Here is a 144179-nt window from a genome sequence, read left to right as displayed (position 1 = left end):
TCCACATGTCCCCGTGTCTCCGTGTCCCTGTGTCTCCATATCCTCACGTCCACGTGTCCCCGTGTCTCCGTGTCCCTGTGTCTCCGTATCCTCACGTCCCCGTGTCCCCGTGTCTCCGTATCCTCACGTCCACGTGTCCACGTGTCCACGTGTCCCCGTGTCCCCGTGTCCCCGTGTCCTCACGTCCACGTGTCCCCGTGTCCTCACGTCCACGTGTCCCCGTGTCTCCGTGTCCCCGTGTCTCCATATCCTCACGTCCCCGTGTCCCCGTGTCTCCGTATCCTCACGTCCACGTGTCCACGTGTTCCCGTGTCCCCGTGTCCCCGTGTCCTCACGTCCACGTGTCCCCATGTCTCCGTATCCTCACGTCCACGTGTCCACGTGTTCCCGTGTCCCCGTGTCCCCGTGTCCTCACGTCCACGTGTTCCCGTGTCCCCGTGTCCCCGTGTCCTCACGTCCACGTGTCCCCGTGTCTCCGTATCCTCACGTCCCCGTGTCCCCATGTCTCCGTGTCCGCCCGTGCAGGGACGCCGATGCTGAACGGGCACACGGGGCTGCACGGGGACCTGAACGGAGTGAGCTCCACGCAGCTGCACCTCCCCACGCCCACCCACTGCACCCCCCCTCCCTACAGCCCCGAGTCTGTGGCCAGGTACCCCCGCAATGCACCACCACAACACAAACCACCATATACCACCATAATAACCAGTCACAATAACCACACTCACAACCGTGACAATTACAACATGCCAACAATCACCACAACCACGATCACAGCACAACCACGACAGCTACAACGTGCCTACAACAACACCAACCACACGATGATGGTGATGATGATATAGTGATACAAAATATAGACGATGATGATTGTGATGCTGATGTTGATAATGGTGATGATGTGGGTGGTGAAGATGGTGCTGGTGATGGTAGCGATGATGAAGGTGATGATAATGTTGACAGTGGTGACGGTGACCCGTACGTGTGTGCGTGTGTGATGTCGTGAGAGAGAGAGCGAGGAAGGGTGAGGCTGTCCTCATAATCTGTGACCCCCACCCCCACCCACCCCCACCCCCACCGTGACCCCCGTAGCTTCTTGACACGACTTGGCTGCGTCGCGTGCGTCGACTTCTTCACGAGCCAGGGCCTGCAGTACGCCAACGAGGTGGCCCAGCTGAGCCCGCAGGTACGGGGGGCGGGGGGGCAACCCTCGGCCCACACGCGCGCGGGGGGACGCAGGGTCACGGGGTCGCGGGGTCGGGGAGAGCGGCGGCGCCGCGCTTAGCGCACCGCGCTGCGAGACGCCGGGCGCTCGTTTGAGGCCGAGCCGACCTAGGGGCCGGCGTCGGGACTGGGCTCCCCAGACGGTCGCCACTGACAACGGTGGCCGTGGTTGGGAATCGAACCTCGTGTCCAGCCCACCAGCCACACACACAAAGACAAAGGTCCCCCCCCGTGTAGCCTACGCAGCCTGTTGGGGAAAGTGCTTTTAGCGAGCACCTACAGTGAGGGAAAAAAGTATTTGATCCCCTACTGATTTTGTACGTTTGCCCACTGACAAAGAAATGATCAGTCTATAATTTTAATGGTAGGTTTATTTGAACAGTGAGAGACAGAATAACAACAACAAAATCGAGAAAAACGCATGTCAAAAATGTTATAAATTGATTGGCATTTTAATGAGGGAAATAAGTATTTGACCCCTCTGCAAAACATGACTTAGTACTTGGTGGCAAAACCCTTGTTGGCAATCACAGAGGTCAGACGTTTCTTGTAGTTGGCCACCAGGTTTGCACACATCTCAGGAGGGATTTTGTCCCACTCCTCTTTGCAGATCTTCTCCAAGTCATTAAGGTTTCGAGGCTGACGTTTGGCACCTCGAACCTTCAGCTCCCTCCACAGATTGTCTATGGGATTAAGGTCTGGAGACTGGCTAGGCCACTCCAGGACCTTAATGTGCTTCTTCTTGAGCCACTCCTTTGTTGCCTTGGCCGTGTGTTTTGGGTCATTGTTATGCTGGAATACCCATCCACGACCAATTTTCAATGCCCTGGCTGAGGGAAGGAGGTTCTCACCCAAGATTTGACGGTATATGGCCCCGTCCATCGTGTGCCTGTGTGTGTGTGTGTCTGTGTGTGTGTGTCTGTGCCTGTGTAGTGGGGAGCGGTGGTGTAGCGGTTAGCGCTACGCTGCGCTATGAACCTGGCGACCCGGGTTCGATTCCCGCTCATGGCCAACACCAGTGACGATTATCTGAACCGGTCCTGGGCCTCCCTTAGGTCGACTCAGCCTCAAAGCAGTACCTGGTGCAGTGTGTGGTAAACATCGCCACTGGGGAGACAAAGGCGGTCGGGCGTGGTGCTGGCCACCCACCCCCTCGTGTACCGTTCCGGCCTTTATAGGTGCTCGCTAACAGCACTTGCCCCTACAGTCTGTGTGTGTGCTCATGTGTGTGTGCTTGTATGTGTGTGCCCGTGCGTGTGTGCGTGCCCATGTGTGTGTGTGTGCCCATGTGTATGTGCTCACGTGTGTGTGTGCCCATGTGTATGTGCTCACATGTGTGTGTGCTCACGTGTGTGTGTGTGCTCGTGTGTGTGTGTGTGTGCATGCCCGTGTGTGTGTGCCCATGTGTGTGTGCTCGTGTGTGTGTGCCCATGTGTGTGTGCTCGTGCTCACGTGTGTGTGTGCATGCCCGTGTGTGTGTGTGCCCATGTGTGTGTGTGCTCGTGTGTGCGTGTGTGTGTGTGCCCCTGTGTGTGTGCCCCTGTGTGTGTGCTCGTGTGTGTGTGCTCGTGTGTGCGCGCTCACGTGTGTGCGTGTGTCGCTCCCCCCCTGCGTGCGTCCCCAGGACCTGGAGATGCTGAAGATCCCAGAGCAGTACCGCGCCGCCATCTTCAAGGGGATCCTCGAGCTGAGGACCCCGCTGCACGACTACGGGACCCCCTCCCACCCGCCGCCCCCGCATCCCCTGCAGCAGCACCAGCAGCAGCACCAGCAGCAGCAACAGCAGCACCAGCAGCAGCAGCAACAGCAGCAGCAGCAGCACCAGCTGCTGCAGAGGCAGGCGAGCGGAGGAGGGCCCCTGGGAGCGAGCTCTGCCGTGGGGATGGTCCCCACGGCGGAGCTCCGCGAGGAGCGGATCATCGACGCGGTTCACTTCACGCTCAGGCAGACGGTGCAGATGCCGCGGCACCACGACTGGGTGGAGTACGGGTTCGACCTCCCGGACGGGGCTAAGCGCTGCAAGCAGCAGCAGCAGCAGCAGATCAAGGAGGAGTACAAGGAGGTGCACTGACCGCTGCGCGTGGGAATGTTGGAGGGCGGCCGTGGGGTCACGGCCGGGGCGGTGAGGACTTGAGCGGTGATGGTGATGGTGGTGGCGGCGGCGGCAGCAGCATCATCATCAGCAGCATCGTCATCAGCAGCTTCAGTAGCAGAAGCTGTGGTGGTGGTCGTGGCAATGGGGGTTGGTATGGCAGCAGCAGCATCAGCATGATCAGTCATCATCATCAAACTCACTCTCAATAGCGGCTTGTATCATACGCATTTGTAGCACTTATGTAATCAATTCCATGATCACAACCACCGTCAGCAGCATCAGTAGCACTTATCAATCAATGCCATCACCACCGTCGTCAACAGCAGTATCGTCGGTGCCGCCACCGTCACCTGCACCGGCAGAAAAAAATCATCAGCACCATCACGATCATCATCGACATTTACACGCACAATCCTGTTTCTCATAGCCAGGTGCCTCCTGGGAATGAGACTCCATCGTGGTCTCTTGAGTCCACACCTGGTCACACAGACAAAGAACCCCCGTACAGCCTCAACAGACCGCTGGGGCAAGTGCTCTTAGCGAGTAGCACCTATGAAGGTCGGCACGGCACACGCGGGGGTGGTTGGCGAGCACCACGCCCAGGCCGCCTTTGTCGATGTTTTACAGACCGCACCAGGTACTCATTTGAGGCCGAGTCGACTTAGGAGAGGCCCAGAACCGGTTTAGATAATCGTCATTGGTTCTGGCCTTGAGCGGGAATCGAACTCGGGTTGCCGCGTTCGTAGCGCAGCGCGCTAACCGCTACACTACCGCTCGCTATACACGCACACACCAATATACACACCATCACACGCACCCTCCCCAACTCACCATGCTCATAATCATCAGTCTTCAGCAACAGAAACATCACATAACCGATGCCTCCATCATCGTATAATCAATATCAGCAGCATCAACAGTATCAGAATGCATGCCTCCATCATCATATTATCAATATCATCAGTATCACAATGCATGTCTCTATCATCATCATCAGCAGCATCATCATCGGCCTGCTTGGATTCCCTGGGGCTGATGGGAAGCGCGGCGACGAGGGGGCCACTGTCGGCACTCAACCCCTGGCTCGCAGCGACTTTGCTCACAATGATATCTTTTTGAAAATGTGTAATTTATTACAATGCTCTTCTTCATCATCATCATCACTGTTGTTGTCGCGTGAGTCGTCTTTGTTCTCGTAGTGGTTGTCGTAGTGAATGTGGCGGTGGTTGCGGGCCAGACTGCAAACGTGGGATCACGCAGCGCTCGCTTGCCCGCTCGCTCACAGGGGCCCTTACGTTCCCCCCGGCGAGAGGCGCCTCTCTCTCTATCGCTCGCTCTGTTCTCACGAGGGAGAGAGGCCTGCGACCAGAGGGAGGGAGACCTGGGCTCAGTGACAGGGAGATCTGGGACCAGTGACATGGAAACCTGGAACCAATGCCACGGAGATTTGGGACCAGTGAGATGGAGATTTGGGACCAGTGACAGGAAGATTTGGGACCAATGAGATAGAGATCTGGGACCAGCAACAGGGAGACCTGGGGACAGTGAGAGTGAGACCTGCGTAGAGTAAGCGGGAACCCTGGGAGCCAATGGGAGATCTGGGGCCAGTGAGAGAGACCTGGGTTCATTATCATCACCAACAGCTTCATCATCATCATCATACAATCAATGCCTTCATCATCATAAACAGCAGAGCGTTGCCGCAGAATCATCTGTAAGCAGGCAGCGGTGTCATAATCTCTATCATCGTCGTAGCGCCACTTGGAGACTTGACCTTGCCACGGGAATGTGGAATTGCCACCGCTGGGGAACGCTGCGGCCACTCGGGCCGCTCAAGTTTGGAGGCTTTGCTCGGTGTTTTTTTGCTGTCGTAGCCTGAACGTGGCTCAACTTGTACACAGTAGTTCGAGTAGGCCCGAGAAGAGGCAATCTCCCCCTGCCCCCCCCCCCCCCCTTCTCGCCTGGACCTCCCGGCCCCGGGGGCCTCGTTTGAAACCGGGAACTGAGTTGACGTGGGACACCCTCGGGCCTACATGCTGGGCCCTGCCGTTGTTGTTGTTGGGGGGGGGGAGCAGGGGGTTCTAAAACTTACACACGAGGCGGTTTAGTGACGGGCGAGGGAGACGGGAGGACGGTGTGTGGCTCGGTGCCCGTGCCCCTCTCGAAGAGTCTGTTCCTAATAGATCATCAAAGAGTCTGTTCCTCATCGATTATCAAAGAGTCTGTTCCTAATAGGGAATCAAAGAGTCTGTTCCTAATAGATTAATCAAAAAGTCTGCTCTTAATAGATTCTCAAAGATTCTGTTTCTAATAGATTATCAAAGAGTCTGCTCCTCATGGATTATCAATGAGTCTGTTCCTAATAGCGAATCAAAGAGTTTGTTGCTAATATATTATCAAAGAGTCTGCTCCTTATAGATTCTCAAAGAGTCTGTTCTTAATAGATTATCAAACATTCTGTTCTTAATGGATTCTCAAATATTTTATTCCTAAAAGATTATCAAATAGTCTGTCCCTCATAGATTCTCAAAGAGTCTGCTCCTAATAGATCATCAAAGAGTCTGTTCTTAATAGATTATCAAAGAGTCTGTTTCTAATAGATTATCAGTTTGTTTCTAATATATTCTCAAATATTCTGCTCCTAATAGATTATCATGATCATGTTCCTAATAGATTATCAAAGAGTCTGTTCCTAATAGATCTCAACGATTATGTTCCTAATAGATTCTCAAAAAACCTGTTCCTAAGAGGCTGTTCTAACATTTTCTCACCTACCAAGAGGCTGTCCTGATCAAATTTTCCATCTCAGAACCAGACTCTTTATTTAGACTGGAATAATCCGATGAGCTATGAATCTCGTTCTCACAGATGTCCAGTTGGGGCACGGGGTCAGCGAGCTACAATCTGTTGGGTGTGTTGTCTCGGCCTGTTCAGAACTGATTCTCAACAGCCTTGTTTCCCATCTGATTCTCAGTCTGTTCAGAACCGATTCCCAGGATCCGTTCCTGATCCTCCCGTCTGCTCCGCTCTGTTTCGCAAGGTCAAGGCAGCTGCGGGAAGTCTGTCCCGGCGGCCTCTTCGCCAAAACTTTAAGCACAAATCTGCCTTTTTTGTTGGTGTTCGTTCGACTCACGACTACACCCCCCCCCCCCCCCCGGGGGTAGCTGGCAGGGCTGGTGGGAGGGAGATGCCGGCGGCAGATCACCATGTGTCCCCCGGTGGAAGCTCCGAGATATTTGGCAGAGTGGGATCCTGTCCGCGTCTGGCACTGGCAATCCGTTCCCGTCTGGCACCTTCAGAGGGTTGTTCCTGTCCCGTGTTCCCGCCCGCTTACCCCGCTGTGTTCCGACTGGAGCGCGGTTGGGGGTCGTCGCGCCGTCGTGTCCGCTGTCGCGTTATTTGGCGCTGGGTGTGTGCGGCGTCTGTGTGTGTGTCTGTGTGTTAACGGGGAGTTCGGGTCTGGGGCCGTCCATAAATGACGGCACGCACCTGGGGGGGGGGGAGGGGGGGGTCAGACATTTGTGACGATGTGTGACGAGGGGGGGGGGGTTGAGAAATGTGACGTCACATCAAAAAGCGCAACTTTTAATAAATATAGACAACACGTTCTACTTAATTAAATATATACTTTAATAAATGTTGTCTCCTACAACATCAGAGTGCAGCGCCACATTAAATACGCACTACAATGACAATAGTTTAAAGCGATTTGAAGCATGTTTTATTTTCAAAATGGAAATATGTTTTGGGGGGGGGGGGGCAGAGCTTTGTAACGTCAATTTTGAGGGGGGTCTAACTTTTTGTGACGCCGTGTTACGGGGGGGGGGGGGTCAAAAATCGTCCAAAATCGCGTGACGTCATTTATGGACGACCCCTTAGTACAGGCGAGTGAGTGCACGTGCGCGTGTGTGTGGGGGGGGGGGCTTGCTGGAGCAGCCCTGGGTCCCCCTTACGTGCCCCCCACCCCCCCACCGTGAGCAGCGCTCGGCTCTCTTTTTGCCCCCCCCCCCTCCGTGCCCCCCTCTCTCCGTGCCCCCCCTCTCTCTCCGTGCCCCCCTCTCTCCGTGCCCCCCTCTCTCCGTGCCCCCCTCTCTCTCCGTGCCCCCCTCTCTCCGTGCCCCCCTCTCTCTCCGTGCCCCCCTCTCTCTCCGTGCCCCCCCCTCTCCGTGCCCCCCCCCCCTCTCTCCGTGCCCCCCTCTCCGTGCCCCCCCCCCTCTCTCCGTGCCCCCCTCTCCGTGCCCCCCTCTCTCTCTCCGTGCCCCCCCCCTCTCTCCGTGCCCCCCCCTCTGTGCCCCGCCGTGGTGGAGAGTGTTGGTGATGTCGAGGCGGCGGTTGGCTGTCAGTATTAGGGTTCGTTCGTTTCGCCTTCACATTTCACGAGCTGCGTTTGATAATTTCCCCCCAACCCCTACCCCCTACCCCCCGCCCCCCCCCACGTTGTTTTGTATTTTTATACAACCGGAGAATAAACGAGTTTGTCTTTTGAAGAGCGGGAAGGGGGCCCATCGATTTGTCTCGGGAACGCGCGGCGCAACCGGGGGAAAGACAACGTCGGTGCTGTTAGAATGTGGCTGGCGCCTCTTGGCCGAAGCCACCATATCCACACCGACACACACACACACCATCACCACACACACCATCACCACACACACCATCACCACATCCACTAACACACCATCACCACATCCACACACACCATCACCACATCCACACCGACACACACCATCACCACATCCACACCGACACACACAACAACAACAACCGCCATTCGCCACTAAGTGGCGGTGACGTCACCACGACGCTTGTGCCAGGCCATGTGCACCGTGAGGCCACGTGAAGTGTCGAACGCCCGCTGGCAGGAGGTCACGGGGCAGACCCAGGTGCCACGGGTCGACTGACTGAGATGACTGGCTGATGCACCACCTGTGCCCCCTACTGTGCCAACTTGCTGTGCTTTAGCCACCCGGCGCTCCGCTCGTTGTTGTGAGCGTCGCTCCTCCGCCCTCCGTTGTTGTTGGAGGGCGACTGCCTCCAACTGCCCAGTAGCGTTCTTCACGAGCCTCCTCCACAGAGGCCGATCTTGACACCGCTGGTACCGGTCATCGGCAAGTCCACTCAGCTCCACGTCCTCCTGTACCACATCACTCCATCTCTTCTCTAGCTCGTGCCGCGCCCGTTTAGACCCTCGATTTGGCCGAACAAAAGCTGTTTAGGCATGCGGTGGCTGGGCATGCGGGCTACATGACCCAGCCAACGCAGCCTTGCCTGCCGGAGGAGCTCACCGATGGGACTTTGCCCAGATCTTTCAAGGATGTGTGAGCTCCTCACACAATCCAGCCTGCAGGTTAAACCCAGGATGGATCGTAGGCAGGCCGGCCTAAATGTTTCTAACCGGCGAAGATGCTCCATTAGGGGGGTCCACGTTTCGCAAGCGTAGAGAAGGGAGGGAATGACCGTGGCCGAGAAGACCTGAAGCTTCGTGCGGAGCGACAGACCAGGTAGCTTCCACACAGCGTTACGCAACTGATGAAAAGATGCCGCTCGAATGATTCGGAGTGAGACCTCTACACACACGCACACCATCATCACATCCACACCGACTCATCCACGCCACCCCCCACATCCACGCCATCGGCGGACAGGCCCCTGTGTTGTGCTGCTGCTGCTGCTGCTGGGACGGTGACAGCAGCCGCGCGTGGCCTGCATGCGGTGACTGGGCAAGCGGCAACGTGACCCAGCCACCGCAGCCGCGCCTGCGGGGGGTGGAGCTCACGGATAGGGGACACTCTCTGGGGTCTATCACGGATCTGCGAGTTCCTCACACTGTGATCCAGTCTGGATTATAGTCAAACAAACAAAAAAACCCCCATGACGGATCGTAGGGCAGGGCAGCCCCGACGTTTAAAAACCTGCCAGAGGGCCCCAACGTTTCGCGACCACAGCAGCGGCGGAGAGAGAAAGTCTCACGACTGCGGCCGAGAAGAACACCCTGCGGGAGGTTCGAATGGAGCGGGCGGCCGAGCGGGGGAGAAGACAGCTCCCACTGGGCGCCACTTGACAACGACGACGCCGCCGCCGATTCAAGAAGATAATTGCCGCTCCACTCATTCAATGAGCGAGACCCCCCCCCCCCCCCCCTGTGCTGTTGGAAGCTAGGAGCTGCTCGCATTATCCCCTAACCCCCCCCGTCCCCCTAACCCCCCCCCTAACCCCCCCCGCCCCCCTAACCCCCCCGCCCCCCTAACCCCCCCCCGCCCCCCTAACCCCCCCCCTAACCCCCCCCCCCCTGAGACTTCAGGGTGGTGTTTGAGAGCCGTGCCACAGCGGGAAGAGGCCGATGCTGGCCGGCTGCCTTCATCCTCGCGGCGCTCGCATCCACCACGTGGCTAATGGGGGGGGGGCGGATAGGTGCGGTGCAGGGGGGGGCCTCAGCCTTAAACTACAATTAATTAGCAAGGGACCGCAAGAAAAAGAAAACGTCTCCTGGCGAAACTCCACGTGGCAGGGCACTGAACCCCTGCCAGCCCCTCCCCCCCCCTCGGGGATCATCCACAGACAACGACAAACTCGACACATTCCATGTCAATCAGACCACGGCAAGAAAGAGGAGTGGACGCGACAACGATAAGTGACCATTTCAGGCAATGGTTCATCTTCACACCATCACGCACACACACACCATCAACACACACACCATCACCACACACACACCATCAACACACACACACCATCACTACCACATCCACCATCACACACCACCACGCACACACCATCACCACACACACACACCATCACCACACATACACCATCACACACACACACCACCACATCCAAACCATCGCGCACACACACACACCACACACACACACCACCGCACACACACCATCATATCCACACCATCGCACACATACACACACACCATCACCACCACATCCACACCATCACACACACCATCACCGCCACATCCACCACCACGCACACACCATCACACACACACCATCACACACAAACCATCACCACACATACCATCGCACACGCACACACCATCAACACACACACACACCATCACCACCACATCCACACCATCACCACCACATCCACACCATCACACACACCATCACCGCCACATCCACACCATCACACACACGACTCGCCCCAACTCATACACCCCCCCAATCACCCTCAAGTTCACCCCTTTTTTTCTGTTCCACCCCATAATCAGGATTAAACTCAAGGCTCTTTCGGACTCACTCCGACTCAACTCGCTCGCGCACGCTCCGCGCAGCCCGTAACACGGCCGCTTGGCCCAATCAGCGTGGGCTGGTTGACAAGCGATGATTGATCCCACCTTCCCTCCACCACGGCTTTGCGTGTGACCAGAGCAAGGCTGTAATTATAATATATATTGGGGGCGGGGGGGGCACATCCCCCCCTATATTCAAATATGCTCAAAATGTCCCCCCCAATATATTGATATAAAATAGATTTCTGTTTATATGAGTGTGGTTATAGTTGTACTTTATAAATCCATAATCCCTGCCATTACATACAATGACACAAGAAAAGGTAAAAAAGAAAGAAACAGAGCAATGTAATACATTATTGTAAAAAAAAAGGCCATCCCATGTGTTAGTGCATTTTTGAATATTTTAGGCAGAAAATTCGTTTTCAAATTTAGATTTTTTTTTCTGGGTTGGGACCCCCAGACCCCCTGGAAGATTTGGTCCCCCCCAATGTTGACTCCATGGCGACGGCCTTGGACCAGAGGAGTCGAGACCAGAAGGAGCGTTGGATTGGGATGGGGTGGTGGGTTGTGTGTGTGTTGTGTGTGTGCGCGCGTGTTCCATCGTTGTTGTTAATTAGACGTGTTCCATCGTTGTTGTTAATTAGACTTGTTCCATCGGGGAGAGAACCCCCCCCCCCCGAGACGGAGCATCTCGTTTGCGAGGGTGGCCGTGGTGGGGGTGGCCGTGGTGGGGGTGGGGGTGGCCGTGGTGGGGGTGGGGGTGGTGATGAGGGTGGTGATGGTGTCGATTGAAGGCGAGCGGCGAACACGTGGCGACACGTCGTGGTGGTGGTGGTGGTGGGGGAGGTGGTGGTGGTGGTGGGGGTGGTGGTGGGGGCGGTGGTGGTGGGGGTGGTGGTTTTGGGGGGGGGCGGTGGTGGTGGTGGGGGCGGCGGTGGGAGCGGTGGTGGTGGGGGCGGTGGTGGTGGGGGGAGGTGGTGGTGATGGGGGCGGTGGTGGGGGCGGTGGTGGTGGGGGCGGTGGTGGTGATGGGGGCGGCGGTGGTGGTGGTGGGGGCGGCGGTGGTGGGGGTGGTGGTGGTGGTGGCGGGGGCGGTGGTGGGGGCGGTGGTGGTGGTGGGGGCAGTGGATAATTTCAGACGTCGCTCCCAACCGCCAGCGACGTTCGCCGTGGCCGGGGATCGAACTCGTGCTGCACCACGCGGAGCGCTGTGACACCGCTGCCCCCAACACCTCCACCCACCCACCCACCCACACGCGGGACAAGCGACGAAACAACCACAACCACCACCGCCGTAACCACCGCAACCACCACTGTAACCACCACAACCACCACTGTAACCACCGCCACTACCACAACCACCACCATTACCACAACCGCCACTACCACATCCACCACTACCACCACTACCACAACCACCACAACCACCACCACAAACGCCACCACCACAACCACCACCGCCACCACACCAGCGTTCGGTCACAGTCGCATACAAAAGACAAAGATCGCCCCCCCCCCGTGTAGGCTCTAGCAGACTGCTGGGCAAGTGCTTGTTAGCGAGTAGCACCCCCCACGGAGGGCAACACCACGCCCGTCCGTCTTTGTCTCCCCCAATAGAGTAGAACCCCTCTGAATAACCACCCCTGTTAACGACTGATAGCTTAAGGACGGGCCTCCATAGAGCCCAATGTGTAGTTTATAGTGTAGTGTATAGTAGCGTATAGTGTAGTGTATAGTGTAGTGTATAGTAGTGTAGGGGTGTCAGGGGAAGGATTCCCACCAATAGGAGGGTTAGTGGGAGGGGTAATCGGGGAGATATAAGGGGAGAACGGGCGGGAAGAAGGGGTCTTTGGCGGGAACGAGATTGGGACGGCGGGGGACAGGTGTGGATGGGAGAAAAAGATTAAAAGACGAACCCCCTGCAACCTTGTGTCGGCTCTCCTTTACAGTAGTTTATAGTGTATAGTAGTGTATAGTGTAGTGTGTAGTGTGTAGTAGTGTATAGTAGCGTAGTGTATAGTATATAGTAGTGTATAGTGTAGTGTATAGTAGTGTATAGTGTAGTGTATAGTAGTGTATAGTGTAGTGTATAGTAGTGTATAGTGTAGTGTATAGTAGTGTATAGTAGCGTAGTGTATAGTATATAGTAGTGTATAGTGTAGTGTATAGTAGTGTATAGTGTAGTGTATAGTAGTGTATAGTAGCGTAGTGTATAGTATATAGTAGTGTATAGTGTAGTGTATAGTAGTGTATTGTGTAGTGTATAGTAGTGTAGTGTATAGTGTAGTGCCTCCATAGACCCCAATGTGTTTGCTTACTGACCATTCCCCTGTTAAGGACAGGCTGTGCATTTGTAGTGGTGATACGCGCTGGTAGTAAGGATCGTGGGGTAGCGCGTGGTGATTGGCTGTGTGTTAGTGACGGGCGCTGACAGTGATGGATCGTGTGGCAGCGCGTGGGGATTGGTTATGTGCGCTGGCACAAGAAGGGATCGTGTGGCAGCGCGTGATGATTGGTCGGTTAGGGTGGGTGCTCGCATCGCGGTCCGCATAGGCTCCATCTCCTTGGAGCGGAGGGCTATATAAGGCAGTGCGCGCGGGCGCTCGAGGAGAAGTTGGTGACCAGTGAAGACGGAAGACGGAGGAGGAAGAGATAGGGCCCTGAGACACCTAGTCCCGCTGTCCTTGTAAGGACCGGGGCCCTGTGTGGCTCAGAGGCGGGACCTTGGGACCCGGGGGGCCGGACGTCCGTGTGAGGACCGGGCCACAGGACCCCAGTGGTCGTGATCCGTACCCAAGCTGGGGTGGGTCTAGAGGTTCCCCCGGATGCTACGGGGCTGGAATGCCCGTGTGTGTGTAGCCGGGTGGAACGTGTAGCGTGAGCAGTAGTTACCACCCGTGTCAGCTGGAACGTGTAGCGTGAGCAGTAGTTACCACCCGTGTCAGGTGGAACGTGTAGTGTGAGCTGTAGTGACAACACGTGTTATTGTGACAACCCAAGTGTGAATAAAGTGTGCTACCCGTCAAGTGGTTTCCCGCCGTAGTTTACTATACTTCAACTGGCGTCAGGAGTGAAAGTCTTCCAGGCATGGATACCAGGAAGACTCATCGGACTCACGAGATTGACCGCGAGGATAACCACGACGACGCGGGCCAGCAGGCATCAGGGGGAGAAGAGGAGGAGATGCCTGCACCACAGGACCCCTCATGGCCGCCAGACGAGCGGCTGGGGGCTGATGCCGGACTCCGCGAGGCGCACTCCCGCCTGGCGGAGCTGCTACTCGCCGCGGCGTCCATCCTGGCGGAGATCACCACGTCGGGAGGAGCGGGGAACGTCGGCGGACATTCAAAAGACTCACCTCGCTGATTCCCGCCAAAATGACTTTGCAGTTCCCGCCATTTCTACCGAGCGGACATCTTTTGGCGGGAATGGCGAGCACCACGTGGCGGGAGTCCTCCAAGCGCGGCCGCTTACGTCATCGGCGCGCGCTACGGGCCGCCATCTTCCACCTGCCATAGGGGCCGCCATTTTGCAGACCGACGGTGCGGCGGGGGAGAGCCACGTGGCAGAGGACGACATCATCTTCCAGCAGCGCCTTCCCACGTTGACAGCCTTCAAGGCGGACGGCGGGGACTGGGGCGCATTCCAACGGAGGTTCCTGGCGCATCAAGAGATGTCGGCCTGGTCCGACGCTACGGCGCTGCGGGCACTGCCGGCCATGTTGGACGACGACGCGCTCGCGGCCTTCGGGTCCGCATCGAGATCGGCCCGCTCCACGCTCAAGGCTGCGCTGGGCCTCATGGCCAAAGTTTACGGACCACCTTCGGCCTGCCGCCACCTATTTTACGGCCGACGGAAGGCGGACACGGAGACCGCGCTCGCCTACCGCACGGCGTTGCTGGCCCTCGCCGATGCCGCGTTCCCTCGTATGGACGAGGAGGGGCAGGACGCTATGGTTTTGGAACAACTGCTCAAGTTGGCACAGGACCTGGGGGTCCCCATCAACACAGCCGACGAAGTGGATATATGTTTGTTGCGTGTTGCAACGAGTATTCAAGCGCACGAGGTCCTGCAGCGGAAACAAGTGGTCGTCTGCACTGCTGCCGGGGTCTCAGCTCCGGGCCCGGTGGTCACCGAGCCCCAGGTCGTTCGCCCACGGGAGGAGGCATTCGCGGCCGCACGCCCGGGGGATTGGAGGTCGGGGGGTCGCTCGCCTCTGCGATCGACCCGCAAGCTGGAGGAACCGAGACCTCCGACGTCCCTCATCACGTGCTACAACTGCTGCCTTCAGGGCCACGTGGCGTCCGGGTGCCGCGCTCCACGTCAGCGCGCCACGGGACCTCGGCTGGACGACGACCACGGCCCCAAGTCGTCCCAACTACCCCCGGCAAGTCGCGGCACTTCACATGCTCGGCCTACATACACGACACACATGGGCCGTCGCTTTGCGGCGGAGGATGGGCGATTGGGGGTCGGGGAATCGGTTCGGAGAGGGGGGTTCGTACGGGGCGGGGGGGACATTGAATGGTCTGAGTTGGGCCACAGAATTGTGGCCGCGGCGGCCGGTTCGTCGGTCGTTACGGGTTTCATAGACGGGGTCGAGGTCAGGGTGTTGGTGGACACGGGAGCGTCGGCCACTATAATTTCAGACCTCATTTATAACATTCTCCCCATCCAATGTCGACCTCTGCTTCCGGTGGACGTGCCATTTTACGCGGCAAATGGGGGCTCATTGGGTATTATCGGTCAGATTCGGGCGTCCATTTCCATAGATGATATTAAATTGGCGGGACCTATTTTTGTCTCCTCTTCCCTAGCGGTTCCTTGTCTGTTGGGCACAGATTTTTTGGCTAAGATGCCCATTAAAATTCTCGTGGATCAACGTTGTATTGAGCTGCCATCGGGTCGCCGTATTTCTTTTTTGTCTAACCCTACTGAAATACGGACGGCATGCGCGACGATCCAAGCGCTAGCGACACAGACGGTGCACGTGCCCCCGGGTTCGCAGATGTTGATACCCCTCCGGTTGCGGAAGCCATTGGGTGGGGAGACTGCGGGACAAGGCGTGCTTTTGGGTTCATCGAATTGAGCTGTCGGGGGTCTGGATTTGGCGGTGGCTCAAACGTTGGTTCGGGCTGACGGGGACCCGTTCGTTATGGTGTTAAATGCGGGTTCTAGGCCGGCCATTATTCCGCAGGGCACCGTGCTTGCTCACGCGGCACGGGTCCCTGCGGAAGAGCGCCTTGTTGCACATGTTGATCCCGTCCCGGCGCAGAAAATTGCATCGGGTGATGACCTTGAATGGGTCGATTCGCTGTGTGCGGATTCGAGTGATTTGTCAAGGGTGCAATTGGGTGCGCTGCGCGCTCTGCTGATCGAATTTTCCGATGTGTTCAGCACGCACAAATATGATATTGGGTGCACGGACCTGTTACGCCACCACATTGAAACAGGCGATGCAGCACCAGTCCGGCAGAATCCCTTCCGGCTGAGTCCTGCCAAGAAGGAACACGTTCAATCGGCCATAAATGACATGCTGACGGCCGACATTATTTCGCCCTCATCCAGTCCGTGGGGAGCACCTATCGTTCTGGTTAAAAAGCAAGACGGCTCCTTGCGATTTTGTGTGGATTTCCGTCGCCTGAATAAAATCTCCGTGGCCGACGCGTATCCGCTCCCCAGGATGGACAAGTCCCTGGACGCATTGTCCGGGGCGCAGTATTTTTCTACACTTGACTTACTGTCGGGATTCTGGCAATTACCACTCGACGATGAGTCAAAACCTAAGACCGCATTCCGAACCCCAGGGGGCCTGTTCCAGTTTAATAGGTTGCCCATGGGACTCCACTCCGCTCCCACGACGTTTCAGCGCCTTATGGAATTGGTTTTGTCGGGTTTGCAATGGGATACTTGCTTAATTTATCTTGACGATGTCATTGTTTTCAGTAAAACCTTTGAGGAACACCTCCAGCGATTAAGAGGGGTGTTCTTGCGGATGCGTTCGGCTAAGTTAAAGTTCAAACCGGCGAAATGCCACCTTCTGCGAAAATCCGTAAGGTACTTGGGCCACATTGTCGATTCTTCAGGGATCTCCACCGATCCCGCGAAGACAAACTGTGTCAGTTCATGGCCAACGCCCACGTCGGTTTCTGAGGTCCGCAGCTTCATTGGTTTTGCGTCATACTACCGCCGATTCGTGGAGCATTTCGCCACCATTGCCAAACCCTTGCACGCTCTAACAGCCAAAGGAGTCAGGTTTCGATGGGGGCCAGAGGAGGAGGCTGCGTTCTGCTCCCTTCGGGACGCCTTGGTGGGTGCCCCGCCCTTACGTTACCCTGACTTTACGAGTCCCTTCTTGCTGGATACTGATGCTAGTAACACGGGCATTGGGGGGGTGCTCTCACAGGTCGTTGGGGGAGTTGAACGGGTGGTCGCCTATGGTAGCAGGGTTTTGTCGCCTGCGGAACAGCGCTACTGCGTCACCCGTCGCGAGTTGCTGGCTATTGTTTTTTATGTGCAGTGATTTCGGCCTCTCTATGGCCGTCATTTTACGGTCCGGACGGACCACGCGGCGCTTCAGTATTCATTGAGGGTCGCCCAGCCCTCGGGCCAATTGTCACGGTGGTTGGAAGTCCTCCAGGACTATCAATTTACGACCACTTACCGTAAGGGGTTGCGCCACACCAACGCGGATGCCCTGTCGCGGTTGTCGCCTAGTCCTGAATGTGCGTGCTTGATGGGGTCGGCGCGCTGTAAACCGCCAGGTGCTGTGCCCGAGAGTGAGTTGGTCGCGGCCACGAATGCGCCGATGGTTGACGTTCCCGCTAACCCTGCGGGCGGGGACTCGCTACTCTCACTGTCTCTCGTTGAGTGGGGCCGACTCCAGATGGCTGACAGCTCCCTGCTCGCGTTGCGTCGTAGGGCGGGGGGTCCCGAGGAGGGTCGAACACGGGCTGGCTCCTGGCTGCTCAAGCAGGGCCTGCTAATGAGGTGGGACAATATGTCCCGGCGGCACGCACTCGTCGTGCCTTACGCTATGCAGGGCAAAGTTGTTTTGGCTGCACACGAACGCCTCTTACATCTGGGGGTAAACAAAACGCTTGCCCTGATCCAGCGGGACTATTATTGGCCGGGGATGGGGAGCGATGTGGTCAATATACTGAAGGGGTGTGTGGATTGCGCCAAACGGAAACCACCGCCCGTTGCGCCGAATCGACCGCTGCAGTCTATTCAGGTCTCGCGCACCAACGAGCTCGTTGCGCTGGATATTTTGGGGCCTTTTCCTGTCACGCCTAGGGGTAACAAGTACCTGTTGGTTGGTGTGGAATACTTTACCCGATGGCCTATGGCGTGGCCACTCGCCAACCAGTCAGCGGCGGCCGTGGCGGATGCTTTTGTCCAAGGCTACGTCTTGGACAAGGGGGCTCCCGAACGCTTGCTGACCGACCAGGGAAAGAATTTTTCGAGTAAATTGCTGCAGGAGGTGTGCGACCTTTTGGGTACTAAAAAGGTGCATACCTCCCCGTACCACCCACAGACTGACGGGATGGTGGAGCGACTCCACAGGACTTTAACCTCCATGTTGTGCCAGCAGGTGTGCGAGGCACAGGTTGACTGGGACTTGCAGGTCCCGGGGGTCCTCGCCGCGTATAGAATGGCCCCCCACGCAGCTATGGGGTGTTCCCCATTTTATCTGATGTATGGTCGGGAGGCCGATCCGCCCATGGAGACTCAGCTGGGACTTTCCGCGCCACGGCCCAATTCCAAATTGGCCGACCATATTAAATTTAACATTGAAAAACTCGCCGAGGCACGGGAGGCCGCACGGCTTAATTCAAGATCTCGGCAAGTCACCAACGAGCGCTTGCGTGCACGGAAGGTGTCCGTGCACGATTGGAAACCGGGCGATAAGGCCTGGCTGCACTGCCCTCATGCACCTTTGGCTACGTCACCTAAATTGTTGAGGCCATGGCGGGGACCCGTGGAGGTCGTGCAGGTTGCACGCCCCCAGTGTCTTCAGATAAAATGGGGAAAGCGCCGATGGTACGTTCACCCCTCCTGGCTAAAACCGTTCTCGCCACCATATGGCCTTCCTTTGTGTCGTGATGACCGAGCAAGTGATGTGACCGACGACCCGGGGAGGGGGATTTCTTCGCCTGATCCTCACAAGTTGTCGCCTGATCCGCTCCCAGGTGTCCGGGAACTGACGGCTGCCGACCACCGGCGACCGGATCCCCGGGGCACGGCCGGTTCTTCCAGGCCCGAACCGTGCCTTCCTGGGCTGCCGGTGCCACCGGACGGTCGACAGCGTCTCGTCCCGTACGACGGACCGGCCAGGCGGACTCGCGCTAGGTCGCACAACTTTTCCTGACCGAATAAATGGGGTGGGGATGCGGGGCGACGCGGACGGAGCGTCTCGTCACTACGTTCCCCGTCCGCTCGACCACTTTATCACCCGTTCAAGGAGCGTGCGGAAGAGGGATCGGTAGTCAAGGAGACACTGGACACGTTTTTTTTCGGAATAACTTTATTGTGTTGCTCGTCAGTTTGTACATAGGTTGTTGTTGTGTTGTTGTGTTGTCTTGTTGTGTTGTGTTGTTGTGTTGTCTTGTTGTGTTGTTGTTTTGCGTTGTTGTTGTGTTACGGGGCACACTTCGGGAGTGGGGTTTTTTTTTGTTGGTTTGTTGTTGTTTGGCAGCCGGGCCGGCTGCGAGCTATATGGGGGGGGGGGGGGGGGGGTGATGTAGTGGTGATACGCACTGGTAGTAAGGATCGTGGGGTAGCGCGTGGTGATTGGCTGTGTGTTGGTGACGCGCGCTGACGGTGAGGGATCGTAGGTCAGCGCGGGGTCATGGGTTATGTGATGGTGATTGGCTGTGTGTTGGTGACGCGCGCTGACAGTGATGGATCGTGTGGCAGCGCGTGGGGATTGGTTATGTGCGCTGGCACAAGAAGGGATCGTGTGGCAGCGCGTGATGATTTGTCGGTTAGGGTGGGTGCTCGCATCGCGGTCCGCATAGGCTCCGTCTCCTTGGAGCGGAGAGCTATATAAGGCGGTGCGCGCGGGCGCTCGAGGAGAAGTTGGTGACCAGTGAAGACGGAAGACGGAGGAGGAAGAGATAGGGCCCTGAGACACCTAGTCCCGCTGTCCTTGTAAGGACCGGGGCCCTGTGTGGCTCAGAGGCGGGACCTTGGGACCCGGGGGCCGGACGTCCGTGTGAGGACCGGGCCACGGGACCCAGTGGTCGTGATCCGTACCCACGCTGGGGTGGGTCTAGAGGTTCCCCCGGATGCTACGGGGCTGGAATGCCCGTGTGTAGCCGGGTGGAACGTGTAGCGTGAGCAGTAGTTACCACCCGTGTCAGGTGGAACATGTAGCGTGAGCAGTAGTTACCACCCGTGTCAGATGGAACGTGTAGCGTGAGCTGTAGTGACAACACGTGTTATTGTGACAACCCAAGTGTGAATAAAGTGTGCTACCCGTCAAGTGGTTTCCCGCCGTAGTTTACTATACTTCACATTGATTAACCATGTCTCTCTTAACGTGTTAGTATCTTTATTAATATCCATTGTTTCAACATCATAAAGTACGTTTTTGGGTGAAAAAAGGTGGTAACTTTCGATGCCATCAGAACAAATTGAATCCTTTAACGTGAATTCCCGACACTCACCTGATGACCAAGTCACTTAACGACGAGTTTCGTGGAACCAATCGCCGTCGTGAAGAGAGAGGGCTTCTACTCGACTGGTGTTTGTGTCGCGTCGTAGAACGGCACGATACGGTGTCGCAGAACGACACGACACGGTGTCGGCTCGGTACAGGGGCCGTAGGCCGGTGTCACGGAGGTCGTGTCAGCCAGGGGCCCCAGGGGGGTCACGTGGTTGGGGGCTCGGGCCTTCTGGAAGGATCGGGAAGGGGGGCGTGGCCTCAGGCGGAATGGTTATAAGCGGGGTGTGGACAGAGAGCTGGGCCTGTTCTGGGCTGTTCTGCTGCTGCTGCTGGGTCAACTCTGGGATGAAGCTGTCCCGTCTCCGCTAGTGGACCAGGCAGCGTGTTGGGCTGTCCCGGTCCAGTGATGTAATACCCCCGTGGGTTGGTTAAGTTAGAAAAGGTGGCAACCACCTTAAGTCGTTAGGTTAAGTGTTGTTATGTTACCTAATAAATAGCATTGCTTCCAAAGTTCCAGTGTGTTGCCTGAATTTAACCCACTACATTTAGACGCCGCAACAGGATCTCAGTTTCAAGGCCGAGGTTGACCTCGCAAGGGCTCGGGACCGGTTCAGATGTTCGTGGAAGTGAGCGAGACGTTGAACTCGGGTCGCCGTGTTTGTAGCGCGTGCGCTAACTGCTGCACCACCGCTCCCCATACAGCCGCGAACAAAGCCGCACACAAAAAAAGACAGTAGCACCGAGGAAGGCTGGCATGGCACACGAGGGGGTGGGTGGCCAGCACCACACCCGGCCGCCTTTGTCTCCCTAGTGGCGATGTTTACTACACACTGCACCAGGTACTCATTTGATGCTGAGTCAACCTAGGGGAGGCCCAGGACCGGTTCAGATAATCGTCACTAGTGTTGACCGTGAAGTAAACTCTGGTCAATGGGATTGTAGCGCAGCACGGCGCTAACCGCTGCACCACTGCTCCCCATACAGGCGAACACACACACACACAACAACCGCCATGACGTCACCACGATGCTTGTGCCAGGCTATGTGCACGTTGAGGCCACGTGATGTGTCGAACGCCCGCTTGCAGGTCACGGTGCAGACCCAGGTGCCACGGGTCGACTGACTGAGATGACTGGCTGATGCACCACCTGTGCCCCCTACTGTGCCAACTTGCTGTGCTTTAGCCATCCGGCGCTCCGCTTGTTGTTGTGAGCGTCGCTCCTCTGCGACTGCCTCCAACTGCCCAATAGCGTCCTTCACGAGCCTCCACCACAGAGGCCGATCTTGACACCGCTGGTACCAGTCATCGGCAAGTCCACTCAGCTCCACGTCCTCCTGTATCACATCACTCCATCTCTTCTCTAGCCCGTGCCGCGCTCGTTTAGCCCCCTCGATCCGGCCGAACAAAAGCTGTTTAGGCATGCGGTGGCTGGGCATGCGGGCTACATGACCCAGCCAACGCAGCCTTGCCTGCCGGAGGAGCTCACCGATGGGACTTTGATGGCCACGCGCAGCCAATGACTGACGAGCGCCGTGAGCGAGCACCCACCCCGGAGTGGGCACGCACAGACGCGACGCACACAAGACGCACACAAGACACACACAAGACGCACACAAGACGCACACGGGCAGACGAGGGTGTGAGTTAGCGGGGCTTTATTTGTCACGGGACACACACAAGGGGGGGGGGGGTGGGACACACGGGGGGGGGGGGGGGGGGACACACGACATCAGCAGCGAGCGCTAGCGCCGTGCGACTGCTCTACTCACTCGGGGGGAGGGGCACGGGACGACGGGAGCGACACAATCACGGAAACGACGACTCACAAACGGGCGGAGGGGGGGGCTAACCGAGCACGTGCCACTCACTACACATCGTCGTCGTCGTCGTCATCATCGACATCATCATCATAACACTTTGTTAATACAGTAGTAATCATCACAATATCGTTACGAATGTTAACGAGGGCGCCAGGGCCACTCACTCCCACCCTCCCCCTGCTCCCCCCACCCCCGCGGCATGCCAAGTTGCCCCCCCACCCCACTCTCCACCCCTCCCCCCCAACACCCCCCCACACCCACCTCTAGTGTCATGATGCAGTCATTGTTTAAAAATCGAGGGGGTTAACCTCGCGGGGGGTTCACACACATCCAATTACACGGCCGTCCATTAACAACGGCGGTTCTACACCGCACTCACCGCTACCCAGAGGGCACTGGTTGGACTCCAGCTTCTGGGTGCAGTGGCGGAAACTATGGGGAGGGGGGGGGGGTGGAGGGGGTGGAGGGGGGGGATAATCTTCTTCAACTCGCCCCCCCACTCTCCAACACCCCTCACCCCGCGCCCCCCACCACTGTCCAACCATCAGTTCTGCCAAACTGCCGTGTGTGGAGTGGCGCTCTTTCCCCCGCCCCCTCTCCAGCGCCCTGCCACGGAGGGCTCCGGCCACCAGCGAGCGCTTCGCACGCGAGGCGCTCGCCACAACTCTGGGTTGGACAGCGCGGGGGGAGCGCCGGCGAAGAGCAAACGCCGAGCGCGGCGCCGAGACGGCACCGGTTCCGTCCTGCGATGGAAGGAAGGAGCGGCGCGCTTGCCACGTGCCGTGCGCGTGCGGAGAGCGGTGGTACAGCGGTTAGCGCTACGCTGCGCTACGCTGCGCTACGAACCCGGCGACCAGAGTTCGATTTCCGCTCACGGCCAACACCGGTGACGATTATCTGAGCTGGTCACGGGCCTCCTCTAGGTCGACTCGGCCTCAAATGAGTACCTGGTGCGGTGTGTAGTAAGCATCGCCACTGGGGAGCCAAAGGCTGCCGGGCGAGGTGTTGGCCACCCACCCCTCGGTGTGCCGTGCCACCCTTCATCGGTGCTACTCGCTAACAGCACTTGTGCTGTTAGTGGAATTTAAAACTTTTAGGTAAAGTCACGTAGATATAAAAAAAAAATGAAACATTAAAATAATAAATTGAAAATATTATTTTATATTAAACTTGATTTGAAGCTTTCGTGACTGCAGGAATTACTCTTTGGTTCTTTCGGTAAAGTCACGTAGAAATAAAAGAAAATAAATAATAGAATACGACGTTTCGATTGCAACACAAGCAACCATCATCAGGTGTGAATGAATGCAAGCTCGGAGAGAGACAGAGAGACAGAGAGAGAAACACACAGAGAGAGACATACAGACACGGAGAGAGACGCATACAGAGAGACAGAGACACAGAGAGAGACAACACAGACACGGAGAGACACGCAGAGAGAGAGACACAGAGAGAGACAGAGAGAAAGACACAGAGAAAGACACACAGAGACACGCAGAGAGAGACACACAGAGACACACAGAAACAACGCCTCTGTGACGAGGCATTTATATATTTATATAGAGGGGGGAGGTTGGCGCAGATAAATTAGCATGTCAATGAGAGCAGCAGGGGGGGAGAAATTGGAAGTTTTGAAACTCGAGTAAAACATTTTAGAGAGCGGCAAGGGGAGAGAAAGCTTAACATCAAGTTTGAAGCACCTCTACGGGGAGGATTTCCACACAACTCACACTTCACTTCAAATTGAGCTATCTTTGGAAGAACGGAATCAACCAGGTAAAGTGTTAACCTGTTGTGTTAGCCGACTCTATGTGTTGCATTGCATTACATTTCTAAGTTTACTAGGTTTGTTTTTATCAAACTTCCAATGTCTCTGTCTCTCTCCGTGTCTGTGTTGTCTCTCTCTCTGTGTGTTTGTCTCTCTCTGACACCGTGGAGAGTGGTCGCACCTGCCGGTTGCTCCAGCTTTCCCAGATGTGCAGACGGAGGCCTGTGCTTCACGTATCCTGAACCTGGCCTGAGAGGGAGAGTCATCGTTCTTCGCCTCTCTTTCTCGCTACGACCTGCGGTTACTGCTGACATTTCGCCATGGCACAGTACCCAAGGCTCGAGTGTCTTTCGCGAAGGAATGGTATTATATGCTTTCCACCACCCGAGATCGTCGCTGCTGCTGTGGCCGCGAGTGTCGGCCATGCAGGCATCCTCACCGCCCAAAGGCAAGATCGAGGTGTGGTGGTGTATGTGACTCAGGAGAGTATGGTGGCGCGCCTGGAAGAGACGGGGCTCGACGTCGGGGGGGGGGCTGTTTGTGCAGTGCACCCCGCTCTCGTTGTCCGCCGTCAGGGTGTTGCTCTCAGGTGCGCCGCCATTTCTCAAGGGCACCGAACTGCGCCAAGATCTGCAGCGCTTCGGCACAGTGATCTCGAACATAATTATGTTGCCTTTGAGGACAAAAGACCCAAAGCTAGCACACGTTTTGTCGCAGCAGCAGCAGCAGGCGCCGCTGCGGCAGCAGCAGCAGGCGCCGCCGCGGCAGCAGCAGCAGACGCCGCCGCCACTGCCGCCGAGGCAGCTGCAGCAGCAACAGCAGCTACAGGAGGGCCTGCAGCAGCAGCAGGAGGGTGAGCTACAGCAGAAGCAGCAGGAGGGACAGCAGCAGCTGCAGTATCAGCTGCAGCAGCTGCAGCAGAACCCCACCGACTCTGCTGATGGCCACGCGCAGCCAATGACTGACGGCGGGGAAGATGGTTTCACCGTCGTTGTGTCGAGGAAGCGGAAGGCTAGAGGAGGCAATGAGGTGAGGGGGCGTGGTGGCACCCTTCCGAAATGCGTGGCCGCCGCCGCCGAGAAAAGCAACAGCGATAGTGACGAACGGGACGACTGCCCGGACGCAAAAGTAGGGCGCGGCGGTGAGCCCGAGCCACAGGGTGAGGCGATCGTCATTGACGAGGCCCACCCGCCGGACGATGCCGAGGCAGAGGGGTGACCACCAGACCCGGACTCGGCTGCCCCGGAAGGGGGGGGGGGGGGTGCTGGAGGCCACCGACGAGCCTGCCGATGGCACGGCGCTCGGGGGTGACGACCAGCCCACCTCCTCACCCGACGAGGTGATGGCGGTGCAGGCCGCAGAGGGGAGCCGGCCCGAGCTGGATGAGACCTCGGATCGGCACGGCGCGTCAGAGGAGGTGGCCACCGAGCCTCACGCGAGCGCGCCGGGAGACTCGGACGACGAGGGGTCGGAGTCTGAGGTAGATGAGAATATGAGCGAGAAGAGCTACTCGAACGTTAAGAAGGAACGGGAATACCTACCCAGCAAGGTCCTCGAATACCTCCGGACTAACTTCAAGAAGCGGGGGGTCAAAGTCGGGGATTCGTTCCCCGACGCGCAGGCCTGCTTGAAGGTTGCACAGACAATCCTAAGTGACAGGCCAAAGTTCAGTTGCACCACGCAGGAAGGCTATCGGCTGAAGGCGCTGATGCAGAAAGTAAAAAAGGGGAGCATGTCCCAACCGGAGTGCCCCCCCCCCCCCGCTGATGCTGTTGCTGAAGCCGACGCCTAAAGCCATGGCTTCCTCCGGTGTAAGGATCGCGAGTTTAAACTGCAACGGAGCTCGAGGTGATAAAAGGTGGCACCGCATCTGTAGCTTTCTCAGCGAGCAGAAGGCAGATGTGACGTTACTACAGGAAACGCACCTTGACGCAACTCTGCAGGCCCAGCGCCAGCACCTCACGGGCAGCCAGGCCTTCTTCAGCCACGGAGAAGACAACCTCACTGGGGTTGCAATTGTGTTTGGCCCAAAGCTTCTCCCGGAGGGCGTGGCCTTCAGGGAGATCCAGAAAGGCCATCGATTTCTGTGGACTTTGTGTTCAACAACACGAGGCTGCGGTGTTTCAACGTGTATGCGCCGAGTAAGAGCCGCGAGAGGAAGCGTTTCTTCTCCGGCACACTGCGGGATGCCTTGGAGGCAGGCAGTGCGGACGAGGTGCTCATGGTCGTGGGGGGAGATATTAACTGCACCCTCGACCCGGCTCTCGACCGCAATAGTGCTGAGCCCCACCCGGAATCCGCACGGCCGTTGGCCGACATGGTGCAGCAACTGGGTTTGCTCGACACGTGGCGACTGCAACACCCAGGCCAGAGGCAATACACTTGGTGCCGCGCGGGCCTGCAGGGGAGGATGAGCCTCGCCAGGCTGGACCGGCTGTACATCAGTGCGGACAGCGCCAACCGGCTCGGGGGCAGCAACATCGCCCCGTCCGGTTTCTCTGACCACCACCTGGTCTCAGCACTGCTGCGAGTCCCCAGGGAGAGGCGTCGCTACCCCTACTGGAAACTCGACATGCAGCTGCTCGAGGACAAAAATTTCACGGAGGCATTCAGGGCCTGTTGGTCACTGGGCAGCAACCAGGAGCAGTTTCAGCTCTGGCCAGCGATGGTGGGAAAATACTAAAGCGCAGATTAGGGCCCTCTGTCTACAGCTTTCGAGCCAGCATGCCGCCGCCTAGGAGGAGACAGTGAAGCACCTGGCGAGCGAGCTGCTGCTGCTCGAGGCTGAGATGGGCTTGGCCCAGGACGCGCACAACAACGAAGGTGAGGTGCTGCTGGAGAAGCGGCGGCTCTTCAGGGCCGTCACAGACCAGCAGGCACTACTACCAGAGCCCATTGGAGGTGTGGTGGAGCCTTGAATGGAGCAGGGCGAGCCCGCACCATGGCCTCAAAGTTTTCATGACCGCACCTCTGTTCTATAATAGCCTCCTCGATGGAATCGGGGAGGAGAGAACGCTGGCCCTCCGTTTCGCCTCGGCAGGAGTGCGGACGGTTGGCGATCTCGTGAGGAGCCAGGACGGCCACTCCAAATGGAAGAACACGGCCGAGGTGAGCGGTGCCGCTGGGCTCCGCTTCATGATGGCTGGAGAAAAGCTGTTGCGGGAGGCGCTCGCAGCAATGCGGAAACTGCGATTGCAGCTGGAAGCGCCGGGAGACAGCGGCGCCGCACGACCATCCTCCTCCCCCCCCCCCCCCCCCGCTTTCCAAGAGTTGCGCATCTCCTGCATCCAGCCCCTCGGGCGCTGTGATGCAAGGAAGCTGCTCAAGCTCGCGGACTGCAGGGACGTGGCCCTCAAGAGTGCCTCCAAGGGGGTGCTGTACGTGTGCTGCGTCAAGACACTGCGGTGTCGAGAGCTGGCAGACCTACCGGACACGAAGTGGGGGGGTTTCTTCTCTCCCCTGATCGACACCACCCCCCAGTGGAAACAGCTGTACAAGGGCCCCGTTGCAAAGCGCAGCGGGGACCTCCAGTGGAGGCTGGCGCACTGGACGCTGCCCTCGGCGGCGTGGATCAGCAAGGTCACCCCGGGGGCGTCGGATCTGTGCGCTTTCTGTGGCGCGAGGGAGGATCTGGCCCACTAGTACGTGGGGTGTTCACGGCTGAACCCGTTGTTCAGACTTCTAGGAGCCACCTTCACGAAATTGGGGTTGCTCTTCTACAAGAGCAGTTCATATGCGGGGTACCGTACCGGGCGGACAAGCGCCACAACCTGGCAAACTTTGTCTGCGCGCAAGCCAAGATGGCGGTGTATAAAATGCGGAAAAAGAAACTGCAAGGTGACACGGACGACGGCTGTTCAGCGGAGGCGATGCTGAAGGGGCTGCTGAAGGCGAGGCTCCGGCTGGAGCATGCGTACTACTCCCAGGTTGGGGATGCGCACGCCGTGTTCCAGGAGCGGTGGGGTGCCGGTCAGGCCCTCTGCACCAACACAAACGGCGAACTTACTTTCACATTTTGAACGATCAAGTCGAAGCGGGCGTTGGACGCGGCGACGCGGGTGTGATGTGGCGCGCGTGGCGGTCCGGCCGTGCGGCACGCGCGCGGCAGTGCGGCGCACGTGGCGGTGCGGCACACTTGGCGGTGTGGCGCACGTGGCGCACGTGGCGGTGTGGTGCACGTGGCGGTGTGGCGCACGGGCCGCGTTTTTTAGCGGTGATGATGTTACTGATGGTGATGACCTCGAACCAAAAAGAGGCTGCGGAGCAATTGCCGCCGCAGCAATAAAATGGTTTAAAAGTCAAAGTCTGTGTGTCTCTCTCTGTGTTTGTCTCTCTCTCTGTCTCTCTCTCTGTGTGTGTGTCTATCTCTCTGTCTCTCTCTCCGTGTCTCTCTCTGTGTCTCTCTCTGTGCGTCTCTCTCTGTCTGTGTTGTCTCTCTGTATGTGTATCTCTCTCCGAGCTTGCTTTCATTCACACCTGATGACGGTTGCTTGTGTTGCAATCGAAAAGTCGTACTCGATTATTTATTTTATTTCTACGCAACTTTACCGAAAGAACCAAATAGTAATTATTTTATATTATTTTAGTTTTTATTTTATTATTTAGTTTTCTATCTACGTAACTTTACCTCAAGAACCAGGAATATGCTGTTCGTGGATCTTTGTCTTTTTTTTGGTGTGTGTGTGCGTGCAAGGGATTCGCGATTTCATGACGACGCTCGGTACGATGCCGGTACTGTTTGGGTGCCATGGAGGAAGAGCCCGGCGAGTACCGACGGGATGGGAGGGAGGGAGGGGTACACGGGGCAGACCCACACCGACCACGTGGCCAATAAAATAGAATAAAATGTACAACAACATCATGTAAAAAGTATTCGAGATAAAAAAAAACAATTCTGAACATCAGATCAGGGCCCCCGAATCGTCAGAATTCCATTGAGCGGCTGCTGGGATTCGATCGGTCGAGCAGAGCGACTTTCGCGAGGCCTTCTGAGTTGCGGCGTTCCCCCCCCCCCCCCCCCAGTCTACCACACGCCCGCCATTCAGCCCAACGTCCCTGGCGAGCGGTGGGCGCTTGGCGCGTGTGAGCGTTAAGCAGCCGACTCCGCGCCAAGGACGTGCTTCTTACGGGGCAGCGTTAGTCAGAGCGGTGTGTCTTCTTCTCCCTGCACTGGTTCGATGGAGAAACGCAATAAACCATGGGGCCTTTTTTATTTCGTTGCACTACTCAATTCTACTCCTGCGCACGATGATGACAGCAGCGATGTCGTCCAGATGGCAATATGGAGGTGCTGCTGCTGCTGCTAACGATGAGAGAGAGGGCTTCAGCACACAGAGAGAGTTTGTGTCGTGCCGCTGTTCCTCCTCCTCCATTGAAGGAGCGCAGCAGACCACATTGGGGGTTCACTGTGCGGTCCCTCGTTTGGGTTACACGGCCACAGTCGCACCACTTTGGCTGCGTCTTTAAATTTCCATTCAAGGAGGACACGTGGAGCAGCATCGGCCAGGTGACCATCTGACTCGGTTGACGGCTCCACCAGCGTCTTCCAGGCGGAGGAGGAGCGGTCAAAGCGAGGAGGTGGTGCGACAATGTTTTTGGTCTCGAATGGGGGAAGCGGGGTTATTCTGGACGTCTGCGTTACTTCCACTCTGTTCGCACAGCGCCAGCAGCAGCGCCAGCAGTAGCAGCGTTTTTCCGGATCTGGGTGGCGAGATTCTAGAGTCGGCGGTGGTAGCGAGGTAATTTGCCGCCGAGGTCTCGGTTTGACGATCGGTAGGGTTGAGGTTTGGTGGTCGTCGGCAAGGAGGTGCGGTTGTGCGTGCCCGACCGCGCACGTGATCCACGCGTAGCCACCTGCTAACTCTCCCGCATCCTCGGGACAGAACACCCGGACGGCGGGTTCGCTCGCACCGAGCTCGCCGGGAGACCAATCGGATATTTGGGGCGGGCGGGCAGTAGGGCACGCTGGAGAGACGAGACGGACGGCTCCTCGCTTGCCGGCCGTCGAGGGCCCGCGACACGCTGGTACCCGCACGACCGCAATCACGGTGGGAGGTGTGGGGGAAGCAATCCGAATACTCGAAGATAAAACAATAAAAAGGGACGAAGAGGCCGACGCGTCTCTCTCCGCCCCCAACTCGATGCCAGCTACAATAAATACGCTCCCACCTAAGTCAAGTCAATTTCGTTTTTGCTTTTTTAACACGTCGGCAAACTTTACGGCACAAATCTGCCGCCCGAAGCGCCGACCGACCAACACAAACTAACTTCACATCATCCGTGTTTTTGGTTTTATCCGGGACCACCTTATCCCCCGAGCCCATACCCCCCCTCCCATCCCCCCCCCCCACACACCGTCCCCCCCACACCCCCCACCGCACCCCGGGATCACCGGGAGTCGACTGGGGGCGTCCGTCCACCGTGAGAACCCCACGGCGTGCGTGCGAGTCGCTCATCCCCGACTCCTTTCACCGCACCCACGACGCGCCTCATCAATTCAGGTGGTGGGGGTGCACACGAGGTTGTGTGCGTGTGTGGATGGGCGAGGGGGGGGGGGCAGCTCGCTCCCCCCCACAGGTCACATGACCTCGGTCTTGACGATGGTGATGAGGGCGGCGTCGCGCGGGCAGCCCTCGCGCCAGTACTGCTCCGCCGCGGAGCAGACGCCCACGGCGCGGTTGTAGTCCTCCTGAGAGACGCCGGGGGACACGGCGCCTGCACGGGGGGGGGGGGACATGCGCACGGGAGACATGGGGACATGGGGTGGGACATGGGGAGACACGGTGAGACATGGGGTGACACAAAGACACGGGATATACATGGGGTGACACATGGGGTGACACATGGGGTGACACATGGGGTGACACATGGGGTGACACATGGGGTGACACATGGGGTGACACATGGGGTGACACATGGGGTGACACATGGGGTGACACGGTGAGAAAAGGGATACACATGTGGAGACAGATGGGGAGACATGGGGAGACACGGGCTACACATGGGGAGACACGGTGAGACATGGGGTGACAGAGACACGGTGACACACAGGGTGACACAGAGACACGGAGTATACATGGGGAGACACGGTGAGACACGGAGTACACATGGGGAGACACGGTGAGACACGGTGAGACACGGTGAGACACGGTGAGACACGGCGAGACACGGCGAGACACGGGGTGACACGGGGTGACACGGGGTGACACAGGGAATCTCCATGAGTGATGGGGCAGTTGTGGAAAGAGTCGAGAAGTTTCTGTACCTGGGCTGTGTGTGCTCATGACCTGCTCTGATTTAGCAGCAGAAGTCTCACTCCGAATCAGTCGAGCGACATTATCTTTTCATCGCCACGCCTTGTGGAAGCTAGCTGGTCTGTCGCTCCATACAAAGCTCCGGGTCTTCTCTGCCATGGTCATGCCCTCCTCCCTTCCCTGTGTTTGTGAAACGTGGAGCTCCTTAAAGGAGCATCTGCGCCGGTTAGAAACATTCTGGCTGCCCGGCCTGCCTACGATCCATCCAGGGTTAACCAGGCTGGATTGTGCAAGGCTGCGTTGGCTGGGTCATGTAGCCCGTATTCCCAACCACCGCATGACCAAGCAGCTTCTGTTTGGCCGGATAGATGGGGCTGGTACCAGCAGTCAAGGTCGGCATCTGTGGAGGAGGCTCGTGAAGGACGCTGCTGCTACTGGGCATTTGGAGGAAGTCGCCCTCCAACAACAACGGAGGGCGGAGGAGCGACGCTCACAACAACGAGCGGAGCCCTGGGCTGCTAAAACGCAGCGAGCTGTCATTGTGGGGAACACACCAGTCCTCTCATTCAGTCAACCCAAACACATAACACCTGGGCCTGTCACCTGCCCTCCTGTCAGCAAACCTTAGAAACTACACGTGGCCTCAAAGTGCACCTGGCTTGGCACAGGCGCCGTGGTGACGTCACCGTCACTTAGTGGTGAATGGCGGGTATTGGTATTCATATTGAAGAAGTGTGTGTGCGTGCGTGCACGTGTGTGTATATGACTATGCGTGTGTACATGAGTATGCGTGCGTCTGTGTGTGTACGTGAGTATGCGTGCACGTGTATGTACATGGGTATGCGTGCGTGCGTGTGAGTGTACATGGGTATGAGTGCGTGTGAGTGTACATGGGTATGCGTGCGTGTGAGTGTACATGGTATGTGTGCGTGTGAGTGTACATGGGTATGCGTGCGTGTGAGTGTACATGGGTATGTGTGCGTGTGAGTGTACATGGGTATGCGTGCGTGTGAGTGTACATGGTATGTGTGCGTGTGAGTGTACATGGGTATGCGTGCGTGTGAGTGTACATGGGTATGCGTGCGTGTGAGTGTACATGGGTATGTGTGCGTGTGAGTGTACATGGGTATGCGTGCGTGTGAGTGTACATGGTATGTGTGCGTGTGAGTGTACATGGGTATGAGTGCGTGTGAGTGTACATGGGTATGTGTGCGTGTGAGTGTACATGGGTATGTGTGAGTGCGTGCGTGTGAGTGTACATGGGTATGTGTGAGTGCGTGTATGTGAGTGTACATGGGTATGTGTGAGTGCGTGCGTGTGAGTGTACATGGGTATGCGTGCGTGTGAGTGTACATGGTATGTGTGCGTGTGAGTGTACATGGTATGTGTGCGTGTGAGTGTACATGGGTATGCGTGCGTGTGAGTGTACATGGGTATGCGTGCGTGAGTGTACATGGGTATGTGTGCGTGTGAGTGTACATGGGTATGTGTGCGTGTGAGTGTACATGGGTATGCGTGCATGTGAGTGTACATGACTATGTGTGCGTGTGAGTGTACATGAGTATGCGTGCGTGTGAACATGGGCATGCTTGCGTGTGAGTGTACATGGGTATGCGTGCGTGTGAGTGTACATGGGTATGCGTGCGTGTGAGTGTACATGGGTATGCATGCGTGTGAGTGTACATGGGTATGCGTGCGTGTGAGTGTACATGGGTATGTGTGCGTGTGAGTGTACATGGGTATGTGTGAGTGCGTGCGTGTGAGTGTACATGGGTATGCGTGCGTGAGTGTGTACATGGGTATGCATGTATGTGAGTGTACATGGGTATGTGTGTGTGCGTGTCTCCGCACCGGTGAGTGTGTGCAGGAAGTGGTGCACCAGGGCGGCGCGTGCGGCGCGGTAGTGCTGGGCGCTCGTCTGGGAGGGCAGCGGGGCCCAGGGGCCCCCTGCGGGGCCCAGCACTCGCACGCCCAGCGGCTCCCCGGCCTCCACGCGCACCGCCAGCTGTGTGCCGCGCACCTGCGGAGGGGGTCACATCACCGCGTCACACCACGGCACCACGCATCACACCACGGCACACGATGCCGCGTCACGCCGCGTTACAACAACGCCACGCTGCACGGCACGAGGTGACGCCACGTCGACGTGGTGCGCTCACCTCCACGCGGTGCTCGCAGGCCCCGGGGCCGCTCCTCCCTGACTCCACGGTGCCGAGGGCTCCCCCGGGGAAGCGCAGCGTGACGCACACCACGTCGGCGTCGCTCATCGCTGCGCTCTCTACAACCGCACCGACGCAACCACGCGCACGCACACAACCGCACAGGTAAATACACGCACACCAATCACGTGCTGAAGTATATACACAACCAAGACAAAGATCGCCCAGAGAGCCTGCGGACTGTTAGAAAAAGTGCTGTTAGCGGCACGGCACACGAGGGGGTGGATGGCCAACACCACACCCGACCGCCTTTGTCTCCCCAGTGGCGATGTTTACACACAGCACCAGGTACTCATTTGAGCTTCAGTCGACTTAGGGGAGGCCCAGGACCGGTTCAGATAATCGTCACCGGTGTTGGCCGCGAGAGGGAATCGATCTCGGGCTGCCGGGTTCGTAGCGCAGCGTAGCGCTAAGCGCAACACCTCCGTTCCCCGCGGTAGTGTACACGACCGCACACAAAAACGTATCCACACGCAACTCACACACACACGGAACTGATCATCGGTCGAGTGACAAACGACTTGTCGGGCAGCGCAGCTCAGACTGGAGCGCCACGTTGGACCGGGAAAGTCTCCGTGGGTCTCAGGGCCCAACGTCAGGAGGGCCTTGCTACACCAGGATGTTTGTTTGGCCTATTCCTCTTCAAATCGCGAGTGTTTTGCCTCTGTGTGGATGGACACCCGTCGTCATCATCATCATCATCGTCTTCGTCATCATCGTTGTCACCGTCGTCGTCGTCATCATCATCATCATCACCATCGTCGTCATCGTTGTCATCATCATCTTCATCATCGTCGTCACGATCAATCCACTCGCTGGATGAAGGCGGCCTACTCCCCCAAGCTGTTGCCATCCAATTTCACCGCTCCGTCTCCGTGGTGAACGTTCTCTCGGTGGGGGGGGGGAGGCCAGGGGTGGGGGTGGGGAAACGTCTCTCCTCATTTGGCTGCCGTTGCGTCGCGAGTCTCGCTGCCCACCCCATGGCCACCGTCCCTCCCAGCGACGGCGAGCTGGTGCCCCGGCCCACACACACCACGGGTGGCATGTACTCTCTAATCCTCGTGTTCCTCTCCTGCTCTCTCCCTGCTCTCTCTCTCTTTCCCTGTGCTAACGATTTGTCGGTGTACGGCAGACCGCTGCTCGTCACGGCTTTTTCTTGAAAATCGCCACACTCGGCATATCCGCGATCCGCAAACTCGACGGCAAAAGAGAAACCGAGGGTTTGGTTTCGTGGTTCGTAATACGACACCCACCTCTACTTTTGATTTGCGTCACCCTAGATCAACCCAAAACATTAAAACAGGAGGGATTTCGAAACGCAAAATATGATTGATATCACTGTGTAACATTTTTTTTTGTTCCTGGGTATTAAGTGTTATTTCCTAAGTGTTTATGCTTCATAAGTATAAAAAATGGCTATTATTCCCCACAAACTTTGCTTTTGTGACCAGGACATTGATATTTTGAAATGTATCTATTTTCCAGAAGATTCCAGATAGTTTCAGCGCTGAGTAAACTTGGAGTAACTTATCGAACATTCTAGAACTTTCCAGTAATATAAATAGTAGTAAAAATACAGAGGCCTTAAGCCCACCAGTTCAGTTTAGTTCCAGCTGCCCAAGTGGATACATATGTGCATTTTTCTGAGATGGCATCAAGAGGCTGCAAGCATCCGGCAGACGCATGTTGCTGTGTCTATGGCCAATTTATCAAGACAAGAGCGAAAAAGTACTGTGGAAGCATCTGCTAAGATGTGTGAGGCCTATAAGGCATATATCACCATGCCTGTCGGGGATCAAGACAAACCCTGGGCACCTCATTTCACCTGCGAGCAATGCAAAAAAAACTCTGGAAGGTAAGATGGTCAATTGTTGCTCGGAATTTTAAGTTATAAAATGAAACATTTTTTTTATTGTAAACCTTTTATAATTTTAAAATGTTTTGCAACTTTCAATGTTATTGAAAAAATATATCATACATGAAAAATGTTGCGAGAATCTCTTACACATTAGTCATGGGTGAAATATATATATTTTTGTAGGATGGTACAGAGGGGAAAAGAGAGCCATGAAGTTCGCTATCCCAAGAATTTGGCAGGAACCCACTGACCACTCAAGCAACTGCTACTTCTGCATGGTGGACCCTTCCAAACGTCGGACTGGCAAGAATGCACCTGCTATCACGTATCCGAACCTTCCTTCATCCATCGCCCTGGTGCCGCCACACTGCCATGAGCTCCCCGTACCCACTCCTCCGGAGAGAGAGCAGCCGTCTTTAGAAGAGAGCAGCAAGTCAGAGAGCGAGGAAGAGGTTGTAGATCCAGATGACAATTTCAGAGGTGGAGCTGAGGAGAGAAACCCATACTACCCCAACCAAAAAGACCTCAACGACTTGATCAGAGATCTTGGTCTCATCAAGTCCAATGCCGAGCTTTTGACATCTATGCTCAAGCAGTAGAACTTGTTGGATGAAAGTGTGCAAGTCGCAGATCAGAGAAAGCGTCACCAACATTTTTGCAGCTTCTTCATCCGTCAAGATGGGCTCTGCTTCTGCCATAATGTGACCAGTCTGTTCGAGGCAATCGGAATCGCCTGTAACCAGAATGAGTGGCGCCTCTTCATTGACAGCTCATCCAGGAGCCTCAAAGCCGAGCTGCTCCATTATGGTAAGAAGTACCCGTCTCTTCCCCTGGCTCACTCGGTGCACCTCAAAGAGGATTACAACAGCATCAAGACCTTGCTGGACGCCTTGAAGAATGATGAGTATGGCTGGGAGGTCATCGCAGACTTCAAAATGGTGGCATTCCTGATGGGTCTCCAAGGCGGTTTTACCAAGTTTCCCTGCTATCTTTGCCTTTGGGACAGCAGGGACACCAAGGCGCACTACCACAGGTAGGACTGGCCACAGCGGACCGAGTTCTCTGTGGGGAGGAACAACGTCAAGTGGGAGGCGCTGGTGGACCCCCGGAAGGTGCTGATGTCACCACTGCACATCAAATTGGGCCTTATGGAACAATTTGTCAGAGCTGTAGATAAGGAGTCGGCAGCCTTCAAGTACCTTCAAGACTTCTTCCCTAAGCTGTCTGAGGCAAAGGTCAAAGCCGGTGTCTTCGTCGGACCACAGATAAAGAAGATCCTGGAGTGCAATGAATTCCCCAAGAAGCTCACTAGTAAGGGGAAAGCGGCTTGGAACAGCTTTGTCGCAGTGGTTCGTGGCTTCCTGGGCAATCACGAGGTCGAAAACTATGTGGAGCTGGTTGAGACTCTGGTGAAGAACTACGGCACAATGGGCTGTAGGATGTCCCTCAAAGTCCATATCCTTTATGCTCATCTTGATAAATTTAAGGAGAACGTGGGAGCGTACTCAGAGGAGCAAGACGAACGCTTCCACCAGGATATGCTGGACTTTGAACGGCGCTACCAAGGACAGTATAATGAGAACATGATGAGAGACTACATTCGGGAGCTGATTCGTGAAAGTGATTTATAGTATAATCATAAATCTCGAAAAACTACTGACTTCTAAATCTTTTGAAGTAATTTTTGCCCCGCTTTAGAATAAATTCATGTTAATTTTGATTCATATGTTGGTTTTTTTCTGACTTTATATGAACAAACAGACACAAATTCGCCCGTTTTCTCATTGAAAATAGGTACATTTTAAAATATCACTGTCCTGGTCACAAAAGCAAAGTTTGTGGGGGAATAATAGCCATTTTCTATACTTTTTAGGCATACGCAATTAGGAAATAACACTTACTACCCAGGAACCAAAATTGTGTTACATAGTGTATTCGCTAGTGTTATGTTTTATGGTAAATATCTGGAGTGAAAAAAATATATAAAGGCAAATCGCCCGATCATGCTGGATGTAATTACCAGCGAAAAGTTGTAAATGTTGTGGATTTACTCTCCAACACACCGGTGGGCTGAAGTAGTAACTAATTGGCGCGTTGTTTACGTGACAAACCTTACTGGCTGTGTCGGGTGGTGGAGAGATACGACACATTTATACTTACGCGATCTAACCCAAAAACCTTTATTATGAATGTGGTGTACAATACCGTACACGTATCCTCTACTCAGGGCAGCGTGTTCCCCCCTCACCTGGAGAGAACAACCCACTGTCTCCCGGGAGTGAACTATGACCTCAGATTTGTAGGTGCTGATTCTCACCGCAGCCGCTTCACACTCGGCATCAAACCGCTCAAGTGCACGCTGAGATCACCGACTGACGAGGCAAAGAGGATAACGTCATCTGCAAAAAGCAGCGACGTCACCTCCATGCCCCCGTACTACATAATCTCGATGCCCCCGTACCGGATACTCTCCATACCATGGCTGCGCCTTCATATCCTGTCCATGAGAATCACAAACAGGAGTGGAGACAAGAGAGATGCACCCTTGGCAGAGTCCAACACCAGCAGCGAACGACTTTGATTTAACACCAAGAACGCAGACACACCTCTCGCTCCGGGAATAGAAGGACCGGTTAGCGCACAGGAGCATCACCGGTGCATCGTACTCCCCCGCAGCACCTCCCACAAGACATTGCGAGGAAGACGGACACATGCCTTCTCCAAGTCTACAAAGAAGAGGTCGACTGAAGAATCACTCCCATGAGCCCTCAAATATCTGTGACAGGGAAAAGAGCCGGTCCATTGTCCCACGACCATGACGGCATCCGCATTGTTCCAGTGGCTTGACCACTGGGCAGCGCTTCCTCTCCAGCACTCTCGCGTAGGCTTTACCTGGGACGCTGGGGAGTGTGATCCCTCTGTAGTTGGAGTACACACATACACACGCTGCTCCCCTTATATATATAAAAAAATGAGAACCCCAACCTCAGTTTGCCAATCCAGAGGTAGTGTACACACCTTCCATGCAGCACTGAAGAGGCGTGTTAACCATGACACTCCTACACTGTCCAGCGCTTTCAACAACTCTGGGTGAATCTCGTCCACCCCAGTAGCTTTGCCTTCAGCAACCGTGATGGACCCCCCCCCCCTCCTCAGCTGTTTCCAGGGCTGCCTCCTGAGAGAAGGGAGTGTCCACCGGGTTGAAAAGCTCCTGCAAGTCATGGGACCTCCTTTGCCAGTAACAAAATATGAGAATAGGTCATTCCCCTTTTTCTGGCAACAAAAACACCTTTTACAAGGAATCATGTCTGCATTAACCACAATACTTGTGATCAGAATGCAAACAGTTTCAAAGACAATGCATATATTATCAGAGTATGTGTTTTGTTTGCATTCTAATCACAAGTATTGTGGTTAATGCAGACACGATTCTTTGTAAAAAGTGTTTTTGTTGCCAGAAAAAGGGGAAAAAAAACCTATTCTCAGCTCCTCCAAGTGTTCCTTCCACCTTTCGACTATCTCCTTAGTTGAGGTCCATGTCACGCCGCCACCCTTACTGGGAACAGCCTGGGCCACGTCCCGTCGACCCCTCCTAAGGCGTCGGATGGTTTGGCAGAACATTTTTAAGGCTGTCCGGTAGTCCCTCTCCGTGGCCTCTACAAACTCCGCCCATGTCCGCGGGCTTTCGCTTCAGCGGCTGCTGCAGCTGCTGCCCTCAATCAAGTCGGGGGACCCTTTTCCGAGCACAGCTCAGAAAGCCTCCTTCTTCCACTTGACAGCGTCCCTCACCACTGGTGTCCACCAGCGGGTCCCTAGGGTTGCCGCCATGACAGGCACCAACTGCCTTCAGGCGTCAGCTTTTCGCAGCTGCATCCACAATCGAGGTCCTGAACATCGTCCACTTGGACTCAATGTCCATGACCTCCAATGGAGTGCAGGAGAAGTTTTCCCAGAGGTGGAAGTTGAAATCTTTCTGCACTGGGTCTTCCGCCAAACGTTCCCGGCAAACCCGCACTCTTCCTTTTGGGCCTTCCGCTTCTGTCCGGTCGGTGCCCAAAGCGTCGGATCCAACCTGTCACCAGGTGGTGATCAATCGACAGCTTCGCCCCTCTCCTTTTCACCTGAGTGTCCATAACACTCGAACTCAAGTACGATGATACAACGATCAAATCAATCATTGACCTTCGGCCCAAGGTGCTCTGGTACCATGTACGCTGATGAGCATCCTCGCGTTCGAACACGGTGATTGTTATTGACATTCCGTGACTAGCGCAGAATTTCAATAACATCTCACCGGTCGGGTCCAGATCAGGGGGGCCCATTCCTCCCAATCACGCCGCTTTAAGCATCTCCATCGTTTCCCACGTGAGCATTGACGTCGCCCAATAAGACTGTGGGGTCGGTAGGCAGCACTCTGTCCAGCACTGCACCGTCTCCAAGAAGGCCAAATACTCCGAACTGCAGTTTGGTGCACAGGCAGCCAGTCAGAGTTTTCCTTTCTGAGACCCGAAGTCTCATTGAGGCGACCCTCTCATCCACCGGGACAAACTCCCACTGAACAGCACCCAGCCGGGGGATTGTCAGTATCCCCACACCCGCCCGGGGCCTCTCACCAGGGGTTGCTCCGCAGTAGGAGAGAGACCACCCCCGATCGAGAAGTTTGGGTCCAGTGGCAATTCTGCGCATGGTGACGACACCGACTACATCTTGTCGGTACCTTTCCCCACCACCTCTACCAGCTCCGGCTCCTTCCCCCTTGTGACATGCCATGTCCCAACAGCTGGTGTCCATCGCCAAGGTCCAGTTCATCTGAGACCATCCCTCTCCCTGTCATACTGGCATCGCACCTTGTTCTACGCAGTGACAATGAGTGAGTGTAGTTTGTATGCTCTCCACCTGTTCCGCATGGATTCACTCCCACAGCTAAACCCACAGACAGTGGCCAAAACATCCCCCCCAAGCTGAAAAAAAATCCCCTGCAAATCACTCAACTGGCACCGCACACAGCAGCATCAGCAACAACATCATCCCGCGCCTCCCCCCACCCCCCCGACTACAGGGAACACTCGGCAGGAACCCTCCTGCATTCAGGAGTCTTGAGGCTCCGGTGAGAATTTCGTGGGGTAAACAAGCCGGGTCGTAAACAACAGTGACAGGCGAACACCGCGTCTCTCGCGCAAGCTGGAGGGACTGCCGTGCCGCCAGTACCGCCACCACCGCCACCCCTCCTCTTCACCACAGGCCTCTCCCCCCCCACGCAGCCATTAGCCCCCTGGCATCACAGCTCCTCGCGCGCGGGGAGCTCAAGCCACAACTATGAGGCGACTCCCTGAATGTGGGGCGGTGTAGAGCCGAGTGAGCGTGCGTGCACGCGCGTGTGTGTGTTGGGGAGCGGTGGCGCACTGCTTAACGACGCTGCGCTACAAACCGCGGCCATGAACCGAGTTTGAGTCCCGCTCGCAGCCAACAACACCGGGGTGATGATTACCTGAACCGGTCCCGGGCCTCGTCTGGGTCGATGTGTAAAACATCAGCGCCGGCTACCCACCCCCTCGTGTGCCGTGTCGGCCTTCATAAGTGCTCGCTAACAGCACTTGCCCCAACAGTCTGTTGAGGCTACACAGGGGACCTATGCCTTTTGATATTGTATGCATGCGAGTGTGTTTGTGTGTTGCTGTGTGCGATTATACACCGAATGTGTGTGTGTATAATGCGGGCTAGCGTCCGTCCATCCGTGTGTGTGCGTGTGTGTACGTGTGTGTGTGCAGTTGATTGCGCACAGAGCGACGGTGCGCAGAGCGTTCCTGTGCAGGGAAAGAGCGCACATGCTTGTGCATTGTGTGGGGGGTGTTAGCTACTGTGTGTGCCGAGCGTGTGAAGTGACCGTGTGTGTAGTACGTTTGGTGGCTATGCAGAGATTGTATGTTTTGTCAGTGATTGTGCATAGAGTAAGCCAGTGATTGTGTATTGTTTGACTTGGCAATTGTGTCTAGTGTACGAGACAGTGATTGTGTGTAGTGTATATATGGGGAGCGGTCGTGTGGTAGTTGGGGCACTGCGCTGCAAACCCGGCGACCCGTTTACGTTCGATTCCCGTTTACGGCCACCAACACCGGTGACGATTATCCGAACTGGTGCCGAGTCTCCCGTAGCTCAAAGGTGGCCGGCCGTGGTGCTGGCTACCCAACCCCTCGTGTGCCGTGCCGGCCCTGTAAGGCTTTCCGAGGGATGCGTGTCCTCGTGGACATTGTGCGAGACAGTGCTTGCGCACGGCGTGAGAGACGATGACGACTGTGTGTGTTGTGATTGAATGAGACAGCGATGGTGCACGGGGTTTGTGGTTGCGAGCCCGGCGCGTTTCGCGATCGTGTACGCGGAGTGATTGTGTAAGTGTGCCCGCGCGCGCTGGCACTCCGCGGTATACTTCTCCTGCCCATGCTCCAATAACCACCGCCACACCCGCCCTGCTGCCCCCCCCCCACAAACCCCAGCGCGTCCCCACTCCCATCCAAACCACCGCGGGGTCTCGGGATGAGACACCGGCGTTCCGAAGAGGAATTTTAATTAATTACAGCGAAATCAATCACCTGGGCGTTGCCCACGCCGCCAACCGCGTGTGTGTGTCAGTGTGTGTGCGAGCTGTCAAACTGGTTTGACACTCGCTCATATGCACACACAGACACACACATATGCAGATGTGACAGATAACCCCCGTGCAAACTGCTGGAGCAATCGCTTTTAGCGAACACCTATGCAAGGCCGGCAAACGGTGCACATGTGAGGGGGTGGTGTGGCTGGAACCGCAGTGCTGGTGTTTACACTACCGCACCATGTGACTCATTTACGGGTGAGTCGACCTAGGGGAGGCCCGGGATCGGTTCAAATAATGGTCGCAGACTTGGGTGGTCGTGAGCGGGAATTGAACTTGGGTCGCCGGATTCGCAGCGCAGCACCAATGGCTACACTACCGCTCCTCACACATAAAAACAAAGTTACCCCCTATAGCCTTAACAGGCTGTCGTGCCAAGTGCTGTTAGCGAGTAGCACCTCTGAAGGCCGGCACGGCACGCGAGAGGGTGGGGGTGGCCAACGCCACGCCCGGCCGCCTTTGTCATCCGAGTATACACACACACGTATGCATGCATGCACGCATACACACGTATGCGTGCATGCATATTTATACACATATAAATAGGCATTCGTATACACGCGTACATACAAAGATAAAAAAAAACATCCCCCGTATAGCCTTAACAGACTGTTGGGGCAAGTGCTGTTAGCGAGCACCTACACGCGTACATACACACGCACGCACGCGTACGCGCGCGCACATAAGCACTCGCGCGTTCACGGTGAACGCACCCAGTGGGGTAAGAATTCACCCCGGGGCGGTTTGAGGATCCGTAACGATCCCCGCTCTCACGATTCCATCCTAGAGTCGATGTTTTTGTTATGTTGGTGTCCCTAGTCACGTGACACCCATCAGCAGTCACGTGATCCCGTCACGCACACCACGCTGGTGTTTCCCGCACCCGCGATCCGGTGCGTGTATCTAACCCGTATCGCTACGGTAATTACCATGTCCATTATCCACCCAAGAAAGCCTCACCGAGTCTCAAGACTCGTTTTCACTAGAGTCCTGCTACATCGCGATGTTTGGCCAATTGCATCAATGAGTGTGTGGCTTCGTGTAATTTTATGGGTCTCTGCCAGTCTATGGATCTCGATGCGAGCGCCTATGAGCCTCTGCGCGAGTCTATGGGTCTCTGTGCCAGTCTATGGATCTCAGTGCGAGGCACCTGTGAGCCTCTGTGCGGGTCTATGGGTCTCTGTACCAGTCTATGAATCTCAGTGTGATCGCCTGTGAGCCTCTGTGCGGGTCTATGGGTCTCTGTGCCAGTCTATGAATCTCAGTGCGATCACCTATGAGCCTCTGTGCGGGTCTATGGGTCTCTGTGCCAGTCTATGAATCTCAGTGTGATCGCCTATGAGCCTCTGTGCGAGTCTATAGGTCTCTGTGCCAGTCTATGATTCTCAGTGCGAGCACCTGTGAGCCTCTGTGCGAGTCTATGGGTCTCTGTGGCAGTCTATAAATCTCAGTGCGAGCACCTGTGAGCCTCTGTGCGGGTCTATGGGTCTCTGTGCCAGTCTATGAATCTCAGTGTGATCACCTATGAGCCTCTGTGCGAGTCTATGGGTCTCTGTGCCATTCGATGGGGTCTTTACGTCTGGAAAGCATCACCGGAGTCTCAAGACTCGTTTTCCAGGAGACCCCTGCTGCAATTAGGAACGTCTTGCTGCGTATTTTTACCGAATGCGTGGGAGGAAACGGGAGAGCCCCTCACCCTGGTCCGCGCGTGCCTCTCTCTCCCGAGTCCCCCCCGAGTCTCAGACTCGGCTGGGGGGGGGACTTTCCCGGCCGCCGCAGGACGACGGCCGGAGTCGATCGTCGCCGTTCACCTGGAGGTTTCAAAAGCTGCAGTTTCGTTTCCTCCTTTTGAAGTTTAACTTTTGCGAGCAGGCTGCCGTTTTACTCGCCGGGGTCTTCAAACGCCACCGTCTGTTTGACAGGATGTGAAGGGGACAGTTTTTTTTTCTTTCCCCCCTGCGACTGCCGCTTGCTTGGGATTACAGCGAGAGGCGGGCAGACAGAGGAACACGTGGATTAGCGAACAAAGACAAAGATCCCCCGCGTAGCCTTAACAGACTGTTGGGGCAAGTGCCGTTAGCGAGTAGCACCTATGAAGGCCGGCACGGCACACCAGGGGGTGGGCGGCCAGCACCATGCCCGGCCGCGTTTGTCTCCCCAGTGGGGATGTTCACACACTGGCACCAGGTACTCATATGAGGCTGAGTGGACCTAGGGGAGGCCAAGGACCGGTTCAGATAATCGTCAATGGTGTTTGACATAAGCGGAAATCGAACCCGGGTGGCCGTGTTCGCGGTTAGCACGCTGCGCTACCGCTCCCCACACAGAAGTACACACTCACACACACTCACACGTTTGCTAAAAGAAGTACAAAGACCCCCTGTGCGGCCTTTAACAAACTGTTTGGCCAAGCTCTGTTGAGCGAGCCCCTTCTATTACTCGTCAATCACTCTATTGGGATCACGCACACACACAGTAGCAGCAGCAGCAACCGCCGCCTGCCCTCTGCTGGCAGGCTCATGCCCCAGGTCGCTCAGGAAACACGAGACGCCCTATATGCTGGCCTCTTTGAAGTTCTCAGTTGGTTCAACCAAATTGACTTGAAACCTGAAAGTGAACGTGACCCCCGACGACAATTATCTTGGGTGATGGCAGGGTGGTGGGTGTGGTGCGGGATGGTGGATGGCCCAGATAAAACCACATGGGCGAGTGTGAGTCAGGGTATTGCCGATGGCGTTGTTCACCCACGCAGGCAGTGGGGCGGAGGAGGGAGAGACACGGATTGCTCCGGGAGTTGTCGTTGCTTCTTCAAGTAACCAGACGGCTCGTGCTTGCGGTCGCAGGGGACAGCGACCCGCAGCGAGTGGGGAGCGGCTGATAATGACGCGCGCACACGCAAAAATATTACATCTACCTATCAGCACGTGTGTGCGTGTCTGTGCGCGCGTATGTTTGAGTGTGTGCGTGTGCGTGTGTCCATGCGAGTGCGTGTGTGTGTGTGTATACGTGTGAGTGCGTGTATACGTGTGTGTGTGTGTATGCGTGTGAGTGCGTGTTTACGTGTGTGTGTGCTTGTGTACGTGTGTGCGTGTGTACGTGTGTGCGTGTGTACGTGTGTGTGCGTGTGTCCATGGGGAGCGGTAGTGTAGCGGTTAGCGCGCTGCGCTATGAACCCGGCGACACGAGTTCGATTCCCGCTCACGGCCAACACCAGTGACGATTATCTGAACCGGTCTCGGGCCTCCCCTAGGTCGACTCAGCCTCAAATGTGTACCTGGTGCGGTGTGTAAACATCGCCACTAGGGAGACAAAGGCGGTCGGGCGTGGTGCTGGCCACCCACCCCCTCGTGTACCGTTCCGGCCTTCATAGGTGCTCGCTAACAGCACTTGCCCCTACAGTCTGCTAAGGCTATACAGGGGATCTTTGTCTTTGTCCATGCGAGTGCGTGTGTGTGCGTGTATACGTGTGAGTGCGTGTATACGTGTGTGTGCGTGTTTACGTGTGTGTGTGCTTGTGTACGTGTGTGCGTGTGTACGTGTGTGTGCGTGTGTGTGCGTGTGTGTGCGTGTATACGTGCGAGTGCGTGTTATACGTGCGAGTGCGTGTGTACGTGCGAGTGTACGTGTGTACGTGTGTGTGCGTGTGTACGTGCGACTCCGTGATTTGTTTACCTTTCGTGTACTTTGCACTCCTATCGTGTTTTTTGTCCTGTTTGTTGTTGTAACATTCTGACCCCGTGCCCGGACAAATAAAGATTCTGATTCTGAGTGTGTGTGCACGTGTGTGTGCGTGTGCACGTGCGAGTGCGTGTGCACGTGCGAGTGCGGCGCGTGGGGAGCGGTTGGCGCGCGGCGCTACGAACACGGAGAACCGAGTTCGATTCCCGCTCGTGGCCAACACCAACGACGATTAAATGAACCGGCCGGGCGTGGTGTTGGCCACCCACCACCTCGTGTGCTGTCGGCCTTGAAAGGTGCTTCCGAACAGCACTCGTCCCAACAGTCTTGAAGTTTGTTTTTTTGCGGTGTGTGTCAGCGTGCACGCGCGAGTGCGGTACACGTGTGTGCGTGCACGCGCGAGTGCGGTACACGTGTGTGTGTGGTGTGTGTGTGTGCGCGCGTGTGCGGTGCATGTTCGTTTGCGGTGCGCTGGTCACCTTGTGTGAAGGCGCTGCCGGTGGCATAGATGTTTTCGGGAGCGCCGCCCCCCACGAGCCAGCACACCGTGTCCACGTCGTGCACCACGCTGTCGTAGAATATCCCTCCTGCTAGAAAACACAAAACATCCCCCCCCCAGCACAGCCTCAATACTCGCTTGGGGCAAGTGCTGTTGGCGAGCGTCTAGGGGGTGCGTGGCCAGCACCACGCCCGGCCGCCTTTGTCTCCCGAGTGGCAATGTTTACACGCCGCACCAGGTGCTAGTTTTTAGGCCGAGTCGACCTCGGGGAGGCCCAGCTCCAGCTCAGAGAACCGGTGCTGGTGGCCGTCGGCGAGGATCAAACTCGGGCCGCCGGGTTGGTGCGTAGTGAGCTAACCGCAGCGCCACCACTCCACACACACACACACACCGACATCCACTGTGGTGATACACACCACCTGGTCCCCCGGGGGTGGAACTCCCCACCCACCATGGGAGATCAGGCTCTCAGTGTTCATATATATAAATATATTTTTAAACTTTATTATTTAAGCTTTGTTCCTCTCTGGCCCTTAATGCTGCTAGCCGGCTCCTTCTCGATCATCTTTGTCATGTTTCATTCGTGGGGCCTTGACACTTCATGGAAGCCCTTAATATGTGAAAATTATTCTTGCAATGTAGGTATGTTGAACTTCTTTCTTACCGTATGTTGCTAAACGTGCAAATCGGAGGTACGGTGGGGGGGAAGGACAACAAACTAAACACGGAAAACAGTTCTAGAGACGTGAGTTTTCAATCTAGATTGAAACGTGCATAGCTCCAGTGGCTTCCTAATATCTGAAGGAAGAGCGTTCCAGACGGCCGCAGAAGCGCATCTGAAAGCTCCGCGCGATACGGTGACCACCGTAATTGTTTGATGGTTAGCCAAAAGCCGCTGCTGCGAGGATGACCGGAGTTTGCATGATAATGGTTTAAGCTTCTTGACGAGATCAGCAAGGTATTGTGGGTCATTTGTGGCAAGCACTTAGTGTGTAATAAGCGTGAAAATGTAATGAGTTACGATTCGTATTTCGTGCACAACAGCCACCATTCGCCAACAAGGAGGGCACAGGACAGACTCCATTTGCCAGGGGTTGACTGACCGAGTTGACTGGCAGATGCACCAGCTGTGCTCCCCACTGTACCAACTTGCGGTGTTTTTGCTGCCTGGTTCTCCACTCGTTGTTGTGAGCGTCGCTCCTCCGCCCTTCATTGTTGCTGGAGGGCGACTGCCTTCAACTGCCCAGTAGCTTCCTTCACGAGCCTCCTCCATAGAGGCCGATCTTTACACTGCTGGTACCGGTCACCAGCAAGTTCACTCGGCTCCACATCCTCTCGAAATGCATCAGTCCATCTCTTGTCTAGCCAGTGCCACACCCATTTAGCCCCCTCTATCTGGCCAAACAGAATCCACTTGGGCATACTGTGGCTGGGCATGCGGGCTACATGATCCAGCCAACGCAGCTTCAAATGTGCCGGAGGAGCTCACCGATGGGACTGCGTCACAGGATCTTTCAAGGATCTGTGAGCTCCTCACACAATCGAGCCTGGTCAATCCCAGGAGGGACCGTAGGCAGGCCAGCCTGAACGTGTCAAACCGGCGCAGCCGTTCCTGCACATATGAAAGACGCGATGGTTGGGGAGCGACTGGGGCCCAGGCAGCTTCAACGCGGCACCAGTCTTTGGCGCCGGAACGCCGCTCGACCGACTCGGAGCGAGACCTCCGCTGCAACACCGATGGTGGCGACGAAACGGCCAGGAACGCGAACTCCTTCCAACCCTCTCCACACCCACCCCCCTCTTTACTCGTCGAGAGCTAAGGCAGTGGAGTGTGTGATGACACGAGAGTATCTAGGCATGCGCTTTGTTTTTGGTGGGCTTGACGGGGAGGCCCAACCTGTTTCATGGCACGCTGCATGTTCGGCAGCAGAGCCTCCACCTGCCCAGAGTGAGCAGCAATTACAAATGCATCGGTAAACGACCATATTATATACTGTTAGACCGTGAGGCTATGTGACTGGGTCTACCATCAACAACCTGTGACCACCACCCCATCCTAGCAGCGCCGCACGGCCCTCTGACCCTCCGAGCGGAGGCTGCGGTAAGCCTCCTCATTCTCGGGCGTGGGGACATTGTAGACGGTGGGAGTGGATCCGCCGCTTTCCCTAAGCTAGCTGGAACACCTCCTCCTCCGTCAGCCAGGGATTCTGGGGAGGTCTAGACTTTGTAGCCCAATGCATGAGCCAGAGTCCTGAACCTCACCCATTTTCCCCGTGGTTTCAGGATGAGGTAGGAGGGGGGGCGGAAATGACAACACCATCTACAAGCAATAATCACCTTGCATACACATACTACATCCCAACACTGAAATTAAACACACCACCTGCTCTCCCACACACACCCCCTCTGTGACCCACACACACACCTGTGACCCACACACACACCTGTGACCCATAAACACCTACTCTGTATTCCCCACACACACACACGCGTGACCCACACACACACGCGTGACCCACACACACCCTCTGTATTCCACACACACCTGTGACCCACACACACACCTGTGACCCACACACACACCTGTGACCCACACACACACCTGTGACCCAAACACACACCTGTGACCCACACACACACCTATGACCCACACACCCTCTGTATTCCACACACACACCTGTGACCCACACACACACCTGTGACCCACACACACACCGGTGACCCACACACCCTCTGTATTCCACACACACACACCTGTGACCCACACACACCTGTGACCCACACACACACCTGTGACCCACACACACACCTGTGACCCACACACCCTCTGTATTCCACACACACACACCTGTGACCCACACACACACCTGTGACCCACACACACACCTGTGACCCACACACACACCTGTGACCCACACACACACCTGTGACCCACACACACACCTGTGACCCACACACACACCTGTGACCCACACACACACCTGTGACCCACACACACACCTGTGACCCACACACACACCTGTGACCCACACACCCTCTGTATTCCACACACACACACACACACCTGTGACCCACACACACCTGTGACCCACACACACACCTGTGACCCACACACCCTCTGTATTCCACACACACACACCTGTGACCCACACACACACCTGTGACCCACACACACACCTGTGACCCACACACACACCTGTGACCCACACACACACCGGTGACCCACACACACACCGGTGACCCACACACCCTCTGTATTCCACACACACACACACACCTGTGACCCACACACACCTGTGACCCACACACACACCTGTGACCCACACACCCTCTGTATTCCACACACACACACACACACCTGTGACCCACACACACACCTGTGACCCACACACCCTCTGTATTCCACACACACACACCTGTGACCCACACACACACCTGTGACCCACACACACCTGTGACCCACACACCCTCTGTATTCCACACACACACACCATCCCATCGTTATTCCAAACACACACGCGCCAACACACCTCCTCCCTCCGTGGCAGCGCCCACGCGCACCCACCCAACACCCCGTGCAGGGAGCTCCCCGCCAGCACGGCACAGACAAGGCCTTTAATAAAGGAGCTGTTTTCGGCTTAGGGAGGGCTGAGCCGGGATCTAATGAGGGCTCGCCATGCCGGCACGGCCACCGCCGCCGCCGCACAGCCCAGTAACGCTCACCTGCAAGGGAGGAGGTCTGGGCGCCTAATCGGGTAATTACCCCACGCGCGCAGGGTGTGCACACGCCCACACACACACCCACACACACACACACCCACACACCCACGTGCACACACACGTGCACCCACACGCTGCACACCGGCGCACACACACACACAAAACATACGCACATATGCGCGACTACACGCACTGCACACCGGCGCGTACTCGTGCACATGCATGACCACACACGCACAGCACTACGGCACGCACGCATGCACATTCACATGCACGACCACACACACTGCACACTGGCACACACTCACGCACACTACACACTGGCACACACTCACACACTTACATGGCCACACACACTGCACCCTGGCACACACACACTCACGACCACACACACTGCACACTGGCACACACTCACACACACTGGTGCACACACTTACATGGCCACACACACTGCACCCTGGCACACACACACACTCACGACCACACACACTGCACACTGGCACACACACACACTTACATGGCCACACACGCTGCACACTGGCACGCTCATGACACACACACACACACTGCACTGGCACGCGCACTCGCACACAAAGACATCCTGCCCACTCCGTTTTTAGGCCAAAAAGGACTGTAGGGGCAAGTGTTGTTTGTGAGTAGCACCAATCAAGGTTGGCACGGCACACGAGGGGGTGGATGGCCTGCATTACACCCAACCGCCTTTGTCTCCCCCACCGATGTTTGCACACTGTACCAGACACTCATTGGAAGGCGAGTCGACCTTGAGGAGGCCAGCCCAGGACCGGATCAGATAGTCGTGAACGGTGTTGGCCGTGAGCAGGAATCGAATTCGGGTTGCCGGGTTTGTAGCGCAGCGCGCTAACCGCTGCTACACTACCGCTCACACTCGTAAGTACATTTGCACACACGTGAACCCACACAACAACAACCGCCATTCGCCACTAAGTGGCGGTGACGTCACCACGACGCTTGTGCCAGGCCATGTGCACCTTGAGGCCACGTGAAGTGTCGAACGCCCGCTTGCAGGAGGTCACGGGGCAGACCCAGGTGCCACGGGTCGACTGACTGAGATGACTGACGCATGTACCCACAATGACACAGGTGCCTGCCCGAGACATTGGCTCCCTTCTGATCAGACGTGTTCTGTATGCCGATGGCTTGGTTATTGCCGCTCCCTCTGAGGACGAGTTGAAGAGTCCGATGCTGAACCTGGAACGTGCCACTAAGAGGTGGGGCCTTACCATCAGTCCCACAAAAAACAAACCACCTGCCTGGGTATTTCATGTCATCAAACGCTCCACGCCCTCAACTCCCCGTGAGTGATGGGGTGATTGTGGAGAGAGTGAAGGAGTCCCCATACCTGGGCAGTGTGTTCATGACCAGCTCTGTTTTGCCAGCGGAAGTCTAATTTTGGAACAGTCGAGCGGCATTATCTTTCCATCGGCTGCGTAACGCAGCGTGGAGATTACCTGGGTCTGTCGCTCCATACGAAGCTTCGGATCTTCTCGGCCACAGTTATACCCCTCCCTTCTCTACGCTTGTGAAATGTGGACCCCTTCACAGGAACATCTGCGTCAGTTTGAAACATTCAAGCTGTCCTATCTATGATCCATTACTGGATTTAACAAGGCTGTATTGCGCGAGGAGTTCACAGATCCTTTAAATATCTGGACACATTCTCAGCATTGAGCTCCTCCGGCAGGTAAGGCTGCATTGGCTGGATCATGTCACCCGCATGCCCAGCCACCGCATGCCCAAGCAGCTTTTGTTTGGCCGGATAGAGGGGGTTAAACGGGTGTGGCATGGGCGAGAAAAGAGATGGGCTGATGCAGTACAAGAGAATGTGGAGCTGAGTGGACTTGCCAATGAGGTATCAAAATCGGCCTCTACGGAGGAGACTCGTGAAGGACGCTACCGAGTAGTTGGAGGCAGTCGCCCTCCAGCAACAATGGAGGGTGGAGGAGCGACGCTCCCAACAATGAGTGGAGCACCAGTCGGCTAAAACGCAGCAAGTCGTCACAGCGGCGAGCCCAGGTGGCACATATGCCAGTCATCTCAGTCAGTCAACCCAAAACACCTGGGTCAAGTGGCCTCAAAGTGAACCTAGCCTGGGTCACGTGCTGTGGTGACATCACCGCTACTTAGTGGTGATCGGTTGTTGTTGGTGTTGTGTTCAGACATGCATTAGTGTGCGTCCGAGCGGTTAGCGCTGCGCTATGCTACGAACCCGCTTATCCGAGTTTGATTCCTGCTCACGGCCAACATTAGTGACGATTATTTGAACCGGTCTTGGGCCTCCCCTAGGTCGACTCCGCCTCAAATTAGTACTTGAGGCGGTGTAAACATCACCACCAGGGAGACAAAGGTGGCGGGGCGTGGTGCTGGCCACCACCCCTTCGTGTGCCGTGCTGGCCTTCATTAGGTGCTCGCTCAGAGCACTTGCCCTAACAATCTGCTAAAGGCTATATGGGAAATCTTTGTCTTTGTTTATGAACATGGGGAGCGGTAGTGTAGCTGTTAGTGCACTGCGCTCCAAAACCGGTGACCCGAGTCCGACTCCAGTGACAACTATCTGAACCAGCCTTGAATGAGTACCTGGTGCAATGTGTAAACATCAGCACTGGGGAGACAAAGGTGGCTGGGCATGGTGTTGGCCACCCACCCACACCCTGGTGTGCCTTTTCGGTACTTACTATCAGCACTTGTCCCAACAATTGTCGGCTATTCAGGAGACCTTTGTCTTTGTATGAAAGCATGATTTGGTGCATGTTGGGCGCTATGATTGTATGAGTGTGCGTGAGTACGTGCGTCTCTATATGAATGTGTACATCTTTGTTTTTTGTCTTTACCAATGCGTGCGTGCACCTGTGGTTATGTTTATCTACGTGACTTTACCGAAAGACCCAAAGAATATGGGCATATGTGTATGAATGTGTATATGTGTATGAATGTGTGGGTATATCTGTCTGAATGTGTATTTGTGTATGAATGGGTATTTGTGTATGAATGTGTGGATATATTTGTCTGAATGGGTATATGTGTATGAATGTGTGGGTACATCTGTCTGAATGGGTATATGTGTCTGAATGTGTGGGTATATCTGTCTGAATGTGTATATGTGTCTGAATGGGTATACGTGTATGAATGTGTATCCGGTGCATCTATCAGTCAGCCAACCCATGGCACCTGGGTCTGTCCCAAAGACCTCCAGTCAGCGAGTCTTCGACACGTCACGTGGTTCCAAGGTGCACCTGGCCTGGCACAGGCGCCGCGTTGATGTCACCGTCACTTAGTGGCGAACGGCAGGTATTGGTATGAATGTGTGTGTATGTCTGTATGAATGTGTGTGCGTCTGTACAAATGTGTGTGCGCGTCTGTACAAATGTGTGTGCGCGTCTGTACGAATGCGTGTATGTGTACGAAGGTATGAGCATGTGTCTCTTTGTCCCTATGTGTGTGTGTGTATGTCTGTATGGATGCACGTGTATGAAGGTGAGGAGCGATTATGTAGCGATGAGCCCGCTGCGCTAAGAACCTGCCGACCCGGGTTCGACTGCCGCCGATAGTCAACACCAGTGACCATTTTCTGAATCGGTCCTGGGTCTTCCCTTTGGTCGACTCAGCCTCAAATGAGTACCTGGTGCGGTGTGTAAACATCGCTACTCGGGAGACAAAGGCGGTGGGGAATAATGCTGGCCACCCACCCCTTCGTGTGCCGTGCCGGCCTTCATAGGTGCTCGCGAAGAATGCTGCTGGGTACTGGGAGGCAGCCGCCCTCCAGCAACAGCGGAGCACAGAGGAGTGACACTCACAACAGTGGAGGGCACGGGTCAGTCTCCCCAGTCAACCCGTAAAAGTCTGCTGAGGCTATACGGGGGATCTTTGTCTTTGTATGAAGGTATGAATGTTCGTGCGTGTCTTTGTCCCTGTGTGTGTGTGTGAGCGCGTGCACGCCGCGTGCGCCCCGGGGCGATGTGCGGTGCGCCTAGGTATGCACCGCGACGCACCGCTCGCTCGCTCTCCCCCACGCTCTCCCCGCGTTCTCCCCACAACAACGCGTGCCAGCGTGTGCACGCGCGCGTACACACACCACGGCGCGCACGCGTTGTTCAATGTCTGACAAACGGAAGGAAGTCCGAACAAAAGACAACAACACGCACGTGCGCGCGCACACACCAACACGTAAAACACACGACGCATCCGCGCTGCCGAGGTGCAGGAAACACAATGGCCGACCGTGAAGTGAGTGGGAATTGATAGCAGCCGGCTTAAACCTGAGCCACAGCGCCGTAGGCCCCAGGGCAGAGCCGTGAGCCTGCGTCCCCCAGCGCCACAGACAAAGATCCCCCCCCCCCCCCGTACGGCATCAATGGGCCGCCCGGGGGCAAGTGCCGTTGGAGAGTAGCACCTGCGGACGGCGCTCCGAAAGAAGGGGGCCCGCGGTGTGGCAGGAATCCACACTCGGCCACCTTTGTCTCCCCAATGCTGATGTGTACACACAGCACTAGGTAATCGTTTAAGGCTGAGCAGACCTAGAGGAGGGCCCAGCACCGGTTCAGATATTCGTCGCCACTTTTGGCCTTGAGTGGGAATTGAACTTGGGTCACTGGGATTCGTAGTGCAGTGTGTTAACCACTGCGCCACCGTTCCCCACAAGGAACATACTGACACTCACTCCACGAAGACAAAGATCCCCCGTATAGCCTCAACAAACCGTTGGGGCAAGTGCTGTGAGTAAGCACCTATGAAGACCTGCAGGGCACACGAGGGAATGGGTGGTGAGCACCACGCCCAGCCACCTTTATCTCCCCAGTGCTGATGTTTACACAAGCGATTTCCTGCTCGAATGAGCATTGAGGCAGTGCTCATATCCTGTAGCCCTGAGTCACCGATGGAAGTTCCACGTTCTTATGGAAGGAGCAAGTTTTTCGTAGAGAACACCTAAAAAGTGGTCCTAGTTTTTATTGACCCCAGGGGAAAGGTTAACGATGGGCCGATTTAACCCCCGACCAGGATTGGAGACTTGCAACCTTTCGATTGCGAGCTGCCTCCCTCCACCGCTGAGCACCCACCTAGCCGATGTTTACGCACCGCACCAAGTACTCGTTTATGGCTGAGTAGACCTAGGGGAGGCCCAGGACCTGTTAAGATATTCGCTGCTGTAATTGGCGGCGAGTCGAAATCAAACTCGGGTCACTGATGTTCGTAGCGCAGTGCTCTAACCACTGTGCCACCGCTCCCCACGTGTGTACACAAAGACAAAGATGCCCCGTATAGCGTGAACAGACTGTTGGGGCAAGTGCAGTTAGCGAGCAGCACCTATGAAGGCCGGCACGACACACGAGGGGGCACGGTGTCGTACACGTGTGGCGTGTACATGCACACACGTACAAACACGCGCGTGCGCACACATACACGCGCATGCACATATACACTGATACACACAAAACATACAACACACACACACACGCGCGTACGTACACAAACACATTAGCTCAAAACAAAAGTCCCTCGGGCTCACATATGCACGAATGCGCACACACAGACACGCACATTTACACTGGTACCCTCGCACATAAACAACACACGCACACAAACACATTATATCAAAACAATCCTTCGCGCGCACACACGCACGCGCGCACACACACGCGTACACACACACGTGCATACACACGCACACACAAGCACGCGCGCACACACGCGCACGCATACACGTGCATACACACGCACGCTCGCACACATGCTCGCGCACACACACGCGCACACACACACACGCGTGCGCACCCTCTGAAATCACACCTAAACCACAGGCCGCCACATAATGATTGAACCCCCCCCCCCGTCCCCCCCCCCCCCCGTCCCCCGTCCCCACACCCAGCGCTGCACCCCATCCTCTCTTCCCCGGGGCCCTGGCGCTCGTGTGTTTGGGTATGATTATGCGAGGGTATGTACTGTATGCAATACACCTGTACGTCTGTGTGTATATATGTGAATCAGTGTGTGTGTGCATCAGTGTGTGTGCATGTGTATCAGTGTGTGTGCATGTGTATCAGTGTGTGTGCATGTGTATCAGTGTGTGTGATCGTGATTGAGTGTGTGCGTGACAGTGTGTGCGAGTCCGTACCAGACTTCTGCAGTAGGGAGTGAGTGTGTATGTATGTGTGATTGTATGAGTAAGTATATGAATGTATGTGTGTAATTGATGGTCGAACTGTGTATGAGCGAGTTTATGTGTCAGTCGAGAAAGGTTGGGAGGTGTGGTGTGTATTTATGAGTGAGTGTACATGTGTCTGTGTGTGTCAGTACCAGGCTTTTGCAACAGGGAGTGTGTGCATGTATGTGTATGAGTGTAACCTTCATCAGCTAGCTGTGGGTTTGAATGGGGTCCTGGGTGTACACCCACCACCGGAGTGGAAGAATGGCAAGCGCATCTTACAGATGACAAGTCGATGGTCAGTGGGCAGATCAGCTCCACGGTAGATACTGGTGTCAAGGACATGGGCCCGCATCCGCTGTCCCATCACTATGTAGTCCAGGAGATATTCCTGCTTGGACCCGGCGTGCAGCCATGATGTTGTGTGGATGCGCCAATGCCGGAAGAGCGTATTGGTAATTACAAGCCCATGGGCGAAAATGTCATCATCGCTTGCAGCTGGGGTTGGCATCGTCCCCCACTCCTCCTGATGTCGAGGGGAAATGGGCGAGGTTTAGGACTGTGGCTCATGCAGCTGCAATGGCTGTTTTTGGTACACGGTCCAGACCTCCCCAGAGACCCTGGCTGACAGAGGAGGTGTTCAAGCTGGCTGAGAAAAAGCGACAGGCCCACTCAATGGCGACAGCATCCCACGTCGGAGAATGAGGAGGCTTACCGCAGCCTTCGCTCGTAGGTTCGGACAGCCGTGAGGCGCTGCAAGGATGGGTGGTGGTCGCGGGTTGCTGAGGAGATGGAGTCTGCCTCAATGGCCCGCAATCACAAATCGCTCTTTAATTCCATCAAAAAAGTAACCTGCAGCGCCACACCTATTACCATCATTAGGGTAAAGAACGGTGATCCAATCTCCAACCCCCAGGAACAGGTTTGCAGATTTGCTGAGCATTTCTGTGAGGTCCTGGGGAAGGGAAAATCCCTCAGCCAGGAAAACAACGTGGGACAAAGTGGGGATGACCCTGCCGAGGCTGCGGTGCCTCAAATATTGGAGGAAGAAGTAGTCACCCCCTGTGAGTGGCTGGCTGAGGTGCCATCTGTTGAGGAAGAACTAAAGGCGATCCAGAGTCTGAGACCAGGGAAGGCACCGGGCAGAGATGATCTCCCAAGCTAAATGCTGAGGGGTGGCATTTGTGCACAAACTGCCCTACATGACTTCATAGCAACGGTCTGGACCACTGGACGGGTTCCACAGGATTGGAAGGATGCCCTGGTGGTCCCCCTCTTTAAGAAGGGGGACCGCACAGACTGTGACAACTACAGGGGCATCTCACTCCTCAGTGTGCCGGGAAAGGTCCTGGCAAGGATTATTCAACATCGCCTTGCTAGGCACACTGAGGAGAGGCTTGCGGAGCCCCAATGCGGTTTCAGGAAAGGGCGGTCCTGCACAGATGCCATATTTTACGTCCGTCTACTACAGCAGAGGTGTAGGGAATTCCAACAGTACCTACATCTCTGTTTTATTGACCTGGTAAAAGGCCTATGATACCATCAGTAGGCCTGGGCTCTGGGTTGTTCTTCGTGCTTTCGGAGTCCCTGACCCTCTGCTCACGATCATTTAGGGACCTTCTTGATGGCGAGCGGGCCCGGGTAAAACTACGTGGCCGGGAGTCAGAGCCATTCCCTGTACACCTTGGGGTGCGACAGGGATGTCCCTCTTGCTCCCACCTTATTTAACATCTATTTTGACCACGTAGTTTGTGAAGCCTTCAATAGCTGTAATGGAGAAATTTCCATCTGGTACAGATACAATGGGAGGCTGATTGATGCCCGGGTGCGGTCAAGGGATGGCTCCCTATTGCTCAACCATGTTATGTATGCCGATGATCTGGTAATTGCTGCTCACTCAGAGGAGGAGCTGGAGGTGCTGCTGCTGAACCTGGAGCTTGCTACGAAGAGGTGGGGCCTTACCATCAGCCCCACCAAAACTAAGCACCTGCCTGGGTATTTTGTACCATCGGACACTCCACCCCCACAACTCTCAATTGGTGATGGGGCAGTTGTGGAGAGAGTGGAGAGTTACCCATACCTGGGCAGTGTGCTCATGACCGGCTCCGGTTTAACAGCAGAGCTCTCACTCAGAATCAGTCGAGCGGCATAATCTTTTCATTGGTTGCGTAACGCTGTGTGGAAGCTACCTGGTCTGTCGCTCCGCATTAAGCTTCAGGTCTTCACGGCCAGTCATTCCCTCCCTTCTCTACACTTGCGAAACGTGGACCCCCTAATGAAGCATCTTCGCCTTTTGGAAATATTGAGGCTGGCCTGCCTACGAACCATCCTGGGATTAACCAGGCTGGATTGTGTGAGGAGCTCACACATCCTTAAAAGATCTGGACAAGGTCCCATCGGTGAGCTGCTACGGCAGGCAAGGCTGCGTTGGCTGGGCCATGTAGCCCGCATGCCCAGTCACCGCATGCCTAAACAGCTTTTGTTCGGCCGGATGGAGGGGGCTAAACGGGCGTGGCACGGGCTAGAGAAGAGATGGAGTGATGTGGTAGAGGAGGATGTGGAGCTGAGTGGACTTGCCGATGACTGGTACCAACAGTGTCAAGATCGGCCTCTGTGGAGGAGGCTCGTGAAGGACGCTACTGGGCAGTTGGAGGCAGTCGCCCTCCAACAACAACAATGAGCGGAGCGCCGGGTGGCTAAAGCACAGCAAGTTGGCACAGTAGGGGGCACAGGTGGTGCATCAGCCAGTCATCTCTATCAGTCGACCCGTGGCATCTGGGTTTGCCCCGTGACCTCCTGCCAGTGGGCGTTTGACACTTCACGTGGCCTCAAGGTGCACACGGCCTGGCACAAGCGTCGTCATAACGTCACCGCCACTTAGTGGCGAATGGCGGTTGTTGCTGTGTTTATGAGTGAGTGTGCGTATGTGTGCGTGTGTGTCAGTAGCAAACTTGTGCAGCAGGGAGTGAGTGTGTGTATGTCTATATGTGTATGAGTGTGTTTATGAGCGAGTGTGCGTATGTGTGCGTGTGTGTCAGTAGCAAACTTGTGCAGCAGGGAGTGAGTGTGTGTATGTCTATACGTGTATGAGTGTGTTTATGAGCGAGTGTGCGTATGTGTGCGTGTGTGTCAGTACCAGCCTTGTGCAGCAGGGAGAAGTTGGGGGGCGGGTAGCCGTAGCTCACCGCCGCCACGCGTGTGATCTGCCCAAACTCCCCCCGCTCCTCGATGCGGCGCTGGATCAGCTGCAGGGCTGGGTCGAACCGCCTGGTACACACAAAGACAAAGATCCCCCGTATAGCCTTAACAGACTTTTGGGGCAAGTGCTGTTAGCGAGCACCTATGAAGGCCGGCACGGTGCGCACGAGGGGGAGTGCGCGGCGAGCACCACGCCCGGCCGCCTTTGTCTCCCCACACACACGCACACATACCGCCTTAGTCTCCGGAGCGCCAATGGTTTACGTACTGCGCCGGGTACTCATTTGAGGCTGAGTCGACCGAGGGGAGGCTCCGAAACCAGTTCAGATATTCGTTACCGATGTTGGTGGCCTTTGAGTGGGGATAGAACATGGGCCGTCACGTCCGCCAACTACCGTGCTACCGCTCCGCACTCATACGCAGACACTCACACATAAACATACACAAATCCCCACGTAGTGCTAAAGACTGTTGGGGCAAGTGCTGTTGGCGAGCACCTATGAAGGCCGTGAAGGTGCACGAGTGGGTGGTGTGGTAACAGTACCATGAACATGCCAGGTTTCCTTGGTCTCCACCGCGCAAATTCAAGGCTGGGTCGACCTCGGGGGGGAGGCTCACGAATCAGTCATCATTTTCCACTGACGTTAGCCATGGGCAGAAATCAAACTCAGGTGGCTGATAGCCAAGTGTGTGAACCGCACACACGCACACGCGCACACGCGCGCACGCGCACACGCGCACACACGCACACACGCACACGCGCACACACGCACACACGCACACACGCACACACGCACACACGCAGGTAAGCCCTGGACTTGTCTGTGTTGTGGCAGAGTACGTGTGTGTGTGTTGTGGTAGGGTGTGTGTTGTGATGGAGTGTGTGTTGTGATATGATGTGTGTTGTGATATGATGTGTGTTGTGATATGGTGTGTGTTGTGATATATGGTGTGTGTTGTGGAGGTGTCTGTGTATTTGTTATGGCGGAATGTGTGTGTTGTGTCGGGGTGTGTGTTGTGGCTGGGGTCACAATGAGCTCACCTGCCTCCGTGTGATCACGGGGCGAGAGCCGCGGTGGATAATCCCACCGCGCTCCCACTTGTCACTTCTTAAACACACATTTCCTGGGATTTACACTAATGCCCCACACCCCACAATCGGTCCACACCCCGTCTCGCACACCCCGTCTAACGCACCCCGACTCACAACCCACATCCGTCTCGCACACCCCACACTCTCATCTCACTGCGTGTCCCCAAAACTTTGTGTTTCGCCGTGCCTCCCCGTGCCTCGCCGCGCCTCCACGTGCCTTCCCGTGCGTCCCCGTGTCTCTGTGTAATTTCCCACGTGTCCCTGCGCATGCCAGTGTCCCCTCACGTGTCTCCGCACCACCCGTGCCTCTCTCGCCTCTGTGCATTCCAGTCTCTGCCCAGGTCTCCTCGTGTGTCCCTACGTGTCTGTAAGCCTTCCAAGGCCTCCTTGTGTGTCCCCACGCGTGCCACGTCTCCACCTGCTCCCCCCCCCCCCCGCGTGACCCCGTTTCTCCCCTCCCCCATGTCCAGACAGGTGTGTTGCGAGTCGTCAGAAACTTATGAAATTACCCTTAAGTAGGAGTCATTATAAGGGGGGCTCAGTGGTATGGGGGGGGGGGGGTCGCCCCACCCTCGTGCGGTTTCAACGACGGTCACAACCACATGCAACAAACCCCATTCACATCACACACAAACACTCGGATCGTACCACACGGCCACACACAACCACATGCTACAACAAAGACAACCACGATCACTCGCATCACACGGCGCATTACGACACACAGGCATAATCGCACACAGCCATTCACAACCAGAACCACTCACAGCCACGCAAGACCACAACCACACGCAACCGCTCACGACTGCTCACAACCACAAGCAACCACGCAGGGGCACGTGGAGAGACGCACCGAGTGGTGCAAGCGGCACGTCACGGGCCAAGGTCTATCCACTGCTGGACACGTCACGAGCCCGATACTTGAAAAACTGTGGTGGCTGCACACGAGAAGAGACGTAGCAGCCCGCCCACATCCCCCCATGCCCCCCCCCCCGCTAGCCACCACAGCCCCCCCCCAGCACCTGTAGAAGCCGCAGAGCAGTGGTTTGCCGGCGGAGATCGCCTCCTGGAAGCACGCGTCGCTCGCCTCCTGGCTCTCCCCCAGCAGGTGCTCGCACAGCACGCCCTTGCCTACACAGGGGGGTACACACAAGGATCAAAGACAAAGATCCCCCGCGTAGCCTTAACAGACTGTCAGGGCAAGTGCCGTTAGCGAGCACCTACGTAGACCGGCACGGCACACGAGGGGGTGGGTGGCCAGCACTACGCCCGGCCGCCTTTGTCTCCCCAGTGGCGATGTTTACACACCGCACCAGGTACTCATTTGAGGCCGAGTCGACCTACGTGAGGGTCAGGACCGGTTCAGATAATCGTTACTGGTGGGGGCTGCGAGCGGGAATCTAAATCAGTTTTCTGGTTTCATAGTGCAACGTGCTAACCGCTAGACTACCGCTCCCCACAGGTACACACACCTGACACACATACCAGTACACACACACACCTGTACACAGGTACACGAAGGCCTGGTCTCCACCGCAGTGGTCCAAGGGGGCCCCCTGCCGGCCGGGATGAGCGACGCGCGAGATGACGGCGATTCTGACCCCCCAGACTCACGCTCACCACTACTCGGTGCTAAAACCTCACTCACTCTCATCCCGTCCCGACGGGCCTGTCCCGTCGGCCCCCTCCCGTCCGTCCAGTTGGCCCCATCCTATCGGCCCCATTCCACTCACCCCGTCCAGCTCGCCCCATCCCAGTAGCACCGTCCCATCTACAAGGACTCTCGTTAATTCTCTAGTTTGCACAGCGCTTTAGCACGAGACGAGGTGGGTGCGCGTGCGTGTGACAGTAGGAGTGTGTGCGAGGGGGTACGGGTGTGTGTGCGTGAGAAGGGATACGTGTGTGTGTAAGAGTGTGTGTGTGTGTGAGAGTGAGGGTGCGTGTGTGTGAGAATGTAGGTGTATGCAACCATAAGCACGCTGTTCAGGCATCGGCGCATCTACACATCCGGGATGCTGGACTGCTCTTTCTGGAATATTTTTTTGCTGTTTTTTCCTAGATTTTCTGTTTGCACATAGTCACATTAAGATGTTTTCTTGTTCATATTTTTGTCTTTTGTTTGTTGCGGTTGCACCCGATTCAAGAGCCGAATGGCTCACAGGGCTATACCAAATAAATGAAACTGATCTGCCTACTGACCATCGGCTTGTCCTCTGCAAGATGCGCCTGCTAATCCTCCACTGCGGTGGTGGGCATCCACCTAGGAGGAAGCCATTCTAAAGCCTGGTCTCGGCGAGCTGATGAAAGTTGCAAGAGAGAATTTCATCACCGCGTGCAGCTGGGGTTGTTATCGTCCAACCGCCCTCCTCCTGATGCCGAGGGGAAATCGGTGAGGGTTCAGGACTGTGGCTCGTGCAGCTGTAATGGCTGCATTTGGTACGCGCTGCAGACCGATTATAATTATAGGGTTTTTTCTTGGGTTAGATTGCGTAAATATCAATGTGTCGTTCAACCCGCCACCACCCGACACAGCCAACGAGTAAGGTTTGTCCCGTAAACAGAACGTGGCCAATTCGTGACTAGTACAGCGCACCGGTGTGTTGGAGAGAAAATCCACAACATTTACAATCCGAGTACGACGTTTTCGCCAGTAATTAGAACTAGCTTCATCAGGCGACAGCCAGACACCCTTGCTAACAGAGGTGTTCGAAATGGTAAAGAGAAAGCCTCGCTTGCCGTGCCACACCTACCACCATTATGAAGGGAAACAATGGTGATCCAATCCCCGACCCCTAGGAATTGGTCTGCAGGTGTGCCGAGCATTTCTGTGAAGTCTTGGGATAGGGGAAATCCCCTTAAGCCCAGAAAACATCACGGGGAAAAGTGTGGATAACTCTGCCGGTGCTGTCGTGCCTCAAATACTGGAAGAAGTTGTCACCCCCTGTGAGGGGCTGGCAGAAGTGCCATCTGTTGAGGAAGTACGAAAGGAGATCCAGAGTCTGAGACCAAAAAAAGCACCGGGCAGAGATGATCTCCTCAGTGAACTACTGAGGGAAGCTAGATTCTGTGTGTAGACTGCCCTATATGACATCATCACAACTGTCTGGACCACAGAAAGAAGTCTGCAGCATTGGAATGATGCCCTGGTGATCCCCCTCATTAAGAAGTGGGGTCCGTACCGATTTAAACAACTGCAGGGGCATCTCCCTCCCGGCACGCCGTGGTTACAGCAGAGGCATATGGAATTTCAACCGGACCTATATCTCTGCTTTATTGACCTGCTTGAGGCCTATGATACCATCAATAGGCCAGGGTTCTGGGTTGTTCTTTGTGCTTTCGTGGTCCCTGACCCTCTGCTCACAAACATTATGGACCGTCATGATTGTGGGCAAGCCCAGGTAAAGCTGTGTGGCTGGGAGTCAGAACCATTCCCTGTTCACCTCGGGGTGCGACAGGGATATCTTCTGGCTCTCACATTATAGTAGTTCGAGAAGCTTTTCCGTGGCTCTACCAGAGAAATTTCTATCTGGTACAGATACAATGGGAGGCTGATCAATACCTGGGTGTGGTCCAGGGATGGCTCTCTATTGGTCAACCATTTTATATGTGCTGATAATCTGGTGATTGCTGCTCACTCAAAGAAGGAGTTGGATGTGCTGCTGCTGAACCTGGAGTGCATGGATATTTTATGTCATCCAACACTCCACCCCCTCAACTTCCCATGAGTGATGGGGGAGTAGTGGGGCAGTTGTGGAGAGAGTGGAGAGATTTCCATACCTGGGCAGTGTGCTTATGACCAGCTCCGGTTTGGAAGCAGAGAATCAGCCGAGCGGCATTATCTCTTCATCAGCTGTGGAACTCTGTGTGGGAGTTAGCTGGCCTTTGAAGCTTCGGGTCTTCTCGGCCAGTTATACCCTCCCTTCTCTATGCTTGTAAAACATGGAAGCCCTGGAATGGAACATTACTGCCAGGTTCACAACATGCAAGCTGGCCTGCCTACAATCCATCCTGGATTGTGCGAGCTCACACATCCTTGAAAGATCTGGACACAGTCCCATCAGTAAGGGCAGGCGAGGTTGTGTTGGCTGGGTCATGTAGCCCGCATAGCCACCACGTGCCCAATCAGCTTCTGTTTGATCGACATGTAATAGAGGGGGCTAAATGTGCACGGCACGGGCTAGAGAAGAGATGGAGTGATGTGGTACAGGAGCATGTGGAGCTGAGTGGACTTGCCGATGACTGGTATCAGCGGTGTCAAGATTGGCCTCTGTGGAGGAGGAGGCTCATGAAGGACGCTACTGGACAGTTGGAGGCAGTCGCCCCCAACAACAGCGGCGGCCTGAGGAGCAATGCTCACAACGTGTGGAGCGCAGGGCGGCTAAAACGAGGAAAGTTGGCACAGTAAAGAGCACAGGTGGTGCATCTGCCAGTCATCCAAGTCAGTCAACCCATGGCACCTGTGTCTGTCCCATGACTTCCTGCCGGCGAGCCTTTGCACGTAACGTGGCCTTCAGAGTGCACAAGTGCCGCGGTGATGTTAATGCCACTTGGTGGCGAATGATGGCGGCTGTTGTTATTGTACGAGAGAGGGCGTGTGTGTGTGAGAGAGCGAGGGTGCGTGTACGTGTGTACGTACCCTGCCGTAACGCCACGAGCACAAGCTCTGTAGCGTCGGGCGGCTGCGCGCAAACCACCACACCACTCACCCTGCACAGAAAACGAAAAAAATTCCCCCATACAGCTGTTAACATTCTGTTGGGGGCAAGTGTTGCTCACGAGCACATATGAAGGCCGGCACAGCACACGGGGGGGTGGGTGGCCAGCACCACTCCCGGCCGCCTTTGTCTCCTTGGTGGCGATGTTTAAACACCGCTGAGTTAACCTAGGGCAGGCCCAGGACCAGTTCAGATAATCGTCACTGGTGTTGGCCATGTAGCGGGAATCGAACTCGGGTAGGCGGGTTCGTCGTGCAAAGCACGAACCCCTACCCTGCCGCTCTCCAGTAACACACACACACGTGCCTCCTCTCACACGTGCCTCCTCTCACGCACACACGCGCCTCCTCTTGCACACACCCGTATCCCCCACGCGCGCGCGCACAGACACGCACGTCATTTTATTTTAACCGAAACCTTGCATCCAATAAAAAAATCTTCCAGCAGTTCGCAAGTTTCACGTATTTTGCCCATCCCTCACAATGGTCCCCCCCACCCCCCTTCACTTCCTCCGTGCTCCCCTCCCCGTTACCCCCCCCCGCCCCCTCTCCCGCACCACCCCCCGCCGCCGCCGCGTCACCGCTGCGTCACCGCTGGTCGTTGAGGGCGATGTCGGCGTCGTGCGCGTGCATGAGGCGTGTGCGCGCCAGGAAGGGCTGCTCCAGCGCCCCCTCCAGCAGGCCGGGCTGCTGGGCCAGCACGTAGAGCACGCGGCACAGGCCCAGCGCGTCCGCCTCCTGCAGGGCCCCCAGCAGCGCGATGCTGCCCGGGCTGGCGCCCAGCACCGCCAGGCCCTGGGCCCCGCCGCCGCTCAGCAGCTGGGAGCGCGGCGGGGAAAGAAGGGGGGGGGGATGAGGGTGTGCGTGAGAGTGGGTGTGTGCGCGTGTGTGTGTTTGGGGAGCATTAGTGTAGCGGTCAGCGCGATGCGCTATGAACCTGGCGACCCGGGTTCGATTCCCGCTCACGGCCAACACCCAGTGACGATTATTTGAACCGATCCTGGGCCTCCCCTAGGTCGACTCAGCCTTAAATGAGTACCTGGTGCGGTGTGTAAACATCACCACTGGGGAGACAAAGGCGGTCGGGCGTGGTAGCTGGCCACCCGCCCCCTCGTGTACCATTCCAGCCTTCATAAGAGCTCGCTAACAGCACTTGCCCCTGCAGTCTGTTAAGGCTATACAGGGGATATTTGTCTTTGTGTAGGATATCACTTGCCATACCAAATGCCGTACCGATGCGAGACCGTGATGATACCACTACGATACCAACACAATACCACACGATACCACCGCCAAACCAATACCAACCATACCAATGCCATACCAACAAAAAAACCTGAAATATTATTACCACTTTTAAGAGTGTTTACGAAGGATGGGTCCTGCCAAGTGTTTACAGCAGGGGGCGATATTGTCATCCTACTTGAGCGATTTGCAGGTTTCGAATGCTTTGGCCGATCGCAGTTTCCACTGCGCGTGTGGGTTTAGCCATGGGAGGAGGACACCGGAGAGCCAGGGAGGGAACCCATGCGGACAAAAACTCCTCGCGGGAAGGCGCCCGAGTCAGGAATCGAACCCGGGCGCTCCCCGCTACGAGGCGCGAGTCCGAGCCACGACGCCACCGCTCTGCCACTCACCACGTGGGGACCCGGCTGTCTCTCGAGGCCGGAGCGACGGCGAGAGTGGAGAGAGCGTCTCCACCTGCCTCGATACTGGCTGCCTCGTGTTCCCCTTGCGACCATCACCACCACCACCAGGTGTCCAGCAATCCTTCACTTCCCTTTTTATCTAAAGTCGATTCCTACCGCTCACGTCTCCTTGCAAATTAACTCGACGGGGATCACGCGCAGCAGTGGCGGCAGCAGCGTTGGCAGCAGCTGTAGCGGCGGTGGCAGCAACAGCAGCTGTAGCGGCGGTGGCAGCAACAGCAGTGGTGGCAGCAGCGTTGGCAGCAGCTATAGCGGCGGTGGCAGCAACAGCAGCTATAGCGGCGGTGGCAGCAACAGCAGTGGCGGCAGCAGCGTTGGCAGCAGCTATAGCGGCGGTGGCAGCAACAGCAGCTGTAGCGGCGGTGGCAGCAACAGCAGTGGTGGCAGCAGCGTTGGCAGCAGCTATAGCGGCGGTGGCAGCAACAGCAGCTATAGCGGCGGTGGCAGCAACAGCAGTGGCGGCAGCAGCAGCAGCTGTAGTAGCGGTGGCAGCAGCTGTAGCGGAGGTGGCAGCGACAGCAGTGGCGGCAGCAGCGGCAGCTGTAGTAGCGGAGGTGGCAGCAACAGCAGTGGCAGCAGCAGCTGTAGCGGCGGTGGCAGCAACAGCAGTGGCGGCAGCAGCGGTGGCAGCAGCTGTAGCGGAGGTGGCAGCAACAGCAGTGGCAGCAGCAGCTGTAGCGGCGGTGGCAGCAACAGCAGTGGCTGCAGCGGCGTTGCTAGCGGCAGTGGCAGCAGCTACTGTGGAAAAACTTGGCAAGACCCTCCTGAAAAATAGTCTTGAGACTCGTCAAGGACCTCGTGGGTGAACGAGCGGAACGATAACAAAATAACGTCACTTCTTGTGGCCTCGGAAAGTTGGCCCCGGGTCAAACTGTAGTCACTTGAAGATGTTTCTTGTTCATGTTTTTGTTTGTTGCGGTTGCACCCGAGTCAAGAGCCACATGGCTCACAGGGCTATACCTAATATATATAAAAGGCAAAGTTGTGAATATGTGTGTCTGTTCAAAATGTTTAGCCTACTTCCCAACATGCAACAAACTGGAAATTTGCTATGTCGGTACTTTCCAGACTGTACACCATGCAAAAATTATAAAAATACACTTTTTTTTTTTTGGGGGGGGGGGGGGGGGGAGCTCACTAATGCATTTATTTTGCACTGCAAGGCATCTCTCAATGTCCCCACGCCACCCCAAACCCTCTTCGTAGGCGGGTACCTGGTAACCTTCCTGCCTGTGCAGTTGCACTGCCTGCACACTCGACGGCTACGACGCCCGTGCGTGCGGTTGTGATTACAACCGCACGGCCCGTGTCGCCACTCACCCTCATGAGGTCCGGGTGATTTCCGGGCCCCATGTCGTCTCTTCCGCCGGTGGTCGAGCTGTAGGGCCCCCCGTGCCCTCCGTGGGCCCCCGAGCCAGCCGAGCCCACCGAGGGGCGCCCACGACGGGCCATCACCACCCCCGAGCACGGCAGGCCTAGGGTGCCCCCACCACCCAGGATCCTCCCGGGGGCCCCCATTGGGGAGCCAAAGCTGGGCTGATCCAGAGAGATGCTGGGCCACGGAGAGGCACGGGGACGTACGAGGAGACACGGGTAGACACGGGGAAGCACGGGCATGCACAGGGGAGCCATGGGGAGGCACGGGGAGACACGGGGAGGCACGGGGAGAGACAGGGAGACACAGGGAGAGACGGGGAGACACGGGGAGACACGGGGAGACACGGGGAGACACGGGGATGCACGGAGAGGCACGGGGAGACACGGGGAGACACGGGGATGCACGGAGAGACACGGGGAGGCACGGGGAGACACAGGGAGACACGGAGAGACACAGGGAGAGACAGGGAGGCACGGGGAGACACAGGGAGACACGGGGAGACACAGGGAGACACAGGGAGAGACAGGGAGACACGGAGAGACACGGGGAGGCACGAGCAGACACAGAGAGGCATGGGGATCCACAGGGAGGCACAAGGGACGGGGGACACAGGGGGGTGGACACGTTAATCAGGAGCGTCAGTATTTTACTCAGCGGCACAAGCACACGGGATGGGACGACACGCACGCGCAGCAACGCGTAAGAACACGAGCGCACGCACGGATGAACACGAGGCCACCCAGGAACACAAACACTCATGTCAACACAGGGACACACGATGATGACAACGGTGGTGATATTGATGGTGGCGAGGAGGAGTGTGCGGATCACGTGGTTCCAAGTGGCTCGGCCTCCCTCTCAATGGGAGTTCTGGCTTCAGCCACTGCTGGAAGCCGCCGTGTACCCCGCTCCAGGCAGCTGGGTGTTGCCTCTCGCCGTGCGAGCTATTTTGGCCAAACATCCCAATACAGGGACTCCTCCTGCTTTAGAACATTGGACTTGCGAACTTTCAGAGATGCAAACAAAGCTGTCCGTATGTCCAATTGCCTGCTCGGACCGAGAGTCGTATGTTGAACCGACGTGCAATAAATGGCGGTGGTGGCGTCTACATCTGCAGAACGTAAAGAACCAGTGGCATCTACATCTACAGGAGATTATAGAACTTTTAAAGCCGTTACCCGTGTTTAGTGTACAACCAGTACAACATGTTTGAGATGGACAGGAGTAAAGTTGGACTTACGAACAAATCGACTTACGAACAAATCGACTTACGAGCAGACCTCTGGAACCTAACTCGTTAGTAAGTAGAGAAGTCTCTGTATAGGAACCACAGAACTTGGGCAATTGTGGGTCATACCAGTCTGGATACCTTCCACTGCTGTTCTATTGTTTCTCAAGCCTTTGAATCAGTCTCTATGTGAATCATTCTCTACGTGAATCATTCTCTACGTGAATCATTCTCTACGTGAATCATTCTCTACGTGAATCATTCTCTACTTTGAATCATTCTCTACTTTGAATCATTCTCTACGTGACTTGACCGAAATAACCAAAGAGTATGGATCCCTGCAGTCACGAAAACTTCAAATCTAGATTAATTCTCTCTCTACAAATAATTTTCTCTCTCTCCAAATCATTCTTGCTCCGAATGACGACCTCTCTCTCTTTCGCCGAGAGTGAACGGACGCTGCACGTGTTACAGATGCGCAGTGATTCACTCCTCCAGTCCAGCATGCGTGGCGTCGGCGCTGCCGCTCCTGCTAGATGAACGGAAGACAACCGTAACGTGGGAAGGCGCCACCGCGTGTCATGGACACGAGACAACGTGAGTGGCAAGAGACAGACAACATGAGCAAAACGACACAGACGTGACGCAAGACGGAATGTGATTGACACGTTGACACGACACAGACGTGACGCAAGACAGACAACGAGAGCGACACACGCGGCACACAACACGCGGCAAGACAGACAACGCGACATGAGAGATGAGAACGTGAACAACACACGAGAAACACAACGCCAGCGACACGAGGCAGACAACAATGCCAGGGTCATGTGGGGAGACGCCGAATCTTGAGAACCAACTTCATCCCCTAGTGCGGGGGAGGGGTTGAACCGGTACACACGCAACCATCACCACCACCCCCATCAACATCATCACCAACACCACTACCATCACCACCACCCCCATCAACATCATCACCAACACCACTAGCATCACCACCACCACCGTCAACATCATCACCAACACCACTACCATCACCACCACCATCATCAACATCATCACCAACATCATCACCAACACCACTACCATCACCTCCATCATCATCACGACCCTCACCATCATCACCATCATTATCACCAAAATCATCATCACCAAAATCACCAACATAATCATCATCACTACCCTCACCAACATCACTACCATCATCACAATCATGACCATCACCAACATCATCACCATCATTACCATCATCACTACCCTCGCCAACATCATTACCATCATCAACATCACAATCATGACCATCACCAACATCATTACTATCACCACCATCAACATGATTCCTACCATCAATATCATCACCAGCATCATTCCCATTAACTTCATTATCACCATCACGACCATCATAGTCAAACTCATAACCATCATCACCACCATCACCACCACCACCAACATCATCACCATCATCGACATCATTATTAACATCAGATAAACAGCTGAAACAGCTTGCACCAATGGCTTTACTCGGGACATCAACTTAATATAAAAGCTTCACTCCAACACGTATGTACATTGAACTTCGTTCGCACCGTATGTAGCCAACCGTGCTAACCGGGGGGCATCGCGTTCACACGCTTGGGGCAGCAATGGTCTTGAAGCAACGGCTGAGTAAATCCGGACGTGAATGTAATTAATAAGATGAGAAATAATATTATTATAATAATTACATATTTATCTAGGATGAGCCATGCCAGTCATAGGAATGTTTTTTTAAGAGGGTTGTGCACTGGAGTTTTTCTAGTAAAATTAACGGTGAGTGTTTGTACACTCATCAAAAAATAGATGTTTTCTATTATTATTAAAAGTTAGTGTTTATACACTCATTTGTGCATGTGTACACACTCATCAAAAAGGGGTTTTGCTATTAAGATTAACGGTGCTTACACACTGATCAAAAACGGGGTTTTCTATTAGATTAACGGTAAATGTTTATACACTCATCAAAAACTGGGTTTTTCTATGAAGATTAACGTGATTGTTTTATCCACTGAGTTTTTATATTAAGATTTGGAAACCACTGCAGCTGTGGACTTTTAAATCTAGATTGAAAACTCATTTCTTAGATTTGCTTTTGCCTTTAAGTTTGTTGTCCTTCTCCCGTATCTCCGATCGGCACGATTGGCTACGTACGGTGCGAAAGAAGTTCAACATACACACAGTGCATACGAGTGGGAGGGAACCGGAGAACCCGTAAAAAAACCCAAACATGCGAGGGGGCAGCGCTCTATCCCATCGAGATGGAAACAGGTGGCGATTACTACACTTGCTGCACTGCCTTCTCCTGGCGAGCCAGGGTATGGCACGTGCTCGAAGCCCATCGGGAAGAAGGGAGTTTCAAAACATCTGTGAATCATAATATGTATTTATACTGGAGGAATGTGATGACCTAAAATAAGGTTATTTTTTACAAATATCCAGCAATGGTGATCCACCGAAACTCGCCACAGGTTCGGTTAGGCGCGGGGGCTGCGAGCAATGGGAGCACTAGCGGAGCCAGTGGGGGGGGGGGGGGTGGCACGTTCCCCCCCAATGATCCGATCGAAATCCCTAATTTCGGTCGGATCATTGGGGTTTATTAGTAATAAATCGGCATTTTGCGACCCCCACTGCGTAGCATATTATTATGTGCCAGGGAATCTATGAGATGATAAGACAATAGTCTGAGTCCATAACTGGCAATACGTAACGGCAAAGCAGTTATAAGTGACTCAGAATTGTGCGCAGTTGCGTATACAGTCCACGACTTCCCTGAAGGCATTCACCTTCAGGGAGTGCGATGCAGATCACACACGTCAAATTCGACCCTCGATCGATGGCTGTGCCATCGCCGCACACGCGTCGAATATAAAGCAAGGGACAAGTCCTTAGTTACTAACAACTCGTATCATTTTTCATTGCTGGAGGGGTTGCCCCCCCTAACTGAAAATCCTGGCTCTGCCATTGAATGGGAGGTGAATGGAGACGCCCGAAAGAGGTGAATGTTTGGGAATCTGTCGTCGAACAGGAGGCAGGTTGGAGAGGACAGTGATGGTGGTGGCGGCAGCAGCAGCATCGGAGCCGTCAACAACTTTGTGATATATTAGCTCAATGAGTTTAAATTCTGCCGAGGTTTTAATCTGGTCGGAATTTGATTTCCATGTTTCATTTTAACACGTAGGCTCATAATGAAGGTTTTTGGGTTAGATCGCGTTATTTATAAATGTGTCACAACCCTCCACCACCCGACACGGCCAATCAGTAAAAAATGTGTCACGTTGACAAAAGACAAATAGTTCACGACTTTAGCCCACCGGTGTGTTGAAGAGTGGATCCACAACATTTAAAATTTGAGTACGATGTTTCGCTGGAAATATACATCCAGCATCTTCGGGCGATTTGCCAGAATAGTGAAGCCATCCACCTGCTCCGTCTTAATTAGTGCAGAATGACGTCATCATTGTTGAACCCCCATCAGGATTCGAGATCAGAGGTGGGGATGTATGCAATTATGTAATAGATCAGTAATCAACCACTTAGCATGTGACTCACCTGTAAGGAATTGCAATGTGTGTTGTGTATTACTTATTAATATGCTTCCAGGCTGCTCTGAGTCTATAGCTATCACAGCGATTAAAATAATTTGCATTCTTCGAAATTTCAATTGATTCTCTAACTAATCTTGGCCAGTAATAATTAGTTCTGCATAACACTTCAACATTGTCAAAATCAATTGAATGTCCTTGTTGGCAAGCATGCTCTGCCACTGCTAACAGCTCTGTTTGGGATAATTTAATGTTACTTTGGTGTTAATTTAGTCTTACGCTAATGTTACGTCCCGTCTGTCCAATATAACCCATTCCGCATAAGCAATTGATCCGATATACATCTTCTGTTGATAACTTCGGTAATTCATCTTTAGTACAAGACACTCGTTTTTGAATTTTGTGTACCATACCAAATCTCACTTTAATGTTTTGCTTTTGTAAACCACGGGCTAATTTGTCAGCAACTCCCGAGATATATGGTATTTTAATTGTTTTGATAATCTGATCACTTTCAGCAGTATTGTTATTCGATGTTGATTTGGCATTCAATGCCCTGTTAATTTGAGCGTTATTGCAACCATTCAGTCTTAGTGCTTCTTAAACATGTGTAATCCCTTTCCCTAAACTTTCACCATCTGACTCTCTCTTTGCCCGATGTATGAGCATCTTGATGAGAGAGGATTTCTGTGCTGGGTGATGATGCGAATCTGCATTCAGATAGGCATCTGTGTACGTTCCCTTTCGGTAGACGCTGTGTGTTATTTTGCCAGTTTGACCGCGTCCAAGCAAAATATCCAGGAATGGGAGTGTGTTGTTCACCTACATTTCCATGGTGAACTGAATGGCTGGGTTTTGCGCATTGAGATGATTTAAAAATTAAATAAGTATGTCTTTACCATGTGGCCAGACAACCAAAGTGTCATCGACATATCTCAACCAAAAATATGGTTTTAATGTACTTGAGGCAAGTGCTCTTGTTTCTAAGTTTTCCATGTGTAGTGAGTCCAACTGAGTCGCAGACGTTATCTTGGGAGCAACACTATTTATTATACAACAGCACGCAACACGATCTACACTCGGGTCTCGAATGCCCATCTCACCACGCTACGGCGGAACTAGACACGGTTCGCTATCCCAGTCTGGACCACAAGCTGGGTCCCGGACCGCGTGGCTAGAGGCTTCTTCTCTTGGGCCATCGTTATATGCCCCCGGGCTGGGGCTGGCTCCGCCCTTCGCCTCGCCCACACAGTGTTGGTGTACGGTGATTTTTCTGCAATTTTTTGCTGTCTTTTCTTGGATTTTATGTTTGCACTCAGTCACATATTCACTTTAAGATGTTTTTTGTTCATGTTTTTGTTTGTTGCGGTTGCACCCAATTCAAGAGCCGACTGGCTCACAGGGCTCTACCTAATACATGAAACTTGAAACTTCCAGGTCTCTCGAGCTGCTTCTCGAAGGCTCCCGAGAGCTCTTTTGGACCACGTGACCGCCCCGCGGCCCCCGTCCACCGGTGGCCCCCCTCCAATAGCATCCGGCCACGTGTCGGCAGGTCAACCAGCGTATCATGCCCCAACGTCACCCTGGCTGGCTGACGCTCCCTCTCGCTCCCTCACCGGGAGCCCGCACCGCACACTGCTCGCGATGCCTCCGCGCTGAGCAGTGCTCACCAAGCCCCGCAAGGGCTGGTACCACACCCTGTAACCCGGGCTGCCCATAATGACAACACATTACCCACCGGGCTTCGTAAGCCCCGGCACCATGCAGTGACAAGCACAGTACAGATTTGCTATAGCAGGAGAAAAAGGAGAGCCCATTGCTGCTCCTTCCTTTTGTTTAAAGAGGTCACACCTCTCCACAAGAAATAAGTGTTATTTAGACAATGGTCGGCTAGTTTTTGAATATCTTCCGGTAAACCTGTCTACTTTACCAGTGAATCAAGTAATTTAAGTGACTCGTTAACTAGAACCTTAGTGAGACAGAGAAATTACATCAAAACTTACCAGAATATCATTAGGGTTAAAATTAATATATTTAATCACATTCACAAGATGTTCTGAATTTCTTATAAATGAAGATGTCCTTCCGATGTAGGGCTGTTTTTGTTTAGTTACATATTTTGCTACTGTATATGTGGCAGAGCCTATTGTACTTACTGTGGGTCGTAATGGGATACAGATTTTATGAATTTTTGGTAGCCCATACAATCTTAGTGGTTGTGCGGCCCGTGGCTTAATTTGGTATTGCTCAGTCTTGGGGATTAATTCATTTTCATTTTGATATTGTCGTCTAAAGCCTCGCGTCCCATGATGTTCGGCGTGTCAGCATGCCGTTTGCATGGCTGCCGCTATATATAAACTACTAGCGGGAAGTACCCGGCGTTGCCTGGGGAAAAAATATATTTCAAAACTTCTCTTAAAAACATAACATGTAAATACACAAATACTAAGCTATTGTGAAAGCCCGGCTTGCCTTTTGTCCATTTGTTTGTCAACAAAATTATAAGAGGCTTGCTGAAGTCCAAAAAGTTATAGAAAGTGGGGAGTAAATAGTTGATCTAAAAGGTTTCCGAAAATTGTCGACCCCCCGCCCCCTCAAAAAATGTTTTTACCCCCGCATAGGCATATAGACCTACACACCCTACATACAATAGAGTAGAATCTAGTGACTCTTTAGTAGTATCTGACTCTACAGTAGTATCTACTGACTTTATAGTAGTATCTACTGACTCTATAGTAGTAGCTCCTGACTGGATTAGTAACTACTGACTATAGTAGTATCTACCGACTCTATAGTAGTATCTACCGACTCTATATCAGTATCTACTGACTCTACAGTAGTATCTACCGACTCTATATCAGTATCTACCGACTCTATAGTAGTAACTGACTCTGCAGAAGTATCCAATGACTATAGTAGTAATTACTCCATAGTAGTATCTACCAACTCTACGGTAGTATCTACCGACTCTACGGTAGTATCTACCGAATCTATAGTATGATCTACCGACTCTAAAGTAGTAACTACTGACCGTAGTAGTATCCACTGACTATAGTAGTAACCAGTGGCGGCTTGTCAATAGAGGGCGCTGGGGCGCCGCCCCCATCAAGATTCAAGAAATATACATATACAAAAATTATAGAAAAATACATAAATAAAATATTTTTTTCATACGATGTGCCGGCTGGTAGTAAGAAAAGCATCAGCATTTAATAAAAACTGGCTTTAATCGGTCAACTATTTTCTATGTTTTTCAATGTGTTTCATGCGGGACGCCGGACAAATGGATGTCTATGTGAGACTTTCAATTTTCGGACAGCATGTGACCTGAAGCTGGTCTCTAATTGGTTTCTTAAAGATTCTCCTCAGGGCGCAAGTCGTTGCGTCCCTGGCCAATCAGAATTGGATACATGTTATTTTATCCAATCTGATTGGTTCTCGTCACCTGTCATTCAACTTTACGCTCTGGGCCACTACTGCGAGTGCGCAGGCGACACCACTTCGACACTTGCTAGGCTGATCAAATTTTTTGTGTAAACAATGGCAGCAGTTCATCCAAATTCTGTAATTTATTTACAAAAAAACCCTTTCACAAGGCTTTCGCTGGAAGAAATAAAAAAGATAAAGGATCTCGGACCGGACCAACCCGATTTACAAATCCAGCAGCAGGCCAGTGACAGAGGACGAAGCTACACACGAAGCTTCACCCGCGCTTGTTATGAGAAACGGAGGAAGCTGGCTGGATGTGATGTTAGCAATTCTCTTTTTTGTTTTCCCTGTCTTTTATTTCAAAGTGTCGGCACTGAAGTTTTGTGGACAACGACGGGGGTAAGAGACCTCAAACATCTCTCTGACAAATGCAAACGTCATGAAAATAGCCGCAGCCATATTGATAATAGCATGAAACTCACGTTTTTGGGCAGAGTTAGCATTGCTGAACAACTAGATGAAGGCTACAGGATTGGCATTAGAAGGCACAACGAAGAGGTGACAAAAAATCGACACATACTGTCCAGGATAATAGACTGTGTGAAATGTTGTGGAGCATTTGAGTTGGCGTTACGTGGCCATGATGAGAGTGAGAGCTCAGATAACCCCGGTATATTTCGCGGGTTGGTGGATTTTGTTGCCTCTTGATGGAGCATTGAAAGAGCACCTTGACAGTGCTACTGTATTTAAGGGAACGTCGAAAACTATACAGAACGAGCTACTGGACTGTATGTTGTCTGTTACAAGAGAAGAAATAATCAAAGAAGTCCAGACAAGTAGTTTTTTATCAATCCAGGCAGATGAAACAACAGATATTGCCACACAGTCCCAACTTGTGCTTGTGCTGCACTACATCGACGACAAAAATAACGTGCAGGAAAGATTTTTTGAGTTCATCCCTCTGCAGTCAGCTACAGCTGAGTCCATTGCTACTGCACTAAAAGAGCGTCTTGCTTCTATCCTTCCTAAGGATCAGAAAAGTAAGCTCATCTGCCAGGCACATGATGGGGCCAGCGTGATGAGGGGTGCCACTGCAGGTGTTCAGAGAAAAATACAAGATGTGTACCCAAATGCCCACTACATCCACTGCTACGCACATCAGCTCAACCTGATAATGCAACAGGCCACGTCTCACATATCCAAGACGAGAATATTTTTTTCTAACATTGGTGGATTTGCCAGCTTTTTTTCTAAGTCACCCAAGCGGACATGTTTTCTGGATAAAGTGGTTGCCCATAGACTGCCAAGATCCAGCAACATCAGATGGAACTTTCATAGCCGTGCCATTAATACTGTTTTTGAGCACAGAGAGGATCTCATTCACTGTTTTGAGAGCATACAAGACTCAGGTGACTTCGACCCCAATACTGTCAGAGAAGCAGGAGCCCTGGCCATGCTACTGGAGGATGAGGATTTTAAGTTATTTCTGGAACTTTATCACCACATCATGCCACATGTAGACTTCCTCTATGCCAAGCTCCAGAAAAAGAACATTGATTCAGTCCATATCAAAGTGAGCATCCAACAGTTCCAACAAGAAATACAAAAGATCAGGTAACTTTATTCCTGTAATATGATCATTATTTGCTTTCTCTTTCATTTTTAACTCTCTTTATCCTTTGCCAAAATTATAATAAATTATCTTTGTCCTTTGCAGAAACTCTCTCCACTCCATTGGTGAGCAAAGCAGTGGTTCTCGTCCAACAAAGAGGCGCCGGGCGCTCAGTTCGGAAGACCGTGAAAGGATTGCAGCAGAGGTGAGTTTGTTATAGAAATCAGTCAAAATACCATTTTACATTATTGTTGTGCTGCAGAGATGTCCTGCCTACATATCATATTCTACAGACTCAAGAAAACATTTTTAGTTTGGTATAAATCCTAACAAAAATCTTAATTTTAATATACAATAGCATCCCAAAAATAATAAATTGGCAACATAAAAATAAATGATCAAATGAAATTTTAAGCCACCAAAAACTACAGTCTTGTATGGGACAAAAACTCAAATGGCTCTATTTTTCTTTTGAAAGTAATTGCAACTGTGACAATTAGTGGTCTACCTTACATTTATATATATATTTGTTTAATTATCTCTATAGGTCTGTGACACAATCCTGGGACACACTAGGGAGCGTTTCTCCTTCACAGACCACCTTGTCTGTGCCACCTTGTTGCAGGGGGACAGGTTTGATGAGTACAAGGATACCTTTCCTGAAGATGCATTGAGCAGCACCATGAAAGCGTACCCGATGCTCAGTGGAAGCAAGCTGAAGACGGAGCTCAGTCTCATCTACAGCAAGGAAGAGTTCAGAGCCTGCCGTGGTGCTGTGGACCTATTCCAGCTGTTTATGGAGAAAAATCTCGAAGAAGTCTTTTCCGAAATTGTGACTCTCCTAAAAGTTATCATTACCACACCCATGACCACGGCTGAAGCTGAGAGGTGCTTCTCAACCTTGAAACGAATAAAAACTTTTCTCAGAAACACCATGACCCAGGAGAGGCTGAATGCACTGGCATTGCTGTCCATGGAAAAGAGACTTGTTACGGAGATGATTGACTTTAATCAGAGAGTAGTTGAGAAATTTGCTGGCCAGAAAGAAAGAAGAGCAAAATTTATGTTCAAGTAGGAAACATGCTTTTTGGTACTTTGGTCTGAAATGTATATAAAAGAGAAACATTTATGTTCAAGTAGGAAACATGCTTTTTGGTACTTCTTTTGGTCTGAAATGTAAATAAAGATCATCAAAATTTATATTCAAGTAGTCAAAATGGTTTTTGGTACTGCTTTATATTTATTTGCCCCCCTCAATAAAATACAAAAAAATGCGCCCCCTCAATAAAATAAAAAAAATGCGCCCCCCCAAAAATAAATATCACCAGCCGCCACTGGTAGTAACTACTAACTCTACAGTAGTATCTACTGACTATTGTAGTATCTACTGACTATTGTAGTATCTACTGCCTCTGCAGTCGTATCTAATGACTACAGTAGCAGTACATACTGATTATAGTGGTATCGAGTGACGGTAGTATTAGCTAACTCTATAGTAGTAACTACTGATTCTATAGTATCTATTGACTCTACAGTAGTATCTATTGACTCTAAAGTAGTATCCACTGACGATAGTAGTAACTACTAACTCTATAGCAGTATCTGACTATAGTAGTATTTGCCAGAGGTGGGACAAAGTCATTGTTATGCAAGTCCAAGTCGAGTCGCAAGTCATCAAATTCATGACTCGAGTCTGACTCGAGTCCAAGTCACATGACTCGAGTCCACACCTCTGATTAATAGTAATACATTGTTAATTAAACTACTTTAAAGTGGACGGATGTGAAATACGAATAGTGCTGGCTCACCCCGGGGCTTATCTCGTGGTGTCTGGGTTCTTTTTGAAAGGTAAACCCCACACCTTGTGAATTAAAAGCATCGCAAGTTGCGTTCAAACACACGAGACAAAAAATGTATTTTATAGGGAAGATTATCATCAATCACCACCACTTCCACCACTACCACCACCATACCATCATCATCGTGATCACCTTCATCATCACCACCACCACTCCCAAACTCACCAACATCTCGACTTACACCACACCAATCACCACCACCATCATTATGGCACACACTCACCCCACCATCACATCCACCATGATAACAATCATCACCTTCGCCCTCAACACTTTCACCACCACCACCATCCGGGACCTCATCATCCTCCTCACCTGGGCTTGTGTAGCGCGCACTTTCTCGTCGTGTGCTTCCTGAGCTTCATCACCACCGCTAGCGTCTCCTTCATCATCAACCACTGCTCACCCTCACCTGCTCACCCGAGCTCTTCACGTGCCGTTGTCCATGGACTGAGGCTTACTCGCACTCAGCACCGCACACAGTTGCCATCACCACCACCATCGTGACCACCACCCTCACCAACAATATCGCCACCACCCCTCCACTTATCACCCCCATATTCAATTCGCCATTCTCACCCCATCGCCCTCAACCTGACAACCCACACCGCCACCCTTGCCAAAAACAACCATTATTCTCCACTAAGTGGTGATGTCACCACGGTGCTTGTGCCAGGCTAGGTCCACTTTTAGGCCATGGCAAAGTGTGGAAGGCTCTCTGCTGGCAGGAGGACAGATCGACTGAGATGACTGTCAGATGCACCACCTGCGCTCCCTACAATGCTACCTCACTGCGTTTTAACTGTCCAACGCTCCGCTCGTTGTTGTGAGCGTCGCTCTTCCGACTTCCATTGTTGTTGGAGAGCAAATGCCTCCAACTGCCCAGTAGGGTCCTTCATGAGCCTCCTCTTCCATAGAGGCCGATCTTGACAACGCTGGTACCAGTCAACGGTAAGCCCACTCCGCTTCATATCCTTCTGTACCACATCAGTCAATCTCTTCTCTAACCCATGCTGTGCACATGTATCCCCATCTACCCGGCCAAACAGAAGCTGCTTGGGCCAGTGGTGGTTGGGCATGCGGCCTACTTTAACCTGCCTGAGGAGCTGGCCAATGGGAATGCTTTCAGATGTTTCAAGTATCTGTGAGCTTCTCGCACAATCTAGGCTGGTTAAACCCAGGATGGGTCAGACGGGTCACATCCTGAAAGTATCAAGCTAGCTCAGCTTGTGCCTGGAAATGGGTCCACGTTTTGCGAGCACAGAGAAAGGGGGGGGGGGCATAACTGTGGCTTCGTATGGAGTGACAGGCCAGGTAGCTCCCATACACCGCTACTTTCGTAGCCAATGAGAAGACATTGCCGCTAAACTTATAAGATGCGAGACATCCATTGCCAAATCGGAGTTGGTAATGATTACACTGCCCAGGTATTGGAACTCTTCACTTTCTTACACAGCTGCCACATCACTCATGGTGAGTTGGAGGGGGGGGGGTTATTTGATGACAGGCAGATGCTTTGTGCTTGTCTTACCTCTCAGTGGCAAGTTCCTGGTGAAGAATGGAGATTTGAACTCTGACCCTCAGGAATATGTATAGAGATTTACTGACCATTTTTGTGAGGTCTTGATGAGGGTGGCGGGTGATTTCCTAAGCTCAAACAATATCATGGGGCAAGGAGGGCCTGTTCCTGCAATGGTTGCGGAGCCTCGAAGGCGAGAGGAAGTAGCCATCCCCTGTGAGCGGCTGGCTGATGTGCCATCAGCCAAGGAGGTGTGTGGAGCTATCCGGAGGATGAGACCAGGTAAAGTGCTGGGTAGAGATGACTTCCCAAGCGAACTGCTGAGGAGGGTGGCGACTGCGTGCAGACTCTGCTACGTGACATCATAACAATTGCTTGGACCGCACGACGGATTCTACGGGATTGGAAAAATACCCTGGTGGCCGCCCAATTTGAAGGGGGACTGCACCGTTTGCAGTAACTACCGGGGTATCTTCCCTCCTTGAGGCGCCGGGAAAAGGTCCTGGAAAAGATTATTCAAAATCGCCTTGGCAGGCAACAGGCTCGCCGAGAGGTTGCGGATCCCCCAGTGTGGTCCCGCACAGACGCTGTTGTCTGTCTGCTACAGCAGGAGGTGTAGGGAATTTCAACAGGACCTACGACTCCGCTTTATGGTCCGGGTCACTCTAATAGGCCAGGGCGTTAGGTTGTTTTCTTTGGACTTTTGGGATGTGACAGCGATGTTGAATTGCTGTATAGTGCAATTTCCATCTTGTCCAAATACAATGGGAGGCTGACCAACACCTGGGTAAAATCCAGGGATGGCTCCAACTAATGATGACGACTTGGCAAATGCTTCCTCACCACCACTAAATCCACACCACCCTCTCCTCCCTCACCACCACCTCACCACAACCAATTCCACCATCACTCACACCACCACACTTACCAGAACCACTACCATCATCATCATGTTCATTGTGCCCATCACTATGACCACCCCATCACCCTCACTACTATCCTTACCACAGTCACCACAAAAACCTTCACAACTACCACCAAGAACCCTCACCACCACCTTCACCACAACCAAGACCCTCACCACCACCGCAGCAGTCAATACCACCATCACCCCACCACTCTCACATCCACCTCCACTATTACAGTCATCATCATCGCATATTTCACCACCGCCACCATTGCCCTCACAGCGCCGCACTCACCCTCACCACCCTCACCACTCTGAGCGTTCATCGCCGCAAGGCATGTAACGATGCATCGATTCGCCGCGTTGACGCAGACTCGTGGGCACGGGGTACGCGGTGCATCCAATCGCGCGCGTGAGAATCCATCAATGAGTATTTATGCAAATTACATGCAAAAGAGAACCAGTGGAGACAGAAGTAATGAGAAACTATTCAAATGAAAAGTTTATATATTGTGTAAATCTATTCTTAGAATAGAATTGCAACCCTTAATCGAAGTGGTGTAGTCGTGTGGTTGACATGGCAAGGGCCCTGGTGCAAAGAATATAAGTTTAAAACTATTCAACTATTGTTCGTTTTACCAGGTAAGGCCCCACTGTGCTATGTAGCGTTTGTCAGAAGCTACTTGGGCGCAAGTGATAGCTCAACGAAGTGGCTCATCTCGTGGAAATGTACAGCAGCCAAATACTCAACGCACGTTTATTCTAAATGTGGAGGGGATAAACTGGAGGACCCGGAGAAAAATCCACGCTACCACGGGGAGAACGTTGAAACCCCAAATATTAAGGGGTTAGGGTCAGAATGAAACCCACGACCTCCTGTATACCAGGTGAGGGAGTTGACATCTCGCCATCGTGCTGCCCCTATAAAGGGACCCCCCCCCAATCACTCTTTCAATTTCCCCCCAGCCACCCCCTCTTTGTCGCCCGGCAGTTGGGCCCATGTGCAGTTGCATTGCCTACACCACTTGATACCTCTGCCACTGAATCTTACGTTAGTTTGTGGTTTTTATGTTAGTCCGTGGGTCTCCATTGTGAGTTATTGTTCTGTGTGTCTGCCAGTCTATGGGTCCTATGTTTGTCAATACGTTGTTAGTCTACTGGCCCTTTACATAAGTGTGTGGATCTCTAATAAGAGTCCATGGTTCTCCACGTTTGTCTTTGGTCTAACATGTAAGTATGAGGTCTGCGATTTCACAGGCCCCGCAGGAAATGAATTAAATAAATGGCCCCCCCTTCTCCTTTTAGCCTGCCGCCTGGGCCACTTTAGACCGTAGCAATGCGGGGTGCAGTTGCACCGCCTGCACACCCGATAGCTACTCCACTGACGAATCACAAGAGTCGAGGGGGTGGGGTGGATCGAGTAAAGGGGTGTGTGGTGGGGAAGGTGAATCGTTACATGCCCATTCAGCAGCAGCCTCACTCTCCTCACCCCCCCATCACCCTCCTCACCCGAGGTCCTGGTCGCTGTGCTTCCTGCGAAGGTGTTCCCGCAGCGCCGTGGTGCTCTTGTGGAAGGTGAGGCACACGCCGCACACGCGGCACCGCACCAGGCTCCCCTCAGGGGGATCAAAGTGCTCCCACACGCGCGACCGCTTCTGCCGCAGCACCTGATGCCGAGGTCTCTCTCCAAGGGTCCCATCACTCCCCCGCAGCCACCGCCACCACAGCAGCCACCGTCATCGTCACAGCCATCGTTGGCACAGGGCTCACAGCCGCCTCAGTCATCATGCCCTCCACCGCCGGTGTCGGTCACCACGGACATTACCACAGATCTCCCCAACCACGTCCACCACCACCACCACCACCACTGGCATCATCACGTCCATCACCACAGATCTCCTCAACCACGTCCACCACCACCACCACCACTGCTGGCATCATCACGTCCATCACCACAGATCTCCTCAACCACGTCAACCACGTACATTACCACAGATCTCCCCAACCACGTCCACCACCACCACCGCTGGCGTCATCACGTCCATCACCACAGATCTCCCCAACCACGTCCACCACCACCACCACCACCACCACTGCTGGCATCATCACGTCCATCACCACAGATCTCCTCAACCACGTCAACCACGTCCATCACCACAGATCTCCCCAACCACGTCCACCACCACCACTGGCGTCACCACGTCCATCACCACAGATCTCCCCAACCACGTCCACCACCACCACTGACATCACGTCCATCACCACAGATCTCTCTTCCACCTCTGTTACCACGACCACCACTGGCGTCATCACACCAATCAACACACATCTCCCAACCACCTCCATAACCACCACCACTGACATCTTCACAGCCACAACCACCTTCACCACGATCATCATCACATCCGTCACCACCCACACACCATCACTCTCACTACCCTCACAGCTCATCAACGTCACTCTCACCCCTCTACACATCACACCACACTCATTCCACAATCTCCCACACTTAACGCTCTCTTCACCTTATCACCATTATCCCACCACTACTCTCACCCACCCACCACATCACTCTCCTCACATCACGCCCATCTCACCACAAACTCACACTATACTTGCACAGTATCTCTCACCCCCCCCCCCCACCACTTCTCTCACCCCCTTCCACTCCCCCATCTACTCCCATCCCTCACCACTACCCCCCTATCATCTCACCCTCATCTCTCTCACCTCATCCCCCCCACTCACCCCCCCCCCCATTCTCTTATGTCACCCTCAGTCCCGCTCAGCCCACCCCCCTCACCCTGCCTCTCACCTTCCTCCCTCACCATCACACCCCCCATCTCTCTCACCTCATCCCCCCACTATCACTCACCCCCCCACCGTCACCCTCAGTTCCGCTCACCCCACCCCCCCATCACTCACCCTCACCTAAACTCTCCCACCCCGCTCACCACTCACCCTCTCTCTCACACTTCCCTCACCCCCCCCATCACTCACCCTCACCTAAACTCTCCCACCCCGCTCACCCTACCTCTCACACCTCCCTCACCCCCCCCCCCATCACTCACCTGAACTCTCCCACCCCGCTCACCCTCTCTCTCACACCTCCCTCACCCACCTAAACTCTCCCACCCCGCTCACCCCCCCATCTCTCTCACACCTCCACCCCCCCCCCCCACCACTCACCTAAACTCTCCCACCCCGCTCACCCCCCCCCCCCATCTCTCTCACACCTCCCTCACCATCCCCCCACCTAAACTCTCCCACCCCGCTCACCACTCACCCTCTCTCTTACAGCTCCCTCACCACCCCCAACCACCCCCCATCACTCACCCTCACCTAAACTCTCCCACCCCGCTCACCCCCCCCCCCCATCTCCCTCACCCCCCCACCACTCACCCTCACCTAAACTCTCCCACCTCCCTCACCCCCCCCACCACTCACCCAAACCCCCCACCCCGCGTGCTCCTCACCTGAGCTCCTGCAGCGCGTGCTTCCTGCGCAGGTGTTCCCGCAGCGCCGTGGTGCTCTTGTGGAACATGAGGCTCACGCCGCACACGCGGCACCGCACGCGGCTCCCCGCGGGCGGGTCGAAGTGCTCCCACACGCGGGACCGCTTCTGCCGCAGGGCCTGGTGCCTCACCGGGGGGGTCCCGGCCGCGGGCGACCCGGGACCCGCCTCGGGGAGGTTCGCTACCCCGACGCCGACGATCCCGTAACCGGACAGAGGCGGCAGCGGGGGTAGAGGCAGAGCGTCCAGGTGGTGCTGAGGCTGAGGCTGCGGGTCAAGGGGATGTGAGTTGAGGTTGAGGGGGTGATGGGGCCGGGGACCCAGGGGGTGAGAGTTGAGATCCAGGGCGGAGTGCGAGTTGAGGGGGCGAGGGGGAAGCGGCTCTTTGGGGGCGGGGGACCCCGCGGCGATGGAGGAGTCGTGGGGGCGAGAGTCGCCGTCGTGGGAAGGGGTCTGCGGGGTCTGCCGCCGCTCGGGGGTCGCGGTTTGGGGGTTCGAGCCGCGGGGGTGAGGGGAGTCGGGGTCCTGAGCCGTGGGGGGCTGCGGGGGGCCCGGGCCCCCCACTGTCGTCTCCTCCTCCGCCCTCTCCTGCCCCTCGCGGGGTGCCCCCCCCCTCCTCCTCCTCTCCGGGAGCGCCGCTTCGTTCATTCGCGCCGAGAGCGGCAGCCAACGACGATGACGATGAAGGCGGCGACGATGATGATGATGGAGACGATGATTATAGTTAATTAATTGCGATGACGCCGTAACGATTACAACAGCGAATGCGGCACTCCGGGCATGATAATCAGAGCGGCGATCGCTGCAATTGACGACGATCAACCTCGTCGACTCTGACGACGACGACGAAACAATGGAGCCGACAAGCCGGGCGAATGAAACGACTTTGACTGCTGCAGCTGTAAGCAGCAGCAACAACGAACGTAGAGCCAAATCGACTACCGTGCAAACGACGACGATGATGATGACGGTAACAACATCGACGAACACCGCAGCCACACTGACGAGGAGGAGAAGGGGACGACGATGATGATGCAGGGAGGAGGAGGAGCGCCGAGACAAAATCGATCAATCGATTACGGCGCCTGTCTAATCGACTTGCCGAGTAATCGATTCAGTGAGGGGAGGGGAGCGAGCGGGAGCCGGGCTGTGGGGGAAGGGTGGGGGGGGGTGGTGCAGGACCCCCCCCCCCGCCCCTCCCCCACCACCAAAGAGGTGGTGGTGGGGGGGGAGAGGCATGCTCGATCCACTGCTGCATGAAGGCGACGCGCCACATCTCTCGCACGAAGCCCGCGGTGAACGGAGTCGCGCAGCCCGTGGTCGAGTCAAGCCGGGGGGGTGGGGGGGGTTCCACCCGTAGCCCCGCCCCTCGCATAGCCCCCCCCCCCCTCTCATTCATTGAGGATCGAGCGTCTCGGCGCGCGACTGCCCATGACTGGGACCGGTGCGCGGGGGGGGGGCAAGGGGGGGGGTCGGGTCACGTGGCGCGCGCGGGGCCACTCCCCCACCGCCTCCCCCTCACCCACCCCCTCCCTTCAGCGACCGCGCTCAATGATGAATCGATTTATCGATTATGAAGCCGATTCCCCTTCGTTGGCGATTCTCGAGTCGATCCCCGTCTGCTGCGCGCCCTGTGGATTTCGCTGCCGCGTTCGCGGCTTTAGCGTTAGCGGCAGCACCGACGCATCATTGTGCGAGATCGGCCTTGTGCGCTGTTGTTGATGTCGCTGTGTGCGCGCTGCTGCAAGTTTCGCGATTAATGACCTAACGTCGAATCGTAGTCGCGATGAATCGTAATCGCTTCGCGAGCGCCCAGAAGGAAATCGGTATTCGATTCGTTCAGACAACGTACAGATGACGAGATGGGACACAAGACACCCATTGTAGACAATACAAACTCTATTGTAAATAGTGGGCAATAAAGAATGTATACACAAAACACATACAGATTTGATGAAGACAATACACACAAGCAAGGCAACACAATGAAGAAAATACAATGCAGATAAGACGGGACAGAACCACACACGAGATAGAGAGACAGGCAGACAGGATAAATAAAGATTCTGATTATGTGCGGTTCAAACACAAAGGGACCGTGAGGTTTCACGAAATCAATGCGAATCGAATCTGACAGGCGTCGATTCCCTGGATCGCTGTGGGCAAAGGGGGTGGGGGGGTGAATCACGAAGTCGCGCGCCGTGCCGCACAAGGGCGCGGGGGAGATCAATGCGGGGGATGGGGGGGGCCTCCCCCCAAGGGCCCCTAAGGACCCGGATCTCGCCTCCACCACCACCACCCCCCCGGGATTTGCAGGAGCCCACGCTGACACTCCTTTGTCTATACTCCGTCGTGCCGGACGGCATGCGTGTGTCCAAAACCATCACAGGCAACAACGGCTGACACCCACAACCAGCATCGCCACAACCATTAGCATTGCCACCACAAGCTCCATCTCCACTAAAAGCAGAATCTTTACCACCACAACCATTAGCATTGCCACCAACAAGCACCATCGCCACAATAACCAGCAATTTTTACCACCACAACCAACATACATGATTACTGCCACCACAATTATCATCGCCACAACAAGCAGCATCTTTACCACCAGAACCATTATTGCCACCACAAGCACCATCGCCACAAAAAGCTACGTGAACACAATCATCAGTCACAGCGTCCCACTACACATCCAGCAGAGCCAACATTGTCACCACGATCACATCAACCAGCACAATCCAAAATCACAAACGCCATCCACAACTACACAATCACCAATCATTACCTCACCTACCATCCACAATCGCAACTGCCACTCATACAGTCACCACCATTCACCATCTCCGAAATCTAAACTATTTTTATTTTACACCATTGGAACCTCATTTGCCAGTAAAAAATATGATAAGTGTTTTTTTACCCTTCTATCTGGCAACAAAACTGACACCTTTTTTTACAAGGAGTCATGTTTGCATAGACCACAATACCTGCAGCCATAATGCAAACAAAAAACATAACTCTGATAATATATGCACTGTCCTTGAAGTTGATTGGTCCAGACACCCGAGACAGCTTTCCTTAGAGCCTAGTCTCACATGGGTTGGACCAGATGACGCCAAAAGGCGCACAACTCAAAGCCAATGCACCATCAGAGTATGAGAGCTTGGGGTAAGCATTTACACCATTGGAACCTCATTTGGCAGTAAAAAATGATAATTGGTGTTTTACCCTTCTATCTGGCAACTGTAAAAAAGGTGTCAGTTTTGTTGCCAGATAGAAGGGTAAAAAAACAATTATCATATTTTTATTTTGCCAGGCCAGGCCGGCCCAGAGCTGTTTCGCTCTTTTTCAGAAGCAACCTGGCCACAAATTATAGCTCAACGAGGTGGCTTATCACGTGGAAATGTATAGAAGCCATTGTTGCTGCATTGGCAACTCGTGCACCGCCCGTGCCTTCTGGTGTTGTTACACTTGGGCTACTCCCATCTCCTTACAGTTTGCCTTTAGAGGCTGACTCCTTTGCCTGATGACGACCGCTTGTGTTGCGATTGAAACGTCGTGATTTGTTTTATTGTATTTCATTTCTAACGACGTGACTTTACCGAAAGAACGAAAGAGTATGGATTCCTGCAGTCACGAAAGCTTCAAATCAAGATTGAAGCCAAATACTCGAAACGCACGATTCTAAATGTGGAGGGAAAACCCCGGAGAAAAATGTACGTGACCACGAGGAGAGCTCCAAATATACAGGCATCAGGGTCAGGCTCGAACCCACAACCTCCTACATACGAGGCGAGGGAGATAACATCTCGCCGCCACCACCACCAGCATACAACACCCGCCATTTGCCACGAAGTGGTGTGAACGTTCAACGGCGCTTGTGCCAGGCCACTAAAACCACAACTACCATCCACACTAGAATCACCTCTCCATTACACCACTCCCCCATAACTGTCATTCGCCCCGAAGTAGTGAAAACACCAGGCTTGAGCCAGACTAGGTGCACTTCTTGACTATGTTAAGTGTCCAAAGCGTGCTGGTAGATCAAGACAGATACCGTACTATGGATGAACCAAGATGACTGGCACCCGTGCCCCCTCGCGTTTAGCAGCTCAGCTACACCACTAGTTGTGAGCGTCGATTCTCCGCCCTCGGCTTTTGTTGGGAGGGCGACTGCCTCCAGCTGCCCAGTAGCGTCCTTCACAAGCCTCCTCCACAGAGGCCAATCTTGACACCACTGGCGTCAGCCATTGGCAAGTCCACTCAGCTCAGCCCTCATTTTCCCTATCCCATAACGCGCCCATTTATCACCCGCAACCTGAGCATTTTTGCAAGGGCTTGGGGGAGTGGAGGAAGTCGCATCACCACAACCATTTCTAAATTACTAATCACATTACTCAATTGGGATTACAAAACAACATCGCCCCCTACTGCAGACGGTCATCTTTCGTGATAGCGGTGCAAATTCCAAATGCTAAATTATAATTAAGATCGGCACCATGTCAATAACTTCGACCACTACCATATCACCATCCCTCAAATCACCATCAACACCACGTTACAACAACACCCCCCTAACCATCAACACAATCATTAACAACCGCTATTCGCCACTCACCGGTCAGGCCAGTCAAACCATGGCACCAGAGACTGTCCCGTGATCTCCTGTCAGCGAGCCTTCGACACTTTCCATGGCCTCGGAGTGCACATGGCCTGGAAAAATCATTAACACCACCACAAGCATCACAACCACCACTCCCACCACCACCACCACCACCACGGGCAAGCCACCCACAAGAGCTGTGTACAGGCGTTTATTTGTAAACTACATGCATTTTACAATGGACAAAGAAAAATCATACATACGCGTTGGCCATGCAAGGCTTTCCAACACGTGTTGATCCTCGGAAGTATTAAATCGGCGATAATAACGGTAGCATTCACACGAGGCACGCAGGAACCGGTATATACGTAGATCGCGATGTGTGATGTGACGAGGCTCGGATAGCAGCTCTGCCGGGAGAGAGGGCATGTGGACCTCGGTCGGCAGGACTGGGATGTAACCAGTGCCTTTCAGCACTGGTTTTTGTCTGCAGGACTTGGCAACCCGTTCATCAATTTGGCTAGTTTTCTATCAGGGCAAGTTCACACAACACAACTTCACTCTCAATTATCATACCCCCCCCCCACCCCCCAGATGAATGTTCTGACAGACAGAGCCAATATCCATAGACACCCACAAACATAGTTGTAAAGCGTTAAGCAGCTTGCTACAATGCTAATCAATTTACATCACATGTCACTCAACACCACAACAGACAGGTCACTGGCAAGATACTAACGACAAACAAGTGCACGTGTTCGCAGAGGACAACAGTTAGCAGAGGAAAGTGGTGTTGCTATACAGGGAAGGGAGCGACGTGCTAATGACAGCTATGTGCGCTGTTAGAGCTTTGTGTCGACACAGCTATTTGCTGACACCTGTGTGTGCCAGTGACACAGCTAGTTATGTGTCGACAGTTGTGATAAACTGCTGACTGCTTACACAGCTATACACCGACAGGGGCAGTGTGCTGGTAACACAGCTATACACCGACAGGGGTGGTGTGCTGGTAACAGCTGTGTGGTGTGCTGTTGATATGGCTATGCGCTGTCACCCTCCGACTCAGCCGCACCAGCCCCAGTCTGTTTAGTTTTCCGGCGCCGTGAGGAATCACCCTTGGCTTGGGCACGACGATGCTGGCGCTCATCAGAGAGAGTGGAGCTCCCCTCAGCCACAAAGCGATTCTGAGACACGGGGACACACGAAGACACGGTCACCCACAAAGACTCGGGGACACGTAGATAGTCAATCTTGCTCACAAAGCAACTCTTGGGACAATGGATCACAGGGACACCGAGATAGTCACCCTCACCCACAAAGCGACTTGGGACACGGAAACACGGAGACATGGTCACCCGCAAAAGACACCCTGAGCCTCGTGGACATGAAGACAGTAAATGTTTCTCACAAAGCACCTTTGAGACACAGGGACATGGGGCATATCATATCAAAGCAATATAATTAACATTAAATGTTTTAAATGGGTAAAATGTGGTGTTCATAGAAATAACGGGATTTTGTTAACCACGCGGATTTACCAGAGCACCCCAACCCCTGAATTAGCCTGGTATACATGTCGACGACACAATGTGGTGTAGTTCTGCCTCGGCCCTATTATGGTTTGTCCCAAGCCCTGACAACCCCCATCCCACCAGTGGTTTGCTCCGCCGAGCCAGCAGCTTCACGTCATCACAGTTGACCGTGGTGCGCTTGCCGTGCCTAGAGACACACGAGTAGAGGAGGATACACACACAGACACGGGGAGACACAGGGATACACAGGTGCATGGGCAGACACACATGGAGAGACAAAGGGAGGCAGAGGGAGACGCATGGGTAAAGGAGAAAACACAGACAGAAATACAAGGGGATGCATGTGGAGAGAGATCGGTAGGGGAGGATTCATACATACCGACACAGAAAGACACAGAGACATGGGAAGAGAGGGGCATGCGTGGGGAGACACACACACACACACAATGAACACTCCCAGTGTGATGAAGCATCGGTCCCATTCCTATGCTAGCGACACACGGGGCGAATCGAGCGTGCCACAATCAATTATTTCTGATTTGTATACGTTGTGTGTAATGGGTTCACGTGACCTCTGCAGCCACTGGCAGCCGGTAAATTTAGCACAGTGTTAGAAGGGAATTGATTATTGAATCGAATTCATCAAGCCGCGGTGGAGGGGATGAATCACTATTCCTATAAAACACACAGGACATTCACTGTACACAGTATACACCCGTGGTTCTATTTGGTATGGCGGACCACTAATCAACATCACTGCTCCCTGTGGCCCCCTTCCAAGGTTACTGAAACCACAATACAGAGATCACATGTCCACACCTCAAGTCATCTTGGCGTTACAAAGGCATGTTTCATGTTGCGTGTTAGTACGCACTGCAGACACACAGCTAATACACAGAAAATAGGACACACGTGAAGCACATGCAATAAACACGCAACAGACACGGTACATGCACAGCAGACATACACAGCACACACAGTACATTATACACACAGTATACGACAGCTAATACACATGGTGTGCATACACATTACATACACTAGGCACGTAACAATGCATCGATCGATTGCAATCGATTCCCACGCTCACGGCACATGCAGTGAATCATGCGTGCCAGAATCGATTATGCTAATGATATGCTAATGTGATTGTAACATTGCATTTAGGCTAATGGTAAGAAAACAAAGCTACAGAAACAGATAACAGAATTAAGCGTAACAAATCATTTGACGATTCTGCGTTGGCAAGTGGTGCACAAGCACAAACGACAACAAAAACACTCACCACATTTGTCAATAACACGTTTTGCGATTTAAAAAATAATATAATAGGTGACATTTTGGGCAATGGCTCTTCTTCACAGAATAGAGAGGCCAAGTGAGTGTACGTGCATGGGTGCGTGGTGCTGGCCACCTATCCCCTCGTGTGCCATGCCGGCCTTCATAAGTACTCGCTAGCAGCACATGCCCCAACAGTCCTGTAAAGCTGTACGGGGAATCTGTCTTTGCCGTGTGTGTGTCTGTGCGCATCAGCTGTGGCAGAGAGGTATAGAGGGTGCTGCACTCACTTAGCAAAGGCCTCCAGGTCCAGAGCAAAGAGACCTGGGTGAGGAAGAGAGAAGCACGGCGTGAGTAATAAGACTGGGTTCGGTGAAGTGTGGATTCACTCACCAGGGCACCATGCATTCGCGTTCGACAACAATAATAATTATTAATTACCGAGGCATTCAGGAGCCTCCTACCAAGTTTTCGCAGGAGGGGCGATGTTGCTGCTGTGTGTAATCCAAATTGAGTAATGTGCAGGTAATTTTTCACCATTGGGGTGTTGTGGCCAAGACCAGTTACATTGTTTTTTTCTTTAGCTGAACACAATAAACATGATAATTGCATGTATTCATCTAGTAAAGAATCTCCAATTCTCAACACAAACAACACCATTACAACGCGGACTTACATCGCATCTAAATGTGACCACAGCTCAAGACGCTGTACATAAACAGTGGTAATTTGATAGAGGTGACCACTAATGGCCTGAGGAACATAAGGTCTTGGAGTTTGCGTGTGTCTCTCCGTGGTCGCATGCATTTTTTTTCAGGTCCTCTGGTTTTTCCCTCCACCTTTAGAATCAACGTGCGTTTAGAGTACAGGGACTCGTCTACTTACTAAAGAGTTAGGTTCCAGAGGTCTGTTCGTCAGTCGATTTGTTCCTAAGTCCAACTTTACTCCTGTCGATTCCAAAAATGTTGTACGGCATGTACACTAAACACGGGGAATGGCTTTAAAAGTTGCATAATCTCCTGTAGATGCCACTAGTCTCTTCACGTTCTGCAGATGTAAATGCCACCGGTTCTTCATGTTCTGCAGATGTAAATGCCACCGGTTCTTCATGTTCTGCAAATGCCATTATTTCTTCAAGTTCTGTACATGTAGATGCCACCGGTTCTTTGCGTTCTGCAGATGTAGATGCTAATTCCCTTTGGTGTTCGTGTTTCCTCTCTACTCTCTTGACAAACTTACCAAGAGATGTCTGCACAGTTTCTCTCTTCTTCTTTTCATAAATCAACTTGTAACAGGAAATAATATTCGTGAAAAGCACAGAAAGCCATAGCAAACCACAGCGACAACACAACAGACAATGGTGGCAGCCCAGGCATAAATACTGGAAATGCTGGGTAATGACACCGAATAACCACCACCATCTATTGCGTGGCAGTAGAACTTACGATTCTCGGTCCGAACAGGCAACCGGACATACGGACAGGTTTATTCGTATCTTTGAAAGTTCGTAAGTCGAATTTTCATAAGCAAAGGAGTCCCTGTATTGGGCTGCTATGAATTTCCACGTAATAAGCCAACTTTCGTTATTCTATCATTTGTGACCAGGTCGCTTCTGAAAAAGAGCAATTTAACTCAGTCGGCATTACCTGGTAAAATAAAAAATTGTTTAGTTTAGAACTTGAACCTAGACACAAGGGCATGGAGTTGACAGCACAGATGGCTAATCAGACCCGAATGTTTAGCTTAATTTACTGGAGCGCCCGGAGAAACCCCACCACACACACGAGGAGTTTGATACTCGGAAAACCACAAAGTGCAGTTCACAATCCTACTTGGTGTACTGCTTTCCCCTGATCAGACCGCTGGATGACAAATTGTTATCTGAACCACTGGGTGTCATCACTAGGGTCACTATGGCTCAAGTAAAATTTTTTAGGAGCGGTGTTACCTGCACCATTTTGAATCAATCTGGGAAACAGTCCTCACTGAACGAAAGATTTGCCAGGTGGGTAATCAGCGGCACAAGCATGTCCAAGCATTATTTTAGAATGGATGTGTGGATGTCGTCGAGCGGCGATGTCTTATTTGGCAGCCATGTGATGAACATCGACACCTCTGCCACTGATGTTGGCGCCAAGGTCTCGAGTTTCACATTGGTTCCAGGTTGATCAAACTCAGATGGCAGACCAGGAGAATGCGTTGCCTTCAAGTTACAAACTGCTGTCTTGATCGTCACTATTTTATTGGGAAAGAACGTCGCAAGTACTGTGCACAGACTGGGTTGACTAGTTGATGGGTGGTTGGAGTCCAGCAACCATTCACAACAGCACCAGAGCACGAGGGTTGTGAGCCGACTCATTGACACACAGTGCATAGAACAATCTGTGAGACTCATTAATGAGTCAGTTTGCACATCTGCAGGCAGCTCTGTGGTCTCGAAACCAGTTTTCTTCTAAAGACAGTGACAGCCAGTTACTGCAAACTTTCCCCATTATCTTTGTGCTTGTTTGGATGGGCATGAATTAATCGAGAACAGCAGTGATGTATTTTTTATTAAGCTGCAAATTAATAGACCGTGGATGCAAGATTTAAACATGCAAATGATGACCTGATCTTCTGACAGAAAGCATCGTGGTCCAATCTTTTCCAGTCTCTGTATATTGTTGCGATGACTGGGGGTCTAAACGGTAATACCACTTTGCGCGTCACGAGACTGTGATCCGAAATACATCTTCAATTAGATTGGTCACAGTTATGACATCGGCAGATGTGAAGATGAGATCCAGTATATTTCCCGAGCGACATGTCGCACCGCTGACGTGCGACCATCGATAATTGCGGCGATATCACTGTGAATCTTACCATAATTACCATAATTCAGGTCACCACAGATTATGACGCGAGAGCCAAGTGACCCACAATCTAGCAGGCCGGAAAGCTCCGAAAATAATTCCAAGAGCGGTGAAGGTGGCAGTTGGTAGATTACAGCGATTGTAAGCCCCCCACATGCTGTTCATTAATTTCACAAGCAGCAACTCGAATTACGTAATTGTTAAGGAGTCGCTCAGGACTTTCATGAAGATGTCTTCATGGTGTGCGGGCTGCCGGTGCCAGGCTTCCCGCGACGGTGCTGATGTACAATTGCGTATCCGTTAGGTGCAGCCCCATGCTTAATTACATCTGGTGAGTCGTCATATACCCAGGTTTCGGTAATGGCCAATATGTCGAGTCCACAATTGTTGATCAGATCCTGGATTAGCACCGTATTTTTTACTCTGGAGCGTGCATTGACCAATCCAAAGTTGAGGAGCTCTGGTCCAGAGTTTGGCTCAATACCCGACATCAGCAGCAGTATGGCCATGAAGGCGCTCTTTTGTGATCGTGTGGATGTACGGCGGAAGAAGAACGGACCAAATCTACAGCACAACCATGTGCGGGGGATTCCAACAAGTGACAAACACGGTCTGGTAGGGGTCAGCATTTCCACAGCAGATCGTAGCACAGTGGATGTGGAACAAGTTGTTTGAACTTGGAAGCCAGCCAATCAGCACTCCCCTCTGCACGTTGGATGCTGGGCCGAGTATGCTGTCGAGTCCAACCAGTGTCGGCGACGTTTGGGTGAGACAGAATTGGTTTGTCGATCCAAGCCAAGAGAAGTTTCCCGGTATGACCCCCCATTCTCCAGGGAAAAGAGGAGGCATTGCCGCTCAACTCACTCAGCCAGAGTTCCGCGAGAGCACAGTCCGGCCGCAAGCATCTGGGCAGCAGCAGAAGTCGCAGCGTCACCATAGCAAGGTGTTGTTGCTGTTGTTGTTACGATTGTTGTTACTGCTGTTTGTTGCTTCTGCGTTTCCTATGCACCAAGGTCATGTGAATTACCCATGAACATATATATACACACACACAATGACGAACACATAGACACACACAAAGGCATAAAAACCCACTTACCCACATGTATACTCACAGACACAAATGCCATGGGGTGATATTTTGGGACAATCAAACAGGAGAAGTGGTGGTCTCTCATCAGAAACCATCTGCACGGCATAGCATGCTGCATGTGCTCTCTGTGTTATGATGTTCTGTGTGTGTGACATCTCTGTGTGCTGGGGCCGGCCTCACGTACTGCACTGGTGGAAGGTGGTCTCAGCGATGGCGGCCACCACCTGGCGGTTGAAGCTGAGGCCGGCGTTTTCCCCCTCCTCCTCCAGCACGCGTTCCACCGTGTAGTGCACGGCGGCACGCAGACGCTGGCACCAGGAGAGAGTCAGAGAAGAGATTCTCAAAGCTCACAGACATAGCCCACACAGGCACTTAACCTATACATACATTGTGTAGGTCATACATTGTGTAGGTCATACAAAGATCCCCTGTATAGCCTTAACAGACTGTTGGCACAGAGCAAATCCCAAAACTACCACTTCTGGTAGAATCTGGGCAACATCCTCGCTGTACACACATGCACACACATGCACACACATGTATGTGTGCATACAAAACACGATACCCCCACCCCTGTAGCCTTAACAGACTGTTGGGGCAAGTGTTGTTAGCAAGCATCTAGGAAGGCCGGCACAGCACACCAGGGGGTGGGTGGCCAGCACCACGCACGGCCGCATTTGTCTCCCGTACCAGGTACTCATTTGAGGCTGAGTCAACTTAGGTGAGGCCTGGGGTTCAGATAATTATTGGCCTTGAGTGGGAATCGAACTCAGGTCTCCGGGTTCATAGTGAAGTGCGCTAACCACTGCACTACCGCTCCCCTACACACACAGGCACATACACACACATAGCTCACACTCACAACCCATACAGATACATAGTCCAGACATACATACATGCTATAGCCAGGTTGTGCACACGTGTGGCTGATGGGATGTGTTAAAACAAATGTTTCTGTTTTCATGGGGAGGAACAGACATGGTGTGGTGAACTCGTTGCGAATTGACATGTTTTGTTTACATGACAAACCTTACTAAATGGCTGTCGGGTGGTGGCGGGTTTAACGACACATTTATATTTACGCGATCTAACCCAAAACTCTATTATGGATACTATTGCTCACAAAAGCCTTTGTGTTAAACTAAAGGATGCAAATCGTCTGCTTAATTTGTTCGCAGATTGAATCTGATCGTTGCTGCCTCAATGACTCTCAAGACTCTTTTGCAGGAGAGTCCTGCCAAAGTTTTGCAAGAGGTGGCAATGTTGCTGATCTGTGCAATCCCAAATGAGTAATTTTCCAGAAATGTTTCAGCATTGGGGATGTTTGGCCAATATCAGTTACATTGTGCAGTATTCCCCCGTCATTCAGGAACTTGCTATCCGCGAATCCCATCTGGAACTCTACACGACTTAATCGATAAACAGAAAGAGATGAGATACAGTGATATGAGATACAGTGATGAGAGATACAGTGATGAGAGATAAAGTGACGAGGAATAAAGTGATGAGAGATAAAGTGATGAGGAATAAAGTGATGAGAGATAAAGTAATGAGATAAAGAGATGAGAGAGAAGAAACTTCTCAAATCTTTAGAAACATCTGCAGATGGTGTGTGTACGATATTCGTAGGCCAATATCATTATCTGCGACATTTGCTATTCACGAACATCTCCGGAATGTATCCCTGGCGAATAACGAGGGAACACTGTATTAATCCAGCATCCAAAAGTTGTATACTGAAATTTCCTTAACACTCAACGTGATATGTGTTCTATACTCCCATGTGCTCCTCTTCCTGCCTCTCTGTGTTATTTCCAAGCACGGATGTCATGCGTCTTTATGCATTTTCAAGCTTCTATTCAATAGCTTATGGTGAAAAATAGCTGCTTAGCTCACTGAGATTAAATAAGGTGGATTAACGGTCTGAGCCCGAAACATCCTTGTCAAGTGCCTCCACAATTCAAGCCTGTCAATGACGAGTAAACCCATCACAATAGGATCAAATTCAGGCTTGAAACGAATGCCTTTAATACTGCCACAAAGTTGTGCATTGCACGTATAAAAGCTTTCACTCATCCGTATCCAGACAATCAACTCAAGGGAACTGAATGTGTGATCGCCATCGTCAGATCAAGAACTTAAGAGTTTAGAAAATGTTTGGCCACACATTTGCTTTTGTTTGAGCTGGCGATCTCAATAAGGCTGAGAAAGTAAGTACAGTGGTACTCCGGAGATCGAACTTAATTCGTTCCAGAAGGCCATTCAAACACCGATTTGTTCTAAAAACCGAATTAATTTTCCCCATAAGAATTAATGTAAATGACATTAATTGGTTCCAGACACAAGAAATCTCTCATTATAAAGCATTTTTACACGAAGTTTACAGTAATTACATGCATAAAATCATACAAGAAACAATAAATAAATTGAATAAATGAATAAGAATATGGAATAAATGAAATAAATGAACATTGAACTTCACTTGACCTGTAGTAAGGAGAGTTGATGGCTTGAGTGGAAGGTGGTGAGGAGGAGGTGGTAAAACCTTTGTCTGGGCAAGCGTCATGCACGCTGGCCATACGCGTCTCAGCCGTACAGGTTCTTTCAAGTCGCAATTTCCCGTTCGACCTCCGAATTTCGTTTCGTTTCCGGGGCAAAAAATGCTCGGAAATATCGTTCGAACACAGATTTGTTCGAGTTCTGGTGCGTTCGATCTCAGAGGTTCTACTGTATATTTATAAACGCACAAATCTCATAACCTGTGTTATCAGGAGTGCATATTAGAGAGCGTTTGTGTCCGTGTCTACGTTTGTGATCTCAACGTTGAAACAATCACTTTTAAACATATTACGAATAACATTACAACTGCAATCATGTGTCTGAGTCCATCAGCCTTCTTTGCTTTCAGACCAATATTATCCGGCAGCAGCAGCAGCAAACATTTCTTATTGAAGCAAGCAAACTATGAATCCAGTTTCAACATTCTGGGTCTCATCAGCAGCTCACTCTTGCAATTCAACACATTGGCTTTCGCGACCAATCTAAATGAAGACCTTAATCTGTATGTCTCAAAAACCTTTAGGATACTTCCCGACAGGGTAGAAAGCTGAAATTTGGTACATAGGTAGCTTTTAGGACACAAACCACAGGAAAATATGAAAAACCTAAATGATTTATTATAAGGCCCCCAAATCTCGATTTTAAGTGCCCCATATAGCGTTAAACAGCAAATCAAATTAAAGCGAGAACCATTGTTCTATCTTATTGTTTTTGAGATATTTCGGAATCATGCGGTTTTTGAACGGAAAAAATACGAATTTTATGTTCAAATCTGAATAATTCGAAAATGGTAAAAATAGGCGCTTTACCTCATCAGATCAAATTAATTCATTTTTGTTCTTTCTAATAAAGAACAAAATATTGAAATGGAGCGGGTTTCCGATGTGTACGTTGTTAAATATAAGTTGAATCAAGTCAACAATTAGTTTATTGCTGGAAAAATACATTTTTTTTGTATTTTTAAGTGTCTGATCGTCGATAAAAAGTGTAAAATAAATCAGGTTCATTATTATATTTATTTTTAAAAAACCTTTGTATGGTGAAGAGAGGCTTCATGATGAACTAGTTCACAACCACGTTAATTTTGGGTGAGATCGCGTACATATAAATGTCATTAATCCACAATGGGCAATGAATAGGCACTTCTTCATATCACTTTATGTTGATATGTTACGCAAAATATATTACACAAAATAATGAATCACTCACTTGAGTGCTCACCGGGTGAGGAACTAAATCGAGCACTCCTCACCAGGTGAGTAACTAAATCGAGTTCTCCATATTTAATTAAGTGATATATATTATTTCAATTGGTTATGCGGTGTGATTGATTCATGAACGCTTTCTTACGGTCAATCTTAATTGCAACACAGAGTTTTAAGACATTTATCAACAGCATTGTGTGTGTGCGAGAGCTTAAAAGTTAATATGCGACGTTTCGGCCAATGAAGTTCTTTATATCACTTTTTTTACGTTGACGATATATGACATAAATACTCCGCTGTATGCCATGGTAGGTAATACTGTGTACAGTAGTGATTGCAAAAACATAATAAAATAATTCTCACGACGTTTCGGCCACAACGCAAGCAGCCGTCCTCAGGTGAAGAACAGGTCTGTCACCTGAGGACAGCTGCTTGCGTTGTGGCCGAAACGTCGTGAGAATTATTTTATTGTGTTTTATTTTTATTATTTTATTACTTCCCTTCTCCGTGACTTTACCGAAAGAACCAAGAAGATGAATCCCTGCAGTCACGAAAGCTTTAAATCGAAAAATACTTTCCGTTTTACATACAGCGGTATGTTGTAAATCGTAAACAAAAAAATGATGCCAAGATGTATACAGAAAGTTGTGTCAGAGGAACACAACAGAGTTTGTTGTTTACCCAGGGACGTTTAACTTCGGCGGTCCGTGGTAACAAAATAATGAAAGATGTGGACGACAGCCAGCTGTTGGAGAAGTGTGAGGTGGGATGTTTTTATCTTCTTCAGCTCCCCTCCCTCCCCCCTCAAAGAACTGCACCTCACCTGCTCCAGCTCCATCCGCGCCTCGTCGTCCTCCTCGGCCGCCATCGTCTTTCCCGCCAAAAAAAAAACCCCCCTCCCCACCGGAAGCCACGCCCATCACCCCCCCGGAAGTTACGCCCATCATCCCCCACCCCCCGGAAGCCACCCCCATCCTCACCAGGAAGCCACCCACGCGTTGCCCCTGTCGCGGCCATTTTGAGTAGGGACTGGTCCATTGGGCTAAGCGGACGGCGTCGTGCGCCATCCATGTTGGGAAGGGAGAAGTTTTATTAGGACTTCGACAATAATCGATTCACCATAACAAAGGGGGCGGATTTTTTTTATTTGTTTTGGCTTGCATCGCGTAAATATGCGTTGTTAAACCGCCGCCGCCCGACGCAGAAAATTAGTTAAAGGTTTGTCACGTCAACAAAACGTGCCAATTACATCAGTTTCAGTTTCATTTATTTGGTATAGCCCTGTGAGCCATTCGGCTCTTGTCAGCCCCTTAGTGCAGACCAATTCATGTCTTATTGGTCATCCTGTGCCCTTATAAATCTCAACGTTCATCCTACAAAGTCCCATCACAAGGGAGAAACACAAACCACTTTTTTTTTAACTCAATTTCCCTGTCCAAGAATACGGGTAAACCGTATGGGTTGACAGGTATTATATAATTATTACAATGCTTACCGTACCTGTTTCGTTTACGTGTCGATTGAACTCGATTATTTACGATTTTGTTGTGTTATTTCCTAATAAACATTACCTGTGGCCACTTTCTTTAACTGTCAGTGTGTCACGCGCGTGACGTCACTCCACGGGCCCGTTGCATCTCTGACCAGCACCACCTAGCCAGTGAGCTGGAGCACGTACACCAAGCCCTCAGGATGAATGTATATTCTGACCGTACAATCCGCAAAGCTGTTTCCCCAGCTATGGGGAGACAACCATCTTAGGATCCAATCAAAACCATCACTTTGCCATGTATAGCAGGGGTTACCAAAAATATTTCCAAAATCTTAAACAAACAAGATCCAGGTTCGTTTCAACACAGTACACAAAATCCGTGATTTGATCCCATCTGTAATGGATGTGATTTCTGACATGCAAACTAAGTTGTGGCTGCGACAGCAGTTACATTGGGAAAACAAAACATGTCTTGGACCGTGTTCGCGAAAACAAGGCAGATCTGAAACACGGTAGGACCAACACGTCTGCCGTTGCTGATCATTGTTTTAACGCTGTGGGCTCACACGAAATTGATTTTTCCAAGATGAAGGTACTCTGCAAACCCACCGGCTATCATCAGAGATTTGTTTATGAAGCCATCCAGATATATAAACACAGACACAATTTCAACCGAGAAGATGGGTACACACTGAGCAATCTTTGGAAGTGAGTTATTAACCAAGTAAAGTCTTAACTGACTGTGATGTTTCCATCCGACCTGCCTATGTCAGCTGTTATTTCCGACTCTCTGTGTCTCCCTCTCATCATGTGTACCACTTGCTCTTCGGGTTGTTTTTGTTCCTGTTGCCCGGCTCTCTGACATTGACATGCTAATCTTCTCATTGGCACACCTCCGGTGGCTGGGCCGTCTCACATTGACATGCTAATCTCTCACATTTTCAGCTTCAAATCAAGATTTACGTACAAATTTCTTCTTTAGCTCTGCCAACTTACCATTGGGTCGGGCCCACCAAAAATCATATATAAACTCTTGTTGCAGCAGCTCTTTCTCCTACGTCAGCAGTCCTCCTGCTGTGTTTGTTTCACACCTGATGACGGTTGCTTGTGTTGCGATCGAAACGTCGTGATCTATTATTTGTTCTACCTACGTGGCTTTACTGAAATAACCAAAGAGTATGGATTCCTGCAGTCACGAATGCTTCAAATCAAGAATAAAACAGGTGTTAAGATGTTAAACCACCAAACATAATCCTTTTTTCAAGGAATCATGTCTGCATTAACCACACGTACTTGTGGTGAACATGTCTAGTGTCCTCCTTCCTCGCGGCATGTGTGTGCGTGTGGTGTGTGTCCGTGTGGTGTGTGTGCATGTGGTGTGTGTGCGTGTGGTGTGCGGCGCGCACACTCAGTCGGAGACGAGGAAGTTGCAGGAGGCACGGTCTCTCTTTATTATTTCGTTCACACCACCAACTCCGGCCTCCTCTCTCACGACCACGCTGCCGTACAGCCCGGCCCAGACACGACCCTGACCGCGTTACACCGACGGTGTCGACCGAGACAGCCAACTACTGTCCGGCCGCGCAATGATCGGGCAAAGGCGGCAGCGACAAAGGCGGGAACGACGACAGCGACGACGAGACGAGTCCACTCCCCGAACCGACAACCCGGAGCTCTCGCTCTCCGCTGCTTTTATTCCCCTCGGCGCGGCCTGGCTCCGCCCTGGCCGCGCCTCCCTTCTCGAACCCACCAGAGGGTTCCAGGAGCCTCCCCACGAGGCCTACCGTGACCCTTGCCCCAGTTCCTCCGCCCTGCCGGCACACCCGTGTATATGCTCAGCGGCATGTGCGCTAAGTGTCCACCGCAGTTGCTGGTGCTGTACAGCAGTCGGCGCTGTGCCACTACACATGCAAACAAAAACATGCTCCGATAATATATGTATTGTCTTGGAAACTGATTGGTCCACACCAGAGACAGCTTTCTTTTGAGCCTAGTCTCAAAGTGTGAGACCAGAAAACTATCTGCGGCCATCCTCTCCGTCATTAGCACCGATAATCGAGAGTCTACTGTAGTTGCATTGTTATTCGACATACTGGCATTAATTTGATATGAACATATGCATTATACTTAGTTGTTAATGTTGTATAATGCTCTGCTTCAAGAGAAACCCCATTTTATGATATACTGTAATGACATGTCAGCCCATACGGAAAAAAAACTCTGCACTTTCTCCACAACTGCTCCATCACCAATGGGGAGTGAGTTGAGGGGGTGGAGGATTTGATGGCACAAACTACCCAGGCAGGTGCTCAGATTTTGGTTGGGCTGATGGGAAGACGTAACCTCTAACGTGCCGAGTTTCGTTTGACTCCACGTTCCCATTTCACCACCCCCCTACCCAACACGTCCGACTTAACCCGGCGTTCCTATTTCACCATCCCCCCTACCCAACATGTCCGCCTTTCTTAACCCCACGTTCCTATTTCACCATCCCCCTACCCAACATGTCCGCCTTTCTTAACCCCACGTTCCTATTTCACCATCCCCCCCTACCCAACGTCCGCCTTCCTTAACCCCCACTTTTCCATTTAACCACCACCCCCCTACCCAACATTTCCGCCTCCTTTAACCCCCACATTCCTCCTTAACCACCACTCCCCTACCCAACATGTCCGCCTTCCTTAACCCCCACCTTCGTATTTAACCACCACCCCCCTACCCAACATGTCCGCTGATAGACTGACGTCACTTCCCTCGCCCGCACCACTTCCGCTACTGTGCATCACGAGCACGTGATGCGCCAGTCGGTGTCAACAACGAGAATGGGAGGCATGGAGGCTCCGCTGCCGCTGCGCTCTCTCCTCCTCCTCCTGCCGCTGCTGCTGCTGCCGCTCCTCTCGACGGTGTCGGCGCAGACCCTGGGCGGCTGCGCGCTCACCACCAAGTCCGGGAAGCCGTCCGACCGCGAGGCCCAGCTGCTCGCCCGGCTCGAGCCTCTGCGCGGCACAACGTGAGTGGAATTGCCAGCGCGGATGCGCCGGCCCCCTGTGGACTCACCCCCCACCGCACCCCCCTCCCTCGCCCCGTCACAGACGCGCGCTCCCATTGGTCGAGCGGCACGGAGCCTGCGTGTAACGGCGCTCGCCGTTGGACGACGCGGCCGGCACGAGACGCGTTCGCACTTATCCGCGCTGGGGAATGTAAAGCGGGGCCTTGAGGGTGTGGGGGTGTGGGGGGGTACTTCGGGGGTAAAGGGGGCCTCGTGGAGACCCCCGATGGGTCCTGTGGGTTCTGAGGACTTGGAGTTCTTGGGGGATTTGGGGTCACGGGGACTCGGGGGTTCTTGGGGGGATTTGGGATCGAGGGGAATCTGAGGACTTGGGGGATTTGTGATCACGGGGGTTCTTGGGGGATTTGGGATCACGGGGACTGGCGACTCGAGGGTTCTTGAGGGATTTGGGATCACGGGGACTCGCAGTGAAAACTAAAAACAGTCTTTACTATTGCCAGGCAAGGCCCACGGAGACGGACAATTCTGTTTCAGAAGGGACCTGGACACAAATGATAGCGCAACGAAGATGGCTTCTCACCTGGAAATGTTTTTAAAAATAAAGGGAAAAGCCGGAGGACCCGGAGAAAAATCCACCAGAATACGGGGAGAGAGAGACACGCAAACTCCAAATATACAGCAGCAGCAAGCGTCAGGGTCGGGTTCGAACCCACGATCTCCTGTAGACCAGTCGAGATAGTTAACATCCCCATAGCCACCGTGATGATGATAGAGACATACAAACTCCAAATATACAGCAGCAGGCGTCAGGGTCGGGTTCGAACCCACGACCTCCTGTATACCAGGCGAGGTAGTTAACATCTCCTGGCCACCGTGATGATGATGATGAGAGAGAGCGACACCGCAAACTCCAAATATACAGCAGCAGGCGTCAGGGTCGGGATGGAACCCACGACCTGTACACCAGGCGAGGTAGTTAACATCTCTTAGCCACCGTGTCTTTCACAGATGTCCTCCAGTGTTGACTCAGGGGATCACGGTTCCTGGAGACTCATGTGACAAATTCGGACTAGTCACCGGGACTCGGGGGTTCCCGTATGAACCGTGGTTCAAGGAGACTTGGGGCTCGAGGGTTGTGGTTCTTGGGATCTCGATGTGGATTCGAGTAGGCCGTCCCGGGCCCCTAATTCTGAGCGGAACGACTGCGTCACCCCCCACCCCCCCTTCCGCGTGGGGCGGCTGAGTTAGAGAATGGGCTTCGCCCTTCCCCCTGAATGCTATCGCTGGGTTACTGGGATCCACGGGGTTTCTGCCTCTACCCAACGCGGTTCGTTCCCCCCGCCTTCCTACTTCGAGGCGACACTTCCTCATCATGGACGCGCAGTCACGTGCCCCGCCCCCCCGATTCCCAGCGGCCGAGTGTGGTGGTTGGGGGAAGGGCTGTGGTCTGGTTGGCAAGTGTGGCTTAGGGCTAGTGTCTGACTCGTGTGGTCAGTGGTAGAGCTCGTGTCTGACTCGTGTGGTGAGTGGTAGGGCTCGTGTCTGACTGGCTAGAGTGGTTAATGGTAACGCCAGTGTCGGGAAGGCGAGTTTGTTGTGCCCCTGTGTGTGCAAGCCTCCTATTTGTGCGTGTGTTCGTGTGGACACGCATGTGTTGTGGTTAGCGCGATGCGCTACGAACCCAGCGACCCGAGTTCGATTTACGCTCACGGACAATTTTTATTTAAACCGGTCCTGGGTCTCCCCTAGGTCAACTCGGCCTCAAATGAGTACCTGGTACGGTGTGTAAACATCATTGCTAGGGAGACAAAGGCGGCCGAGCGTGGTGTTGGCCACCTACCACCTCATGTGCCGTACCTGCTTCATAGGTGCTCTCCAACAGCACTTGCCCCTACAGTCTGTTAAGGGTACACGTCATGTTGCCCACATACCCAGCCACCGCATGCCCAAACAGCTTCTATTTGACCAGATAGAGGGGTCTAAACGGGCATGGCACGGGCTGAAAAAGAGATGGACTGGTGCGGTACAAGATGATGTGGACTTGAGTGGAATTGACGAACACTGGCACCAGCGGTGTCAAGATCGGAGGAGGCTCGTGAAGGACGCGACTGGGCATTTGCAGGCAGTCACCCTCCAACAACAACAACGGAGGACAAAGGAGTAATGCTCACAACAATGAGCGGAGGGCTGGGTGGCTAAAATGCAGCAAGTTGGCACAGTAGGGGGCACATCTGGTCCCCCCTACTGTGCCAACTTGCCACGATGGCGAGATGTTAACTACCTCGCCTGGTATACAGGAGGTTACGGGTTCGATCCCGACCTGGACACCTATATATTTGGAGTTTGCGTGTTCTCCCCGTGGTAGCGTGAATTTTACTCTAGGTCCTCTGGTTTTCTTCTCCACATTTAGAAATATGCGTTCAGAGTATTTAGCTGTTATAAATTTGCACGTGATAAGCCACTTCGCTTGGCTCATTTGTGGCCATGTTGTTTTTTCAAAAAGAACTTAACAGCTCAGTGGACCTTGCCTGGGAAAAAAAAACAAATTCTGCCAGTCATCTCAGTGCTTCAACCCATGGCACCTGGGTCTGTCCCGTGACATCCTGTCAGCGAGCCTTCGACACTTCACGTGGCCTCAAAGTGCACCTGGCCTGGCACAACTGCTGTGGTGATGTCACCACCATTCAGTGGTGAATGGCGGCTCTTGGTGTTGTGTGCATGCCAACTGTGCCAACGTGTTAATGTGTATGTGTGGCCACATGTCAATGAATGTGTTATCACGGCCAACACCAATGATGATGAGATGAACCAGTCCTGGGCCTCCCCTAGGTCAACCCGGCAGTATGTAAACATTGTCACTAAGAAGACCAAGGCAGCGTAGTGCTTACCACCCACCCACCCCATCGAGTGCTATACAGGCCTTCATAGGTGCTCGCTATAGCTACACTTGCCCCAACATTTTGTTAAATGGAGGGAACTTTGTGTGCCCATGCCAACTGTGCACACTCGTGTGAATGTGCCCGCAAGTCAACAATGAGCGTGTGTTCGCAATGCCTTTTTCACGAGCGTTGCGTGTACTTGTGCGTGTACTTGTGCGTGTACTTGTGCGTGTTGGCGCGCAGACTGATTTCGAGCTACGAGTCGGACGGCGAAACCTACAACTACACGATGCGCGTGTGCGACTCCGTGGCCGGGGCCCCCGCCACTGCGGGACTGGTGCAGCGCGACACCAAGGGAGCCCAGACCATCATTGGGCGGACTAATGAGACGCACCTCATTGGCGGCCGTGAGAAAACCCACACCCCAATCCTGTGTCCTGCACCCACCCAGTCCTGTATCCCCCCCCCCTCCTTTCCCAATCCCGTATCCCCCAATGCCTCGATCACATTCATGGATCATCTCTCGGTAAAGCCCACTAAGCTATATGTCTCTTTTTCAGAAGCGACCTGGCTATTACAAATGATAGCTTGACGAAGTGGGTCATCATGTGGAAATTTATAGCAGCCAAATACTCTAATCGCATGTTTATAAATGTCGAGGGAAAAACCGGAGGACCTGGAGAAAAGTCCACGCGTCCACGGGGAGAACACGCAAACTCCAAATATACAGGCGTCAGGGTCGGGATCGAACCCACGTCCTCCTGTACAACCGGAAGTGGGTCATCATGTGGAAATTTATAAACAGCTAAATACTCTAATCGCATGTTTATAAATGTCGAGGGAAAAACCGGAGGACCTGGAGAAAAATCTACGCGTCCACGGGGAGAACACGCAAACTCCAATTAACAGGCGTCAGGGTCGGGATCGAACCCACGTCCTCCTGTACAACTGGGGGACTAAGTAATAATGTCGTTGCTGCTGTCATTCTTACGTATGTATGTTGAACTTCTTTCGCTCTGCACGTAGCCAACTGTAATGCTAGCGCGAGGCTCTCGTCACGAAGGAAAGCGCTGCTGTGTTTCACAACACAGTCTGCAAGTAGCCGTGCAGTAGACGGGGGCGACACCGTGATATGGAATCCATGCCAACTGAGTCATTTGCGGTGGTGTAATTGTATTTGGGAATTAATTTGCAAATTCGGACCGTGACGTCTCCTCCTCAGTATTACAAGGTCAAGGCTCCGTTCCTGGGGTGATTCGGGCCTCTTGCCAGTGCGGCTCCAAGACTGTGGAACGCGTTGGCCTCTGATGATTAATAACACAATCGGAATCTTGAGCGCTATTTAAATCTGCCCTGAAAACTCACCTCTTTGAAATGGCCGCTGGCTCGGTCTTACTTCCCTGCTTTCCATACACGGTGCTGGCGCATTGGGATTCTTGGATGAAATATGCCTTACAAATGCTATTTATATAAAAAATATTATAAGCCACGAGATCTGTAACGCCGAGTAATAAAAAAAAAAGTTGAGTTCACCTAAAAAAAAATTGTAACTGTAAAAAAAACTTTTTTTTTACCAGGTAAGGCACCCTGAGCAATGGCTATCACAAATGATAGCTCAACAAAGTGGCTTATCGCGTGGACATTTATAGCAGCCAAACACTCTAAACGTGTGATGTTGATTCTAAATGTGGAGGGGTAAAACCAGAGGATTCGGAGAAAAATCCACGCGACCACCGGGAAGAGAGACACTGCAAACTCCAAATATACAGCAGCAGGCGTCCGGGTCGGGATTGAACCCACGACCTCCTGTATACCAAGCGAGGTGGTTAACATCTTGCTACCTTAGCGCAGCATTAACCACCAGGGGGGCCCTCTGGATTCAAACCGCGACGCTTCGCAGCGAACTGGCAAACGCGCCACCGCTAGGCAGCAGCAGCAGCGCCGCTGCCCCTCGATTTGACTCTAGAATCTATCGGTTTCTTTTTTGTCTCCTTGTCGACACACTCCTGACTCGGGCTGAAGGCGTCGACGCGCGAGCTCCTTTCGTCCGTCTGTTTAGCAGGAGGTGACGGTAACCCTCGCGATGGTGATCCGGCGCGCGTGAAACGTCCGCGTGACGTCCTGTTGGCGACTCGGGTCCCTGACTCCGAACTCTGACCCCCACATGCTGCCTGTGCGCACAGTCGATTGGATCCTGCTGATTTACAAGGGTGGCGAGGCCTACGACACCCACTGCCACTCGGAGAAGCGCAAGGCCATGGTCATGATCTCCTGCGACCCCTACAGGCTGGCCGTGCGTGCAGCAGTTCGCGATCGCGCTCAGGCCCACAACCGCACGCAGTCCCGTAACCACGCGCAATCGCGTGCAATCGCACGCAATCACACGCAATAACACGCAGTCCCGTAACCATTCACAATCGCGTGCAATCACACGCAATCACACGCAATCACACGCAACCACACGCAGTCCCGCAACCACGCGCAATCGCGTGCAATCACACGCAATCACACGCAACCACACGCAACCACACGCAACCACACACAGTCCCGTAACCACGCGCAATCACGTGCAATCACACGCAATCACACGCAACCGCACACAGTCCCGTAACCACGCGCAATCTCTTGCAATCACACGCAACCACACAGTCCCGTAACTACGCACAATCGCGTGCAATCACACGCAACCGCACACAGTCCCGTAACCACGCGCAATCGCGTGCAATCACGCAATCACACGCAACCACACACAACCGCACACAGTCCCGTAACCACGCGCAATCACGTGCAATCACACGCAACCACACACAACCGCACGCAGTCCCGTAACCACGCACAATCGCGTGCAATCACACGCAGCCGCACACAGTCCACCATCATCGCCACCCTCACCACCCTTTGCGCGCGTGTGCAGAGTCAGCTGACGATCGTGAGCGAGGAGCGGGAGAAGGACGCCGACTGCTTCTATCTGTTTGAGATGAGCAGCTCGGTGGCCTGCAACGACCAGGGCAGCGGCCTCGGAGCCGGCGCCATCATCTTCATCGTGTGAGTGCCGGCGGGGGGGGCGGCATGCGAGAGAGAGGGGTGGGATAGAAGGAGGGGGGTGGGATAGAGGAACAGAGGGGTGGGATAGAGGAACAGAGGGAGATAGAAGGGTGAGGAGGGAGGGAGCAAGTGGGTTAGATGACAGTGCAGGGAGATGGCCATGCGAATGGATGCGTGGGTTTAGAGAGAGTGTGGCTTGGGGAGAGATCGGGTGAGAGGGGTGGCGTCAGCGAGTGGGTCAGCGGATGGGTTTGTGAGGGATCGAGTGAGAGAAAAAAAAGTGAATGAGCGATGTTCGGATGGGTGAGTGAGCGAAAGGGTGGAGGGACAACGGAGCTAATGAGTCAGGGAGACGATTGGGTGGATGGATGAGTGGGCAAGCGAAGGTGAGCAAGTGAGAGGATGGATGAGCGAGTGGGTGGGCGGACAGGCGGGCGAGTGAATGAGAGAGTGGGTGAGCGCGCGTGTGTGTGTGTGCGTAGGAGAGAAGTGGTGGGGAGCGGTAGTGTCACGGTTAGTGTGCCGCGCTACGAACCTGGCGACCTGAGTTCGATTCCCGCTCACGGCCAACACCATTGACGATTATCTAAACCGGTGCTGGGCCCTACTTATTTGACTCGGCCTCAAATGAGTACCTGGTGTGGTGTGTAGTAAACATCGCCAGTGGGGAGACAAAGGCGGCCAGGTGTGGTGCTGGCCACCCACCCCTTCGTGTGCCATTCCGGCCTTATGTGCTCACGAACAGCACTTGCCCCAACAGTCTGTTGAGGCTATACGGGGGACCGTTGTCTTTGTGTGCGTGCAGGTTGCTGGTGCTTATCGCCGTGTACCTGCTCGGCGGTTTCCTGTACCAGCGCTTCGTGGTCGGAGCGAAGGGCGCAGAGCAAATCCCAAACTACCACTTCTGGCAGAACCTGGGCAACATCCTGGCTGTACGCACACGCGCACGCGCACGCGCGCGCGCGCACGCGCACGCACACGTGCACGCACACGCACGCACACGCATGCACACGCACGCACAAAGACAAGACTGTAGGGGCAAGTGCTGTTAGCGAGCACGTTTTGAGGCTAGCACGGTACACGAGGGGGTGGGTGGCCAGCACCACGCCCAACCGCCTTTGTCTCCCTAGTGACGATGTGTACACACTGCACCAGGTACTCGTTTGAGACTGAGTCGACCCAGGGGAGGCCCAGGACCAGCTCCGAATAATATTGACTGGCATTGCCCGTGAGCGGGAATCGAACTTGGGTCGCCAGGTTCGTAGCGCTACACTACTGGCTCCCCCCTATACGACTGCTCACAGCACCCTACGTGTGCATGCACGCACACGCCGCATACATTACGTGCAAAGACGCGCACGCGTCTGGACACGGATGTAGACGCGACGTTACGCACGGGGTGACGTGCTGCTGGCTGCTGGAGGAGCAGGAGACGCCGGCCCCGTGCGGGTTTTCCTCGCTCTGCGCGTCGGTGGTAGGACGTAAGAGGAGTAGTCGATGCATCCCAGACAATGGGGGCACAAAGCGAAACCGCACGGGGAGACCGCTGCCTGCCGAGTAGCGCACACAGTGCACACACAGTACACACACAGTACATACACAGTACATACACAGTACACACATAGTACACACACAGTGCACACACAGTACACACACAGTACACACACAGTGCACACACAGTGCACACACAGTACACACACAGTACACACACAGTACACACACAGTACACATACACAGTACACACATAGTGCACACACAGTGCACACACAGTACACACACAGTACACACACACAGTACACACACACAGTGCACACACAGTACACACACACAGTACACACACACAGTACACACACACAGTACACACACACAGTACACACACATACAGCACACACACATACAGCACACACACATACAGCACATACAGTACACGCACATACAGCACACACACACAGTACACACACACAGTACACACACACAGTACACACACACAGTACACACACACAGTACACACACAGTACACACACAGTACACACACAGTACACCCACAGTGCACACACAGTGCACACACAGTACACACACAGTACACACACACAGTGCACACATAGTGCACACACTGCGCACACAGTGCACACACAGTACACACACACAGTAACACACAGTACACACAGTACACACACAGTATACACACAGTACACACACATTGTATGTGTCTGTGTGTGAGACTTCTGCCTGCCGAGTCGCGCATACACTACGCACACACAATGTTGTCCTACGTCCGACCGCATATCTGCGTGCGAGTGAATTCAAACCACGTAATATCGCCAATTTTGGGTGGAAAATTTTCAGCCGCAGCATCTAAAGTTCTCTTGCGCGGTAGTTGCGTTCCTGAAGACCACCGCATTGTGGAAAAATCGGGTTATAATAAATAATGTAGGGCAAGGCACAGTCCACGATAACACGTGAAATGCGTACGCAGGCCGAACAAAGACTTGAGGCGCGTGGGTATCGTCCAGAAGCATCCAGCAGCATCCCGCTACCTTGTGTGGTGATAATGCTTCGCCGAGGCAGCCGCACACCCGCTCGTTCCTACTCGCGTGACGTAGTTCTATTCACTCGATGGCGTTATATCCAATTCGCGTCATGGACTCGCGCGTTGTAGGACAACATGACTCTACAGTGCGAAATCGCACAAACCGAACCCGCCGAGAGCGAGTAAAACCTGTGCTCGCTGAGCCACAAAGAGTTTCAGTTTACACCGCGATGTCTGCAGAATCTTCATGGGACTGGGGCGCACACTCCGGGGGGTTTGGTCAAAGACAATGAATGCCATTTGATTGCAAGCCACGCTTCTACAACAATCTCAACTTGTAACTCGTCGGCGATGATGATGATGACGACGATGCTGATGATGACAATGCTGACGACGATGATGCCGACGAAGATGCCGACGACGATGATGATAATGACGATGACGACAATGATGACGATGCTGACGACGACGATGCTGACGACGATGACGACTACGATGATGATGATGATGACGATGATGACAACGACAATGATGACGACGATGACGACGACGATGGCGGTGATGACGATGATGACAACGACAATGATGACAATGACGATGATGACGACGATGCCTCCGCCGACGACAATGGCAACGCTGACGATGGCCGCGTGTCGTCGTGCCGCAGGACGGCTGCGACTTCGTGTGCCGCTCCAAGCCGAAGAACCAAGCGGCGGCGTACCGCGGGGTGGGCACCGGCGCCGATGGGGAAGGCGCCGAGGAGGAGGAGGAGAGGGACGACCACCTCCTGCCCATGTGACGTGGCGTCTGCCCATGTGACGTGGCGTCTGCCCCTCCACCCGCCCCCACCCACCCACCCAGCGTCTCTCTCACACACACAGCGTCTCTCTCACACACACAGCGTCTCTCTCACACACACAGCGTCTCTCTCACCCAGCGTCTCTCTTACCCAGCGTCTCTCTTACCCAGCGTCTCTCTCACACACACAGCGTCTCTCTCACTCACACAGCGTCTCTCTCACACACATGGCCCGCCGGACCTGCCAAACCCATCCCCAGCCTCCCTCGACTGCCACCCCCGCCATCACCCCCTGCTGCCACCCCCGCCATCACCCCCTGCTGCCACCCCCGCTTAGAGACGTAACGACCTCATGGTCGTTACGTCGTCATCGCGATCACCGCCACGTGGCTCGGGGTCACGAGTTTAGCAGAGCACAACTCATTCACAGCTGCTGGTCAATCCACTGCTGGATGAAGGCCCCCCCCCCACGTCCAGGTCAGTCATGGGGAATTCATTTTTTTTCTTCCATATTTCACCTTTCCGACCGGAGCAGATAAACCACCGCTGATGTTAGCCATGGCCCGGAATCGAACCGGGGCTGCCGCACTTGTACCGCAGCGCGCGCTAACCACGCCGCCACCACTCTTCCCTACCTCCCCCCCCCCCACCCCCGATTCATGATTCAGGGTGGTGGTACTATTCAGGGTTGTGGTACGATTCGGGGTCATGGTCGGTGTCCCAATTCATTGAATTTTCTAGCAGTCTACACTGGAGTGGATCTGTAGCTCCAGTCGTGTTCTCAACCTATGGAGTTTGTAGTGTGGTGGTTATATAAACTCTATACCAGCATTATTCCATCGAATCTGTAGCAACGTGAGACTAACGACTCTACAGCGGCATGAATCTACACTCCACACCAGAGTCGATCTAGACTCCACGCGTCACGAGCTATCGATTCCCCGCTCACGGAAAGACGACGCTTGCATTGCGAGCGTCGGGATTGATTTTCCGATCCACGGATCGTTAACGTCTCTCATTCCCCTTCCTCCCCCGGGGGGGGGGGTGGGGGGGGGGGCGTGATGATGAGTGTAGCGTCGTCATGGCGACGCTGACTGGGAGATTTGCGCCATCCGGTCCAGCGCATTTGGATGAGGAGGCAGGTGAGAGGGAGAGGGGGGGGAGGGGGAGAGAGAGAGGGCGGAGAGAGAGAAGAGAGGGGGGGAGGGAGGGGAAGAGAGGATAATCCTTTTTTTTGTTCAATCTTTTTAAAATTCGCGAACGCTCGGTCACAGAGGTCGATGTCCCTTGGGAAGGGGGGGGGAGGGCGTGGGGTGTCCGTGCAGCCCCCCACAGTTGCCCCCTCCCCCCCCAATCTCCCTTGCCTGTTGTTGAGTTTTTATATTTCCCGCTTGTGTTTCCCGCATTTTCTTGCGGAGCGCTCTCTGCTGCTGGTTGCTCCACAGTTACCCCCCCCCCATTCCTCCTCCCCCCCCCCCCCCCCCCAATCGGTCTTCAGAACCCCCTCCAACTTGCGCACCCCCCCCAAATATATCCCCCTCCACCTTGCCTGCTCCCCTCCAATGAACCACTCCACGGGTGTTGGGGTGTATCCCGCTGCTGTCACCCTGTTGTTTACCGTTGGGACGGGCAGCGAGTGGCAGGGTACGCAATGCCGTGTGCTGCATTCGTTCGTCGTGGTGGGGTGCGTGCGTATGTGTGTGTGTGCGCTGTCGTGGTAGGAGGCGGGGGGTGCGTGTGTGCTTGTTCTGGTAGCGGTTCGAGGGTGTGTGTGCGCTCTACTGGTAGGGGTTGAGTGGGATGTGGTGCGTGTGTGTTGTACTGGTTAGGGGTGGGGTGCTTGTACGGGATAAGGGTTGTGGTGCATGTGTACTGTACTAGTAGGGGCGTCGTGCGAGTGTGCTGCACTGGTAGGGGTTGTGGTGTGGTGCGTGTGTGCTGCACTGGTCGTGGTCGGGGCGGGGTGCGTGTTCGTTCTGGGGAGGGGTCGGGGTGCTGCGCAGGAACCGCTCTTTCGCGGGATTTTCGGTGTGTGTCCTGCGGGGGTCCCTGTTACGTTCGGAGCTGTTTGCCGAGTTGCAATAAAGCGGAGAGCGGTCACGTTGTGCTCACGTGTGCGTGTGCCCGTGTGCGCGTCTCTGTGCGCCCACCCCTCTTCTCTCCAGCCACGCCGTTGATCGTCCTGGGGCCTTGGGAGCGGTGGTGCAGCGGTTAGCGCCACGCTGCACCCCGAACACGGCGACTCAAGTTCGATTCCCGCTCACGGCCACCAACATCGGTGACAATTATCCTGGGCCTCCCCTAGGTTGACTTGGCCTCATTACTACCTGGTGCGGTGTGTAGTAAACATCGCCACTAGGGAGACAAAGGCGGCCGGGCGTGGTGTTGGCCACCCACCCCCTCATGTGCCGTGCCGGACTTGCTACGTGCTCGCTAACAGCACTTGCCCCAACAGTATTAAGGCTATACGGGGTCTTTGTCTTTGCCCGTGTACGTGTCTCTGTGCGTCTACCCCTCTTCTCTCCAGCCGCTTCTCTGATCGTCCCAGGGGCCCGTCACCTCTTCCGCCCCACCATTGTTTCTCAGTCAGCCTCTCAACGTTCTGCTGCCGACACGCGTTGTGATCTTTGTATGGATGTTGAACCTCTCTCGCACCGTACGTAGCCAACCGAGGTCCAGAGGAAGAGGGATATTGGTCAGAGATCAGCTGACCTTTTTCCTCCTATTGACACCGCCCACCCCTGCTGGCCCCGCCCACCCATTCTGACCCCGCCCATCTCTACTGACCCCACCCATCCATACTGACCCAGCCCACCCCTACTGACCCCACCCACCCCTGCTGGCCCCGCCCACCCCTGCTGACCCCGCCCATCCCTACTGACCCCACCCATCCTTACGGACCCCGCCCATCCCTACTGACCCCGCCCACCCCTACTGACCCCGCCCACCCCTGCTGGCCCCGCCCATCCCTACTGACCCCACCCATCCCTACTGACCCCACCCATCCCTACTGACCCCGCCCACCCCTGCTGGCCCCGCCCACCGACACAAAGGGGTTGTGGCCTAAGCAGGGAGGGGGAGCCTAAAGAGTAACCCCCCAAATAAGTTGACCTCCAGTTAAAAGGGGGGCCCCCGAACAACCACGAACCCCGCGAGTCTAAAAATAAAAAAATGACAGCGGCTCAAAATGAACTTCTGGAAATATCGAGGAGCGAGGGACTTCAACCGTGAATTTCCCCCGAGTTGGTTGAAGTCCGTGGCTCTTCTTAACCCTGGTATGATGCACGCTCCGTCTGGGGGTGCGAGATGCCCTTCTCCTTCGGGTCGCGAGACATGGCCAGAGTTTCTTTGAAAAGTCAATCGTCAAAAACAAATTAAGCAACGTAGGTAACTACTTTGTTTCATCAAACCCTATGTGTTTATTATAATTATTAACATCGTACATTTGTTTAACGATTGCGAACCAAAGTGGGCGCAAGGCTGCAGTAAAGGTGACGAACCGAACAGGTCGTGGCGGCCCCACGAAGCGTCCTGGCCACGGGAGCTCAACGCAACCGTGAAGCCGGCACCGCATCTCGGTGCGAGGCGATTTCTGCGGCCACTCGGAGCACAGCGGACGGCAATTCCCCCCCCCCCCCCCCCACCGGGCTATGCCGCAGGTCGGGGTTGCCAACTCTGTGAAGCTATTCCGTGAGGTGGTTTATTAATACGTAAACCAAAAATATCCCACGAACATCTTCCGGCGGATTGCTTTCAGGAGTCACCGGGGGATTGATGTCGATTCCGGTCGACGACTCTGGGCCAATCTGGGACGGTTGGCAACACTCTCGCACTCGACCTCGTGCCCTGACCTGGGGCTGGCTCCAACCCAGCGTCACCGTGGCGCTTGTGCCAGCCTAGGTACACCTCGAGTCCACGTGAAGTGTGGAAGGCTCCCTGCTGGCAGATCACGGAGCAGACCCAGGTGCAATGGGATGATTGAGAAGACTGGCAGATGCAATACCCGCTGGTGCCATTCATTGGCAAGTCCACTCGCCTCATGTATGTTGAAAGAACACCCATACCACACCAGCTCCATCTCCTCTTCAGCCACATGGTTCGTCCGTTTAGCCCCCCTCGATCCGGCCAAACAGAAGCTGCTTTGGGCAGCATCCAGTGGCTGGGCATGCGGGCCACGTGACCCAACCAATGCAGCCTCGTCTGCCGGAGGAGCTTGCTGATAAAAAAAAATGTGTCCGGATTTTTTCAAGGATCCGTGAGCTCATCACACAATCTAGCCTGGTTAAACCCACGATGGATCGTAGGCAACCCCGCCTAAACATTTTAAACCGGCGCAGATGTTCGTTAAGAAGGCTCCACCTTTCGCAAGTAAAGACCCAAAGCTTTGGGTGTAGCGACAGACCAGGTAGCTTCCACACAGCGTTACGCAACCGATGAAAAGATAATGCCACTCGACTGGTTCGTAGTGAGACCTCTGCTGTTAAACCGGAACTGGTCATGAGCACACTGCCCAGGTATGGGAAACTCTCCACTCTCTCCACAACTTCCCCATCACCAATGGGGAGTTGTGGGGGTGGAGTGTCCGATTGTACAAAATACCCAGGCAGGTGCTTAGTTTTGGTGGGGCTGATCGTAAGGCCCCACCTCAGTGGCAAGCTCCAGGTTCAGCAGCAGCGCCTCCAACTCGTTCTCTGAGTGAGCAGCAATTACCAGATCATCGGCATACATAACATGGTTGAGCAATAGGGAGCCAACCCCTGACCGCACCCGGGCATCGATCAGCCTCCCATTGTGTCTGTCCCATATGAAAATTCCTCCGGTACAGCTATTGAAGGCTTCACGAACTACGTGGTCGAAATAGATGTTAAATAATACATCTGTACATACACACATACACATCACACACACACGTTGCTGTCACACCCAGCCAACGCAACCTCGCTTGCCAGAGGAGCTCACGCATTGGGACTGTGTCCAGACACCTGCACACACCTTGACGCACACACCTGTACCCCACCGATTACCATGATATAATATATTTATTTAATCCAGCCCGACAAGCGATCATGCCCGCCAACCACAACCCCACGTTTCCACCGCCGCCACCAATCACTGGGCAGGATACGGCGTGGACACAGACGCGGGATGTGACGATGAGCGAGACTGGGGGGACGGCATTGGCAGCAGAGACCGCGTCCCGAAGGACGAGCACCCACCACCCTCACCCCGCGGAGATGGAGCGATGGAAATGGAGTAAAATCACGGAGGGCGGTGGCATCACGGACGCGGCGGAGAGGCTTTCATCCAGCAGTGGAGGGACCATGGCTGACAATGATGGACGATGATGATGATGGCCATCATTAACATTACCATCGTTAACAGCGACGTAATAAACATCATTCGCTTCGGCGGCCGTCTGGAACGCTCTTCCCGTAATAGGAAGCCACTGGAGCTACATACCCTTTTAAATCATCCACATTAAAAAAAAACTCAATAAGAAATGCGTTTTGGTGTTTCGTTTGTTGTCCTTCCCCCTCACACAACTCCAATAAAGCACGATTGGCAACGTACGGTGCGAAAGAAATTCAACATTCATCTGCCTGCAATTAATGGTGGTGGACAGTCCCTCGTCTGGTATGCCGGAGGGGCAGGTTAGGGGCCGTCCATAAATGACGTCACGCGATTTTGGACGATTTTTGACCCCCCCCCCTCGTCACACGGCATCACAAAAAGTCAGACCCCCCTCAAATGTGACGTCACAAAGCTCTGCCCCCCCCCAATTTTTTTAAAATAAAACATGCTTCAAATCGCTTTAAGCTATTGTCATTGTAGTGCGTATTTAATGTGCCGCTGTACTCTGATGTAGGAGAAAACATTTATTAAAAAGTATATTTAATTAAGTAGAACGTGTTGTCTATATTTATTTAAAATTGCGCATTTTGATGTGACATCACATTTCTCAAACCCCCCCCCCCACGTCACACATCGTCACAAATGTCTGACCACCCCCCCCCCCTAGGTGCGTGACGTCATTTATGGACGGCCCCTTCGGAGTGGCTGTGGGGAGCGGTGGCGCAGCGGTTAGCTCACTGTGCTACGAACCCGAACGGTTCCTGGGCCTCCGTCCCCTAGGTCGACTCAGCCTCAAATGAGTGCCCGGTGCGGCGTGTCAACATCGCCGCTGGGGAGACAAAGGCGGCCCGTGCGTGGTGCTGGCTACTTACCCACCCACCCCCTCGTGCACCGTGCCGGCCTTCACAGGTGCTGCTACTCGCTAACAGCACTTGCCCCAGCAGTCTGTTAAGGCTACACGGGGTGGGGGCGGAGGGGTAAGAAGTTTTTTTGTTTAAAATCTCGATCCAAAAACGCAGCCACCGAGCGGCGGTGTTGGCGCGCGCTCCGTGGCGCGTTTGTGTTGTGGCCCGGTGAGAGCTCAGAGGCCAGGGCAGAGTGAATGAGTGGATGGGTGGGTGGGGTTGGCGAGTGGGTGGGTGAGTGGGTGAGTGGGTGAGTGGGTGGGTGGGTGAGTGGGTGGGTGGGTGGGTGAGTGGGTGGGTGGGTGGGTGGGTGAGTGTGTGGGTGGGTGGGTGAGTGTGTGGGTGGGTGAGTGAGTGAGTAGCTGAGTGGGTGGGTGAGTAGCTGAGTGGGTGGGTGAGTAGGTGAGTGGGTGGGTGAGTAGATGAGTGGGTGGGTGAGTAGGTGAGTGGGTAGGTGAGTGGGTGGGTGAGTGGGTGGGTGAGTAGGTGAGTAGGTGAGTGGGTAGGTGAGTGGGTGGGTGAGTGGGTGGGTGAGTGGGGTTGATGGGTGAGTGTGTGGGCGGGTGGGTGAGTGGGTGGGTGACCAAGTCAAGTCAGTTGTGTTTCACCAGGTGAGAACTCGCAGACCGGATGAATGAGTGGATTAATTAATATGTGGGTGAATGAGATGGCGGGTGAGTGGATCAGTGAGTGAGTTAATGATTGGGTAGATGGGTGAGTGAGTGAGAAGGTGGGTGAATTAACGAGTGAGTGGGTGAGATGATGGGTTGGTGAGTGAATGAGTGCATCGGTGAATGAATGAATGGGTGAACGATTGGCCGAATGCTTTTTGTGCTTAGTTCGTTGTCCTTCCCCCGCACCTCCGATTAGCACGGTTGACTACGTACGGTGCGAAAGAACTTCAACACACCCACGTCTGGCGGAGTGCGATGACAAGCGAGTCACGTTGCAAGTTGGTTCCGTTTCAACCCGAGGATAACTCGAGAGACAGAGAGAGACAGGGAGAGACACAGATAGACAGCGAGAGAGAGACACAGAGACACAGAGACACAGAGAGACACAGATAGACAGCGAGAGAGAGACCATCACTTCGCAGTCTCATTCTCCAGAGCCACGGCTCGTCACGGTGCGTCCCCAGACACGATTTGAATGCCACTAGAAAGTCACTCTCCCGCTCGGCGCCTCGGTGATTTGCGTGCGACCACGAATTGTCGGGCCGCTCCAAGTCGCGCAGCATTCGCGAGCTTCCCGTGGGTATCGCGGGGGGGGGGGTCACCTCCACCTCACCGCTGAACCCCGCCCCCCCCACCCCCAACCCCAGGGTTCCAAGGACCCATCTGTACTCCACGGTACCACTCAGCACCGAGGGGGTAACCTCACCCCCCGAACCCTCACAGAGGGGTTTCACTGCCGCAGGGTTGCCACCTGTCCTGGTTTCCCCAGGAACGCGCTGGGGGGAAATCTGCGTCGGGGCAGCGCGAGATGAACCCTCCCTCTGACCCCCCCCCCCCACCGCGGAAAGGTGGCAACCCTTACCCTTGACCCTTGACCTCCGACCCCTCCCGACCAGACCCCGGCCCGACCAATCAGCCGGCCGTCTTGTCGGGCGGGGTCCACGTGGCGCGCGTCTGCTCGCCCGTGGAGCTCCCCAGGGTGCCTCCGGGCCGCCCCGGGGTCGAGGGTGGCCCCTGGACGTTCTTGAGTTGCGCCCCGTCGCCGGTGCCGCTGCCGGTGCCGCCGCCGGGCGGGTCCCACCGCGAGCAGCCCTTCCAGAGCACCAGGGCGACCAGGACCACCGTGGGGATGCCGATGACGAGCGGCACCACGATGAGCGCCGTGCGGGCATCCTCCGAGACTGCGGGGGGAGGGGGAGGAGCGGTGAGTGACCTCACCTCGTGGCTCACCCCATCATCAAAGACAAAGGCGCCCCGTGTAGCCTTCGCAGGCTGGTGGGGCAAGCCAAGGCCGGTGAGGCACACGCGCGGGGCGGCTGGCCAACACCACATCGGTGTAGGCTTCGTTGTGGTTACTCATTTAAGGCAGAGTCGATCTAGGGGAGGCCCAGGGCCAGTTCAGATATTCGCTGTCAATTTGGCCGTGAGCGGGAATCGCACTTGAGTCGGTGGGTTTGTCACGCAGTGCGCGCTCACCGCTGCGCCACCACTCCTCCCATCACTCTGTCACCCACTGACACACTCACTGTCTCAACCACTCACCCAGTCACTCACCCTCCCATTCACAATGTCACTCTCTCACTCACCCACTGACACATTTACTATCTCACTCAACCGCTGACACATTTACTATCTCACTCTCTCACTGACACATTCACTATCTCACTCAACCACTGAAACATTCACTCTCTCACTCACCCACTGACACATTTACTATCTCACTCAACCACTGAAACATTCACTATCTCACTCAACCACTAACAAATTCACTATCTCACTCTTTCACTGACACATTCACTCCTTGACTCACCCACCGACACATTCACTATCTCACTCACCGACACACTCACCCACCCACCCCCTCACTCCCTGCCCCCCGTCGTGCCCCCACCCCCACCCCCCAGGCGTGTTGTGCCCGCGTGGTGATGGGGGGCCACTCACGGCACGTGCTGTTGCAGTTGAGGAGTCCTCGCGAGTCCACGCGCGTGGAGGACGCCACTGTGGGTGCAGCAGGGGGGGTCAGGGGAGGTCATTGATGACGATCGGGCGGTGGCGGTGGCGCAGTGACAACGCTCCACGCCTCACAGCCAGAACCTGGGTTCGATTCCCAGCTGGGGCACCCTCTCTCTCCCTCTCCATGTAATCTGTGTGTGGGAGTGTGTGTGTGGGTGTGTGTGTGGGTGTGTGTGGGTGTGTGTGTGTGGGTGTGTGTGTGCGTGTGTGCGTGTGTGCGTGCGTGTGTGTGTCCGTGTGTGCGTGCGTGTCTGCGTGTGTGCGTGCGTGTCTGCGTGTGTGCGTACGTGTGTGCGTGTGTGCGTCTATACGCCCTCTCTCCCTCTGCTCTCCATGGGCTTCCTCCCACAGCTAAACCTCCACACGCACAGTGGCACTGCTATCGAGTAATCCCCTGCAACTCATTCAACTTGGATCACACAGCAGCAGCAGCAGCGGGAACCTGTCAGGACCCTGCCGAGGCGTTCCCCCGGTGAACGCGCGCTGTCCCAACAACAATTATTCATTTAATCACAACAAATAAATAGTCCCCACGACTAACGACGGCATTCGCCGGCCCTCTCATCGGGCAGTGGATTTCGTCACGAGCGCCGCACACGTGCAGCGGGCCACGAGGATGAGGGAGGTGGCTTCCGCCTCCTCGCTGGACACCGCCGCACCCCGGGGACGGCCACAGTAACCGTGGCCGTCTCCTGTGATCACCGGGACCGGGACCAGACCCCGGTCCCAAACAAATCCTACCGCCGTCACTCGAATGCAGACGCCGGTTCCTGGACAGGCGGTGACCGTCGTGGATGACTGAGTGGGCGGATGAGCGGGTGAGCGGGTGGGTGGGTGAGTAGGTTGATGATTGAGAGGATACATCATTGGGTGAGTGGGTGGGTAATTGAGTGGATGAATAAGTAGGTTTATGGGTGAATAAGAGTGTGTGTGTGGGCGAGTGGTTGCATGGGTGGATGTTTGGATGAATACGTGGCTGAGTAGGTAGATGATTGAATGGGTGCATGAGTTGGGTTGAGTGAGTGGCCGAGTTGGCGAGTGGATGGGTGGATGATTGAGTGGGCGAGCAGGTGAATGGGTGGGTGAGTGGGTGAGTCGGTGGACGAGTAGATGAGTAGATGGGTGAGTGGGTGAGTAGGAGTGGGTGAGTAGGTGGGCGAGTGGGTGAGTAGGTAGGTGATTGGGTGAGTAGGTGGGTGAGTGGGTGAGTAGGTGGGCGGGTGGGTGAGTAGGTGGGTGAGTAGGTGGGTGAGTGGGTGGGTGAGTGGGTGGGTAGGTGGGTGATTGGGTGAGTAGGTGGGTGATTGGGTGAATAGGTGGGTGGGTAGGTGAGTAGGTGGGCGAGTGGGTGAGTAGGTAGGTGAGTAGGTGGGTGAGTGGGTGAGTGGGTGAGTGGATGGGTAAGTGAGTAGGTGGGCGAGTGGGTGAGTAGGTGAGTGGGTGTGTGAGTGGGTGAGTGTGTGAGTAGGTGGGTGAGTGGGTAAGTAGGTAGGCGAGTTGGTAGGCGAGTAGGTGAGTGAGTGGGTGAGTACATGAGAGTGATCTCGAGTGAGTGAGTGACGTCACTCACGAGTGACGTTGATTGAGGCTGCAGGACCCTGGGAGACACAGCTTCCGGACACAGACATCGGGAAAACCTGGCACGGACAAAAAGACAAATATAAAGCCAAAGCCGACTTGGCCGGTAAGGCACACGAGGGGGTGGGTGGCCAACACCACACCCGGCCGCCTTTGTCTCCCCAACGCTCATGTTTACACACCACACCAGGTACTCATTTAAGGCCGAGTCGACCTAGGGGAGGCACAGGACAGGTTCAACTATCCACGTTTGTTGTTGGTCGTGCGCGGGAATTGACCTATCGTCACCGGTTTCGTAGCGTAAGTGTCGCTAACCTGCTGCGCCACCGCTCCCCACGACGACAACAACAACAACAGTCGCCACCGCTCCCCACGACGACAACAAGAGCCGCCATTCGCCACTAATTGGCGGTGACGTCACCACGGCGGTGGTGCCAGGCTGGGTGCACGCAGAATCACAATCTGTATTTGTACTGCAGGAAGAATCCGATGAGCTATGAAGCTCTTTTTCACACATGTCCAGTAGGGGCAACGGGGTAAGAACGTGTCAACAACAAACACGTCAGCAGTGCAAAGTACAAGAAAGGTAAACAAATCACCCAGCACACAAACAAACACAACAACAAACCATCCCCATCCCACCAGACGCAGCCCACTGAGGTGTTCACTTGTTTTACAGAAGCTACCTGGGTATCACAAATGATCGCTCAACAAAAGTGACCCCCCATCATTTGGACCATTCACAGCATCGAAATAACCTGAAAAATCTCAATGCCCGTTTCTTAAACGTGTAGGGGGGAAAAACCAGAGGACCCGGAGAAAAAAAATCCACGCGACCGCGGGGGGAGAGAGACAGAGAGAGACACAAACTCCAAATATACAGCAGCAGCAGCAGGCGTCAGGGTCGGGATCGAACCCACGACCGCTTGGGCCGGGGTGAACGGTCGTATCATGGGATCTTTATTGGCAGTATCAAAGTTCGAAAAATAAGCAAGCAGGGTGGAGTGGGAAGGGTGGAGCAAGCAGGGTGGAGTGGGAGGGTGGAGCAAGCAGGGTGGAGCGGGGAGGGTGGAGCGGGGAGGGTGGAGCGGGGAGGGTGGAGCGGGAGGGTGGAGCGGGAGGGTGGAGCGGGAGGGTGGAGGGTGGAGTGGGAGGGTGGAGTGGGAGGGTGGAGGGTGGAGCGGGAGGGTGGAGTGGGAGGGTGGAGTGGGAGGGTGGAGCGGGGAGGGTAGAGTGGGAGGATGGAGCGGGGAGGGTGGAGTGGGAGGGTGGAGTGGGAGGGAGGAGTGGGAGGGTGGAGTGGGAGGTTTGGATGGGAGGGTGGAGCGGGGAGGGGGGAGCACACCTCGATGGAGTATGTGGTGTTGGGCTCCAGGCCGCTGAGCTCCACTCTCAGCCACTCTGACCCAGAGTCATCCTGCGGAGCCGAGAGGCGAGGGGTGAATGGTCGCGGCAGTGATTGGGGTGGTGATGGAGGTGGTGGTTAAGGTGGTGGTGATGGTGGTGGTGGTGAAGGTGGTGATGGTGGTGGTGCGGTGATGGTGAATGTGGTGATGGTGGTGATGGTGGAGGTGGTGATGGTGGTGGTGGTGCGGTGATGGTGAATGTGGTGATGGTGGTGATGGTGGAGGTGGTGATGGTGGTGGTGGTGCAGTGATGGTGAATGTGGTGATGGTGGTGATGGTGGAGGTGGTGATGGTGGAGGTGGTGCGGTGATGGTGAATGTGGTGATGGTGGTGATGGTGGAGGTGGTGGTGGTGTGGTGATGGTGAATGTGGTGACGGTGAAGGTGGTGATGGTGGTGGTGCGGTGATGGTGAATATGGTGATGGTGGTGATGGTGGAGGTGGTCATGGTGGTGGTGCAGTGATGGTGAATGTGGTGATGGTGGTGATGGTGGAGGTGGTGATGGTGGTGCGGTGATGGTGAATGTGGTGGAGGTGGTGATGGTGGAGGTGGTCATGGTGGTGATGGTGGAGGTGGTGATGGTGGAGGTGGTGATGGTGGAGGTGGTTATGGTGGTGATGGTGGAGGTGGTGATGGTGGAGGTGGTGATGGTGGTCATGGTGGAGGTGGAGACAATGGAGGTGGAGGTGGTGATAGTGGAGGTGGTGATGGTGGAGGTGGTGTAGGTGATCGTGGAGGTGGTGATGGTGGAGGTGGTGCAGGTGATGGTGGAGGTGGTTATGGTGGAGGTGGTGCAGGTGATGGTGGAGGTGGTGATGGTGGAGGTGGTGATGGTGGTGATGATAGAGGTGGTGATGGTGGAGGTGGTGATGGTGGAGGTGGTGATGGTGGAGGTGATGGAGGTGGCGATGGTGGAGGTGGTGATGGTGGAGGTGGTGATGGTGGAGGTGATGGAGGTGGTGATGGTGGAGGTGGTGGAGGTGGTGATGGTGGAGGTGGTTGACGGTGCCCGTGTAGGTGACGCTTCTCTCATGCCCACGTGGCGATCCCCACGTGCCGTGGTCACGTGACGCTCACCCCGGGCGCAGTGGCGTTGACGCTGGCCACGTGGTCCCCGTGCGCCCACACCTGGTACCACGTGATGGGCAGCGAGGCTCGGGGGGGGCGCCCCCACGTGACCTCCAGCGCCCCCTCCCATGCTGCGCCCAAGGGCGCCGTGGCCAGGGCCGTAGGGGGGTCACTCCACCCCTCCCCTGCAACACGGGGGGTGGGGGGGTGGGGGGACGGGGGTGTGGGGGGGGGCGGGGAGGGTGGGGGGGTGGGGGGGGCGTGGGGATGGGTGGTGGGGGGGAGATGTGTGAATGTGTGTACAGGTGTGTGTGTGAGTGTGTGTACAGGTGTGTGTGAATGTATGTACAGGTGTGTGTGTGTGAATGTATGTACAGGTTTGTATGTGAATGTGTGTATGTGAATGTGTGTACAGGTGTGTGTGTACAGGTGTGTGTGTGAATGTGTGTACAGGTGTGTGTGTGTGTGTGAATGTGTGTACAGGTGTGTGTGTGTGTGAATGTGTGTACAGGTTTGTGAATGTATGTACAGGTGTGTGTGAATGTGTGTACAGGTGTGTGTGTGTGTGAATGTATGTACAGGTGTGTGTGAATGTGTGTACAGTGTGTGTGTGCGAATGTATGTACAGGTGTGTGTGAATGTGTGTACAGGTGTGTGTGTGAATGTATGTACAAGTGTGTGTGTATTTGTGGGGCTCTGGACGGGTGCGAGGGGCTGGTAACCCCTCCACCTTCAATTAATTACCACGATACTACAATTTAAACATAAACATGTAACAAATAAGCTTGTGCCGGAGGCCCCGGGGGGACAGGCTTTTATGACGCCTCCTGGCCAAACCCCAATTGGCGGAGCCAGGAGATTGAATCTTCACCCTCGGGGCTCCTCCAGAAACAACGAAAAACCACTGCGGATGGCCACGTGGGATGTTTGAACGTTCACTGCGGAGGAGAGGCTGCCACTTCTTTGTCAGGAGCTGGACCGGTACTGCCTGGATCTCTGTGGCATTCAGGAGGTCCGGTGGACCGGTTCTGGCTCCTGCCACCACAAGGGGTGGACAGTCCTCCACTCGGGGCAGGAGACTGCCAAACAACAGTGTGTGGTTCTTCTTCTGAACAAAAGAATTAAGGGGGCATGGGAGCGTGGAGGTGAGGTGTGGGAAGCTGTAAGCCCCAGGATACTTTGGGCTCGCCTTCCCTTCAACCGGAGGCGAGGAGTGGTGGTCGTGGTTACTTATGCCCCCACCGAAGACGAACATCCGTGGAGGGATGCAGCCAAAGCTGACTAGTCAGATGCCTTCTATGACCTCAAGTCACAGGTGCTGGCTAAAGTGGCCACTCGGGACAGAGACATCTTGTTGGGTGACTTCAATGCCCGAGTTGGTCATGATGCTGGCACTTGGTCTGGAGTGATTGGAAGGCATGGGCCAGATCAGCTCAATAACAACGGTAGGAGGCTGCTAGATTTTTGTGCAGCCCATGGGCTTGTAATTACCAACACGCTCTTCCGGCATCGGCGCATCCAAACAACATCATGGATGCATGCCGGGTCCAAGTAAGAACATCTGCTGGACTACATAGTGACGGACCAGCGGATGCGAGCCCATGTCCTTGACACCAGGACTTACCGTGGAGCTGATCTGCTCTCTGACCATCGACTAGTCATCTGTAAGATGCGCCTGCCATTCTTTCACTCCGGTGGTGGGTGTACACCCAGGACCCCATTCCAACCTAAAGTGGCCTGGTCTCAGTTAGCTGATGAAAGTTGCAAGCGAGAATTTTACCATCACTTGCAGCTGGGGTTAGCATCGTCCCCCACTCCTCCTGATGTCGAGGGTAAATGGGCAAGGTTTAGGACTGTGACTCATGCAGCTGCAATGGCTGCTTTGGGTACGCGGTCCAGACCTCCCCAGAAACCCTGACTGACAGAGGAGGTGTTCAGGTTAGTTGAGAAAAAGCGACAGGCCCACTCTCATCGGCTACAGTATCCCACGTCAGAGAATGAGGTTAACCGCAGCCTTCGTTCGGAGGTTCGGAGAGCCGTAAGGCGCTGCAAGGATGGGTGGTGGTCGCGGGTTGCTGAGGAGATGGAGTCTGCCTCAGTGGCCCGCGATCACAAATCACTATTTAACTCCATCAAAAAAGTAACCTGCAGCGCCACACCTATTACCATCATTAGGGGAAAAAACGGTGATCCAATCTCCGACCCCCAGGAACAGGTTTGCAGATTTGCTGAGCATTTCTGTGAGGTCCTGGGGGAGGGGAAATCCCTCAGCCAGGAAAACATCATGGCACAAAGTGGGGATAAAACTGCTAGGGCTGCGGTGCCTCAAATATTGGAAGAGGTCACCCCCTGTGAGTGGCTGGCTGAGGTGCCATCTGTTGAGGAAGTACTGAAGGCGATGAAGAGTCTGAGACCAGGAAAGGCACCGGGCAGAGATGATCTCCCAAGCGAAATGCTCAGGGAGGGTGGCGTTTGTGCACAGACTGCCCTATATGACATCATAACAACAGTCTGGACCACTGGACGGGTTCCGCAGGATTGGAAGGATGCCCTGGTGGTCCCCCTCTTTAAGAAGGGGGACCACACAGACTGTAACAACTACAGGGGCATCTCACTCCTCAGTGTGCCGGGAAAGGTCCTGGCAAGGATTATTCAACATCGCCTTGCTAGCCACGCTGAGGAGAGGCTTGCGGAGCCCCAATGCGGTTTCAGGAAGGGGCGGTCCTGCACAGATGCCATATTTTCTGTCCGTCTGCTACAGCAGAGGTGTAGGGAATTCCAACAAGACCTACATCTCTGCTTTATTAACCTGGTCAAGGCCTATGATACCATCAGTAGGCCAGGGCTCTGGGTTGTTCTTCGTGCTTTCGGAGTCCCTGACGCTCTGCTCACGATCATTAAGGACCTTCATGATGGTGAGCGGGCCCGGGTAAAAATACGTGGCCGGGAGTCAGAGCCTTTCCCTGTACACCTGTAGGGGTGTTAGAGAGAGAGCCCGTTATGCATGGCAGCTTATGGCAAACAAACACAGTGGGCGGGGCTACGTGAGTGCACGGGGAGGTGCTCTCTACGACGTCCGCGCCAGGCACCCCGGGGGAGGCTGATTCGGAGTTATGATCCCCCGGGGCCCCACCCCTCAAGGGGGGGGTTGGGTATAAAAGGGGATGTGTCGGAGGGCTCGAGGAGAATGTTAAGCTAACCAGTGAAGACTGAAGACGTCTTAGCTAGAGCCCTGGACTCCCCTGGTTCGCCGTCCTTATCAGGGCCGAACAGGACCGAGCCAGCGGCGTGGTCCCGAAATCCAGAGCCGGTGCTCTTGTCAGAGCTGGTCTGGGACTCAGGGTACCGGGCCCGACTTACCAGTGTCGGGCCAGATAGCCTCCCCTAGCCCGTTAGAGGAGGACTAGGAGGCAGGCTAGGAGTAGCTAGCGCGTGCATCCCCAGCTAGCCGGGTGAGGGGGCCGATACCCCCTCTAGAGTTGTATGCCCCAACCGTGCTGTGTGAAATAAACCCGTGTGCCTCCAACTCCGGCGTCCAAGAGTCGTGAACTCTACTACACACCTTGGGGTGCGACAGGGATGTCCTCTGGCTCCCACATTATTTAACATCTATTTTGACCGCGTAGTTCGTGAAGCCTTCAATAGCTGTACCGGGGGAATTTCCATTTGGTACAGATATAATGGGAGGCTGATCGACGCCCGGGTGCGATCAAGGGATGGCTCCCTATTGGTCAATCACGTTATGTATGCCGATGATTTGGTAATAGCTGCTCATTCAGAAGAGGAGTTGGAGACGCTGCTGCTGAGACTGGAGCGTGCCACTAAGAGGTGGGGCCTTACCATCAGCCCCACCAAAACTAAGCAGCTGCCTGGGTATTTTGTACCATCGGACACTCCACCCCCACAACTCCCAATCGGTGATGGGGCGGTGGTGGAGAGAGTGGAGAGTTTCCCATACCTGGGCAGTGTGCTTATGACCGGCTCCAGTTTAACAGCAGAGGTCTCACTCCGAATCAGTCGAGCGGCAATACCTTTTCATCGGTTGCATAACGCTGTGTGGAAGCTACCTGGTCTGTCGCTCCGCACGAAGCTTCAGGTCTTCTCGGCCACAGTCATTCCCTCCCTTCTCTATGCTTGCGAAACGTGGACCCCCCTAATGGAGCATCTTCGCCGGTTGGAAACATTTAGGCTGGCCTGCCTACGATCCATCCTGGGTTTAACCAGGCTGGATTGTGTGAGGAGCTCACAAATCCTTGAAAGATCTGGGCAAAGTCCCATCGGTGAGCTCCTCTGGCAGGCAAGGCTGCGTTGGCTGGGTCATGTAGCCCGCATGCCCAGCCACCGCATGCCTAAACAGCTTTTGTTCGGCTGGATCGAGGGGGCTAAACGGGCGCGGCACGGGCTAGAGAAGAGATGGAGTGATGTGGTACAGGAGGACGTGGAGCTGAGCGGACTTGCCGATGACTGGTACCAGCGGTGTCAAGATCGGCCTCTGTGGAGGAGGCTCATGAAGGACGCTACTGGGTAGTTGGAGGCAGTCGCCCTCCAACAACAACGGAGGGCGGAGGAGCGACGCTCACAACAACGAGCGGAGCGCCGGGTGGCTAAAGCACAGCAAGTTGGCACAGTAGGGGGCACAGGTGGTGCATCAGCCAGTCATCTCAGTCAGTCGGCCTGTGGCACCTGGGTCTGCCCCGTGACCTCCTGCCAGCGGGCGTTCGACACTTCACGTGGCCTCAAGGTGCACATGGCCTGGCACAAGCGTCGTGGTGACGTCACCGCCACTTAGTGGCAAATGGCGGTTGTTGTTGTTGTGTTTGTGATGCACCAGGTGGGGACAGTTGTTGAGAGAGTGGACGAGTTCCCATACCTGGGCAGTGTGCTTATGACCAGCTCCGATTTGACAGCAGAAGTCTCACTCCGAATCATTAGAGCGGCATTATCTTTTCATCAGCTGCATAATAATGTGTGGAAACTACCTGGTCTGTCGCTCCACACATCATCATGCCCTCCCTTCTCTCTACCTGCGAAAGGTGGAGCCTTCTAAAGGGCTGGCCTGCCTACGATCCATCCTGGGATTAACCAGGCCGGATTGTGTGAGGAGCATCACAGATCATTGAAAGGCGAGTCTGCTGCGTTGGCTGGGTCATGTAGCCCACATGCCCAGCCAGTGCATGGCCAAAGCAGCTTCTGTTTGGCCGGATAGAGGGGACTAAACGGATGGAACACAAACGAGAGAAGAGATGGAGCTGATGTGGTACAGGAGTGGACCGATGATTGGTAGCATCTGTGTCAAGGAAGAGGCTCGTGAAGGACGCTGCTACTGGGCAGGTAGAGGCAGTCGCCCTCCAGCAACAGCGGAGAAGCGACGCTCACAATAATGAACGGAGCGCCGGGCGATTAAAACGCAGAAAGTGTGCACAGTAGGGGGCACAGCTGGTGCATCTGCCAGTCATCTCAGTTCAGTCAACCCATGACACCTGGGTCTGTCCCGTGATCCCCTGCCAGCCAGCCCTGGATATTTCACGTGGCCTCAAGGTGCACCTAGCCTGGCACAAGCGCCGTGGTGATGTCACCACCACGGTTGTTGATATACAGGTGTGTGTGTGTTGTTACAAGTGTACGTATGTTTTGGTACATGTGTGTTGGTCGAGGTGTGTGTATGTTGGTACAGGTGTGGGTGTTTGTTCGTAAAGGTTTGTGTGTTGGTACAGGTGTGTGTATTATTGGGGGGAGCGGTGGTGTAGTGGTTAGCACGCTGCGCTATGAACCTGGTGACCCGGGTTCGATTCCCGCTCATCGGCCAACACCAGTGACGATTGTCTAAACCGGATCCGGGCCTCCCCTAGGTCGACTCAGCCTCAAATGAGTAACGTTGGTGCGATGTGTAAACATCGTCACTGGGGAGACAAAGGCGGCCGGGCGTGGTGTTGGCCACCCACCCCCTCGTGTGCCGTGCTGGCCTTCATAGGTGCTCGCTAACAGCACTTACCCCTACAGTCTGTTAAGGCTATATGGGGGATCTTTGTGTATTATTGGTACAGGTGTACGTGTGTTTTGGTGTGTGTGAGTTGGTACAGGTGTGTGAGTTGGTACAGGTGTGTGAGTTGGTACAGGTGTGTGTGTTGGTACAGGTGTGTGTGTTGGTACAGGTGTGTGAGTTGGTACAGGGGTGTGTGTGTTGGTACAGGTGAGTTGGTACCAACACACACACCTGTGTGTGTAAGTTGGTACAGGTGAGTTGGTACAGGTGTGTGAGTTGGTACAGGTGTGTGTGTTGGTATAAATGTGTGAGTTGGTACAGGTGTGTGAGTTGGTACAGGTGAGTTGGTACAGGTGTGTGTGAATTGGTACAGGTGTGTGTGTGTTGGTACAGGTGTGTGAGTTGGTACAGGTGTGTGTGTGTGTGTTGGTACAGGTGTGTGAGTTTGTACAGGTGTGTGATGGTACAGGTGTGTGTGTGAGTTGGTACAGGTGTGTGTGTTGGTACAGGTGTGTAAGTTGGTACAGGTGAGTTGGTACAGGTGTGTGAGTTGGTACAGGTGTGTGTGTTGGTATAAATGTGTGAGTTGGTACAGGTGTGTGAGTTGGTACAGGTGTGTGAGTTGGTACAGGTGTGAGTTGGTACAGGTGAGTTGGTACAGGTGTGTGTGAATTGGTACAGGTGTGTGTGTGTTGGTACAGGTGTGTGAGTTGGTACAGGTGTGTGTGTGTGTGTTGGTACAGGTGTGTGAGTTTGTACAGGTGTGTGATGGTACAGGTGTGTGTGTGAGTTGGTACAGGTGTGTGTGTTGGTACAGGTGTGTAAGTTGGTACAGGTGTGTGAGTTAGTACAGGTGTGTGTTTGTGTTGGTATAGGTGTGTGTGAGTTGGTACAGGAGTGTGTGTTGGTACAGGTGTGTGAGTTGGTACAGGTGTGTGAGTTGGTACACGTGTGTGAGTTGGTACAGGTGTGTTGGTACAGGTGGAGCTCACCTGTCGGGCAGAGTGAGGTGAGTTTGAGGTGAGCGCAGATCAGGGCGCTCACCAACGTCACCTGGCCCCCCAGTAGCGCCCGCATGGTGCGGGGGGGGGGTCACCCACACCTGGAAGGGGAGGGGAGCGATCAGGTGAGCGGGGTGGTGAGAAGGTGGTGAGCGGTGTGGTGAGGATGAGCTGGACGGTGTGGTGAGGTGAGCGCAGGTAAAGAGGTCAGCGGGATGGTGACGAGGAGGTGTTGGTGGTGGTGAAGAGTATGAGGTGGTGGTGGTGGTGGTGGTGAAGAGGAGGAGGTGGTGGTGGTGGTGGTGAAAAGGCGGAGGAGGAGGTGGTGAAGATGAGGTGGTGGTGGTGAAGAGGAGGTGGTGGTGGTGAAGAGGAGGTGGTGGTGGTGAAGAGGAGTTGGTGGTGAAGAGGAGGTGGTGGTGGTGAAGAGGAGTTGGTGGTGGTGGTGAAGAGGAGGTGGTGGTGAAGAGGAGGAGGTGGTGGTGGTGAAGAGGAGGTGGTGGTGGTGAAGAGGAGTTGGTGGTGGTGGTGAAGAGGAGGTGGTGGTGAAGAGGAGGTGGTGGTGAAGAGGAGGTGGTGGCTAAGAGGAGGAGGTGATGGAGGTGAGCGCGGGTAAGTCGAGAGCGCGTGGCTCTGGGATGCTCGTACACCGCGTGACCCACACACGGACTCGAACCCGGTCGGGCCCGTCTAACCGGACCCCACGCACCCCTGGAGACTCGAGAGAGGGGGGGCGGCTGGGGGCGGGGCTGGGGGCTGGGGGCGGGGGGGGGAGAAGCGAAGTCACCCGAATGGTGTCAATGCAAGTGCCGAGACGAGAGATTGGGAACGCGGGGAGATCAGGAGAGTTAACGGAGAGAGAGAGAAAGCGGGAGAGAGCGTCCCTAAAACTGCGCTTCCGCGGATTTCCACGTCTGAAAACACCCTGCGGAGTCGGCGCTTCCGCGGATTTCATTGATTGCAAACAGCCTGCAGAGACGGCGTTTCCGCGGATTTCTGTTTACAAAAAACCCAGGAGGGATAACGCTTCCGCGAATTTCTATCTTTACAAACACCCAGGAGAGACGGCGCTTCCACGGATTTCATGTTTATAAACACCCAGGCTAAACTGCGCTTCCGCGGATTTCTATGTTTACAAACACCCAGGCTAAATTGCGCTTCCGCGGATTTCTATGTTTAAAAACACCCAGGAGAGACGGCGCTTCCGCGGATTTCTATGTTGACAAACAGTCGCTGCTGTGAAGTTTAATGAGACAACCACCACCACAACCACAACTCAACCACCACTACAACCACACAACAACCACCACCACTACAACCACACCACAACCAGCACTACTATAACCACAACCACCACCACTTCTATAACCACATCACAACCAGCACTACTATAACCACACCAAATCCAGCACTACCATAACCACACCACAACCACCACTACCACCACCACAACCACAACCACCACTACTATAACCACACCACAACCACCACTACTATAACCACAACCACCACTACCATAACCACACCACAACCACCACCACTACAACCACAACTCAACCACCACTACTATAACTATACCACAACCACCACCACTACAACCACAACTCAACCACCACTACCACAACCACCACTACTATAACCACAACCACCACTACCACAACCACACCACAACCACCACCACTATAACCACACCACAACCACCACCACTATAACCATAACTCAACCACCACTACCACAACCACACCACAACCAGCACTATTATAACCACAACCACCACCACTACAACCACAACTCAACCACCACTATTATAACCACACCACCACCACATTAACCACAACTCAACCACCACTACAACCACACAACAACCACCACCACTACAACCACACCACAACCAGCACTACTATAACCACAACCACCACCACTACTATAACCACACCAAATCCAGCACTACCATAACCACACCACAACCACCACTACCACCACCACAACCACAACTACTATAACCACACCACAACCACCACTACTATAACCACAACCACCACTACCATAACCACACCACAACCACCACCACTACAACCACAACTCAACCACCACTACTATAACTACACCACAACCACCACCACTACAACCACAACTCAACCACCACTACCACAACCACCACTACTATAACCACAACCACCACTACCACAACCACACCACAACCACCACCACTATAACCACACCACAACCACCACCACTATAACCATAACTCAACCACCACTACCACAACCACACCACAACCAGCACTATTATAACCACAACCACCACCACTACAACCACAACTCAGCCACCACTATTATAACCACACCACCACCACATTAACCACAACTCAATCACCACTATTATAACCACACCACCACCACTATAACCACAACTCAACCACCACTACTATAACCACACCATAACCACCACTACCATAACCACACCACAGCCAACACCACTATAACCACACCATAACCACCACCACTATAACCACACCACAACCACCACCACTATAACCACACCATAACCACCACCACTATAACCACACCACAACCACCACTACTATAACCACACCACAACCACCACCACTATAACCACACCATAACCACCACTACTATAACCACACCACAGCCAACACCACTATAACCACACCATAACCACCACCACTATAACCACACCACAGCCACCACCACTATAACCACACCATAACCACCACCACTATAACCACACCACAACCACCACTACTATAACCACACCATAACCACCACCACTATAACCACACCACAACCACCACTACTATAACCACACCATAACCACCACCACTATAACCACACCACAACCACCACCACTATAACCACACCACAACCACCACTACTATAACCACACCACAACCACCACCACCACTATAACCACACCATAACCACCACCACTATAACCACACCACAACCACCACTACTATAACCACACCACAACCACCACCACTATAACCACACCACAACCAACACCACTATAACCACAACCACCACTACTATAACCACACCACAACCACCACTACTATAACCACACCATAACCACCACCACTATAACCACACCACAACCAGCACTATTATAACCACAACCACCACCACTACAACCACACCTCAACCACCACTATTATAACCACACCACCGCCACTATAACCACAACTCAACTACCACTACTATAACCACACCACAACCACCACTACTACAACCACACCACAACCACCACCACTATAACCACACCACAACCACCACTATTATAACCACACCACCACCACTATAACCACAACTCAACCACCACTACTATAACCACACCATAACCACCACTACCATAACCACACCACAACCAACACCACTATAACCACAACCACCACTACTATAACCACACCACAACCACCACCACTATAACCACCAGTCTTCGCAAGTTCACTCAGCACCACGTCCTCCCGTACCGCATCAGCAACAATCTCTTCTCCAGCCCGTGCCGCGCCCGTTCAGCCCCCTCTATGCGGCCAAACAGAAGCTGCTTGGGCATGCGGTGGCTGGGCACGCGGGCTACATGACCCAGCCAACGCAGCCTTGCCTGCAGGAGGAGCTCACCGATGGGACTTTGTCCAGATCTTTCACGGATTTGTGAGCTCCTCACACAATCCAGCCTGCAGGTTAAACCCAGGATGGATAGTAGGCAGGCCAGCCTAAATGTTTCTAACCGACGAAGATGTTCCATTAGGGGGGGGGGGTCCACGTTTCCCAAGCGTAGAGAAGGGAGGGCATGAGTGTGGCCGAGAAGACCTGAAGCTTCGTGCTGAGCGACAGACCAGGTAGCTTCCACACAGCGTTACGCAACCGATGAAAAGATAATGCCGCTCGACTGATTTGGAGTGAGACCTTTGCTGTTAAACTGGAGCCGGTTATGGGCACGCTGCCCAGGTATAGGAATCACAATCAGGCACACACAATCACACACACACAATCGCACACGATCAAAGATAATCACACACACTTACATAATCATACACAATCACACACACAATAACACACAATTACAATGACACAAAATCACACACAATCACACGCACAATCACACGCACATTCACACAATCACACCACCACCATCATCATCATCACCACCACCATCATCATCATCATCACCACAACCACCACCATCACCACCACCATCATCATCACCACCACCATCATCATCACCACCATCATCATAATCACCACCACCACCACCATCATCATCCCCACCATCATCATCACCACCATCATCATCAACACCACCACCATCATCATCAGTGTCACCACCACCATCATCATCTTCACCACCACCACCACCACCACTATCATCACCACCACAACCACCACCATCATCACCACCACCATCATCATCATCATCACCACCACCACCACCATCATCACCACCATCACCACCACCATCATCATCATCAGTGTCACCCCCTCCGTGCTGCACAGCAGACGAGATGGCCCCACTTGACGAGGGCGCAGTGAGCGGCGCGTGCCCGAGGCGACCTCGTTCACGGCATGCGGCTGGCGAGGCCACGTGGTCAACAATGAGGAGACACGTGGCGAGTGATTGGTGATTGGTGATGGGTGACTGGTGACGAGTGATTGGTGATGGGTGATTAGTGACGGGTGATTGGTGATGGGTGACGGGTGACGGGTGATGGGTGACAGGTGACAGGTGACTGGTGATTGGTGACGGGTGATTGGTGACGGGTGATTGGTGATGGGTGACGGGTGATGGTTGAGACAGCGAGAGAGAATTCGCGACACCTCACCAGATGCTGCCTCACCTCGTCTCCACCGGAGCCGCGTCTCCTCCTCCTCCTGGTCCCGGGCCCCTTGTCCCCTGGGTCCCCGAGTCCTGAGTCCCAAGTCCTGGGTCCCGGGTTGTTAGTCCCTAGTCCCGGTTCCCTGGGTCCCGGGTCCCCGAGTCCTGAGTCCCTGGGTTCCAAGTCACTGACCGTGGCTCTTCTAGTCCCTCGTCCTGAGTGCCCGCAACAGTGACCAGGTAAGCCGCGTTCCTCACGCACCTGTGTGACGTCATCACCCTATTCCCCCCGCCCCCCCCCCTCCCCGGTGTGCCCCGCCCCCGAGTACAGGTGTGTGTGTGTGACCACGGGCTTGGCGCGAGACGGAATGCCATACGTAATCCTATACTCTGCACAATCCTATACAGCGCACTGCACAGTCCTATACACAATACCATACACCACACAAGACGATAATATACAGCACGTGACACTACACAACACTACACAATACCCCACGTGATTCTACACAACACATAATACAATACTACAGTAAATACAATACAGCACAATACAATACCGTACAATACTGCGCGTTATACAATACTATGCTAAACATAATACTACAGAGCACAATACGATACACAATGCTATGCAAATCACAATACAATTACAGTACACGCATTGTACACCGCCAGATATCTCCGTGGTGAAGAGGGAGTGGTCCCCAACTGAAAGGTCAAAAGTTCACAGCCTTGGTTGGGGTCAGGAGATGACTCAATCCATCATCGCTCCCCTCCCACGATGGTCGATAAAACGAGTAAAACTTTACGGGTTGTTGTTGTTGTTGTATGAATGGACTCGCCCACATTCCCCCCTTCCTCGCCCGCCATCGGAATGTGGAACTTCCACCACTGTCAAACGAAAATTGCTCTGGCCTTTGAGCCAAAATCCAGTGAGCGGCTGGAGGTTTTTGTTGAATATTTGCTCGGCTCTGGGTCGAGTGAGTTGGAGACCAACTCCACTGAGCTGGAGACGAACTCGACACGCAGCCCTCAATGGCACCGTGTGTGCGTTGCTGAGTGTGCGAGCATGTGTGTGTGCATGTGTGTGTGTGAATGTGTGTGTGCATGTGTGTGTGCGTGGGAATTCCAACAAAACCTACATCTCTGCCTTATTGACCTGGTCAAGGCCTATGATACCATCAGCAGGCCTGGGCTCTGGGTTGTTCTTCGTGTTTTCGGAGTCCCTGACCCTATGCTCACGATTATTAAGGACCTTCATGATGGTGAGCAGTCCCAGGTAAAACTACGTGGCCGGGAGTTGGAGCCATTCCCTGTTCACCTTGGGATGCGACAGGGATGTCCTCTGGCTCCAACATTATTTAACTTATTTTTCGACCACGTAGTTCGTGAAGCCTTCGATGGCTGTACCGCAGGAATTTCCATCTGGTACAGATACAATGGGAGGCTGATCGATGCCGGGGTGCGGTCAAGCGATGGCTCCCTATTGGTCAACCACGTTATGTATGCCGACGACCTGGTAATTGCCGCTCACTCAGAGGAGTTGGAGGCGCTGCTGCTGAATCTGGAGCGTGCCACTAAGAGGTGGGGCCTTACGATCAGCCCCACCAAAACTAAGCACCTGCCTGGGCATTTTGTACCATCGGACACTCCACCCCCACAACTTCCAATTGGTGATGGGTCAGTTGTGGGGAGAGTGGAGAGTTTCCCATACCTGGGCAGTGTGCTCATGACCGGCTCCGGTTTGACAGCAGAGGTCTCACTCAGAATCAGTCGAGCGGCATTATCTTTTCATCGGTTGCGTAATACTGTGGAAGCTACCTGTCGCTCCGCACGAAGCTTCAGGTCTTCTCGGCCACGGCCATTCCCTCCCTTCTCTACGCTTGCGAAACGTGGACCCCCCGAATGGAACATCCTCGCCGGTTAGAAACATTTAGGCTCGCCTGCCTACGACCCATCCTGGGTTTAACCAGGCTGGATTGTGTGAGCTCACAAATCTTTGAAAGATCTGGGCAAAGTTCCACCGGTGAGCTCCTCCGGCAGGCAAGGCTGCGTTGTCTGGCCTATGTAGCCCGCATGCCCAGCCACCGCATGCCTCAACAGCTTTTGTTCGGCCGGATAGAGGGTGTTAAACGGGCGCGGCATGGGCAAGAGAAGAGATGGAGTGATGTGGTACAGGAGGATGTGGAGCTGAGTGGACTTGCCGATGACTGGTACCAGCGGTGTCAAGATCGGCATCTGTGGAGGAGGCTCGTGAAGGACGCTGCTACTGGGGAATTGGAGGCAGTCGCCCTCCAACAACAACTGAGGGCAGAGGAGCGACACTCACAACAACGAGCGGAGCGCCGGGTGACTAAAACACAGCAAGTTGACACAGTAGGGGGCACAGGTGGTGCATCGGCCAGTCATTACAGTCAGTCGACCCGCGGCACCTGGGTCTGCCCCGTGACCTCCTGCCAGCGGGCGTTCGACACTTCACGTGGCCTCAAGGTGCACATAGCCTGGCACAAGCATCGTGGTGACGTCACCGCCACTTTGTGGCGAATGGCGGTTGTTGTTGTGTGCGTGCGCCCTTAATCCAAAATAAAATAGGGCGACGTTTTAGACAAAGACGTGTGAAACATTTGTAAACATAGAAATCCGCGGAAACTCCGTCTCTCCTGGGTGTTTGGAAACTTAGAAATCCGCGGAAGCTCCGTCTCGTATGGGTGTTTGTATAGATAGAAATCCGCGGAAGCACCGTCTCTTATGGGTGTTTGTATAGATAGAAATCCGCGGAAGCATCGTTTATCCTGCGTGTAAACAAGGCCGCGCGCTGTAAACACAGTTCGGTCTCCAACTCCAATGTGCTGCGAGGAAGCGCCACTGCCCGAAACGTCGCCTATAATCTCCATTGCTCCTCGTATCAACACAAACACCTGTACACACCTGTACCAAGACAACGATACACCCCTTGTACAGCCTTCACAGACCTTTGGGGCAAGTGATGTGAACGAGCACATTCACAGACCGGCACGATACACGAGGGAGTAGCCAGCATCACGCCCGAACGCCTTTGTCTCCCCTGTGGCGACGTTTACTCCACAACGCACCAGGTACTCATTTGAGGCTGAGTCGACCTAGGAGAGGAGCCCAGGACCGGTTCTGATAATCGCCACTTTTATTGATCGTGATCAGGAATCGAACTCGGGCCGCCGGGTTCGTACCGCAATGCGCTCCCAATTACCAACACACACACACACAACACCTGTACACAGCCATCTACACCTGTTCATCAGACACATCAATCACAACAACCGCCGTTCGCCACTAAGTGTCGGTGACGTCAGCACGGCGCCTGTGCCAGGCTAGGTGCACTTTGAGGCCACGTGAAGTGTCGAAGGCTCGCTGCGGGAAAGGCGGGCAGATCACGGGGCAGACCCCACCCGGGTGCCATGGGGGGGGGTCGACTGACCGAGGATGATCGTCCGGTGAGCCCACCAGCTGTGCTCACGACCAAGGCCGTAGCCATGGACTCAACATTGGGGGGGACCAAATCTTCCAGGGGGTCTGGGGGTCCCCCCTCAGAAAAAAAAAAAATCTAAATTTGAAAACTCAATTCCTGCCTAGAATATTTAAAAATTCACTAGCAAATAGGATGGACTTTTATTTATTTTTTACAATAATGTCTAATAGTGTATTGTATTACGTTGCTGTTTTTTTCTTTTTTACCTTTTCTTGTTTCATTGCATGTAATGGCAGAGATTAGGGATTAATAAAGTACAACCATAACCACAATCATATAAACAGAAATCTATTTTATAGCAATATATTGGGGGGGGGGGGGGGACATTTTGAGCATATTTGAATATTGGGGGGTTGTATCCCCCCCAATTTCTATTATAACCACGGCCTCGCTGCCGACGCACGCGCAGCGAGTGAGGTTATTCGCACAAGACACGTGCTTCTTCGCCGTGCCATGGCGCCACTACCAACACACACACCCCTCCACGCGTGCCACGGTGCCGGTCGCCTTCACAGGTGCTGCTTATCGCTCACAGCACTTGCGCCTCCCCCCCAACAGCCTTTGAAGGCGACACGGGGGTATGTTTTGTTTGTTCACCGTGTGGTACGTGTTTGCTGTGTGTGTGGTGACCGTGTGCCTTGACCATGTGTGTGTTGACCGTGTGGGTGTGTGTTTACTGTGTTGACCGTGTGTGTTTGTTAACCGTGTGTATGTTTTTACTGTGCGTTGACCGTGTGTGTTGTGTTGACCGTTTGTTGACCGTGTGTATGTGTTAATCGTGTGTGTTGTGGTAACCGTATGTATGTGTTCATCGTGTGCGATGACTGCGTGTTGACCGTGTGTGTTTTTACTGTGTGTTAACTGCTACACGCCACCGTGATGTCTATGTCACGACTCAATAGTGCCTTAACAGACTGTAGGAGCCCTGATATGAAACTTGCAGGGCCTGACGATAGTTTGTGCGCAGTGATAAAACGACACGGTCTGGTCGTGGATGGTGCCCGAGGCTCTGTAGGGGAGTAGAAAACTGAATCTTGGAGTCCGTGACCACCACACGCGATCCTCCCATAACTTGTTTCGCCTGAACCCGAGTGCCAACCAGCAGAACCTCCGAACTGTTCTGGATGAAGCAGCGTTTCGTTTGGTGCAGACCGCACGTGCACCGCTCGCGTGCAATATTCACGGTTACCGAGGCTCTCCGTATCTAACTTTGACTTCACCACGGTGTTCAATTACATATCGATGGAACTTGATGTCATGCCATAAGATGACATCGGCCATTGGAGAGACGTTTGTTGAAAATGAGAGCTTGAGGACGGATCCCTGTGGTACGCTGACTAGGCACGGCACAGACGACTGA

General features: G+C 53.8%; 5 protein-coding genes and 1 long non-coding RNA gene across 9 annotated transcripts in view; 3 read left to right on the top strand and 3 right to left on the bottom strand.

The window, feature by feature from the left end:
• LOC144730625 (tumor protein p73-like) overlaps positions 1-6776 on the top strand; it is a 46752-nt gene extending 39976 nt beyond the window's left edge. The window contains exons 14-16 of the mRNA XM_078611273.1: positions 526-652; positions 1093-1186; positions 2849-6776. Of these exons, the coding sequence (XP_078467399.1) occupies positions 526-652; positions 1093-1186; positions 2849-3295 (668 nt within the window). The 3' untranslated portion in view covers positions 3296-6776. The remainder of the gene's footprint in view (positions 1-525; positions 653-1092; positions 1187-2848) is intronic.
• Positions 6777-30315: 23539 nt separating this feature from the next.
• Positions 30316-86755, bottom strand: LOC144730767 (uncharacterized). 2 transcript variants are annotated; one of them, XM_078611512.1, is made up of 11 exons: positions 85579-86755; positions 83612-83803; positions 67913-68144; positions 65476-65702; positions 64806-64876; positions 61192-61300; positions 59015-59145; positions 45961-46071; positions 33237-33355; positions 32929-33097; positions 30316-30538 (listed from the first exon to the last, which is right to left on the bottom strand). In XM_078611512.1, the coding sequence occupies exons 1-11, from the start codon at positions 86262-86264 to the stop codon at positions 30402-30404; spliced, it is 2184 nt and encodes a 727-aa protein (XP_078467638.1). In that variant the 5' UTR covers positions 86265-86755; the 3' UTR covers positions 30316-30401. The 2 variants fall into 2 exon arrangements, with proteins under 2 accessions (XP_078467638.1, XP_078467639.1); XM_078611513.1 differs by lacking the exon at positions 83612-83803.
• On the top strand, positions 77695-79017 carry LOC144730773 (uncharacterized). 2 transcript variants are annotated; one of them, XR_013587848.1, is made up of 2 exons: positions 77695-78022; positions 78443-79017. It is a non-coding gene; the product is annotated as an uncharacterized LOC144730773 (long non-coding RNA). The 2 variants fall into 2 exon arrangements; XR_013587849.1 differs by having other exon boundaries at positions 78365-79017.
• A 3662-nt stretch (positions 86756-90417) lies between the features above and the next one.
• On the bottom strand, positions 90418-101669 carry CENPS (centromere protein S). The gene is made up of 5 exons (XM_078611518.1): positions 101565-101669; positions 97162-97285; positions 93323-93356; positions 91875-91941; positions 90418-91406 (listed from the first exon to the last, which is right to left on the bottom strand). The coding sequence occupies exons 1-5, from the start codon at positions 101607-101609 to the stop codon at positions 91263-91265; spliced, it is 414 nt and encodes a 137-aa protein (XP_078467644.1). The 5' UTR covers positions 101610-101669; the 3' UTR covers positions 90418-91262.
• Positions 101670-104996: 3327 nt separating this feature from the next.
• M6PR (mannose-6-phosphate receptor, cation dependent) lies at positions 104997-116595 on the top strand. Its single transcript, XM_078611514.1, has 6 exons — positions 104997-105243; positions 108366-108529; positions 110306-110415; positions 111037-111167; positions 111973-112099; positions 114365-116595. Exons 1-6 carry the CDS (start codon positions 105029-105031, stop codon positions 114494-114496), a joined length of 879 nt encoding a protein of 292 aa, XP_078467640.1. The 5' UTR covers positions 104997-105028; the 3' UTR covers positions 114497-116595.
• A 4470-nt stretch (positions 116596-121065) lies between these two features.
• LOC144730771 (uncharacterized) lies at positions 121066-139576 on the bottom strand. Of its 2 annotated transcripts, XM_078611515.1 has the most exons (7): positions 139334-139576; positions 134467-134576; positions 127501-127676; positions 126363-126434; positions 125010-125076; positions 123368-123424; positions 121066-122607 (listed from the first exon to the last, which is right to left on the bottom strand). In XM_078611515.1, exons 2-7 carry the CDS (start codon positions 134549-134551, stop codon positions 122339-122341), a joined length of 726 nt encoding a protein of 241 aa, XP_078467641.1. In that variant the 5' UTR covers positions 134552-134576; positions 139334-139576; the 3' UTR covers positions 121066-122338. The 2 variants fall into 2 exon arrangements, with proteins under 2 accessions (XP_078467641.1, XP_078467642.1); XM_078611516.1 differs by lacking the exon at positions 139334-139576 and having other exon boundaries at positions 134467-135186.
• Between the last annotated feature and the right edge of the window lie 4603 nt (positions 139577-144179).

Source organism: Lampetra planeri, chromosome 36, assembly GCF_965212315.1.
Source record: "Lampetra planeri chromosome 36, kcLamPlan1.2.h2, whole genome shotgun sequence".
In the NCBI taxonomy this organism is placed as follows: domain Eukaryota; kingdom Metazoa; phylum Chordata; class Hyperoartia; order Petromyzontiformes; family Petromyzontidae; genus Lampetra; species Lampetra planeri.
The sequence above is the reverse complement of the archived record's forward strand: the minus strand, read 5'-3'. Positions and strand labels throughout refer to the sequence as shown.

Excerpts from the sequence above, each read along its gene's own strand:
- LOC144730767 (XM_078611512.1), bottom strand. The coding sequence starts at position 86,264 with ATGAACGAAGCGGCGCTCCCGGAGAGGAGGAGGAGGGGGGGGGCACCC. Across the intron at positions 83,804-85,578 it reads CACGCGCTGCAGGAGCTCAG|TGATGGGACCCTTGGAGAGA; the intron begins GTGAGGAGCACG and ends GCTGCGGGGGAG. Across the intron at positions 68,145-83,611 it reads CACAGCGACCAGGACCTCGG|CATCTCTCTGGATCAGCCCA; the intron begins GTGAGGAGGGTG and ends TCCGTGGCCCAG.
- CENPS (XM_078611518.1), bottom strand. The coding sequence starts at position 101,609 with ATGGCGGCCGAGGAGGACGACGAGGCGCGGATGGAGCTGGAGCAG. Across the intron at positions 91,942-93,322 it reads GACCTGGAGGCCTTTGCTAA|GCACGGCAAGCGCACCACGG; the intron begins GTGAGTGCAGCA and ends GTGTGTCTCTAG. Across the intron at positions 91,407-91,874 it reads CTCGGCGGAGCAAACCACTG|AATCGCTTTGTGGCTGAGGG; the intron begins GTGGGATGGGGG and ends CCCGTGTCTCAG.
- M6PR (XM_078611514.1), top strand. The coding sequence starts at position 105,029 with ATGCGCCAGTCGGTGTCAACAACGAGAATGGGAGGCATGGAGGCTCCG. Across the intron at positions 108,530-110,305 it reads GACGCACCTCATTGGCGGCC|TCGATTGGATCCTGCTGATT; the intron begins GTGAGAAAACCC and ends CTGTGCGCACAG. Across the intron at positions 112,100-114,364 it reads ACCTGGGCAACATCCTGGCT|GACGGCTGCGACTTCGTGTG; the intron begins GTACGCACACGC and ends GTCGTGCCGCAG.
- LOC144730771 (XM_078611515.1), bottom strand. The coding sequence starts at position 134,551 with ATGCGGGCGCTACTGGGGGGCCAGGTGACGTTGGTGAGCGCCCTGATC. Across the intron at positions 127,677-134,466 it reads CACCTCACTCTGCCCGACAG|GGGAGGGGTGGAGTGACCCC; the intron begins GTGAGCTCCACC and ends CCCGTGTTGCAG. Across the intron at positions 122,608-123,367 it reads CAACTGCAACAGCACGTGCC|TCTCGGAGGATGCCCGCACG; the intron begins GTGAGTGGCCCC and ends CTCCCCCCGCAG.